A 144,179-nucleotide genomic window follows, 5' to 3' on the forward strand; every position below is an offset into this window, starting at 1 on the left:
TCATCCGCCCACCCGTCCACACCACTCCCTCCACGCCTTTTCATTTTCTCCTCTCTCGCCTCGCACCATCCCCCTCTCTCACCGAATCACTCACTCTCTTCCCCTCCCTTGATCCCTCCCTCCCTTCCTCCCTCCCAATCGCCGCATACCCTTCACGTCTTCTTCATCCCCCCTCGACGACGCCCATTCCCTTAATGTGGTTTCCTTTCACTTAATGCGAACCTCTCGACAATAGCAAATATTACGGTTCTCGCACGCTTCGGGGATTTTCAAGAAATAAAAAGAGAAGTATTTTCTTCACTTTTCGTTTTGTATAATTTGTATACCCGAAACATTTTTACGGTCGCCCTTCCTAGGAGCAGTCGGAAGGCGAGATCCGTATCATCCCGGACTGTCACTCACTCTCCCTGTAAGTGTCTTGAGTTTTATTTTGGTGAGCCTTGTTAAAATATTGAAAACGGTATTGAAAAGCGGATGCGATTTCGTGGTTTGGGATAATTAAGCTGTCTCCAAATTTAAGAAATGCGCAGTAGTGAATGATTTTGTTCGTTATCCCGTTTCTCCGAGGGTGATTTTATATGAGTGATGTCCATTTTATGGCTGGTTTTTCTCTGCTTAGCGTCAGCACCAGGAGTCTCAGAATATGTGGATGAATCTGGAATATAAAAATTAATATTTGAGCGAATTTTGGCCCGTAATCGTGAGGTAAATCAACGTGGTGAGGTTAGGATATTTGAAAATCGGGTACGGAGAAGAATGAAGAAAATCATCTGGTCAGATAGGAGGAATAATGACGAAATTTGAAATATAATGGTAGAATAGAGGAAGTCGCTGGTTGAAATGGGAATATATCAGAAAGTTGGGGGAATACTATGTAATCAGAGAAGACGGAGGAAGGTATAAGGTCGTTAGGAGGAATAAGTGTGAATAACGGAAGAAACTGAGGAGGAATTAATGCAGCGTAAAAAATATGCGTAGTATTTGTACATGATGCGTTCAAAAGTTATCTTTGATGGCTAAATTACCTATGATGATGAGTGAGTTTACGGTGGTCATAGATTTGGTTGCGTACTATTTTAAATTTTTATGCGTGGCTTAGGATGTGGGAATTTACGATATGATGTAATCATTTAATTTTCTTAAATTGCGTTATCCAAGTCTTTCTCTCGGAAAGATCGATTTTTAACAAATCGAAATGCATTACTGAATGTTTAATAAGGTTCTAACAGATTCTTTTTCGAAGAGCAGTGAGTGGTTAGCCAGATCAGCGGTATTCTCTTCTCCGGTAAAAAATGGTAGACCAACATAGGCTATGTATGAGGTGGGGCTATAAGTGCAGGGAATAATACACCGATTGATTAGTACGAGAGGGGATAATTTTTGGAGCAATTAGTTCTAAACATTTATTGAGTTCTAACATTTCAACGTCATTTCACTAATGTTATTAGACAGAATTCCAGAAAATATCTTTCTTGACATTGATCTAATCTTCTATTTAGATTTATAGAATATTGCTTTTAGTTGTTCCATGAAGTCGTGAATTAGAACAGTGCCTCTCACCTTATTCAGCTGACTGAAGGCATTAAAAAATTGGAATACTAGGAAGATTTTAGAATTTGGAATTTCGTAGATTTTGATTGTACGATTAATCTGGTGAATTTTTGTCACAATGTATTTCTACTCTCATTTGGTCGGTGCACGAGTCAGTGAATGTAAAAATTCATATCATCTGGATATGTCTTCATAATCATGGAAAAGGTAGTTGGAAAATTATAATCATATTTTCTATAGCCATCTGTACAAATGGGAATCTCCTTATTTCGCTTAAGGTATGCGAGGGACAAAATTGTGGCCATCTGCATGCTTAAGGTAGCCAAAATTTTGCCTTATGAAATAGGTATAGTTAATTCTTCAAAGGGAATAATTTGTACCCGGGAAGCCGGAATTAAAAAGTAATCCCGCTTCCCCGTCATTAAATTTCCCCTCAAGAGTCTAGGGGGAGGGGGACATATTTTCGCAACCTCAACCTGGCGGTTTTAGTCAATCCCAGAGGCAAAGGAGGAGCAGAGAGAAAGGGGAAGAGTAGAGTGCCGTAGATTTCGTTGAGGGGTCCCCTAAAGGGGTTCGGGTAGTAGGAATGTGATGGGGATGTGGTTTAGGGTCAGCCGTCAATAGAGGCCGAAATTTTCCTCAGGACTCAATTGGATCCCTATTAAAATTCCTGGCCTTTTAGGGACCCCATCCCGTCTCGACATTTTTCGTTTAAACCATCGGCGACGCCTCAGATTATCACCATGGTCCCGAGACTTGACCGGTCGAGTTCCGGCCGGGCTCCGTGGCGATCTCCGTCGAGACCCTCGCCCCTTGCGGGATACGTCATTAATTGTAAGTCCTTTAATGCCTCCCTTAAACACCTCCCGTACTCCCAGACCGACTAAATCACTCTTCCCAACCGTCACAAGCAAAAAATCCCTTCCTCGCCCCTCCCTCCGTTTACCTTTCTTAAATGCTACTCTCTGTTTTTTGCACATTCCAAGACTAGAAACGTTACTCATTTTCTTTTGCTCGTTAAGATTGGAACACTTCATTTTTCTAGGAATTTCGGCTGGAACAAATGTTTGATAGTCTCAATTTTACTTGAAGGAAAAGTGAGGAGGTGCGGATTAATTGTCCAAAGCATAATGCCAATGATAATTGTAATCAAATCGTACTCCACTTGCCATGGGCAGTAACGGAGTTATTTGGGGTGAGAGATTTTGGTATTTTATGATTAAAAAATAAAATAATTTGAAACTTTCGTCTTTCGAAGCGTATTTTTTTCGGAAATAGCAAGAATAAATCAAAAGTAACAACTGGTGGAATGAGTGATGAAATAGCGATTGAGATATAATATTTTTAGGAAACATTATCTTCTTTGATTAGCAAATGATATTTTAACGTAATGACCTTGTTTTATTGAAGAATACTATTATTTGATATAATTTACGGATAGACAGTGCTGATGTTGAATGCAGGCATTCGATTAATATAGTATGTAATTTTTAATTCCTCGTGTGCGTCTTAAGATTGAAAAGGTTGAAACCCTAATTTCGACGGGATTGATTTCAAGGGTATTTTTTTTATTGCCGTTCCGAGAGTGTTTATCGTAATTGGCCACTCCTGAATCCATCGGTGTAAACCGAAGGATTTATAAACCACATTAAAAACCCGAGAACCAGTTTTATTTTAATGGTCACTCAATTTTCTGCTGGTTCAAAAGATTTGTGCTCGAATTCCCTTAGGGACCATTTATGATTTTACTGCGATTTAAAGGAATCCCCCCCGCATAAAATTGTGTTTGTTTACGAAGTGTGACATCCGAATTTTACACTTGCACACAAAGTATTAAATATAATTTTGCTGCGTGCAACAAAGCTAATTTATAACTCTTCTTATGGTTCAGCCTTTTTTTTCAAGTTTCTCTGTAATGTGACATGTGAAAATGTGGTCACTCTTCACGCGAACCGATCGTCAAATGAATTCATCAGTGTAGCTTTTCTTTAAAATGGAGCGTACATAGCATATTTACTTACAGTCTATATATTTTCCTTGATTCAAGTCAGATGTAATCATTTATTGTCAGCAGGAAATAACAGTGAACTGGAAGAAGATCCTCTATTCCTGTTCTTCAGTATTTATTTAAACGTGAATTACAGTTTACAGTTACAGTTTCTACATTTTCCCCCCAATTACTACTTGCCTTACAGCAAAAAAGCGACAAGCGAGAGTTACCAATGGTCATATATTACATTAACATTGCAACAATTTCAGAGTGTAAAAATCATTCGCCTTGACTCTGAAATTGTTGCATTGAAATGTACATTAGGGGATGACTCCGTTTAAAGTTACTGTTGCGGCAACACCCGCAGTTTCTTTGGAATACATTAACATTATTGGACATGTAAAATATCTCCAGTGGATTCCAAGTGCCCCGATTCTTTGGCCAGGAGATGGCGTAAGGTAGCTGTTTCACCCACCAATGGAGAAATAGACGAAACGAGAGGAAAAAACAGTAGATAAAGCAATCATACAACGTCATAAAGGATAGAAACAATGTGTTTCGCAGCACGCATAGCCAGAAGAAGAAGACGAGCCACATTGGACAAATACACATTCAAACACGAAAACCCGTCATATGGGTACTCATTTATATATATCTTCGAAATGGAACGCTCTTCGGCGATGCACAAATATATAAAAACACAGGTGTAGATTTTTGAACCATAGAGACACAAAGAAAGGACTCACAATATGTTGTTTTGACGTTTCGACGGCTCGGCCGTGGGCCTTCAGAACCTGAAGACGACGGCCGAGGCGTCGAAACGTCAAAACAACATATTGTGAGTGTCCTTTCTTTGTCTCTATGATTTAAAAATCTACATCTTTGTTTATATACATATACACACGTTATATATATATATATATACATATATATACAATTGCTATGCAAATCATCAAGTCTTGCTGCTGCACCTTGCATGCATTAATTTATTTATTAGAGAGCAACAGACGTAATATGTGTGCATACATATATAATGCCTTTGGTAGATATTGACAGCCTTAATTGGATATGATCGTGCATTTAAATTTAACCGCCGTTGATCTTTTATATATTGTTCCTCACTCATATTGTAGTGAGGCCATAGCTCGAGATTTTTTGCTTGAGAATCTTTAAACTGGGTGAAAATCGTGAAAAAATGAGTATTATTAATGATTTTGTTATTAAATGACTATTTCAACGCAAAATTTTGAAGCATTTGGAGACCAAAGCCGTGGACGTGATGAGGAAACAGAAATGATAACGAATCTCCAGGGGGAAGTCGACCCATAAATCTTTCAGGAGGAAGCAATAGATACAAGATGCGGGAAAGTTGCCGAGCTTCGCAAGGCAGATTCTTTTCAAAAGCGCCAACCAGCCTGATTCTGTATTTATGGAGATAGATTTCACGTTAAAGGGGATCTTGAAAGGCTGCTGGGCCGAAAGGAGGAAGTGCAGATAAGCGAAGGAAACTACGGGTAGTATAGAGTGTCGGATAATTTTCTGGAAAAAATCAATTTTGCCTTAGGATACGAGTTTAGCAATCGTTTATCAATTATCTTTCGAGATAACAAAAAATCTGCTAGAAGGTGAAAAAATACGAACATTTTATTCAACTCCGGATTTAGAAAACAATATCTTGACGTTAAAATGATGTTCGTATGCTTTTTTCCATGAGGGATCATATGAACTCCGGTCCTTGTAGTGCATCTTCGTAGCCACTGAGGCGCTCCTCGGTTCAAAGGCAATGGGATGCGAAATTTGGCCACGTTGAAAATACTTTTCCCCAAAGTCAAAAGATAGAAAAATTTCGCAATAGCGTCAAAGTCTGGAGACGCAGTAAAGGAAACGGAACGCCATTACGCCAACTTCCCATCCCTCGGAGTGATTGCTATAATCATGTCTATTCTACCGTTTAGAAAAAAAAATGTTGAGCGTTTCTTTAAAAGCTTGGGCTTCTCAGCTCTTCCATCGAGCCTAAGTTCTTGTCCTCCTTTAGTGTTTCCTTTTTTTGTGCTTCAAATTCCATTCATTTCCCCCAAAAAACCCATTCTGTTCCTTACTTCTTCGCCGCTTACCCAATATTCTCCTTTCTCTCGCAGCTGTCAACATCCCACAATCTGCCACTGTCCTCCTGTAGCTATTTTTTTATCCTTTTTTACGAATTTCTGCAAACAACTTCTTCCCTTCCCCCATACCATGTTCTCTTATACGTCTTCGTTTACCTTCCTCTACCTCCGCGTAATTTTCTTCGCCCTCCTCCATTCCCCTTACCAAAGAGCATGTAATCTACTCCCTCATCAAGTCCTCTTTCCTCAAAAGGCCAATTTTCGTAACCGTACAATGCTACGTGCTACCCTTTCCATGTAAAGTCTGTCGGAAAAATACATGACGGCGTTATGCGACTCTAAAAGCCATCCCCCTGTGCGTGTGCGAAGCGAAAATTGTTGGGTTTGACCGCAAAGAAAACTGTATTCAAATTCCACAGAACCTCCTTACTTTTTTCATTACTTAGAAATAATTTCAGGATGTCTTTTTCGGTAAAATTATAAAAAAATTAAAGGAGCCGTTTAAACCCTCATGGTTTTCATTCATTATCCTGTAATTAATCTGTTAGCTAAACGTTCGCGTATTGCACTAGCTGAAGTAATTTTTATCAAGAATATAAACTTTCCAAATCTCTTTACGTGCATATGCAAGTACGAAAACTCTATGCCCATGTGTGCAGAAACCATAAGGACCGCTTGAGATGCCCTATCCGTTTCTCGAGTGGACGGTAGCAATTGTAATCTGCCCGTGAGACATCACCAAGGTGATCGGGCTGCCATAGTTTTCAGCGGGTGGACTCCGTAGATCTCGCGTCCCACACCGTGCGCCGGGATTGGCCTTGCGAGGCGACGGTGATAATGCACTACGTTTAGTGAATGGTCTCCAGTGAAGGAAGCCGCTACCTCTACCTCTGTCATCGATTAATCTCGTGCCCATTAACAGGGGGCAGAGTGTGCAGCTGCCCGGCTCCCAGTGGCATTTAAGTGGCCTCAAACAATACGCTTCACAATAGAATCCACTGACTTACCGTTTTCATGACGACGCAATTATTTAAAAATTCTTTTCGTGAGCGGTTCTCTTTGAGAAAGTTACTCTCTATTAGTATTCATAAAGAAAGTCCATGGATGGCGATGAAATTTTATGTCAACATTATTGACATAAATCAGGAACTGGTCCAAGGATCACGGCCACGTCCTCTCCCCCGCTTTGGGAATATTTTCAGCTTGAATGCAATTGATAATAAATATAGCCTGACGCTATTTTTGAAAACATGCTCTTCCCCAGTTTAACATTATCTACTGTAGGGTTGGTTTTGGTCTCTAAATCAGGGCGTTCAATTTCAAATTTAATATGTGAAAGTGGGCCCTTTCACCAAAAAAGGGTTACTAGATCCACTGCTGATGACGATATGTTCAATATATTCAGACGGGAACACACCTCAGATCTTAGTTTTTGAGCCTTTTCTGTCCAAAATACAATGATAAATACTCGGGGGAATAGTTGGGTACTACGGCGTTTTCATGAACGTTGTATTAAAAGGATCGTGTGATATCATGTGCGTATCGAAGTAGAATGAAAGCATTGCTCTCAATGGAGACCATGGAAAAGCTACCATTTCATCAAAAAGTCATAGGACATCTGTTTTTTTTACGAATAAGTGACTAATTCAACGATTTAGAAATTAGTGTGACCATCTGAATTACGATTTGATGATAGCTAGATTAAATACGCAATGTATGAGGAATAGGTTTTAATGAATGCCACACCTACACATTTGTGATATTAATGGTTAAATATCCAGGAGTGCGGATTTCTCTGTTGATATGCATTAGATACCCAGGCCCGACGGCCCTTGGTCTTATTTGTTCATTTAGATTTTTTTTCGAATTACTACCTACGCCTTAGTGTAAGCACCTCCTTTATGACCCAAATTACCTCAGTTATTACACGTTTACTCTAGCACCATAATTGATTGTGTGTAAATACTGTTCAGGTTAGTGAAAACTTTGATATGGAGAGGAATCTCTAACAACCTGATCTTTGTAGAGGGAATGAGAGTGGGAAAGCAAAATAGAACAGAAAACAAAACATGTGCTAGGTATGACAGAAGAATTATAGGATGTAGGGTAACATTCGAAGAAGGAAGTAAAAGTACAGTGAGCAAGAAAAAGATATCCCGAGATGGCTGTTTCAAGGCTGTCACTGAACGAACAATTTTAGGTATGCGGAGAATTAAATATGGAAGATCTTTTTTGAACGGTTAAAAGAGGATCAAAGGTGGTGACATTGAATAATTATAAGTATGTATATTTAAATATAAATATATATATAATGTACACATATATATGGATATATATCCATTTATATTATGTTTATATATATATGTATATATATATATATATATATATATATATATATATATATATATATGTATATATATATATATGCATATATATATATATATATATATATATATATATATATATATAAATATAAGGTGTAATACAATAGACTTCGGATACGGAAAATTTGTTCGAAGAGTACGGAGTTGCGTACTTCGCCATAGAGTTCAAGTTCAATTCTAAACCTACCGCTGGCCAATAGATTACAGCCATTAAACAATTACCCTTGCTTGTATTTAAAAATATACCGGCCAAAAAAGAATGTGCTCTTTAATAAACGCTCATTTTCTTGTTCTCAAACAATAGTGTCTGTAGGTTTCACTAGTTTCATGTGTTTTTTATGGCAGCGAAGCATTCTCGTTGGCGTAAGTTGATACGCGTAAATTGGCGGTTTTTGGGATAAGGGTGAGGAGAAGTTTAAAAAAGGTATAATAGACGGAAAGGAAAACAAACAAAGAATTAATAACCATGGTTGGGATGGCAACGGGAATGTTGGTAGTAGTGCAAAGGAGGCGGGACAGGTGCATCCAGAGCGATTTAATTGGCGATGGAATGTTGAAGACTAGGATGGAGGGAAGAATTTTAGGAAAACGAGGTAGAGAGAGGTGAAGAATGTTTGTTGGACTGAATTAAGGGAGATAGAACGTATGTGGAATCGATTTAAGGATTGAGTGTGGAGTATCTTTTTAAGCGGGACTTGGAAGCGTAGCGGTGACCAGCTTGAGTCGCATAACGTACCTTAAAAATCACAGACTATCGAAAAATAATAATTTCATAGAAGTTCACGTTCCATTACTACCCAGGAAGTTGAACTTTTTAAGCATCTCTTAAATATTACTCGATAAAATAAGAAAATTTGAGTGAGGATACATTTTTATAAAATTAAAAAAGTAGCTATGATATGTTTGGTATAAAATGGTTCATTAAATATCAATATCAGCCTTGGGGAATTGGCATTATCATCTATAATATGGTTTAATGCGCTGATAATGACTTAGTCGTTGCAGCCAGTTGTGATATTTATCGTGTGTATCATGGAGTCTGTATATATTTAATATAAGTTTATGGTTTAGTATGAGGAAAACAATGGGTTTTCTTGATTAAAATAGTAACAAAATTTTCTTACAAATGTTCGGGTTGTCTGAAAACAAATAAGTTCATTCAAAAAAAATTAATTATACCCTCTAATGATCCTATTGAAATTTTTAATTCATGTAATAACAAGGTCGGGGATTTATTGAGGATTGGGAGATGAATAGATGTGCAAAATATATCCATCTCAACAAACATCTTATAATATTGCGCAAAAAAATCCTGTTTGCTCATACCGGAAATAATTTCAGTTGTGGGGTCATATGCGTGTTTTTTTCTAGTCCGCGAGACAAACGATTTTCCGCGTTATATTGAAAATTTTGCTCTCTCATCCGTTTTGGTTGCTCTGGACCCGAAGCGCTAACGAGATATTACCATTTCGTTTGGATGGTCTCGCTGTTAGGTCAAATTTCACTTTGAGATGTAGCGATGATTCGCATTCATAACTCTGGCTATCATCCGATCCTAACTCGCGTGCAAACAAATTAGTTTAGGTGTTGTGTTTGAAATATTTTATCACTGATGGATCACGGAATTGGCTGTTATCCATGATTCCATCAGAAGAGCCATGTTATGGAGAGATTGAATTGGTGAAGTTTGCTTATCATTCTATTCTTTCCCCGCGGAACGCCGCCCGGTTATTCTTTGGAGATGATGTTCGCCGAAGTTCATCAGCCCTGAGTCATACTCGTAGAGTTGCAACTCATGATGATTCTAACCGTAGCAAACGTGGGATCGTATCATTCACGACAATTTTAATTCCGTGCGTGACTTCTGGGTGAAGTTCGTGTGCGGAGAAGCATGCTCTTTAATGAACTAATCGGAGATACTGCACCTCCGTTCCTATGGTCGGTAGCTCAGCAACGCCAGGCGGATGAGCATTAATTCACATAAGCTTTCCAGTGATATGATGTCTGCGGTGCCTCCATAGGTGTCATAAAAACTAAAATTAATGTACCTTTCACGAGGCGAGCCGAATACTTGCAATCGACTCGTGAGAATGTTAGCCGAAGCTGCAATCACCCATTTGTTGGAAAAGGCAATCATTATCTAGATGTTATTCCCTCGGAGACGACGGATTTTCTCGGAAAAGTTTCTCTTACCGCAATTTTGATTTCAGCGAATGCGATAGGTTTTAGAGAATTGTCTTTTCATCGCGGAATCATCCCGTTTGAAGCTTTAAAATCACCACAATCAGTTGAGCGAAGACCAGAAGAAAGAGTTCTTTAAACATATATTCTATTGTTTCAGGATTCACTTCGTGGAAGTATTTAATATACATACTAAAAAGAAAGACTTGTACTTTTCCACAGATTTTATTATATGGTACAACGCGTTTCACCGACTTGCGGCATCATCAGGTCAAAATTTGCTAAACAGACAGTGGCAGAATGTATACAATCAGGACATATTGGGGGCGTGGATGGGTGGAAGGGCCTGAGAGGGGTGGAGGCCCTCAGTTGCGTTGAGGGGTTGTTTCGACCATTTCCAGGCTAGTTTCTCGGAGAGGAGTGGGGAGGGGTATGGGAAAAATTGCTCATTACATTAGTTCTTTAAACAGTCTGACTTAATATAGTAAGTCACTAGTTGTGGCTAACAGAATTAATGGCCAACGAAGGAGACTAAACCATGGAGATCAATATATTGTTTATGATCACGTGCAAACTTGGATTGAATGGAATGTTTTGAAAAGGTAAGCAGAACGATTAAATAAAATATTAGTCCTATCGTACTAGGGTAGGAGAGTTCATAAAATTAGAGAGATAAAGTGAAGAATAGATGGATATAAGAAGTCTTTGTTACCACGAACGATAAGGGATCAGAATAATATTGTTCGACCGCACTAGGGGAGGAAAGTGTTTTATTTCAAAAGTTGTCAGGTGTGTAATGACAACCTGCAGCACATCCTGCAGTGGTAGCTTGCTCTCGCAAAAGTCAAAGTCTTGATGGTGGAACCATTTAAGGCGATTTTTTTACGAGCATTGGAATTTTCGTGCAGAATTTATTTAATTTTCATTTCATTTTGTATTTTCAAGGAGGGACAAAGCGGTTATCTTCGTTAGATTTGATATAACGGTCGAAAAATTCCATCCTCAAAAAAATTACCTGCTTGATATGTTGAAATTTTTCCTTACCAACCGAAAATAGGCGTGAGGGTTACGACAAAATCTACTTGAAGTTGAAAGAGCATGGGAAAACAAATGGCTTTTTCGCTTCAGTATATCACGCAGCTAGTGATAGAATGAATTAGAATGGTGGCACAAAATCTAAATTCGTGGAATTTGTTGTGAATCCTCCGATCGCTCGCGGTGAGAGAATTAAGAGCGAGCACATTCTCACCATGATTAAAATCAGCAATGTATTTCGGTGACAGACCCGCATAGCTGCCAACAAACGTCAACCATGAAATTTGAATGGAATATAGCCCGCCATTCGAGAGGGAAAATAGCGGGTCCAGCTAATTTCCTTTTCGCGATGAATCATTTTTGAATAATTCGATTCTTTTCGTCCATCACCGTTCGTTACGCATCCATCTTCATTTCCGCGAACTGTTTTCGAGTGCCCAAGTGGAGGGGTGCCGAAACAGTGGGGTTCAGGAGCGAAAATTTTCCCGGATCAATCTCTCCCATCTTTGATTAAGTCGGAAAATATATAAATAAACCCACCGCCGTCCATTCCATCCCTCCCTTTCAACCTCTCCCGTTCCCTTCTCCCGATTTCCCATCCCCGCGTCTTCCTTTAATCTCCTCCTTCCCCCTTACCTTCCCGTCCTTGGCCTTTTCGACAACCCATTCAACGTTCGAACTCTCTCCATCTCAGTAGGAATTCTTCCACGCCTATTTCAAATTTCCCAATCCCTTCCGCCTCTTTCAATTCTCTCCCTCATCCACTCCCCTGTTTTCACACCAGCCTGCTTCCCTCCACTCAATGGCGGCTACGCGGAAGACCCGAGCCCTGGACATTCACGCTCCCGGTAAATCCCCTTCGGAGGGCTCTTGTCTCTGTTTAAACAAGCACATAGGACCTAGCGGAGCGCCAATTAATTTTGTCGTGTCCGCCCTGCCATCATTCCAGGAGCAGCCGCACTATTCGGAAGTCACAAAGTGTACTTGGGAGGGGGGGGGGGAACTTTTGCTTACGGGCGTGTTGCGTGCGATGTGAATTGAGTATCAGATTCGCATATTAACTACATCGACACACTTGAATGGGGGCCTCGAAGGGTAGGTACATGGACAATAATTGTGCTACTGTATGACGACCAATGTCTCTCATATGCTTCACGTTGTGCAAAATTTTGCAAATGTGAGATATCGTATAACTTTTGCTTCTGAAAACCTTTTCCTTATTATTTTCTGAATTGTTATCTTCGGCTTACTTACCGTTACATCTTAATGCGTCCTAAAATTTTGTGTCGCCTTATTTTTCATTTGAATTAATTGATAAATAGCAACAGAAACGCTATTGATGTTAAACTTAGTTTCTCAGCAAGCGTAGCGGATTGTTTCCATAATCCTCATTTTTCTCTCACTACCTTTCCATTCGATCCATATTTTTTACGCTGCTTCTTAAATTTCACGAAGCAGTCTTATTTCTGCTAAATCATATTTTCTTCTCCGTTTCCTTAGCAATATCTCGTTGAGTTTCACTCTTCAAACATCGACTGTTTCCGTTTCCATTGGCATATGCTTTCGTTTTTAATATTCTCGGTAATTTTAACTTTTTCCCACGTAAAATTATTTTTTTTAATCTGAAATATTCCATATTAAATGCCAGCCGGATAAACTGGGAAATTTAACATTAGAAAATTCTCTTCGAAGATTCTCAGTCTTGTGAATTTTTAAATGAGAAAATAAACCATTCAGTGCGTTAACGGCTGGGGTTGATTAAGACAAACCTCTTAGACCCATAGCATTCGTAATATTTGTCCGAGAAATCAGTTGAAAGAGTATTTTTTCTTTTACAGTTTCTGGTAATAGCGATTAAATGGATAGAATATGTTATTCTCAGACTGAGAACACTTAAAATACGCTTCCAGGGATCCATTTGAGGAAACATTTCATTCTCGGGAACGGAGACATTCAGCGTAAGCCAGTCCGATCGGTAATAAATCGGTATCATAAAGTGAGAAGGGTCACAGAATTGCTCACAGATCCGGATGGAGAGCCATTTGAGGAAACGAGACATCCACATTTGGCCTTATCGAGGAAAATTCTGACCACGGATGCGTTTGAGAATCTACATGAGTTTATATATTCGTGTATTCTCGATTGAAGTGTCTGAAATAGAATTGCGTCCTAATCCGTCCATACAAGAAATAAATTCTATGGAAAACTTAAGTTTCAATTAATTGCGTGTGAATTGTTTTAATTGATTATTTAATTAAGTATTGTGAAGTCTTTTATTTTTAAATTCACTTTTAAGGGGCGCAGGGTCAGGTCATAGAGTCGTGACGTAAATTTATTATACAAGAAATAGAAAGAAGTTGGGTCTTAATTAATTATAAATGGTTATTTGATAATGGGTCACTTGATAGTCCAGGGATAAAACGTGTGGCTAATGAGCCACACGTTCGCTAAGGGCTAAGGGCTCGAGTTCAATTGCGCCCCTCTGAAAACCAGATTTGCCCATGCTGTGCGATTTTCTCATGCCGTAGGCCTTAGTATTGGATGAACTCTACCAAACCGAACTTCGGATTGATTACTCTGTCTATTATTTATTTACAGTTATTTGAGGAATATATTAAGGTAACATTTCGATTTCACTTTACCTTGTGCCACATAAATATCCCTGGGAAGGCAGGAAATGGCCTTGAAAACAGAGGTTTAAGGTGTCCGTGACATATAAGTACGATGTTTTATGTTGAGAAGTAGTTTAAAGTATCCTCTTTCAAATAAAATTTTTTATGTTTGTTAATATTTACTTTTGTGTCTTTATTTCACGAACGGGTACTACTTTCCGGATGACCCTCGTATTTGGGCGACCGGTAGTCCCTCATTTACGTGGCTATTAATTAATCCATAAATTACCTTTCAGACCTTTTTAGAGAATTTTCACTTCTATGGTGTCAGACTTTTGTTTTTCATATATCACCTGGTAATTAATTCCGGATACGCTAAAAAAAGAGGATGAGGAACTAAATTTCAGAATTTAAAATATAAATATTTTCAATTAACGAAATGACTCCTGGTTCACTTTATCAATGGAAGTATCACAATTAAATGGGTGAGGCCTTATCTTTGTGTATTTATTTTTTATTTTATTCATATATTGTTCACCCTGAAGTGATCAAAGAAATGAAGGATGTTACAAACCGTCTTTTAAATGAATGGTAGTCGTAATTATTTACAAAATTCATTATTCAGGTACGAGTTATTGTATGTATAGATTATATCCCTGCCTGCTTTGACCTGTTCTGAAATGTTTAACTGAAACTGTGTATATGACGATTGAAAATGGGATGGGATCTTATCGGGGCGCGGTCAGTTTATCATATTATTTTATGATTTTATGTTCTTCACGCTGTAACGTCTAAAATTTTGCTAGACCACTTCGAAATCACTAAATTCGTTGTCCATCGCATTAGTTCTCATTTTCTTTTATGTATCGATTTTAAATTCAAAGTTTTGCACAAGCGGGCGAGTCAAATGAAGAAATCAATGATACCTAAAACTTTACCAAATATACATGGTGTTAATGCATTTTTAAAGTTTTGTATTTCAAGGATGGTATTATTTTATAATGCTGCATTAGCTGGAGGTCCTCAGTTTACTTTGGCGTACATGCATCCACATATTACCTTTTGGCCATCTTTGAGCAAATATGTCGCATTTGGTATAATATGTATTCCTTCTTTATCACGTCTGTTAAATAATTCACCATGTAGTATGAAGAAAGAAAGATAAGTGTCAAGGGCTCAAATATAAATATTTTTAATAACAAAATTGGCCGCTTAGTCACTTTACCGATGTGAGTAAAAAGAGGCTCTATTTGTTCATTGTTGTTTAATTTAAAAATAATTAATGATCCAATTTCATACCAGCCAGTAATATCCATTTAAAATAAAAATCAGCATCTTTGTGTTGAGATTAGTTCGTGCTTCGAATGCTTTTATAATGGTCCGTAAAGACACCTAGTTGACTATTTCCATAGACTCACAACTCCTTTTATAGTATCGACGTTACTTTCGGGCTCGTATTATATTTCTCCGGTACTTATGATTCATCAAGGCTAAAAAATCATGAGCACAACATGTTAAACTAAATTTTTGAAGCTGTTTTTACTCATACGATATATTCGATGGAACCAGGGTTTTATGTCTTTTCTGTGAGTGTATACTTATTCAAGTGAGATATTGAAATAATGTCATTTTTAATGATTTTTTATACATTATTATTGGTTAATAATAATAATAATGTCATTCAATTATTTTCGTCATTTCATTTCACCAAGGTAATGAATAACTATTAATTTAGTTTAACAAGTCGACTTCGGCATAATATAGCTTTAAAATTCTCATTTTTGACCAGAACTCTAAATTTTATTAATGATATCATCTGTTGTATTCTTATCACCTGCTGAAAAATCATGATTTCTGAAGTTCTTGGGATCTCTTCATATAAATATCCATCTTCTCCTTGTTTTTTGACACAAGGGAATTATAAATTTGGCACCCTGTATCTTAAAATTAGATCTTTCAGATAAATGCGATTAGGTAGAATCCGTAACTGAAAGTTATAAAATCTCCTTATTCCCAGGATTTTTGCTGTGACAATATCAAAAATGTAGAAGATTTTGAAAATGTGCCATCACAGGCTTTGTCATCATAGGTATACTTCATAGAAAAAATCCATAATTTCCTGATTGATGCAATTAATCAATGCTGACGACTCGCGTAATAGATGCTCCTAGAATATTGCTGCGGGTGCATAATAATGGGTGATCAGTTAAACTTTCCTCCATTACGTGTGGTGGTGCTTCTTATTTGTCAAAATTTGTGTTTGTGTTTTATGAACATATTTGTTCGTAACATTAATGTTATATTTACAGATTAATTTATTAATTATTTTAACTCTCTCGGGAGGGAGAGTTAAATACCCCAGGGACCATCCCCCAGTAAAAAGGGGAGTCGGACTCTGATCCGGGTTCTCAAATTTATTACCAGCGCAGTCAAAACAACATCCTCGTGACCAAGAGATGATAAAGAGAGTGAGAGTGATTACTGCTCACGTCTACCTCTTACCATCTCGCCTCCCTGAATCACCTCATCATTCCGTGCATTCCTTCTCTCCTCTTTCCAACTCGCATTCCTACAGCATTCTTCTCCTCCCCCTTCCAGTAGTAGTAGTTTTTAGGGGAGGCGACCGACTGCTGAGTTCATTTGCGTCATAGGTGATGGACAGGAAAGGATGAAGGGTGGAGAGAAACCCGGCGTCGGCATTAGCCTACTCTTTACGAAAGGCGCCAAGGGGTCCGCAGTTTAACGTCCCATCCGACGGACGGCGTACTCACTCAAAGTGCCCTCCACAAAGCTCCTCAAGTAGGGATCGAGATACCTCTGAAAACCTCCCCCTTCTAAATAGCTTTTTATTCCACTCCTTCCGTTTAGGAATTTCGTCCCAGTCTATCTTTTCTACACATTATTTAACCGCGAGGACGTCCGACGGATGGAAGCCCCTCTTTATTTAACGCCAGCAGAGAAGAAATAAGAAATAAAACGAAATGGGAGAGAAGTGGTGTGTGACGGGCGGTATTACGATAAAAAGTTAGGCTGCGAGGAGTTTTCACATCATGCACAAATTGGATGGCGCAGATGAATATGTATGTATGTATATATATTTCGGAGTAGGATCAAACCACTAGGGGCAGGTGAGGAGACGCTTAGCTTGGCCGCGAAACTGATCTCAGTGCTCTCCAAGCTGTGGAAGCGGCTGGACGTCAGTTATTGTAAGCCTCTGCGTGCCGACCGTGTCACGAAATACCAACCGAGCGAAAATTTCAAGTAAACTTTTACAACGTATTGAAAATGATCCTGATTATTTGGACAACGTCATCACTGGTGATGAAACCTGGGTTTTTGAATGCGACCCAGAAGAAAAACGCCAATGCTCTGAGTGGCACAACGACAAGTCCCCAAGCGCAAAAAGGCAAAAATGAGCAAATCAAAAGTGAAAGCAATGCTCATTGTCTTTTTTGGCAGTAAAGGAGTGGTCCATAAGGAGTTTGTTCCTCAAGGACAGACAGTTAACGCTGCCTAATCCGTGAATGTGCCGAAAAGGCTCCGAAAAGGGTCATCAGGACGAGAAAATACATCTGCGCTCCCTGGCAACTCCATCACGACAACGCGCCTTGCCACAACGCGCTACGAGTCCGCGAGTCTCTCGCCAAATACCAGGTGCTAACGCTGCCCCACCCTCCCTATAGTCCTGACTTCTCTCCAATAGACTTCTTTTTATTTCCTCGGATTTAGGCAACCCTGAAAGAAACCCGTTTTTTCGTCCATAGAAGAGATCCAATCAGCCGTGACGAAGACCTTGCGAGAGGTCCTTCGCATGTACAAATGCACGCAATACTACGCAGTTAGTTATGCATACAATTTGTCCTATTACCAATACATTAAAAAAGTTGAAACACAGGCACGGGAAAATCGCCCAATTTTCAGAATGAAAAAATGAAAGTAGCAATGAGAAATGAAATAAAAAGTGAATGAGGACGGGCCCACGACGCCGCCTAATATTCGGTGACGACCTTGTGGCTCTTCCTGCCTTCCCGCGCACTTTCACGTGACCCTGGTGGGAACCGCTTTTTTTAAAGTTTCCCCCGTTCGCTCTCTTCAGCTTCTTACCCTAGCAAAAATGAGGGCAAGTGAGATGGATCCATGTGTTGGTCCTCTGTGTGCGTCGCGCTTGGACGTCTCTTCCGTGATATTAAAAATAAAATCGCGCAGGTGATGCAAAAAGCCTGTATTTCATTTGTGGTACCGTAGTTAAGCCGAAGAAGAATTTCTGCGTCCGGAATTGCATCCGACGGTTAAGAACCAAGCGTGGGTTTCATTTTGAAGGATACAGACTTTAAGGACGATGGGTTTCTAAGGATAACACGTCTTTCTTCCTTACCGGTTTTTACGTTACTGAGTGAAGAACGCTAAGCATAGTCGTTGTTTTTCTTAACCAGGGATGAGATTTATGTTAGAAAATTATAATTTTTGAAATTGGTATATCTTGAGTTATGGAATGAAATTCGATATTGCAGTGTATATTTTGATGTGTGTATTTTTTTACAGAAAAACAAAGAACTTATCCGAACCAGCTTCCCTTTATCTTATTTTCTTCTGGTTTTATCGGAATGATTGTTTCATTATTCATTCTTGGTAAAACTTAAAACTATTGTTTTCTTATATTGGCAATTGATATCAATTTTTTCGTTTTATTTTTGTATATTTGCATAATTAAGATTAAGGTTACAAATATTGAGTTGTACATAATCCACAGTAGTAGCTAGATGCAAACACGTCAAGCGTTGTTGGTAAATGAGAACTGAGAGTTCCGTCTCATGGTAAAGTTGGTTTTTATTACTTAAGAGTAAGGAGCAGTCAGACTTTTGGAAGTTTACTGTAATGTTGAAATCATTTACTTTGCGAGGTAGGTACAGATGAAATATATATTATATTTCTGTCCGAGTTCAATTAAACGTCAAGGACCGGTACAATTATAATTGGTTTTTTCCCTCTGAATTAACCTTATAAGTAGTTATTCAAGTTAATTTAATAAAATATTGTTATGCATACCCACGTAAAATAAAAAAATCATATTTAAAAAGTTTTCTTGTTCTCAAATAAATAATAAATCATTATGGAAGCTAAAGACAGTTGTATTTCTCTAAATAAAGTGGGAATTCCATGCATAAGTTGAATATTTATCATTATTTCTTCTCTTTCTCACGTTAGTTCCAAACTAGATTTACTTTTATTAGGATCCACTTCCGTGTGACTAATTAATTTTTCATACCTAATGTTACGTTACATTTTTATCAAATATAATCCAGACAATGCCGTTAAAAAGTTAAGGAAAAATGCATTAACGAATTTAGTTAAGATGTGCATAGTGATATAATGTGTCTGGAACTTAGGGTATTTATGTGTATGTTGTCCAACATAAGGTACTGACGAAGTCTGTGAATAAGTAATGTATTACATGCACAGCTGAGGAAATAATTTACGTTCAATGGTTCTTGACTTTTGTTGTTTTTCTCATAAAATGAATGTATTACATATAAATTTTACAGAATAATAAGAAACATTTACTTCAAGTGTTAGTCAATACTTTCTAACTTATTAGCGTTTTAAGCGTTACCTTCAAGTCTGTCTACAGTGTTGTGCTCAGAATGCCGTATCCCGTCGACCGCCCACTTCGAATAAGCGCGAAACCCGCCTTGAGGCTGTGCTTAGCTGAATTCAGTTATGCAAAATGGGATTTATGCTCGTGTTATCTTCTGGAACAAGTTGCGCTGTTACTTGCTGCCTCTCCGTCCATAAAATCTCCAAGATCATTCCGTTGGAAGATCTCAATCCGTCAGCGCATGCGTAGTCCCAGTGAAGCTCCGAAAACGTCGGGTTGCGGCATTTAATGTTTGTTGTGTGAACCAGTACTCTTGATCATAAAATACCTTAACAATCTCATTGGGCGGGTTTCGCTCGCGGAGTCTTTTGATTCTGGGACTTTACGGCGGGCATAAAAAGAACTAAGTGCTAGGAATTCCTTCGGTCTAGCGTACTAGAATTAAAATGGGAGTATCGGGCAGGTTGTATAGCTCTCGGTTGCCACGTTCGCGAGATCGACTTTTAATGCTGCCCTGTGACAGTGCGGCTTAAGTTGATTTGTCTTTGTGGCATCGTATAAAGTCAGCCGTCTGAACTCCTAAAAAAGGAACAGCTGATGCCGGACACCACAGACGCCGATGAACTACGGCTCCATGGGCATTTTTTTCATGCTCTTGAGAATTGCGTGAATACGCATATCGTTTTAAATTTAAAGTAAATTGTCAACAATGTTCAGAACAGTTTCTGTTCCCCTATAATGCTTAAGAGGAATTAATAGAAATATCTGATATATTGTTAATTTTGAGACAATGGACAATATTTATTAGGAACGTGAAAAAGGCATCAAACTTTTCTTCATATAGTAGAGATTGTGGTGCTAGTTCTGTTTTGTGCTGTTATAGGGGTAGAGTTTAAAATAATTTGATCAATTTGATCATGTTTGAATAATTCTAATGAATAAATAAGTTATTTTAATAATATGGAATGGAAAATTATTTTTATTTCACTTCAATAGATGGGTTCGAACCTCTTGGGTCTGGAAAATACCGCGACCGAATTTTTGGTACTACCATTAGTCATGGTAGTACCTAAAATTCAATTTAATAATACCTATACGTTTTTTTTCAAGTTCTGATTCATGACTTGATTGATCAACCCATGCCTAAAAAGTAGTGGGATCCATTTTTAGAGAACTTTGTGGTTTTAATAAAATTGATTTATAGGCCTGTCTATTACAACTAAGAAAAACCTGATGGGTGTCTCGTGATATCGTGAGATTTTTTACCCGTGAATAACTTGTAATGAGCAGTGATTAAACCACTGAAAGAATATAATAATCAAATTTGACATTGGAAAAAAGGTTTCACAGTGAAAATACCGAAATCGAGATCTTAATAACTCAACTCACTCGGGTGTTAACATTTTTCCGGATGGATTCTTTTGGCCCTTTGGGCGGGGCGCGGTGCTGTCACACCTTTGTAAATTTGGTCCTGATTTATTATCTTAATATCGACTGGGAGTTTACGAAATAACCTTCCGCAAAATTTTGAGAAGCGAAACCCACCACTCGTATTTCTTGGCTTCCTACGTCGGGTTAACAGTGGAAATAACTGCTCATACGTCCCTGCCTCAATCTAGAGTAAAGTGAGAGAATGCACGGTTTGAACTCACGAACTGTAACCGATGGTGAGTTCATCGTATGACTCCGGTAAACGACGAGAGTCGTTCATTACTTCGATTGAAGGTCTTAACCGCGATCTCGCGAGGCAATGTTTAGGGAGGGAGAGGGGAGGGCGGAATCATTACGCAAAAACGTGCGATGCTTTTTCTCATTCTCTCATGTCCTCTATGGCAAAAATCTCTCACCCTACATCTACATAACATAATATCCCGCAAGGCGTCGCAAGGGTGTGTGGCAGGGGGTGGCGGTTTATCGGCCATTTCAGATATATTCTTTTGTTTCAGACTTCACTTCGTGGAAGTATTTAATATCCATACTAAATAGAAATACTTCTACTTTTCCACAGATTTTATTATATGGTACAACGCGTTTCACCGACTTGCGGCATCATCAGGTACGATATCATCTTGCGGCATCATCAGGTCATAAAATAAAATCTGTGGAAAAGTACAAGCCTTTCTATTTAGTATTGATTTCAGATATAATCCCTCTATTTCCTCATACATCCGGTACCCTACGATCCGCCGAAAATCGCGTGAACGGGGAACCACCGAGTACCTCCACCCCTCCACGGGGTCACCAAAATTAAGGCAATTTACACATGTGGAGATGAGTTCGTGGTTTCGGGGGGATGGAGGGACAATTTTGGTGGTGCGCCGCGCGGCTCTCTCTTTCGGTCTCCTCAGCTCTCGTCCCAGACAATCCATCCTCCACTAATGCCGGGGACTTACGTGTACTCCCGCACCCGCACACATCGACGTCCCTTCCACTGCTATTCCAATTCAGTCTGCCTGTTCACACATACCCTTCCCCCCTTCCGCTCAAACATTCCCTGATTCACTTAAAACCTCCCTATTACCATCGATTACACAAATGTCGGCCAACTCCGTTCAGTGGAGACTCCTTCCTCATTCACTGGAGCGGGGGAGGGACTCTCCAATGGCGTTCTCAACGCGACCGCCGCCCTTGCAGTATCATCTCAGCTTGAGCTCCTGTGTGTGTGTGTGTGTGTGTGTGTGTGTATGTGTGTGTGTGTGTGTGTGTGTGTGGTAGGGCGTGAAATGAACTCCGTCTGCCTCTTTCGATTTGCGGCGGACTCTGTTTTATTGCTGGGAGTCGATCGTGAGAAACTCTCTCGTCGCTCATGCGAAAAGTGAACTTGGGAATCCCCAGCGAAAACGACTTTTATGAACATCGCCGGGTTAATTCCCTCGTCGCCATTGAGTCGGTTGTCCTCTCGTGAGCCATCCGAAGAACGCCTCGTCTCTACAGTGTATTTCCTGTTCCCTTTTTCCGGAAAAAAATTAGCTGATTTATGGGTACGAGTTTTATTTTTCTTTAATCGCATTGAATTGGCTCTGGTTCTAATTCCATTTTACAAATGGTTCACGCTTGGAGTTTCCTCTCAGGAAGTTTTTCAAAATATCTCTCGTCTGGCAAATGGTATGGGAGTGACGGTCAATTTGCGAACATATATGTGCCGATCAATTGAGAGGAAGGTGAATATAGCGCAAAGGATGGAAGAGGGTTGACTACTGTAACTGGTTTTTAATCGTAAAATTCAGTGTCTCATTCATTTAAATCTTTGAATGAATCTTTTGAGATCGGAGACCCTTGAACTCATTAAATAGGCTTATGGGGATGATGCCTTAAGCCGCACAAGAGTTTTTGAGCGGCACAATATATATATATATATATCCCTCCCCGGACTACAACCTTGACGTGGTGGAAGGGCTTGAGCGTTCCGATGACCCCTAGAGCTGTGCTGGCGAGAGTAATAAAAATTGCTCCTGGTAGGGTCACCCATGCCAGATAGGTCGAAGGTTAGGAGCCAGACGAAAGGTAGCCCACGCAGCGTCTGTTCCTCAGTGAGGCGGCTGCAATGGCGTCTAACCCCAGTGGGGCGGCCAGTAAGTGATGGTGTCATGTTAAAAACACTATTGAGGAAGGCAACGGGAACGAGTTTTCTGCAGAAAATAGGAATAGTTTCGAGGGAAAGGAGGCTAATCCGCAACCTATACACGTCTGAATTCCACCTAATTCCACTGAATTTCCAATTCACTCAGCAATTCTTGCAGCCCCTTGGCTGACTGACAAACTAAAGCTTGGTCATCAGCAAACCTAACTGATTTTACGGATTTCCCGCCCACTTTCATTCCTACCTCGAGTTCTTCCCATGCCTCTTTGATCATTTCCTCTGCATACAGGTTGAACAGCAACGGTGATAATGGGCAACCCTTCCTTACACCCCTTCCTAACACTGCCCATCCTGACTCCCCGTTTCCCACCCGCACCTGAGCAGTCTGAGACATGTACAGGTTGCGGATTAGCCTCCTTTCCCTCCAATCTATTCCTATTTTCTGCAATATACTCATTAGTTTTTCCCAATTCACTCTATCAAACGCTTTTTCGAAATCTACGAAACAGGCAAATACCTCCTGGTTGTGTTCTATATTCCTCTCGATTAATAATCTCATTACTGCAATGCCATCACGCGTACCTCTCCCCTTCCTAAACCCAAACTGATCATCCCCTAAGTAATCATTTGCCCTGCTCTCTATCCTTTTGTTTATGATCCTGAGAACAACTTTAGCTGCGTGGGATATCAAACTAATTGTCCTCTAGTCCTCACATGACGTGGCCTTTACCTTTTTCGGAATAGGAACTAAAACTGATCTCACAAAGTCTTCCGGCCAGATTCCCTCCTCATAAATACTACGGATCAGCCCATATAGCCTCTTCCTCCCACATTTTACTAAGCATTTTAAAAGTTCCACGGGAATGTTATCTACCCCCACGGCCTTAATTAGTTTCATCTCCCTTAATGCCCTTTCTATCTCATTGTCTAGTATGCCTGGACCTAAGCTGTCTTCCTCTACGTCATTTTCTTTTTCAATGTCTAACTTTGTTGGTCTGAGTTCTTTACTATACAGTTCTTCTATATACTCCTTCCATCTCTCTTGGATCTTTCCTGCGTCAACTATTACCTTACCCGCCTTATCTCTAACTGTTAGCATAGCTCTTCCTTTCTTACTTCCCGATAACGATTTAACTTTGCTGTACAGCGCACCGATTTCACCCTTCCTCTGCAGACTTTCCATATCCTCGCACTGCGTCTTCCACCATGCTTCTTTTGCTTTATTTGTTGCCCGCCTCAATATATTGTTCAATTCTTTGTACTTCATTTTGCCTAATTCTGTATTTATATTCTTCCATTTTCGCCGCTCGTCCATCTTTGTAATCATCTCATCCGTGATCCATGGTTTCCTAGTCCTTTTAGTGTTAACGGTTCCAATAGTGTCTTTTGCGGCTTTAGACAACCCTTCCTTGATCATTTCCCATTTTTATTCGATAGTACTAAGCCCTTTACCATCCTCCATGATTTTCCTTACCGCCTGTTTGTATTCCTTCTTTTTCAACCCATTTAATTCTTCTACATTCCATTTTCTAACTCGCCGCCCCTGCCTTATCTTTTTGAAACGTACGCTACATTTCATAACAACTAAATTGTGGTCTGAGTCCGCATCCGCTCCCGGGAAGCTGTGGGAATTTAACACACTGTTCCTAAACCTGTGTCTAACCAGGATATAATCTAGCTGATATCTTCCTGAGTCACCTGGCATTTTCCATGTATACCTGCGTCTTTTGTGGTGTCTAAACCAAGTGTTGGTGATGACTAAGCCCTGTCTCCTGCAGAACTCAGCTGCTTTCTCCCCGCGGTCATTCCTCGTGCCTAAACCGTAGTCGCCCACCTCATCACCATCTCTTCCTTCGCCTACCGTCGCATTCCAATCCCCCATCACTATCAAATGTTTCCCTGCAGGAACACACGCGATGATGCCCTCTAACTGATCGTATATCCTATCGACCACTTCTTCCTTATGGTTGCTCGGTGGCATGTATACCTGAATAATAACCAAGTTCGTCGGTTCTGCTTTTATCTCTACCAGTAGTATTCTATCCGTTACCTGTTCTATGTTGACTACGCTTCTTCCTACCTCTTCATTTAATACTATGGCAACCCCTCGTTGGCTCTCGTCCCCACCGCTGTATATTATTCTATACTTATCACTCCAGTAATCTCCGCTATCTTTCCATCTCACCTAGCATAGACCTAAAATATCTATATTTCCCCTTTCCATCTCTCCCTTAACATTCTCCAATTGCCCTGTCCTCATCATTGTCCTAACATTCCACGTTCCTATTCTAACTAATTTGGTCTTCTTCTCCTGCGTCTTCTGTCCTGCTGCTGCTGGTTTTCCCTTGCAAGGGTTTCGTGGGATGACGACCGCGGAAGCCTTGCCTCCCCCGCTGCCGGGCACGACACACGGCCGATTGGGCCGAGCCCCGTGGTTGCCAGGACTCAAAATCTATGTATAGTCCATCATATTTTTCTTGGGAATGATAATTGAGGTGGTTTCCCGTTGCCTTCCTCAATAGTGTTTTTAACGTGACACCATAACTTACTGGCCGCCCCACTGGGGTCAGACGCCATTTTAGCCGCCTCACTGAGGAACAGACGCTGCGTGGGCTACCTTTCGTCTGGCTCCTAACCTTCGACCTATCTGGCATGGGTGACCCTACCAGGAGCAATTTTTATTACTCCCGCCAGCACAGCTCTAGGGGTCATCGGAACGCTCAAGCCCTTCCACCACGTCAAGGTTGTAGTCCGGGGAGGGATATATATATATATATATATATATATATATATATATATATAAATAAATATATATATAAATAATTATATATAATATATATAATTATATATATATATATATATACATAATTATATATAAATAATATGGCTTGATGGAATTTTAGATATAACGATCCAATTAACACTTTCACATCTTATTCTATTTTAAAACTTTGAAACAATACCTTTGTCTTTAGTCTTCGACAAACACATAATTTTATAGGGAAAAGTGGCCAAAATCGATTAAATCAATAGATTGTAATGATTTTATTTTTATAGCCATGAATACCACGTAGAGCAGACAAAACTTCGCAATAAATGATCAATATTGAATAATTCAAATAAAATGTTTACCCTGGTCAAGTTTTTTGTTTTATGATTTGTAATCACGTCAAAATAAACACACTTATCCATGAATGGGGTTTCCCGGAATGCAACAGCTTTTAAGATAGTGTTCCCTTAATAGGAGCAATAATTTCTAACTGGACGAGTGTATAATGTTCTTAGGAGCCTTCGTTAGCAATATAATCCAATATCAAATTCGTTCACCATTATGTGTTTTTTTACCCATTGGATAGTTTGTAGACTCCAAGCGACATTGCGACATACCAATCTTCTCATTGCTTCATAGATCTTTGTTTTTACATCATACATCACGTGCTTGTTTCATTCCATCCTTGCTATTATATCTTCAATTCTTTCTCTCTATGTTTCCTTGAATTACGCTCTTCCCGGTACAATCTTGCCTCACTATGCGTCCATTCAATTTCCTTCTCCCTCGGGTAAGTGTGTTTCATTGGCATCTCACTTCACTCACTCTACAAAGTTCCTCTTCATTTGTCATTCTGAATTTCCATTTTTATCGAACTTTATTTTGAAGTGTTAGATCCCCCATCGTCTCCAGCCTTCTTTTTAACAGCTCCGATCCTCAATGTTTTCATATAATTAAAAAAATAATTTCCACGCATACGTTTTGATGAATCGCTTCCATATGAATGCGACACGATTGTTTACCGTTAGCATTTGTCTTTCTCTTTGAATAGAGCGCCTTCTTTGCCATCCCTATTTTGATTGCTGTATGCCGGTTGATTCTTCCATTTCTATTCATTTTAATGCCTGACTGGCAAAACTCTTCCATTTGTTTCAGCACGTATTTCCCTAGTCTCATTTGATGGTGTTGTTCCATACTTCAGCTGTATACATATCGTTATCTCGGTTTTGTATTGTATTCTTTTTTATCTTTAGGTTGCAATTCTCTATTCCTTTAACTGCAGTGGTTAGTATCTTTATCATGTCTCGTTTTTTCACGGGAAGTAAAGCTATTCCTAAAATCCACGCAGTAGAATTAATATGCTTCCAATGTCGGTCATAGTATCTCACAACGAATATTGCTCTAATCCAAACTCCCTCAAGTGCAATGAAACGAAAGGTACCTCATAAGCAGCTGCTGTAATTACTGAACACTTTAATTTGGGTACTTTCAGGGAGATATTAAGTCACTCTTTCATCTTTGTTTTGTCGCATTTTTCCCGCTTTGATAAGGTACATTTTTTTATTCGTCTCCCGGTATATTTTCCTTTTATTTTACCCCACGTAAAATTAGAGACAAGAGGAGCGCCAAATATTTGAAATTCTTTCATAACCTGACGGAATCCAGTAATCAGCCAGTGAGCTATTTATAGTTTCCAAAATTACATATTCATTTGAAAATTTAATCAGATTTTATTTGTGCTTCAAAGCTCCGCGCCATTCTGAATGTTCCTCTGAGCATGTCGGTCTGAATTCTTTCGTGTTTGTTGGACATATTGCCTCCTTTTTGTCGCACAGGCATGACATTTGGATAAAAATGAAAAAAATTACTGTTTTTTATGTATAACAGGAATAACAAGGATTTGATAATATTTTTCCGTGGAATATTCGAGGAAATAAAGTTTTAGCAAACACGCCATCCAACACTGTCCTCTGAACCTATTTATGTAAGCATTTTGTGACACGCCTGTAGGCGCATAGTATTTTTTCATTATGTGTTCAAAAATACATCCATACATTATTTATTCCATAAAAAATTTTGAAATTTATTATTATGTCATTTTGGATTAATTGTTTCTTTAATCAAGTTGGACGTAATATAGTCGAAATTTATTTAAAATGATAATATATATATAAATAATTTATATCGTCATCGTTCAATAAGGGAAATTTTTTCTAGATCTTTGTTAATTCTTCTCTAGTTTTTTCCTAAGGGTTAGTCTGTGTAGCATAAGTGAAATAATAACTCTTGAATAATTTTGGAAAGTAACGCCTGAGGAAATATTTTCGCCATTGCTCCGCCTGATGCCCCAGAAACGATCGTATACTCCCGGAGCACTAGGTTCGCTAGATGTCAAAAGGGATTATTGTTTCAAAGGTACTGATGCTCAAAGGGGAGTTTTACCTATCAGGAGCAGAAGAAAAGAGCGTCGTGCATCTTCAAGCATCTCGTAACTCCCCACGCTTATCAAAATAGCGTTCTTCAAAGAGTGGTTCGCCCTTCCGCCTTTTGTAGCAAATAAAACATTCTTAAATGTGATGCACAATCATTTTTAAAATGGTGGATAACATAGCTGGGTAAAGGTTCTAGCAAAATAACGCCAGATAAATTTCAACACTTTAATGTGCCTCATTCTTATTCAAACGAACATGCAACGGGAGATCTAGGAAACCTAATGGTTTCATGCGTTGAGGACAAGCAATATACATGGTCTGTCTCAAAAAATAAGTAGAATAAATCGGGGGAAATCTTTTTACAGATCAAATTACAAATTATTAGAGCTCTTCAAGACAACACCCTTGCGTATCAACACACCGATATCAGCACCTCTGCCACGCTTCTGGTACACTTACTGGAAGGCGTCGATGGAAACCTCGTCCAGGTACCTCGTCACGGCCTCTACTTTAGGCCTCTTTGTTATCCAGCGTTCCAAAATGGTTGCCATTCAAGCTCCTTTTTATTCTTGAGTTCAATAGCATGTCCGGCGGAGCTAAATCGGGGCTGAAGGGTGGCTTGGGTAGCGTCCAATAGAATACGCGAGATTACCGCCCGAGCCAGCCTCCTGATCTTCCGACGGCACCTAGGGGGCAATCTTGGCATACATCTTTCTCATGGCTATATATTCTGTAAGAATGCGATGAATATTTTTTTTGGAATATCATACAGGGTTCGTCCGGAAAATAAGTGTACTGACTCCTGGGCTAGGCGCGCCGCTCCAGGCGCGCCCAGCACCGCTCTGACGGGCTGCGATTGGAGGGGGGTATGTTGGCAAGCGACGCTGAAAAAGGCAGTCGGCTCTGAGCTGTGGTGTAGTGAGGAGCTCTGTTAACGCGAACCTCCACGCTCGACCCACGTCACGGAACGCGATGCCGAAGTTTTTGGAGCAGCGTTATTCCATCAAATTTGCGGTAAAGCTTGGGAAATCGTCTACCGAAACTGTCGGTATGATTAACCAGGCTTACGGGGAGTCAGCCATGTCCAGAAACATGATTTTCGGTGGCACAAGATGTTCGTGGAGGGCAGAGAAGAGGTCGACGACGAGTCTTCGAGAGGTTCCCGATGATGCCTTCGCGGGAGCGTTCCAGGAATGGGAACGCCGCTGGAACAAGTGTATCGACTCACAAGGGTCCTATTTTGAGGAATATCAGCTTAAGATATGTAAAAGTGTAATACATTTTTTTTCCTGAGCTCAGTACACTTATTTTCCGGACGAACCCTGTACTCTTCTGATAATGTTCTAACACTCAGGCGTTTATCGAAATCGAGCATGACTCTCACTTTTTGCACATTTTCGTCGCACTGTGTCGTTGACGGGCGTCCAGGACGTTCCTTGCCATCAACCTTCTCTCTCACCTCCCGGAACACCTTGTTTCAGCGGAAAGTCATTCCTTTAAAGAATGTTATATTCTCCGTACCCGATTTCATGAGCTTAACACGAAATTTTATGGCGTATCATTCATTGCTCCATGGAAACTGACATCGTGAATTCGTGACGCGATGCTCGATCAGGGGTCTAGTCCAGCAGAGATCCACCCATTGCAACGGCCCGGAGACAACTGACACAGGTCGCGTTGCTTCTCCAAGACCTTTCATCGTGTTTCCCGCCGCAAATCGTCCCACTTCAGTCGTCCGCTTCGTTTAGAAAATTCGTTTTACTTATTTTTTGGGATAGACTCTGCAGTTATATTGTCCAAATGGACAACATTTAAATGGCACATGATTCAACATAAGAAACGTGAGTACCTAGTGGGTAAAAACTCCGCAGTTTCATTAGCATTCATATTTCAAACAATTTTGTATTGGTTGGATCGTCAAGTGGGCGTGAGGACCAGCTTAAAGCTACATATCAGTTTATCATTCCTGTAATTTGCGCTTGCGGATTCTGCTGAAGGTAATAAATGGTGTCACACTTGTCAATTGTCTACAGATGATAGTGTGTGATTTGAAAGATTTATGTCTTGCTTGAGAATATTTTCAGAGGACTTGTAAAGCGGCTTGTAGCTTTGAGAATCTGGTCTCAAGTTGGTCGAAAATTACATTACATTGAACTTGAGCATTAAAATTTTACCCTTGTCCTCGAGGTAGTCTGAGGGAGTTTTAGACTACCGGTCGTTAATGCAACAAATTAGTAATCTGTATTTCTTATCATTTTATTTATGGCAGTTCAAATTTTAGTATGTTCTGAGTAGCATGTAATCGGTGGAGTTTAAACAGATGCAAAAACTTGTTATTTTGGTAAACTTCAATAATATAACGTCTAATTATGAGTAACAGAAGACCTTAAAGTGAAACAGAAAGCTGCACCTCATTTCAAAAATTAAACTTAAATGCCTATTTGTTCTTTTAGTATATTTCTGCATGCATTTTAATGAAACTAAAACAAATCAAAAAGTAGAAAATATAATTCCCTGCCACATCATATGCATAATGTATATTTCAATGAATTATGCATAGAGAATTTCAATGCTCCACCCACTATTATTGTTTCGATATTTTTAATTTAATTTTGATAGTATTAAAAGGTAGCGACATCCAAAACAGAAAAAAGACAACCTTAATAAAACACGGTAATATTTTCAAAGATAGTAAGTTTCAAGTAAGATATTGTGTAATTTTTTTAATCACTACATTATGCATAGTAAAAATATCTCTCTCCTAGATTTTGGCATTGAGGTGTTGTTCCACCGCGTCTTAATTTACTGTCAATATTCAGTGTAGTGGCGTAATTCAGGGATGAGCGATGACGAAAAAATGGAGTACCGAAAAAATCGCTGAGCTAATTAGTGCTAACAAATAGTGGGAACTACACATCACGAAGTAAATGGAAGTTTGCCAACCCCTTTCGAGTGAGTGTCGTTAGGCTGCTTGCTAAAGCCGCTGTCAAAACCATGTATTTATCACATGTCGATCTCCTTGAAGCTATAGTACCAGTTAAAGACTCTAGCACGTAAAGGACTGAATTTTAGGAGAGTATCACGGGCGTTGTTTGTCTCCTGAACTTGTCTCCACAGAGTGCATGCACCTGAAGGCAATTTCCGTATTTGTGGTCGCTAAAAACGGTTTTCGGTAATTTTTTAGCAAGTAACTTCGCAAAGCTATTTGGTTAGTAAAAACGATATCCTCTTTACACCAGCTTGTGAAAATACCAATGGGTATTAATTCCGGAACGAATATTGAGATATTTGTTTTTACCATGCCTGATATGCTTTTCTAATAACTATGAAACAACTAATCATCCCGATACGCCTCCCTTGTAATGATATTAAAAGCTCACAATCGAAATATAAACATCGTTCACAGTAAACTCAAGCAACAAAGTTTAACCAGTATGGCATTACAAGATTCGGACGGTGTTCATGATGCGTAGTCCGAAACCCCAACTTCCAATTCCTCCGCATCACGAACCACCTTTAGCTTTAATAACTTCACTCTCTCTTCATGATACGCACCATCTTCAAACACTAGAAATAACGTGTATAACAAAGTATGGTCGTTTGTATCCATGTAATCCCATGCAACAATTTACCGGTCTCTCAGGAACATTGTAACATGCTTTGGGATGTTTTCCATGGTCTCCCACTGCTTTCCTTTCAGCTCTCTCTTCAGCCAGGGAAACAAAAAAAGTCGAACGGAGCCAAGTCGGGACTGTAAAAGGACAGGGGGCCCACCGGGTTGCTTCGGGTGAGGAAGTTGGTAACGATGAAGGACGTGTGGCTAGGGGTATGTGGCTGGGAACTCCATCGCGCCGGGCTACTTAGTCGAAAAACACACTTCACGCGGAGGCACGTCTTTCCTCTCAGACTGCTCGGGGAAAACTAGCGACCAATTACGTTGGAAGGACAGACTCTCTACCATATTTTCCGACCGTTTTTATCTCCATTTCGTTTTATCCACCATGGATAGTCGCATCACAATAAAACCATGTGAATTACTTTCATAAGGGACCATGTATAATTAGAGGATTCTCATCTATTCAGGGTTGGTTGCATTTTTATGGAAAGTTATTTTCCTAAATGAAGAATTTGTATACATCTTCTCGGTTAAAAATTCTTAATAGTTTCAGCCACCTATATTTAATTTTGGTACACCATTAATCTAGCAGAATCCAAAGTCATCGCCAAAAAAAATAGATATTTTTCGTGGTTAATATGCGAGGCCGTTGTGGACGTTGAAAGACCATAGAAATCTTAAGATTAGAATCTTCTCGTCCCTTCATGTCTCCTGACTCAGCGTTTTGCGTATTATTCACCACGCGGAGGCACATTGACGTGGATTCTTCCATAAAAATTCCTTATCAAACTCCAATGGATCGATGTAGGATCATCGAGGCCGAAGAGTCGTTAAAGCATACTCGCTAGCGATGCCATCCATCCCCTTCTTCCCCGTTGATCCCCCTCTTCGCCTTGCATCATCCCGGGAAGTTTGTGGGGCCGTTTAATCGTTTGGGCGACGGTTAACAAGTGAGCGAAACCGTAAAAGAAAATTAACCCATCTTTCTGACACGCGCGGTCTCTTTCTCTCTCTCTCACTTCGGCGCGTGAGTGAGCTCTGTTGAGTGTCGTCGGTGGTCGGCGAGTCGGTAGAATGAGAGGGAGAGACCGCAGAGAGAATCGCCATCTCCTTCGGCAATTACGTCGGCGAATCTGAGATTTAATTAAGGAGGCCGGCGCGCCGGACGATGAAGGCGGGACGTCGGAGGCGTTTCCAAGTCACGTGAAGACGGGAGGAGAGGAAGGGGTGGAAGGGAATGAAATCCTTAGCCGGTCACGCGAGCGTGCGAAAATGGAGCGTACATAAACGCATTACCTACCCCTGGGACCCTTGGGAGGTGAGGAGTGGGTGAGTGTTGAGTGCAACACTAGCGTATTAGCAAAAGGAACGTGGCGAGAGGCTGGCGGGAAACCTGGTTTTAGGTGTCGGGGGGTGGGGTTGTGTGCGGAAAGGGCAGCGCCGTCTCGCCGGGCCTTCGTGCTCGTGGGAGTGGAAATTCCAAATTGGAAGTACTAACTTAGCGGAATCCCGCGATGCGCCCGAAATAAATATGAACTTTGAAGAAGAAAGAAGCGTTGAGATTTGTGTTTGTGTGTGTGTGTGTGTGGAAGAGGGAAAGAAGTTCTTTACGAAGTTGGTATTTATTTCTCGAAGTTTTTGGGGATGAGGCCCGAAAAATTTAGAACGAGAGGTCTATTTCAGGATGAAAAATGAAAAAAATAAGATAGCTTTCGTTTCGCATAATGCAAAAAGTTTCTTTATATCTGCGAAATTAGGGTGGGGAAACGTAATTGAAGAAATTAGGAGTCATTACGCTCTTGATTACCGGCATATTGCATACGTGGTTCTATGGAAATGGTCTTCTCATTTTTAAGAATAGTCTTTGATGATTAAAGCATCTAATTTTTATTACTACGCGCGTAAGCTCGGATAAATATGGTTATTTTTTCATTAATTTCTTATAGTCATGGAATCACTATAAAAATTTCTTAATCTAGCCCGTTCCAGCAAGTTAGACTACCTGAGAACTTAGTTATCAAGGAAAAAATATTTCTCTCTAATTTGCATATCTGCTCTGAATTTGTTTTTGCAGGTACTAAATTTTTCCAGATGCATGCATCATAAAGAAAGAACCAACCCTTTAGTCTCAACTGCGGAAATAAAAGAAGTCTTGTCCATTTTTATGTTGATTGCTCTTGGAAAGTGTTTCCTCTTATATGGCTTATGTTCAGTGCAAGTGTAGAAAGCTGGGAATATTCTGGGCATTAAATATTAGCGCTAAAGATGTATAATAATTTATTCTAATGGCTTTAATTTTCTTGATCAAATGAGTAAAATTCTAAAAAAACCTGATGCTTTATCTTTTTAAACTCAGTTGGTTAGTCAGTTGCTGGTGCTGCAAATATTAATGTGCCAAATAATTTTAAAACGTGGTTATTCTTTATAGTTTTGTCCTGATTTTATGTGTTAAAATGCCAATGCGTAGGGTAATTTTAATTGATATTTTATGTGTAGTAAGTAATCTCTTTGACATTTTTTCCAATTACTTAGACTTTCCCTTAGAAAATATTAAAAATTGGAAAAATTAACTAACCAGAAATTTTGGCGACAAGTTGTATTCATTTGTAAGGTAAGGTTTATGCGCAAGAAACCATTTTATTAAATCTGAGTAGTATAGATATTTTGACCAATAATTTACTGTGGTTATAGTCTCATACAACATTTGTATTAAAGCCTCCGCTGTTAGGTTATCTGATTGCATTTTTATCTTTTCAAATTATTCATGGTGAACAATTGTTGCATCCTTTATTCATAAAAATTCGCATTGGTCTATTCATTTTTGAAAAATAAAATGCATGCAGTTAGGATAGTTTATCATAGGATTTTGCAAAAATCCTTCTGGTGGATGGCTTTCGAATTTGGTTCGTATCGTGGTAGTTCTTGATCAATATTTCGGTCGCTTTGCATTAAGCGTCTTTGGTCTTCCTTCAGAGAATTCGCTTCTAAAGAAAGCAGTTGCAACGCGGGAGAAACCTTTAGCCATAACATACTACATAGCATTTATCTTTAAAGCCCGCCATTTCATGCAATGATACCTCTAATAGGACAGGGTGCGGCAACATAACATAAAAAAAAATTCTTTTCTAAATAGAACAATTGTTGATTGGAACACCTTACCTGCAGAAATATTCTAGCCCTTTCCTTACAGAGTGTATACTTTTAAGAATAGATGTAAGAAATATATGTAATAATTTGATTGATGTGTGGTGTATTGTATTATATGTAATAGCTTAATTTTTTTAATTTATCTTCTTTTCTTGCTGATTAATGGATGTAAATGGGATGGGGATTCGCTTGTTTTGTTAAAGAGATTTGTGTTTTGAAGTCTGATTTTATCTATTATCTTTTGCGATTATTTGGGACTTGTGTGCCACCTGACACTGTCTATCAGCACATGTGTATTTTTAATAATAATAATAACTTCCTCATTTTAAGGGGTTTTTCTTTGTAAAAAATGAAGTTATGTTGCCGCACCCTGTATAACCCAGGTCTTATCTTATGCCCAGATGCTATGCATTATTTGTATTATTTAAATTGAAGAGAACATGTAGCTATTGATCTTGCATTCAATATGCCAGCTGCGTACTGGTTGTTGTAAAATATATTAATATAACCATGTGATCTTAAATTTGGCCAAGTATTCCGAAATGTATTACCTAGAATCCTGGCTTGAAATGTGAATACCTTTGGATTGTTGCTTAAAATGAAATCTTTCACAATCAACCGCCATGTGACCCTCCGTCGTTTTTTAGCCGCCGAAATATAATATTCGGTATTTTTTCAAGTTTTAATCACAATTCCACGCTTAACATAAATTCAATATTTAGGTTGAATCCCAGAGAAACTGCGGGAGATGCCGCAAAAGTAACTTTTAACGGAGTCATCCGCTAATGTGCAGTTCAATGCAATAATTTCAGAGTGCAAAAATCATTCGCCTTGAGCGGGATCCAAACCCGGTTAAGGTTTGTATTCTAACGAAGCCCCATAACATTTCAATTGCAATTTACATTGAGGCGGTTATGCATTTCCGCAATTAAGTGCACACGGTCTCTGTATCCTGCTTGTGTTTGGACAAGAATCGTCCACTCTATCCTCATCACTTAAGTGAGAATTAGGAGCCAGTCTCACCATTAGCATTCAATCTCACATGGCTTCCATTGGTTATTGGTCCTGAAGCGTTGCCAAATACCAAAATTGGTCCTGCACTCATGTTTCAGGGTTAAAAATTTATGGGTATTCGCACCGTTCGCTACAGGAGTCGATTCATCAAAAGAAAATAAAGTTCGATGGAAAAAGTTGTCGCTTGGTAACTCGCACTCTATTTATACCGCCGTATCACTTCAACGCTATCAACCTAATGACTCCATGTTTGTACGTAGGCGCCCGTACTCAAATTAAGTATTGTAAACAGAATCAAACGCGTTCTTCTCGGGGTCATCATTGAGACAGGATTAACAAAGGTACACCTGGATAATGGCTATTTGCTTTAAACTTGAACGCCATTCCATTTACGGAAAATACTTTTTATGTGATGGCTGAAATTAAAAATAGATTCATAAATAGCTTGAATAAATTCAATGAAGCTATTTATGCAAATAAATCATCAATTGATTAACATAAAAACTGAGAAAGAAGCCTCACATGTTATAATAATGAAGCCCAGAAAACAAAACCAATTACAACGCCATTAGATTTTTAAATCAAGTTCATGTTTTTGTAATCTAAAATATTCTTTCACAAATTCTTCATAGATTCTGTATACTCGACAACTATGTATCAATCGACAACGGATAGTGCCCCAGCACACTTCCTTGTTCCAGTTCGGCGGTCAAGACGAAGACGAAGTTATTTTGAGATGAAAGAGCCCACTTCTATCGTAAATGATACCCGTTTCTCCACGTGTCCCGTTGGTGTTTTGATAATTATGGCCAGAACGGGAATTTTGTGTAGGCCTTATTCCCCATTGATCTTTAGGGTAGCTTTATTTTTGTGAAAGCTGAAATCTAAGCTATGGGAAATACATCCACAAAATCTCCAATCAGTTGTACATTTGCTTCTAAGCTATGTTGATCCGACATCTAATTACGGCGATGATATTCACGATCTTCTTCGAAATAATAATACAGTTTGTGGAATTACATACTTATGTTTCGCAGTTGAAAGTAACCCATTTGATGAACAGTTAAACCCGCTGGCAGCGGTGTGTGGACACAAAAGGGTGCTACTTTGAAGACTTTTGAGTAAATGTACCGATTCTGATGATGAGTTTTTTTTAATCGACCAAGTCCTACTACTTTTGGGACCGACCTAGTATTCCAAATTTTTCGGCGAAAGAAGGCACTCTTTCCTGAGTTCCTAATTTCCCCAGAGGAGGGGGATTTGGCCACCGAAAATTTTATTTCAACTCTTTGTCTTAGGCAAAACTATGTCAAGTGGTTGAGAGAATCGGTACGGCAAGCCGAAAGATCCGTGGCTCAATTCCCGGTCTAAGAAACATTTTTGCGCTTGTGATCCGCTCGATTTCCCCTTCCCCACCATTCGTGTGTTCGTCTTTTACATGTGTTTCTATCATGTATCTATTTATCTCAATATATTTTATTTCCGTGTAATTGAATATATATATATATATATATATATATATATATATATATATATATATATATATATATATATATATATATATATACACAATCAAACACGAAATCCCGCCAAACGGCGAATAAATACTCATATATACAGAAACATATATAAGGAAAAGGGATAGGAACACGTATAAAGGACGAACACAATAGAGGTGGGGAAGGCGGAATCTAACGGATCACAAGAGTAAAAATATCTCCTCAACCGGGATATATATATATATATATATATATGTATATATATATATGTATATATATATGTATATATATGTATATGTATATATATATATATATATATATGTATATATATATGTATATATATGTATATATATGTATATATATATATATATATATATATATATATACGTAATGGAACGCTCTTCGGTGACGCACAAATATATAAAAACACCGATGTAGATTTTTAAACCATAGAGACACAAAGAAATGACACTCTTAATGTGTTGTGTTGATGTTTCGACGGCTCGGCCGTCGTCTTCAGAACCAGATTCTGAAGACGACAGCCGAGCCGTCGAAACGTCAAAACAACATATTGTGAGTGTCCTCTCTTTGTGTCTCTATACATTATATATAATATATATACATATATATATACATTTATATATATATATATATATATATATATATATATATATATATATATATATATATATATATATATATATATATATATATATATATTTTTTTTCAATCTCACACACACAAAAACATTGAAAACACGTAGAGCAGATGGTGGAGTGGCAAACGGGTGAGGAGGCATTGGTGTATGTTTAGTGGAGGGAAGAAAAGGGAGATGTTTACCTTGACCGCGAATAACCAGTATCCACTCACCTCTTTGTCTCTCCAACCTTTCCCTTCGGCGTTTTCCGCGTACGCTCTTTTAAATAGACTCATATCCTGTAAACATTTGTGCTGAAGATGTCATATCTTGTGAAGCCGGTCATTCCGTAGACAGCGTTTGCTGCAAGCTTCTTATTCTTCCTATCTAATCCATAAAACATGGTGATTTTTTACTCCTTTTTTGTGACATCGCCTTCTTGTTCCCCCTCCCAAAGACAGGATTGTTAGGGAATGAAAGAACCCGATCCTGGAGACAATTCCAAACCTCCACGACGAATGATTACCTCGGCGATAAAACGAATGCTTTTGTAGGCAATTCTTGAAAGGTAAAACGATGTATCGAGTTTCGACGTTCAACCCACCCACCCGTATTGGACTAACAAGATAAACTCAGTGAATGTAACTGTTTGAATACTGTTCCGAATTCAAGTATCGGAGAGGCAGTTTTTCAACGTTAAATTTCAGAAAAAAAGTGAGGATTTGCAGAGTTTCCCATCGTTTTCACCCAACCATTTTTTTTATATTCTGAAAGTCATTGAAATGGTAAATTGGATAAATCTGCGGCCTCCAGACTGACGCCCATATGTAAGCTGTATGAACTTCGGCATCCGAAGTTATGGTTTGGATAACATTGATAAGAATCCAAGAAAATAACTCCTCTGCAATCCATTCCTTCACTATAGCTTCATAAAACTTATAATGCCTCAAAGATGAATTATATAAATGATATACTAGTCATAAATGTAGTTGCAACACCTTAAGTGATAATTTTTTTCAAATTTAATATATCTTCCAGCAATATAAATCTTTCATAGAATTATTGACGCCTAACACGTCATTTATTAAAAGGAGACTTTCTTGGAACGGTCGACTTCATAATTACCCACATGAATATGATTTTATTGACTCTAGCGGGTGTAATTAAAATTAATGCAAAATAAAATTAGTTAATAGTTTTGGCAAATTAATTGATCTATATCATTTTGGATAACGATAGTGACTCGTTAGATCTTTGGGAAAACAATGATTGAAATTGAAGTCGTTGTCTAATGGAACAATAAGCTCAGGAGAATTGAACCCGCCAACGTCCACGCTGAGTACGATACTTCCATTTTTATTATAGGCGTGAGTGTTTTGATATGCAGCATCCACGCTAGCAACAAACCCACCATATATTTTCGCGATAAGCCAATCTATTAGCATTTGGCCCATCTTTCATGCAGCTCTCGGTGGTTTGCGAAGTGCAAACGTAGATATAGATTAGCAGCAGGGATGGAATGATGAACGTGAGCGATGAACTCTCCATCCGTTAGGAAAAATACATTTCAGGAGCAAGAGCGGTGAATGTTTTGAGAGGGTTATCCAAGTGAGGATTCGTTTTCTTTTGTTCTTAATCCTTCGGCTAGTATCTCAGCAACGGATATTTCACAGCTTGGTAGTTGAATCAAACATCAAGGAACAACAGAATGCCGAAGAATCGATCCAAGGTGATTCTGGGTGATTTTTCTCCTTTTGATACTTTGGCAAAGTCGGAGAAAATGTGGCTGATATTCAAAATTAATGGAAAACTCAGCATAATAACGATAGGAAGTGACGAAAGCTTACGTATTCCCGAAACATGTCCCTTGAAATGAAACAGTATCTGCGTGACTTTTGAATATACTGATAATAGAGCAAAACTTATATGGCCAAACAAGTTTAGAACTGAATAACTGATCCAAGCACTTTTCCAGTTATTTCGATCAGTTATTCATTATGTTCGACTTCCACCTCATCACCCCTGAAGCTACTCAATTTAAAGTTTAGAACTAATCTAACCAAACAGAGGTACATAAAAAGTTGTGAGAAAGGAAACTGTTGAAGTTTTCACCTCTCCGGACGCTCTATTTTCCGAGGAATGTTATCAGAGAGAGTCGGGTGGGGGCTTTGTTCAAATTTGGGCATCGTACTTTGGTGCCGATAGAATTAGGTGACATGTTCGATCATATATAAATAATGAAACGAATGAAGAGATTCTTCCCTTTATTTAGTTTTATTGCCTAAATAACTATGGAAGATCCTGCAACAGGAAATTTTTATTCAGTTAATTGGTTAGAAAAACTCGGACGAGAATCGAGGCGTCCGGATTTTGAGCCCCGGGAGAGGCAAATGAAATTTGATGCCCTAATTTTCAAGTTTGTGTTGGCAAATTATTGATACTCCACCTTCTAACCGGAAGGGCTGAACCGTTAATAATTATATCATGAACGTCCTTCATTGTCACGTGGCTTCATCTATCTTTGAATAACAAACTGTTCTCAAAAAACTAATACTTCTCGCCTGAAATCAATTCGGAAAAATATCTCATGTCATAATAATCATCCCCGTGTGGTGGATGACTTTTAATGTTCCCATTTCCTTATCGTGAGTAAATGGATGGCTTAAAATTGAAGATTTGTTTCATAGCAAATTACATTTTTATGTTTATCTATTGCTTCGTGGATACAATTGATGTTTCACGTCAGGATAAATGATCGCAATTGGTTTGATCTCCCTAACTCATTATCTCTGTCATTTGGTGACTGACTAAATTTCCATCAACCCGGGAGACATTCCAGATAAGATTGAGGATCAGATTTAGCTTCTGCATGCCAGTTCTGATATTCATCTGTACGCATGCGTTTTTTCGCGTGAACACGATATCGGGACTTGCGTCGCTGGAGAGAGTTGAAGAGCACCACTGCTTTATCCACCGAATAAATACTAATCGTTGTAAGTTGGGACGTTGGCTTTTGCGGTACCCCGTTTCTTGCCACTGCAACGCTATTGGTGTTCCGACACATCACATGACCTTTAAACACGGAGGGAGTAGTTCTAAACAAACATTTTGTCGCTAGGGAAGATCACAATGAGGATATGCAAAATAATTCCAGAATTAAACAATTGGCAGTGATAAATTTTCCGTTTCGTGAAAAAATTTAATGAAATAACAGAAATAGTTAAAATTGTAACTCTATAGCGTAAAGTTATACCGCTGGAAGAACGTAAATTCACCTGCTATTTCAACTTTAGGGTAATAAAAATCAATTTGGAGTTTATCGCTTACAAAAATTGAATGATTGCCCGCCCGCTCCGTTTTATATTGGTCGAGATTACAGCGAGAAGCGCAATTGGTTGCCGAGCAGTCTGTCGAAAATAATACAAAATCCTTTTTTTCCCTCGCACAATTCGGGACCAGAACAGGAGGAAGCATCATCGACAATAATTCTAACTTCAGCAAATGATAGCTTACGCTTATGATAATTAATTACTCTCACAGCTGGTGACATGCATCATGGGTGGATACAAGGGGTTGTCTTCATAGCCTCTTGTGGGAATTCTATTTGCTTTAATAAAATTAAAAATGAATGCAACTAATATACGCGATTCTAGTTATAAATGACTTTTCTCCCTGTCATAAAGTATCTATTGTAGGGTGCATTGTGGCATTTAAATTACTGCGGTAATTTTCATATACAACATGATGTTAAACCTGCATTCATGAAACTGGCCCCAGTGTACAGGTTTTCCAGATTCGATACTTCCCGAAACCACTTACCACACGCCCTCATGATGGACGCCTCACTTGCAGATTCAAGTGTTGTTAGTTATTAGGGTAGCTGACCGACAGCCGATTTTATTGCCGTTGGAACAGAAATTTTGGGGCCGGAAGAAGGGTGGAAAGGAAAATCGGCTTTGGCATGGGCCCCCTCTTAACGGAGGGCGCCCGTGTCCACAATTGAGTATTCCAGAATCACCTCCAAAGTAATCCTCCAGTTTCGGGATTTGAACTCGAGCACTTAGAGGGGAGACATCAGTTCTCAAGACACTGCATCAACCCAACCCAATCCTCTTGTAGGCTAGATGTTGAAAATATATTACAAAATTTGAAGTATAACTGACTGTTATATAAAAATATATGAGATATTATTTTTCCTCGCTCGATTCTTGGACACAAGAGTAAAATTTGTAGTCATTCAAAGTACTCGAAAATAAAATGTTACCTTTCCTCTAATATTAACGTTCTAGTCGCATGTGTTGCTCTTGATAACTGAAGGCCTAACACTATTTTCTACAGGACTATTTGGCAGCTTTCAGGGTGTTTTATATTTGTATGTCTATTTATAGATTGTTTAGACTAGGCGACGGTTTTTTTTGCGACTCTTTTACGATATCGTGTGCCCAAGTGATGCTTTGACGACTTGTCATACCCCATCGGGAGTGGAAATAACTCGGCTCAAATCACGTTCTCCCGGCTCAAGCAGTGTCTCTATATCGCGGGGGTTGCAGTCATAGCACCGTCACTTGTGATTTGACGATGACATTTGGAGTTTTCGCAACCACTGACTGAGTACCCACTTCCCAGTGGATCCATAGCCGTGTATCGCACGGAACCGTGCGGGGTGAGGGATATAGCGGTCACCCCTCCGAGAGCACCGGAGTTGTAAAACCGCATCGAGGAACTAGAAACTGGTAGGTTTCGGTCACCTGTACCGCAGGCACGTCTCGTTCACGTCGCCTCGACGAGGGAACGGAAATGCGACCGCGAGTCATAAAAAATTCATAGCGGACCACCTATTTTCCATCACCAAACCACCCCACTCTCCCCTATGTTCGGACGGAACGTTTCGCTTGACCCGCTCGTAACGTATTTGCATGAATCAAGAGTGGTCGATGCTGGATGGTCGGAGGGTATTTGGCATCAAGATAAGGCTACTAGTAAAAAATAAAGGGAATCGGAGAAGAATGCTCAGTTGAAGATTGAGACCATCCACAAGCTTCAGAGAAGCAAATAAAATCTAAGTGCACGAAGTCGATGCCGTAATCAAACTAGGTAAAAAAAATCAATTTTAAATCGAGGAGTAAATCTCGTCTTGGGCCATAAAATATATACCCACCCCATTTATGTAGATGTAGATTTATTTATTAGTTGCGAAGTTTAAGATACTGCAGAAGAAAGAAAGTTTCTAGAATGAAATCCGAAGGCAAAAAAGTGGGAGTATCATTGATAGGCTTTGGTAAGCCGCAATAGAAGGGATATCGTGGAGTAAAGGAAAAGTAAGAAAAAAAGGCGCATTAGACAGCATGGAAAAAAGTCAGAAGTTGCGAAAGAATTGAGAAGGAAGTAATGCATTCGCAAGCAAGATAAAAACAATCAAAAACGTAACATTCATAGTTATTGTATGTTTGATTATGTTAGTAACCCTAAAGTAAAGGCCAAAAAGGTGGCATTCGGACTGGTTCTTAAAGAAAAATTAAATAGATCAATTCGGAGAATACTTCAAATAGAAATACTGCAGATTTTACGACACACGTTTGGAGAACTTTATTTTTATCACCAAAGATTTTTTGATCGTGTGAAAGTCTCACCGTAATTTTCGTTCCACTGCCGCATGTCTACCTAAAGAAAACGGTGTTAATGTAATGGAGTTACATTTTGGCCTTCTTTGTTCAAATTTCATTAAATCTCGTGAATGGGAATAGATACGCTCTGATAGTAAAATATTCAATTCCTGAGATTGGCTGGGTTTGTTGACACCATCCTTAAATTGCGTAGGTGAATAAAACAGTTTCTGGCGTCATTTGGTGGATATTCTTCTTATTGAACTTAAAATTAAACCGCTAGGTGAATTTTTTTCTATGTAATGCATGGGATCGGAAAGTTAAAAAAAATATACATGTACTTTTAAATTTGTTTGAGCATGCTGTAACCTCGAATATAAAGACGGAAGAATAAAATTTAAAATCTGCCGCTATTGGAATTTATTTCTTTGATTTGATACGGATAATAAAAACTGCCTTTTTACCTTGGGGAGTTAACTCGACGCCAGAAATGATCTCATCTTCCCTTTGTTTCCCAACACGCCTTTGCATGGATGGTCTGCTTCCCTCGTGATAGAGCTGGGAACTGTCATCTAGTTCCTTCAGTAAACCTCTACATTCTTCTCGTAAGGTTATTTCGCGTATTTTACAGATCTTCTTTGAGACGAATATACTTTATTTTAATTTAATCCTATGAGCTCTGATGATATGCCGCGTCTAATAAATGTGATAGTGTTTCTGGTATCAGATAACGTCTTCCATTCACTTTTTCGTTGCATTTTCCCACCGCTCTGTTTTATAATGAAGGGAATTTTGTTGCGGGCAGGCTCGTGCATTCTTCTTATGTGAGGTTCCCTGTGAAAGCCGTAGAGTTGAAGCGAGATATTTCATCGCGTAAGGGTCTCCGGCGCTCTATTGTGACGTTCCCACCTCAAAGCTTCCCCCGTAAAACTAAAAGCTGAAACTTAAACCCCGGCAAACACTATCGGGAATCATCCTGCTTTATTTAGTGCTCCCAAGATTTTCCCTTGGGAAGTATCTTGTAGATCTTGAGGCTTAGAAAAGGTTTTTCACGTGAATCTCAAGTTCCCGGGACTTTGATACACCTGGAAAGGAATGACACGGGAGTAGTACTCGGCGGATTGAAACCGCGGGGGCGCTCGGGTACAAAGTATACGGGAGAGAGAGAGAGAGGCTCGGGTCCCAATTAACCGAAAGCATTTTGGTGGCTCCGGAAGAGGCAGTCCCAGGGAAAGCAGGATTGCCGCCTTAAATTTTCACACGCCCCCCCAGGGTGTTCCGACATGAAAAGCGATGAAAGGCTCCTTTAAAGTCCCTTAATTTCCTTCCAGTAGATAAGACATTCGCCACAACAAAATGTTCATTCAAACGCCATCATGAATATGATGGCGATGAAGTCGTTTTTCCATTCATTCTATCCGATGAAAGGATTACAGGTACCTCAAGGGTAAAAGGTCGTCATAGAGCGTCGTATGAATTCAGTTACCTTTTAATGGCAAATAAACCCTTTAATTCTTTACCAAAGTGAAGAATTTTGCATTGAAATAAAGAACTTACCGTCTCGCGTCTGGATTTTTAGACTATGACATCTATGTAATATTAATTAAATGACTTTAGAAATGGCACTTGCAAGTTGGCATGAATTGAAATCTGAATTAATTCTGTATAAAATATTTAGTCTAGAAATTTGTATCAAATTTCTGTTACTGTTTTTTTTATAGTGATGTAACCATTGCAGTTTGATCGCATCAAATTTTTAATTCAGTTCTCAGTTTCCTTTATTTTACGAAATTACAAGGCAACTAGGATAGGTTGAGATATTTATGGAGTGGGCGAAAATTTTTGAATGAAATTTGACACTTCAGCATAGTTAAGTATGGAATATACATCGAGAGCTGAAGTTACTTTAAATGATAGAACAAAATATTTTCATTCAGGCTAATTTATAAAAGAAATGAGCAATTGGTAACTTCCACAGAAAAGTCATGTCCAAGTTTTTTACCTTCCGCGAATTTCAAGTCATTTCTGTGTTATGCTGTTCTTGTAGATTATATCAAATTCTACTTAGTTAAATAATGCAGATTTTTATCTATGTATCTAATTATATGTATTTATTTTTATATAGGTGTATATATATATATATATATATATATATATATATATATATATATATATATATATATATATATATATATATATATATGAAGGGAGGAAGAAAGTGCTCAGAGCGGAAGAGAGACCTGTTGTAGAGTAGGATGTTTTGTTTTGCTTTGCTAGAGGTCACAAATTATTCAATTAGTAATTTTTTTCCATCCAATACCTACCTTAATCGGTAGATTACCTAATAATATGTATATATATTTTTTTTTAAGGTAATCTACCGGTTAAGGTAGGTTTTTGGATGGACACAACTACCAAACAAATATTTTATTACTCCTAACAAAACACAAAATCCATCATCCTACTCTATATCAGGTCCCTCTTCATCTCTGAGTACTTTCTTCCTCCCTTCATCCCGTCCAACATCCCTATCCTGTTCCTTCCCTTTCCTCTTTTGCCCAACATTCTACCCTCTATCACAGTCTTCAACATCCCACTGCCGGTCAATACCCCCTTCATCCACTTTTCCTGCCTCCACAGGATTTCTCCCAACAAACCCCTCTCTTCTCCCACCATACCAAGTACTTCCTCATTTGTTTTCTTCTCTGTCCATTTTACCTTCTCCATTCTTCTCCACACCCACATTTCAAAGGCCTCCAGTCTACGTCTATCCTCCTGCTTCAATGACCACGTTTCCGCACCGTACATAGCTACGCTCCATATCAAAGTTTTTACGAGTCTTTTCTTAACATCCTTACTCAAAGTCCCCGTCATCAACTCCCTCCTCCTCGTGAAAGCCTCTTTGCCTAGCGCAATTCTTCTCCTTACGTCCCTACTACTTTGACCGTGTTGGTCCAAAACACTACCGAGATACGTAAACTGCTCTACCTGCTCTAGTTTTTGCCCTCCTATTTTAATGTTAAGCTTGGCCTTTTTCTTTCTAGAAAATCGCATAACCTTTGTTTTCTTAATATTGATTCTCATCCCATACCTGTCGCACTGAATTTCCAATTCACTCAGCAATGCTTGCAGCCCCTTGGCTGACTTACATACTAAAGCTTGGTCATCAGCAAACCTAACTGATTTTACGAATTCCCCACCCACTTTCATTCCTACCTCGAGTTCTTCCCATGCCTCTTTAATCATTTCCTCTGCATACAGGTTGAACAGCAACGGTGATAATGGGCAACCCTGCCTCACACCCCTTCCTAACACTGCCCATCCTGACTCCCCGTTTCTCACCCGCACCTGAGCAGTCTGAGACATGTACAGGTTGCGGATTAGCCTCCTTTCCCTCCAATCTATTCCTATTTTCTGCAATATACTCATTAGTTTTCCCAATTCACTCTATCAAACGCTTTTTCGAAATCTACGAAACAGGCAAATACCTCCTGGTTGTGTTCTATATTCCTCTCGATTAATAATCTCATTACTGCAATGGCATCACGCGTACCTCTCCCCTTCCTAAACCCAAACTGATCATCCCCTAAGTAATCATTTGCCCTACTCTCTATCCTTTTGTTTATGATCCTGAGAACAACTTTAGCTGCGTGGGATATGTATATATATATATATATATATATATATACATATATATATATATATATATGTATAACTTAGAAGTACAAAATAACGAGACTCAGAGATTTGGGTTTTGAATATTTCGGTGGTCCGACCACTTTTCTCAACGAAAGAAAGAAAATGATGGAGGATACGGGTGATGGACCCGACGAGCATAGAAATAACGGTTAAAGGAAAGTGGGAATGGAGAGGGAGGAGTTTGGGGGTTATCGGAAGGGGTAGGGGCCGAGAAAGAAAGGAGAAGGGCCTAGCCATTAATGAGCCAGATTCATGCCGCCTCGAGGTTTTGAGGACGACCGCTTTCCTCCTTTTCTTCCACTCTCCAATGCATCGGTTCAATATATTGATGCCCTCGTCACTTGATGTAGTAGTGATTTCCAAACCAAGGTCGAAACAAATACTTTTCTTTAAGGGAAATATCACTATTGTTTTAGTTAATGTTATTTCCTATTTCCACTGCATCTTGCCAGAATATTGCCATTGGTTACCTAATTTACTGCGGGAACCAAATTAATTTTAATTTTAATTTTACGTCACGACAGTTTTCAAATTTTGATTAAATCGGATGTGTTCAAAAGGAAGAAAAGCTTGGTCCGGCCAACTTTTCGTTTTCTTCGAGCGTTTCAGAGCGGATGGTCTCTTTCCCGCCGCCGGCGTGGACTCCAGCTCTTTCTGCTGAGGAACAGGTGACTGCGGTCGAAATGGAGAGAGAGCCCCGTTGATGTTTTCGATGAATAACCGCCTTGTGCGTGTTGGGGGGGGGGGTATAGGGGAGGAGGTCGGGAAGGGGAAGATGAGGAGGATGGGATTTTTCGATGGTTTAGATGGGATAGGAGATACGATTAAGGCCTTGCGGTGGATGATGAGGGAGGGGGGTGGGAAAAGCCGATATCGGAGAGAGAGAGAGATAGAGAGTCTAGCGGGCTGGATGAATGGGTGAGGCCAGGGGCGCATAGATGGTAAAGGATTGTGGAAAGGCTGGAGGCGATAGTGAAGATTTGGGGGAAATAGGGTGGGGAAGGAAGAGGAGAGAGTGGCTCTCACTCATCGTTCTCGAAAAAGATAATGGGATGCCGTCCTGCTGGGAGAGAGAGGGAGAGGGTGAGATAGGAGGAGGGAAAGACAGCCTAGGGATATGGGGAGTGATGGTGGGAGAGGAGGCTGTCCGGCGTGGAAGACTGAGGGAAGCGGGTGAGGGCTTGCGGGGGATGGATTACTGGGTGAATTGGGATCGTCCGGGAGAACAAGAGTGGAGATTGAGGGCCGGCATCCCGTAGTCGTTAGGGCATAGAGGGGGGAGAAAGGAGTGGATGGGGTAGGGAGTGAAAGAAAGGGGGTTACGGAGACCGAATGAAGTAAGGGTGGGAGGGAATGAAGCCATCATCTATTTGAATTGCGGAGGACTGGACTGACGCCCGCGAAAACGGAAATCGAACGGGCTTACTTTGGGCCCGTGCAGATGGAGACAAATAATACCCCGGCGGATCCCCTCGAAATCGTCTTCCCTACCTCCTCCTCCTCACTCCACCCTCCCGCCCGCCCGCGCGAGTGTGTTTACAAAGAAGGATGAACGTGTTCTTTTGGAGGCAGGCTGCGGACACGGAGGGGCGTATTATTTGCACCGCCCCCTTGCGGGTCCCTTCCCAGCGGAAAGTGGAGTAGTGTGAATCTTTCCTCCGGATTAAAATCAGCAATTTAGTGAATTTTGACATGAGTTCCCGCGGGAATGGGTGAGATATTTTTAGAAAATATTCATTTCGCATGTTTCAATGGCGGTTGAAATATGAGAGAGGAGAGAGTATGAGAGTAGAGAGCGAGAGAGAGAGTATGATGGTTGAGAGAAGTTTAAGAGAAGAGTGATATACCTTGAACACACGTGGAACGCGCCGAATTATTTTCTGAATCCAAAAATTCTGCTTTTAACCACTTTCCCTTTATTACCCACAATCTAATGAGCTAAAGTTAATTATCAATTATATCAATTTGGATTTTTGGCAAAAATCAGGAATTCAGCAGTGGAAGAAGTATTTGCCGAGGCGTTCTCTTACATTTTAACTGTCGCGGCATCTCCCCCAGTACTTGTTTGGCACCCTACAAGTACATATTGGACCGGTTTAAATGGGAGTAATGATATTAAAAATGAGAGCAATTCTCGCTTTAAAAATCTTCACTGGCAATGAGCATTTAGTCTATTATTTTCACTTGACTTTCATTTCTTTAGCGATATTTTGTGAAACTGATTATACGAGGGAGGTTCAGTAAGTACCAATATTTGACGACAAAAGGCGTTCCTGAGGGAAGTTTATGTTATCATCGTGTACTGCTATCTATCAAACGATGGTGAAACAAATTTCAGACTGATTTAAAGGTTAGTTAGGATTTGGCAGCCATTCGAGTAAGACGTGTTTCGTGATTTTCGCTAAGATGGTAAAAGAGCAGTATCGTTCGGTAATACGCTTTTTGTTTTTGGATGGGAAGAAATGCGAGAAGATAAAAGCAAAGTTGGATGCTGTTTATGGGGACACTTCGCCATCTATGACCACAGTTAGTTATTGGTTCAACGAATTTAAACGTGGGCGAACATCTGCTTTTGATGAGGAGCGACCAGGACGCCCGGCAGACATGGTTACCGTGGAAATCATTCAAAATGTCCACGCCATGATTCTCGCTGATCGATGAACGAAAGTGCGCGAAGTAGCAGAGGCCGTGGGTGTGTACACCGGAACGGCAATTAATATTTTACATGATAAGTTGGCGATGAAAAACTTGTCGGCCCGATGGGTGCCGCGATTGCTCACGGTGGACAACGAGCTGATCCGGCTGTCAACTTTGAAAACTGAATGAACTATGCTATGAATTGCTGCCGCACCCCCCGTATTCACCCGATCTGGCTCCCTGCTACCTAATATCTTTGCAATGTTTAATTTTTTTCCGACCGGTAAATTCAATGGTTTTTAGTATTAATAAAGTGACTCCGGTTTCGTACTATTATACATTCTGATTGTTCGGGGTTTTATATCTATCTGTACTGGAATCTATTTCCCTTATTTTTATCTTTGTGGTCTGATCTACCTTAGTAGCGTGAGGCCATTATAATTCGTTTAGTGTCATCGTTAATTTGATGTCATTATGCATTTATACTTATATATATCGAACGAAATTCACCACTATATCAGCATGATATTAAGAGCTTGTAAGCAGTGTACGGACTTTATTGTTTAATTAATGTCGAGCATTATAATAATGGTTATTGCTACGCACAAGTACAGGACTGGATAGAGTATGAACTAAGTAGAGGAGGGAACCACCTTTCCTTGCATGTCTAGTTGAGGATATTGTATCGAGGAAATACTCAAGAGCGAGTGTTTTTTGAGATAAGAGGTTTTTGAGTACTTCCACCATGTGATAATTTTGCTAACAATTATACATAAAGTTAACTTTTATTCAAAAGGAAGAAGTTATTTTGAGAGTAAATGCAGTAGCAATAAGAAAAATGAATTAAATCCAAATTATAAGCAGCCATTAAAAAAGTTTCACAAGGACTTCACACGATTGGAACATTGACAAAATTCTCTTAGCGGCCCGAGATGTAGGACGGTGTCTCTTTTATCTTATTTCATCCGCGGAAAATTAAAACAGCGGCCTCGTCCTAATTTCCAAGTACAGAGGAGAGGTCAAATGAAGTAAAACGGCGAATGAAAATGTTCAAAGGCTTAAGGGAAATTAATTTAGGCAAGGTACCATCGTTTGAATTACTTCACATAACTATTCACGTTAAAGCTATGGCCTGAAGTTTTTGCTTCCCTTCGCTAATGAGCTCTCCTCAATTCAACTATTCTGCTCTCCCGAAAAAAATTATCAAATCTTTTCTTATAGCACTGTGTTCATTTTATTTTGCCATCTTGAATAAAGTGCACTCTGCCAGAAACTTGAATAATTGATCCTACCTCATCTCCAGATTTGCCGGATAACCTAAGAATCGTACCGTTAATTTTTTAAGGATCAAGATTTGTGAACTCAACTTTTTAAGCTCCTACGGCGCTAATCAAGAACCTTTTCAAATCTGTATTCACCTTTTGATCTATTTTCGTTTAAGTAGGACGCCTCGACAGCAATCTGTGTGATAAAATCTGCAAAAAATTACCATCGATTAAAATATCCAAACATTTATCGGCTACGGGACTTGCCCAGCTTTTAGGGTTAGAGTACCGATGTCGACACACACACACACACACATATAATTTTGTTAATGTTATCATTTAAATTTAATTGGCGATACAAAAAAATGTTCCATTTGTAGAAACGAAAAGTATTTTCTCCTCCAACTACTATGCCTATATATTAACAAATGGACTCAGCTGTTAGTTATAAATGGCATCTGACAGTATCCTATCTCTGGCAGTGTCAAATTTACCGTAGATAATTTGAAGCAAGAATAAATGTTCTAAGCTGCTAAAGAAATTTATCTCACAGATGGCGCAGCCATCATGTGTCATTTCTTAGTTGGGAGTAAATCGATTCGATCGAATGATAATATGCCTATGTAAGAAGAACAGTATTAATCTTTTTTATAAATAACTCCTGAAATGTCATAAATATTTTTGGTGACACAAAAAACGTACTGTTTAATACGAGTGACTCGTATCCGGTTCCAACTCTAACTACGCTCCGACAGCACAAACAGTTCACTTCAATGAATATATATATATATATATATATATATATATATATATATATATATATATATATATATATATATATATACATATATATACATATATACATATATACATATATACATATATACATATATACATATATACATATATACATATATACATATATACATATATACATATATACATATATACATATATACATATATACATATATACATATATACATATATACATATATATTATTATTATTATCATTAAAAATACACATGTGCTGATAGACAGTGTCAGGTGGCACACAAGTCCCAAATAATCGCAAAAGTTAATAGATAAAATCAGACTTCAAAACACAAATCTCTTTAACAAAACAAGTGAATCCCCATCCCATTTACATCCATTAATCAGCAAGAAAAAAAGATAAATTAAATATACATATACACACACACACACACACATATATATATATATATATATAATGATTTGCAGCGTTTTCGAAAAACGAGAACTCGGACAAGAAATATTAATGCTATGAAATTCTAGCAAATAAACGATATATATTATTGAAGAATTAGAGCTTAGTTAGCAACTCAAATGTGCATTAAACCAAGGTCGTCATCGACAGCCTATCGACGAAATCTTTTGCGCGCATGTAGCAATTGTTAGATGGTCTTAATGAACTTAGTCGTTTATGTCCTAACAAGTCCTGTCATCTACCCAATAGGGCTCATGAGCACACAACCCAGCTCACTCTGAACAATTTCATTTAAACTCAGGGCTGTTGTAAATGCTGAGGTGTTTTTTTTTAAAGGTTCATTTCGTCCAAAAGGAAGGGTACTACAACCGTGCATCGCTTTCCGCTTACGCGACGATGGTGGACGTGACCGCATTTGACCCAGGCACTCCCATGCTATTTTTATTCCGTTCTTAATTCAATCTAGGGGTTCTTTGGCATTGGTCGGTAACTAACAATGGCCAGATTTAAGCCACAACTGGCGCACAAAGATACTCCGCAGGCCCAGAAACCACACTAGTCAATACACGTCGTTCGCGTGTTATTCCCCTTTTTCCAGTACGTATTGTTCCACGATACAATGGCTATTTATGGCATTTCTCTCTTGTCACACTGTTTAATCCCAAGGGACTTTCAGGAAATGGGGACGTTTATGAGCATCGATGGTAATATACTATGGTGTTGCGTACATTGGATTTCATTAAGTGAATTCAGTTTTTATTCATTTATTAACCAAGCCACTGCATGGGAGAACTACCATTGTTACAATTAGCTTACGGGCTTAGGTAGGCTTTTTTGACGGACTCTGGCAAAATAAAATGCTAAGTTTATAAGCCCCGGCCAACATGGTACAATATATCCCTTAACCCCGTACTATATGTTAGAATAACTCATTGTTACCCTCTTAATGCTTTCTACCTCCCTTAATTCCATCCCAGTGTCCATTAATTTCCTTCATACACCTTGATTTCCCATCATTCTCCCCTCTATGATCGCTTTCAGTATCATATACTTCCCATTGTCTTCCGCGTCTACTTGTCATGAAATTTTCGAATTTTTCTCACCGGGCGACTCCCTTCCCCTACCTTTCCTTTCTTCATGCTTAGACGTTCGTTATTTGTTTTTTTTCGCCCATTTTTTCACTGTTCAATTCCGAATCCATGTAAGAAATTCCTGCAGTTTAGCCTCCTGCCTCAGCGAACAAATTTCTGAATCATATAAGACAACGCTCCATGTCAAAGTTGTCATTAGTCTTTTCTTTACATCTTTACACAAGGTGTCTCCCACCAACTCCCACATATTGGTGTAACGCTTCCTTAACGAAAGCAATTTTTCACTAACGTCCCCACTGCTCTGTCCACCCACATTCAAAGCACTTCCCAAAGGTTTGAACTGTTTAAACTGCTTTAGTCTGTCTCCCAACTTTAATGTTTATCTAATTATTTCTATTCCTTGAGAATCTATTCATCATCGTTTTTTATGGTTTATTCTCTTCTTACCTATCACTTTACTTTTGCGATTTGCCTAGAAATGATTTTGAATAATTCTTTCATATTTAATATTTTTTTAAGGTTTCCTTCATAATAAGATAGGCAAATGTTTTGTTAACTTTTCCAATTTCTCAATTATCATCCTTCGTTGTTCCCAAAGACTTAACCATTATTTCATTTGTAGCCTAATAAAACAAACACTTATCCTAAACTTTGTGGTTACAGGTAGTAACTTACCACGTGGTTATAGGTACTTAAGAAGGAAATGGAATTATGATGAAATAATAGGTACATGTGCAAACTACACATTATTCGTAATGCAGTCTTTTTAATTTAAGGTATCAATGTGCATTGAAAATAAAAGACGTTAACAGGAAATGTTGAGTGGAAAGATCCAAGGCCGATCGAGCTGCTTTTCTACTATTTGAAGAATTTGGAAGAGTACCGCAGATAATGTTTAGCATATTTACACGTTGACGATTCCTGCAACTTTTCCAATGCACAAAAACTCAACCCAGGCCTTATCAATAAAATGTACTTATGGTTAATTCAAAAGCAAAAAATAAAATGTTCTATTAATTAAATTCAATTTATAGATGTTACAAAATGCACATTTTAAAAACTGTTGCGTATCCCATGTCTTATCGAATCGGGTTTAACCAAGGTTATAAAAGTTTAACACGATTTACGAAAAATCTAATTGAAATTTATGAAGTGAATTTATCATTTTTGGTATGTCATGTGTTAAAAATGAATTTATTTGTGTTTTTCAAGACAAATATATTTCTTCCAGGTACAACGCATCACCCTGCATCAAGTGCGCCATCAATCATATTATTCCAATCCGTGTCTCTTCCAGTATACGCGGGACGTGTTTATTTAATCAATATGACATGCCCACTGAACTTGCAATGAATAAATTCGTCCTCCACTGTCCTCGTGTGGTTGGATATGTATTCCCTCTCTTTCGTCCATTCTTTCAATGGGAACTTTCCGATCAAAAGACGAACCACGTCGGAGTTTTGACGACCTATTCCAAGATTATTTAAGTAACTGAATACGTTTGCTTTCGAGGGATGCCTGTCGCAGGAATGTACGCCACTTAAGCCGCTGAATTCCAAGCAAAATGCCTTGTTTTATCTTAGTTCAGAGAAGCTCGTATATTTTTCCACTGCCCGACGGAGATAAACTGTGCAAGCCCATTCAATTTAACTATTTGGAACATTTTTTCTCCCCTCATACTTGGGCAACTTTCCACCATAAATCTTGATTATGATGGGGACATTACTTTTCGTTGCATAAATCTTTATTTTATCGTCTGAGAATGGGAAAGGGGATCATCGTTTGTACCTATTTGGAGCTCAAAATATATTTTCAGTTTAATCCCAGTTCACTGCGCGGAGTTCTCATGGAGCTAACCTAAGGGAAGGAAAACATCCATTTAAAGTTTGGCCAAAAGTTAAAGTGTCTTTTATTTTTAATTTTCAATTCACAGATTTATAACATTGTTCGAAGATAAAAAATTGATACTAAATATACCCAATTAGGTAGCTTGAAAAATTTGGAAAAACCACTCGAATATCTGCTCAACTGCTGAATTCGATCAATTAGGACTATTTAATGGAGATCAATAGGACTAATTAAAATTTACTACGAATATATATATATATATATATATATATATATATATATATACAATGCATAAATGTATATATATATATGAGTGTGTGTATGTACATGCATGCATGTATACACACATATACATATATTTATATATACTATATACAAATATATATATATATATAATATATATGTATATATATATATATGTATGTATATATTATATATATGTATATATTATTTCTATATATGTGTGTGTATATATATATATATATGTATGTATGTATGTATATTATATTATTTAGGTATTATTTAAGTACACCCACTTTATTTTTTCTTAGACTAACAAGACTCAGTCGTATTCTCAGCAAATATACACTTGACAGGATGTACAAACAGACATTATCCGATTTTCCGCCAAGCTTTAGAGCTTCTTGCATGAGCGTGCCTCAACGTGAGAGGTGCTAGGTTGACCTTAGTTTAAACAAGCTCGTGTGTCAACGGCTATATATATATATACACATCACAACACCTCAGCATTTGCTAACCCGATTTCGGCCTGAGAACTGTCCACACCAAGTTACCGTAAACAACCCTTTCCCGACACCTCGCCCTTGAAGCATGTCGAATAAAACTCCCTTGGAGTCAAGATCATGCACATAAAAGTATATTTATGGCTGAAATATTTTTTTATCACTGGATTTAGTCGCTCTACCATCGTATATATATCCGAGCGTTCGCCAAGGGTTCTCTTTTTACGGGAACTTGGCTGGGAAATAGAAAGGATCGCTAGATCGAAGGGACATCTATTACTTTTTTACTCTGAAATGACAATGGCAGCGCGTTGAATTGTGGAGATTTTTCCTCCACATTTCGAAATTCAATAATATATTTCGTCAACTTGTCCCCACAGCCAGCTAGCATCGTAAACACCTGTAAGAGGTTTGAAGTACTAACAAATTGGATTCGATGTACGCGCAAAGATACCATCATCATTCATGTATCGATCTTACTCCCATAGCATGAAATGAATGATAATAAGACCTATCAAGTTGAATAGGAAGGTTGTACCCTGAAAGTACATGGAAGTACGCTCATGTTGGATAGGAAAGGTAAGCTTGCATTAAAGGTCAGGATCATTAGGGAAGGCTACTATTTGGGCACACAATTCTCATTTCAGGGTAATGGTCTGGCTTGCACGACCATTACTGGTTATAAATTATCTTTACTTCGCCGTGGAGCAAAAAGGGTCATTGTTGGCAGTTGACTTAGAATTTCTAACCCTTTCGTTTATCCTTCACCGCATCTAAATGATCTCATAACCGTAGAGATATTTTTATGAAACAAATTTTGTGTATTAAGCACAAGATTTCCAAAAAATGGAGCATTGTCGGAAAAAATCAATTAAAATAGCTATGGTGACCTTGTATTCGAGCTCAATTATGAAATAGATGAAAATTAGTTTTTTCTTGGGAGAAAAAAATATTGATGCCAAGGCATAAAATACTTTTACATTTGAAACCGTATTTCAAGGGATGCCTCCTAGAGTTTGAATCAAGCGTATAGGACGAAAGAGAGCATCATTATCTTGTTTTAACGAAACGCGTTGGTAGGTCGTAAGCCTTCACAATTTTTCAAACCAAATGAAATGGGTTTGAAGATAGCTTAACGATTATTATGGAGAGGCTTTATGCTTGAAATCAAGGAAAGTATGTATGCCACAACCTTTAAAAATACTTTATGATATTTATATAATTTCGTTAATTTAAAAATTGAAAAAAAACACTGAAATGGAGAAACATTTTGTTAAAAATATTAGAAACCTGCATAGTACTGAAATCAATCAACTTAAAAAAAACACTGACTTATAGTTTTTAATAACTATTTGTTTTAGAAAAACCAGACTAAAACTTGCACCAACAATTATTTTGACATTCTTCAATACCAGAGTCAATATTGCTTGTACTTAATACCACTTTGATTGATTTATTCGTTTAAGATCAGGGCATATTTTCATGCTATTTAAGCTGTAACATCTCTAGCGCATCATTTCAAGCGAAAGTTAGGGACTAGGAGGCGAATAAAAAATTTTTTGCGAATTAAAAACAAAGGAAAATGCGAATCTTAGTCCCGACCCCAAAATATATGTAGTCAGTAGAAACATTGCGTTCAATACTTTAGCGGAATACATTCTATAGTTTATCTTCGGCAATATTCTTATTTGATGTACTTAAGTTTGGCCACTATCTCAATGGAATAGGGAAATAGTTGGATTTTTATTAATATTCACAGAAATTGAGAAAGTAAAATTTTTCGATGAATTTAGGAGTTTGTCGTGTAGATGGGGGAATGCGTTATGGGGATACGGGATTCCGGAAGAAAAGATTTTTCTTTTAGCCGCGGTATTATTTTGTGTTTGCTGCAGCCCATCCCGCGCGATGTCCATGGCAAAAATTGAAACTTGCGTCGTCGGAACTAGAATCATTGACGGCAGTGGCACTAGCAAGCTATGAAGAATGATTCACAAAAAATACGTCAGTGGATTTAAAACATATTGGGAAAAATCTGGAAGAAGGGTGATATTCGTCGGAACAGCGGTGTTGCAGAATTCATAAAACGAGTGGACACCCTTTTTTTTAAGTATTAAAAACAATGTTGTATCCAAGTGATTGACGGATAGAGGGAGAATGATTAAGGTGACATCGAATCACTTGTGAAAACATGAACTGAGTTTTCTATCGATTTAAACTTGCACAAAGATAGTACGAAGAATACTATTTTTCCAGAATTTTTACGTTCTTAAACTTAAAAAAGTGAACACTTTATTTAGCCCTGCTTTCTATAGGGGCTGGAATGCGCGTCACTCGTATCCACCTCTGAATAGGGTTAGGGTACGTTTCAATTGTCACTCATTTCCAATAGAATTATCTATTCTATTAATTCCCCGCGTCGGGAGTAGAAGAGCCGCATTTGGCAGAGGGTAAACTTTTGATGCACTCCCCACCTTGGGCCAGCACGCCCCCACAGATTATAAACCCTTTGCCTGGCGTCATCATTTTTTTCGACCCCTCGTCACAGACATGCGCTCTTCTCACTGACCCACCCCACACGCCCGCCTCACAATCCCCGAATCCCTTTCGTATTTCCCCAGGGACCCATATACCTTTCAGAGGCTTCCCATGCATTTTGGGGCACCATCCTTTTGCCTTGGGGAGGTTCCCAACGAAGGCCAAAAAATTAAACATTACCGGCAAGGTGAATTCTTGCGGGAGACGCCTCAGGGGCGGTCGGGAAACTTCGCGGTCTTTGGGGCGAGGGGCAGTTTCAGGGTGGGCCTCCCGGCACTCATAAATCGTCAAGGCCTCGCCTCGTTTGTTTAGCCCGGTTCCTCCTTGTTGCGCGAGTCGAGATTAGCATGGATCCCGAGTATTTCATCTCGGGGTTTGGTAATGTGGGCCACGAAACAAGTCTATTATTTACGAGGAGCGAGAACTCATTTCCTATCTTTGCAGAGGTTTGAATGGAGTAGCATGTAACATGCAGTACGCGATTCCCTACGACTCTTCCCTCGTGTTTGTGTGTCAGTGGGGGACTCTAAATTGACCACAGCGGGTGACCACAATTCAACAGATTATACCATAAGGGTCACAGGAAATAAGCGGTTTTACATAAAAAAAAATTTAATCTGATTTCTGTTTGATTTGTACGAAACGAATGCCGCCCTATTATATTTCGTAGACCATTGTTCACCCTGAGTTCATGGTCACAAGAAAAAAATGCTAACAACCTATCTAAGGTTTAAACTAAAATTCTACAAACTATGTGTGAACCTAGATAAATTATTACGTTCATCATTATAGAGAAAACAAGGTCGTGCCCTTTTCACGTAAAAATTGTTCTAGGAAGATATATAAAATGATATATATATTTATATATATATATATATATATATATATATATATATATATATATATATATATATATATATATATATATACACACACACACTATGAAGTGAAACTAAATGTTCTAAGAAATTTGTATCGAAATGCCTAGAACAAGTGTGTGCCATTTTGATGAAGCATTCTTAATGTTTTATACATAGTGTGCTCTATAAAATGACCATTAGTAGGAAAATCTTCCAGTGTTAGTTTTCACAATAATTGACTTTGAAAATGTAGTATTTCATGTATGATACTGGGGTAGTGGTGGGCTACCACCCGAAGAATTACAAGTAAATTTACGTGGTACCCTACAATCCATCATTCACAATATCATGCATTAACTCATAAGACATTTTTAATAATGTTAAAATAGCAAAACAACCCACCTTTCTTCAAATGATACTTATTAATTTGAGGGAAAATTTTCACGTAATTGCGTAGTTTCAAAAAATATCATTGAGTCAAAATTAAGTGTAAGAGCTGGTATCAAAAAATGAATAAGAACCTCTGAGTGCTTAAAAATTCCATAGGCACACAATATCTGTTTGCAAACTATGTATACATTGGCATTACATTGCTTTTCATGAACAGAAAAGAAATGAACTAAGTTCACACGTTTAATCCTCCAGTCATGATCCAACTTGACTACTTAATTGGTACACATTGGCTTTGTTAGAAGGGTAAATTTTGGCATATCAAAGAGATGCCAAACGTTTAAACCTACCTATCCTTACTACTTAATTAGTAATTGAATTCAGTCAGAACTTTATGGTTCTTAGTGGTACGCAAAGAAGGCATTTTAAACATGCCTACAATCTATTTCTACTCGGTTGTGGCTAATCACAATGAAACCAAACAACTCCAGTGATTAGAAATCCCTACGAGGATTTCAATATAATACCATAAAGAACGTTCAGACAAAATTGAAAATTGCCTCTCTAGCTTCTCCGCTTTTTCTTTTTTTTAGTTTTTTTTATTAGTTATCTAATACTAATTAGTTTTCTGTGAGGTTTTCTTCCATTATTCCTTCTATTTTACGACTGATTATCCGGGTAGGTATTTTCGAAATGCGTGAAATCAGGTTCAATGCTGTGTTCTTGGCATTTATTCATTCTCGATTTGTTTGGTATCGTAATTACTACGCTCTCTTTGCAGTTCTCTCTCAGTTTTTTAATGTCTTAGCCATCTTATGATTTTTCCAAAGAGAGTATCGTCAGATCTTTCATAGCTTTATCGAATTTCCTTCCCAGTACTTCCTGGCCCCGTTTGTCCTCTACTATCAAGAGACTTCTTCTGTAATTAAGTCACCTTTAAGTGGTTTTTGTCCTTGATATCGTAATTTCATGTTTTCCTTCCATCTCTTCCCAATGCTTTTATCTTCAATTAGTACGAGTATATTCACATCACCATCGCGGGCGTTGTGGGAGTTTGTTTTTATTTCGAAGAATCGTCTTTCACCAGTTTATAAGCCGTTTTGCCGTTTCCCTTCTTCATGTAGTCATTGATGTCTTCTCAGCAGCTTTCCATCCCCGCTTTCTTTGACTTCTTGCACTCTCGTATGATTTGGTTCCGCAGCTTCTTATAAAGGGTTACCCTCAGGTTTGCTCCGCAGATTCTTGTATTTTCTTTTTGTCCTCTGCCTCTTTGAAGTTCAAATTTGTATCGCCTTACTTACGATTGTCTTTATTTTCTTCCATCATCCTTCCACGTTAGTCTTTAATATTACGTCTAACTTTCTTTCGATGGTCGCGAGAACTTTTCTCTTGCCAGCTTTGTGTTTCATCTGGGTTTCCGTGTCACTTTCTTCATATCCTTGTATTGCAGTAGGCCTTCTATGATCGCCAGTTGTGATTACCATGCATATCTGCGTCGAGATAGCTATTAAATGGCATAACTTGGTTCTTGGTTACATTAAGCATTTGAGAATGTATGGTGAATGAAGTTTGAGCAAATTAATGCGCAGTAAACAAAAGGTTCTGATCAATCCATATCAATTACCCTAAATTTACTATCAAAGTTTATATATATAATAATCAAGTTTTAAGTGGCTACATACATCATGCCAAAGCAATGACGTAACCACTGAAATGCGGTGACAAGAGTAGGTAGAGCAGTTCACTTTTTTGGGGAGTACAACATCTTAGACGAAAGTGAGGAAAGTAGTTATTAGGTTATTAAAAAAGAGTTCTAGGTTGAAAAAATGTTTATCCAGTGAGAATTTAAATGGTATAAAATGACCTAAGTGAAGATGTAAAGAAAAGATTAATTAAAGTTTAAGTATTGGAAATAAGTCGCCGAAGCAAGAGGATAAATGTAGGCGTGAGGTGCGGAGATTAATTGGAAAATAAATAGGACGGATAGGAATACGAACGAAAAATTGTTAGGCATGGTAAGAGAAAAGGATATAGGGTTGATTGAAATTCGAAGTTGAAGCAAATGAACACAGTTATTAAGACCTTGCTTGGATCCACACAAACCTGGCTCGACCAGCAGACTTGTTAAAAATACGTGACTGTATTTTAGCGTACCTGGCTTCGGCTAGGAATGGTTGGAGAATTTATACGTTTCGTGATCTCAGAACTAATAAAGTTCTGCGGATATAAGGGCCAATTGTTCACCTTCGTGCACATATTCAGGGCGAATAATAAAAGTAGAAAAGAAGCGCTCACGAAAATGTCATTTTTCTCTCGCCTGTTCAAAGAGAAGAGCGATCCTCCCGGAAGAGGTTGCACAGGACCTTTTCCCTTACACTTTCCGGCAAAATTAAAATCCCCGGCGAGAGACGCCGCCAGGGATTCTGGATTACTGCACTGTGAAATTGGGGTCGCCTGAAAGGGTGCGGAAAAGGGTGTGGACAAGGGTGTGACGAAAAGGCATTTTCCGGATAGATAATCTCGATCGCACGCGTTTAATTAAAACTTTTTAAGGATTTTTTTTCTGTCGAGTTGGAAAGTTCAAACGAACCGAAAGACATGAGGTGACATTAAGGGTGATAAAAAAATCTCTTTGTGAAAAAGCAAGTGCACAAGTAAACTAATATTTCTCAATACGTTCTGCAGCGGATTTTAACGAGTTGGGTATGAAATGGAGTGATCATTTAAATGGTGGGAACTTTTGGCTAAAGATAGAAAGGTAAGCGCCTCGTGTCTCAGACTTTTCCCGTGGGAATTATGACTCAGAGGAAAGGTATAAAAAGAAGGCTGGTATGACGTGCGAGAACGTATTTTTGTATATAAACTGATGATGATGTTTAAGAGAGGTAAAACTTTATAAAAGCTTAAAATATAATGGGACTAATTCAGTGCTTCATTTTAGGTCTATTATGGGCACTAAAGAATGAGAAAGCTACTTCCTTTGGCGGAAGTCCTGAAATACCTCTTCAGAGAAGCTATTTAACTCCTCCATTGCTCTCCTGTAAATGGAATCGTACTCCAACCTTGTTGAGTGCGGAAAGGACCTTATCTTAATGGTAGTCGTTTCTCCTTTTCATGAGGATGCTCTCTTGGTATGGGGCCTCAAAAATAAGGAAAGCATGCTGTCACATATATTATCGAATAATTGGTAATTAACTTCAAAATACTAAGTTTATATTTTTTCAGGCTAGGCAAAATTATCCTGCTATCTTTTGAGACACATTTATGCCACGCATGCAATGAATACGTAGGGCCATAATGAGAAAGATTTTATTCTTAAAACAAAGGTGGCTCATCGTAAGGCTGTCATATTCGTTGAAAACTTTTTTTTGAGTGGAAAACCTCATTATGCTTTTAGATTTTGATTGAATATAGTAAAAAAATAATTTTGTGCGAGATTCATCCTTTTGAAACATATTTAGTGTAGATGACTTTGTTCCTAATTTTCTATCAGTTATTCCAGGACCACTTTGTGTTCACCTTTTAGGCCATTGAATGATTTAATGAATATATATATATATATCAGGGTTTGATGGCTTTATGGGCTCATTTTTTCTCAAAAATGCGTCTCAGACAAGATATTAAGGACTCTTATTCTAATTCAAATCTTTCCCATGCCCCCATTCCTTTCATTTTCTGTGTGCACCTCATCAGTTGGCTTGAGGGGACTTCGATGGTTTCGTTTAGTTTTGGTTTTAAAAATTTGAATCAATGATGAACTATATATATGATTTCGTCGACGTAACACGGAAGTGTTGAATAATAAATTATTGCTTGTTGCTGTCCAATATATATATATATAAATATTTATAAATATATATATATATATATATATATATATATATATATATATATATATATATATATATATATATATATATTGATGATGTATGATCACTCACAATAGCAATATACCATTTGGACGGCATTAGAGAATACAAATATATAAATATAGAACTCGTAAAAGAACACTAACATTTCAGTAAGTTTCAGCCTTCTCTGAGGATTTCTTCAGGTCAGATAACACTTCAGTTATGAGGTATTATAAACCACGTAGAATCGTTAGATAGTATAAACTAAATATATATTTTATTTCCTCATTCTTTTTTTCTTTTGTGTAGCTGTCGTATTGCGTACACTATTAGATACATGTGTTTTTTTTAGCTATAACTTGCATTACCTGATTTTGAAGGTGTTGGAATTTACCTTCTTTTTTGTCTAACGCACCTGGTACTGATTTTAATGCTGCTTAATGTACTAGAGATATTTTTTAAGCATACAAATTTATTTTCGTTGCTTTTAATTGCCTTTTCTGCACAAACTTCACGCGTCTGTTTTTCTGCACTGCGTACTGTGACAATTTTTTTCAAATACCTTTTTGTAATTTGCGGTGCGTGATATTCGCAATTCTTTGCGTGCTGTACGTAGCTGTAATAATGCATACCCAGTCATATACCGTACTACTGGCTTGCAGGGTGTCGTGTAGATATAGATGAATATGCTACTTGATTTATCGAGAACCTGCCTACTGAGAATGAATTGCAAGAAGTAAGACGATTTGTCTCTGTAATAAGTAGAGCCACTCTCTTCACTGCCGTCATCGTATATAGATATACTAGATGAGTATAGACAGATAAACATCTGCATCTACAAAATACCCGCGAAACGCCGAAGGACGTGTGGCGGGGGGTGTTATGTCAGAGTTAGAAGATGGTTACAACTATCATCTTCTTCACCAGGAATGAGATCAAATCACTCAAGCACAAGTTTATAATTAAAATTAACTCACGAAGCCGCACGTGAATTCTCAAGAGAATGTTAATAAAAGCTGGAATCCATCCCTCTAGACCAAAATAAGGTGGGTTTAAATTGCAGTAGAAATGCCAGCATACATGTATCTAAGTTTACATGTACACACGAAGTTTGGATGACGTGGCAATGTAGTTTTGGAATTTACAATTCACTAAACATGAGTACGAAAGTGGAAAGTTTGGGAAGCACGCAAGTAGTTTAATCAAGTTCTCTGCGTTCATGTAATTACTAAATACCAAAATTGCAAATTGTAATTAAATTTGCGGATCGCTCTTTGATAGACTTTGATTGAACCTTAATCCTTAGTCACATCCGCAGACTTGAACGGATTCCTTAGCCATCAAAAATAATTAATATAAACCGTGTCATCGATGTAAGCACTATGCCCCCATGATTGCAAGAAGATTGTGACCCCGCATTCAAATTAGGGTTGATTGTGGTGGTTATTATTATTACTCCAACATTTAAAACGCCACATCCTCGGTGAAACGGAAGTCTCCAATTTTGCCATCTTTATTTCAGTAATTTTATTTTCGGAAATTTTGAAGTGCTGAGTTCAAATGTAGGTGGTCTCTTCGGTAACCCTCTTCTTGGTCCATCCTATGTGGTTTTTCATGTGCCACAGCTTCCTGAGACAATGTAGATGACCTTGGTAAAATTATTGATCTCACTACTTAGATTCTAGCGTTTCAATGACCCGGCGTGGGAACAATTAAGAAATTTAGAAAGAATACGGACGCCTTAGTCTATCTAGAGAATTATTAGACCCCATATATAAGACTTCATCAGTTTAATATTCCGAATAAAACATGGGAATTAAATCCATCAGTAATATATTTAAATACTCTTTCTACTCACAGAAGTGGCATTAGGTCACGAACAAGACCGAGGTTAGATGTACCAAAAACTGACCAAAGAATGTAATTTTAATATTATTCTTCCGTTAACACTGATAATTTTATTCCAAAATTATGCAATAAAATTGTACCACTGAAAAGTGGCTCCCTGTTCGGTGTACTCTTAGTGGTTTGTAATACATGACCTAGAATAAAATATCTAATAATTTCTATAAAAATTGTGCTTAAGTAAAATATGTAAGGCTTTTTAATACCACCATGCTACTCCTTGGTCGTTCCAAAACGATTGAAAACAAAAACGCACTTTTATGGTTTCAGGGGTGACTCCCATGCATGGAAAGTAATGTAAAAGAAAGGAATGACCTTTCCCGGGTCTTGTGTGACGAGAACCGCCAATACGCGCCGGCTTGGTATTCCGTTTCACTTCTAATTTGCTAAAAAAAATTAATTTTTGGAGTAAATTCCGATTGCTGTCCTTTATTTTTGTGTTAACCTACTATTGGAATTCTCCATTTATGCACTTCTGTAGTTTAAAGTTTTTTTTCTCCTATTCTTTTGCACATTGGCCGACAGTAATCGTATCGCTGGAATTCTAACCTCAATCCGGCAATATACGAGCCGAGTAGCGTCCAGCGGGGTATCTTTTGAACGTAAAAGAATGGCAGGGAAGCTTGCTCCGCTCGTTTGTGCCTTGTTGGAATTTTAACACAAAATCATCAGAGATGGAAAAGTGCAAATAATATGGGCCTTGCCATCAAAGTATTAATTTCAATAAGAGAAAAAATGAAAGACAGTGAACAAAATTGTATTAGTTCAGCTAAATTTTGGAAGACCTGTCTCTATATGTATTTTGATTTTTCCTTTGAAGGTTTTTCTTTGCTTGCAGGAAACTTAAATATGAAAAGTTTATGGTGGATGACAAATATTTAGAAAGGTACAAATTCATCTTTTCTGCATATGTTATAACCGCCTTTACTGAACTGAGTGTTGGTAAACATAAATGTTTCTATAGTATTTCCTAGAGGTAACAAGCTTCTAACCTATTTCTCACGCTATTTATGGTCGGAGAAAATAGTTCAGTTGCCCTTATAATCTAGATTTAACTCTTTTTTGTGTTAAATGGAAGATCCGCTGCCAGTTAATTCCTAACAGGTTATGCAAAAGGGTTTTAAAGATTAGGTAGTTCCACGCCTGAACCTCAATTATTGAGTTGATTATAAACGCTGTAAACACCAAAATATTTGTTTATTCCGGAACGCACCATGTAATTATCATTGCTATCGCGGTCATAGAACATTCATTTCCAACGCATGAGTTGTTATAAATAATACAGGGAAAATGATTAGGAACATATATTGAGGCAAATTATTTATAATTTTAGTATTTCGTTATCAAAGAGCAGTTCAATGTAGTCTTGGGTTCCAGGGTGTTTTGTCAGACGAAGCCAAGATATGTAGCGATGCTCAGTTACCTTAAATGGTGGAATACCAATAGTGATAATCTCTTTAGATATTTTTGTGCCATCAATCTTGGTGAATTTTGAACGAGACGTTATTCGTGGAAAGTTATCATGCTTTTCAGAAGCGAGAAATAATTTCACCTATAGAACTCAACCGTGAACCATTTATTTGAGCTACAATTATTTTCTTTTTACTCACTAACTTTACCGTCAGCGTGTTCAACTTGACTCCCTTATACTAATCAACTTCTCATTATCTTAAGGCGAAAGGGCTGTTTCGCTAGTTCTCACTCTGAAGCTGCTCGTGTAATGAAACTCCTTCGGGTCTAATTCGGCTCTTCATCGAGCGCATCAATGTCATCTCCACCACGACCAACGCCCCCTCCTCTCCTCTCGCACCCCGGATAAACAAAACTTGGGCGAGACTTAATAACCCTTTGTTCCGAGGATAATGTATGAAAGCGCATAAAAACTTTAATTTATCCGGCCCACGCTTCATGCAGACATTCGGTCACCATTATGAGGGAGAGAACGCGAGGGTGTTTGTGTATTATGCACGCGAAAACGCCGTGATGCCAAAGGCGTTTTGTTTTGCATAAATGAGAGGGATCAATTTGTTTCTGAATTGCTCCATCATCCGTTCGATCGTGTCATCCCCATCCCTTCCGAACCGCATCCTTCCCTTTTATTTATGGCCGCGGGGGTGAATTGGTTAGGGGCGGAGGCGGTAGGAAGGCTTTGGGAGGACATGGAGAATACCGCGGCCACTATTCCGCCCGGATGGGGCCACTCTGCCGCCGCTCCCACCCACTCCACGCCTTCTCTTTTATCCCCCTATCTCGTCCTGAGAGTGCAAAATTGGGCATTTCCATTCCTCTTCCTCCTTCCCTCGTCCTAAGATTATTCGTTGTGGGTACCGCTTCCTTAATCTCGCCTTCCTCAGTCTCTTTTTCTCCCCAGGAGTATCCGCGCGATTTTTCTCGCACATATCCCATCTTCCTCCTACCTCTCCCCTTTTGTGTCTCACGCCGAACATATTCGCCCCCTCCAAGGGTCGTCCAACCCCATGCCCACTCGAGCTCACCCCAAGCTACAACCGACGACGCGAAATCTCGTCCCCTTTAAAATCTTCTTCATTAAGCCGAGCGCAAAAGAGTTGGGTTTCGCTCAGCCTCCCCTCATCTTCTTCGAATTGGCCGTCTAATTAGTGAGAGACTTGTATTTTCCAATTAATGTGATTAGGAGTTAATTTCTGCTCTCGGTACGGGGTTCAAAATTGGCTAATTCCACGATCCCCATTTCAGATAGCAATTTTGCACCTTGCGCCGTTTCAGTCTAGGGAAAGTTGCGGGGAGACGACCTCAAAAGGGAACGCGAAATTTAAAGATACAGAGTGGGAAGTGAGATCACTTGAAAATTTTACGGTGACACTGCCTGTATGAGAAATGCGTCTTGGTGTAATAATTAAGCAGAGGGCAAGGATGAGCACCTGCTATTCCTGCTCAATATAATATGGGCCTTTTTTTGGGAGAGGCACCAAAAAAATCAAGTTTACTAAAGGCTAAGATTAAAATTGTTTTATTTTCGAAGAGAAACCACTAACGACAAATAGTATTTCTGAACACACAAGTAAGTAATGAATTATAATTTGTATATGTTGTGTAATTTTATGTGAATGAGAGATTTGCACGAAATCAGTGGGAGAGAAGTGGAAATTGATGGTAATTTAACATACTGAGTAATGATAAAAATTAAAATAAAATGGTCGGAGCAACAGTGGAAGAAGTATGTGCTTCCAAGGGTGGGAGTTAATGGAGAAAATCTATGAGAAGAAGAAAGAATATTTAAAGATGAGCTGGGGTACGGTAGCTTAGTGGAGAGCACGGTTGAAGGAAACATAGAGGGTATGGATTACAGAAAATGTGCGAGGATCTAATACGAGAAGAAAGTGAGAGTACGAGTAGATACCAGTGTAACGAACTGTGAGGGATGGAAGATATCGTGAGGGAATAAGATACATTTGAGAGCCGCCGCTACTACAAAACGCTCCTCATTTTTGTAACTCATTTTGATGATGGATGTCGAATTAAAGTGTTATCATCTTTGGTGATTATCCAAATTTAAGGAAATAAGCAGTCATGTTATTTAAAATAAAAATATTTTCCATCGCCAGGAATAATAATCTTTGCATTCATGCATGACGGTGCCCTTACTCAAAGTTTGGAAGAAGGTTTGGTCAACATGAAAACAAACAAAACGATTGTTTTATAGTTGTCCTCTCTTACTTGTTTACTGTATGCTATATTATAATATGAAGTACTTGGTCATTAACCATAATCCAGTAACGTTTTTTAGAATTTATATCGCCACGGTATTCCATCGTTAAACAATATGAGTGGGATAAACTAAACTGATTTCCCGCACGGTTAATTGGTGCCGATCAGTTTAGTTGATAACTTCCCTGTCCTACACTATTAATCTATGCAATATGTATAAGTTTTAGGCACGGAATATTTCCATTTATTTCAATTTCGCTTCACTACCTATCCGTGTGCCAAAATGTTCACCAGGCCACAATGCCGCAATTTCGCATATGAGATCTGCAAGTTATTCTTTTTGCACGAATGTGGAAATCCAAGATGTAATGAAGCCAAAGAACACGAAATCGGAGACAACTTTCAATTACGTCTAGAAGGAACGTGATATTAAGACTATTTGCTGAGAAAGATTTTCGATTATTTCATTCCATTTCTTTTTTTGGGGTTACTTTTCACCCCTCATTCGACTACCTTGAATCCATACTTGGGAGTCTTTTTTCTCATATTCTATCCCCTCCCGTGTTTGCTCACCTGGTTACCGTCCTTTCGCCCCATCTCTGTTTGTCCTCTCGTTCTCTATACTCCTCCTTTTCCTCTCATTCCCCGAACCCCTCACTCGATTCTTCCATCTCTCTCCTCTTCCTCCACAGCAGTCGACCGACCCAACTCACACCAGCCTCCCTTCGCACGGCCCAACTCTAGAAAACTATTCGCCGCGAAGGGATGGTTGGTTTTTTTTCGGTGCTCCGGGACCCATTACACCCACACACACACACCGGCGCACAAATACATTCCCAATCATCCCGACACACGCAAATGGCGTCCATTTCCCTCGCATCATCGAAAACAAAAGATAAATAACTGTGCCGCCGTGAACCATAATTTTCTCTTGTTCCCAAACTCCTTCCTTCCTTTCCACTCCCCTCTCTCTCCCATTTGCACCCATTTCTCACGGTTTTTTTTGGTGCGGTGGGGAGGGCATTCATTGCCTCGCCTAACATCGCACATCCAAGTTCCCCCACCTACTCTTCCACCCCCGTTCCCTTTTTTTTCAGCAGCCCGACGAGCACAAGGACATCCCTTCTTCCCACCCTTCACCTCCCACTCCTCTCTCTCTAACTCCCTCGATTCCTCTTCCCTCCTTCTACCCCCTCTTTCCATAATGGAATTTCTCCTCATCCATTCGCCACAACCTGTTTTCCGTCTCATTACACATTCCCTTCCCCACTTTTCCGTTCGGAGCACACGGGAGTGGAGAAGGGTGCGCGCACGGGTGGAGTCGCGCCTCAAAGACAGGCACGGTTCCCCTTCGTCGCAATAGGTAGATGCGCTCCCTCTCTCCTTCCGGCCTCAGCCGCCATTACGCCTCCCTTCCTTCCTCTCACCCTGTATCCCCTCCTCACACCAAACACCATTTACCCCCTTTTACCCCTGCCGTCTCCCCTTCTCCTCACTCACCTTTTCCCGAGCCTCACAGCTCACCGCTCTCCCTCTCTCCCAAATACCATTCCTATTCCCTTGTCTTTTTTTTTACAACAAGACAAACGTTTAGACCCTCAATGCCCGCGTAATTTACGATCGAATTGAAGGAAATAAACTTTGTTGTGTCCGCGAATGAGAGGGATGGGTTGAAACTTGAAATATATTAAATGCGCCTCGCGACTGTAAATGAATGATTTTTAAATGTGCTCACTGATACGTTGGAGAAATTTAATGGTTGAATTTGAACTACCTTCGAGTAGAAGCACAAAATTAATTGTTTTTCTTTGAAATTTTAGCGTAATATATAACTTTTCCCTCGATTTGACTTCTAATCTATCCTTTCGAAAAATTTTCAGTGATCTTGGTTAAGGAAATCTTCCGCGTCAATGATATTGATGATAAAAGTCTTCAAATAATAAAGTTTTTATCAACCTTATTCTGATTTCTGTAAAGTATAAAGGTCTTCACTCTAAAATGTTCTTCTAGAGTAACATTTAAAAAAAATCTATTATAATTTTTTAAAATTTTCCCTTTTAACTTATTTTTTTTAGCACAAATAATCTGGTAATTCTTCTAAAACCTTTGAAATTTCGCAGAGCAACAGACTAACGTGCTTTTAAATATATAGTAGCTCATGTATAAAATATTCGTACACATATGCACACACATAGCTACATACAACATTCAATAATTACTGAATCATTAAAGATTCAAGTTTAATTGAATATAAGTATTCGGATGTTTGTGTTCGATTCTGTCATGAATGTGTTTAGTGCGAGGAAAGAGTGACTACTCTTATCTGTGTAGGGCGTTGCCGTTCTCTATCAACTACGATATATATGGTTATTTTGATAAAACACTGAAATAATATTTGAAGGTGTAATCGTTTTTCTTTAAGAAAGGCATTACTGATAGCTGATGCCTTCAACGCATGGTCCATTCTATCTGAGTTACGAAAAGTTTTTAAGCCAAGTAAAAATAAGTTATTATCAGTTATAGTGTAACTAGATAATGCATTCTGAGACAATTTGTATATTGCTATATTCATTTAATATTTAGGCTAAATTTTATTAATATAATCTAGCTCTAACAAATGTCAAATTCGTTAAACTATTGGGGATTGAAAAATAATTTGATCAAAATGGGTTAAAATTAGCTCTGGTCGAATGATAATTTGACTTTTGATTCCATTACTTTCATATGCTGTCTCCGTCACGAGTTGTTAATTTTGATGATAGTCCATTTCAGCTATACCCCTGCTTTTTCAGACTAAGTGATAAGGGAAAAACATTGGCATTATAATGAAGTTCGTGCTATGTGCCTATACTTGTCTCTGCAGAGGTTGTACTCGATTCACTCATATTGGCACCAAATCGTTCAGCTTGGCAAGTAACGCATTCCTCAAATAAATAGAAGCTATTAGTTGAAATCTCATCTTTGTATGCAAATTATTTTGTTAGTTTAGAACGTTTTTCATTCTGCACCGCCTGCAACATGTACGTAGCTGAAGTCATTCGAGAAAATATCCATTTACTTGGTGCTACATATTATAAGGGCGGGCTATTGGGTAGAAAATTAAACCGCTGATTTGATCTTCCTTTTTTCAAGGTTCCATCCTGCTCTTTGACGTTCTAAGGTAAATTCAGTCCCTGAGGCTCGGTGAAATTACCAGTTTATCCCATTGATGTCATCGTCGGAATATGAAAAGAATACCTCGTACCTTGAGATAGTGTTTTGACCTGAGTCCGTCTCTATACAATGGAACTCATGTCTATCCAACGGTTCAAACAGTCCCTCTGGCTGATAATCACAATGAGGCTTATGCCATCACAAGAATTTGTCTTTTTTTTATTTCTAGTCAGGCACCAATGACTTCTTTCTTTAAAGAAAGGAAGGGAGCGCAAATAGATATGGATTAAGTTGGAGCGCAAGGAGCTTCCTTACCTCCTCATCGTTGTGTAGGAAGATGAAATTGTACGTTTTCGCCTCCATTCTCCCCTATCGCCCTCCTTATCTATTCCCTGCGGGGAGAGTGGGAGGGGGGATTCTCCCTGCTTCCCCCGAGGCATCTGCCATTATCACTGCTGCGGGAACGGCAGCTGCTGGTTCCGCCGAACTGCAGTGTGTGTGTGTCTTTGCGATGCCGTTTTCTGCTTGCGACCCCAAACCCTATTCCTTATCTCCCGTCCCATCCTCTCCTCCTCCGTCCTCACCATCTCATCCCCAGCTCCTCCTCCTCTCTCTCTTCGTCCAGCCCAGATCTCTCTCCCGGGGAAGCAACGAGGAAGTTCCGAGTCAGGATCTTCTTCCTCTCCCTTCTTTCCTTACCATTACGCCCACTCCATCATCCTCGTCGTATATCGCCTCAAGTGCACACTTCCCGGCGGGCGATATGCTTGGGAGATAGCCACGGAGCGTGCGTAATTTATCCCAAGTACGTCAATTGCCTCATAGGCCCTCTAATCCATCCGGCGTCGATCTAATAACTTTGTCAATTGACATCCACTTATGCAGTCTGTGGAGGTATTACGATTGCAGATTCTCCATTTACATCAGCATATTACTAGGCAAGCCACCCAGGGATTTCTGGTCCTGCCGAGTACCCAAACATTAATTTTTGCTTCGTCAATCATTTTTCCGTGATTGTCGTGGTCTCGAATCTGGCTAGAATAAACGATTCTTTGCATCGATATTTTCTGCAGTCACTTTTCCTTAACTTATTATTGTAATTGCACACATCTAGGTGTAGGTCTAGGTCTATCCCTTCCGCAAAAGCGTGGTAACCCAAATGATCTCTACGTGAACATTTCTAAAATGTTGAATCTCGTGTTTAAAATGTTTCCCAATCAAGTCCACCGGAAGGCAGAATGACTCCATTTTTCGTTTATCACGATCCTTCACAAAATGGCTGGTTTTCTTTGTATCCTGTTTAATTCCGTTATTAAATCCTGAGAGAGGTCTCTAATACTTAACACGTACAGATAATACATCTACATATGCAAAATTAGGAGTAACCACAACGAAATAGTACCGCTCCTTAATATTTTTAATTCGATATTTGCTCGTTGTTTGTTTGATGGAGCCTAGTGTCCTAAATACTGCTCCGTATTTATTGCTAACTTGTTTTCCACGTGCAATTTGTAGCGTCTTAATCGTGGAAATGATAGACCTCAGTCCTCGGGAATAGAATGACCCTGGCTTTATTGTCGTGCAAACGTCTGGAAACACGTACTCTCTGTTGTGCCTGTCTTGTCGATTGCAATGGAAAGATCTTTGGGACACCACTTACTGTCACCAGGGGTTTGTTCCTGGGACTTCAGTCTCTCAAATGCCTCCTATAATCTACGCAAAAAAAACATTTTAATTTTCTGTCCTGAATGCCAAGACCAAATTGCCTCCCCTTCATGCGGGTGACTATCTATCTATAATCTACGTAATGTCCTGCAAGTCACTGCTAGGGTGTGTGGAAGGATGTGGATGGGAGAACAAATGTACATATATTTCTGTGATGTGCGCCAAAACTTTCATTTCAATCATTCTGTTTTCTATATAGATACGAATCGCGGTACGTCGTCACGATTCATTTTTAGCGTTTTTTTGTAAAATGAATTAATTTTAGTTTGGTAATGAAGAACAGTAGATACGAAGGAAAAAGCTGTTTACCATGAACAGGAAGTCCCACTGCCAATTTGCATGCGTAGCCTGGGGAAAAAAAAACTTCAGTCAAAAGTTATCGCATAAAATATTTTTTTTTACCTTTGTATGGTCAACGGGTGATATTTCGCTTCAATTTCTGACATACCAGTGGGAGCGTATTAAACTGTTAGACATATTTATTCATAAGTAGTAAAACCATTGAAAAAATAACTCTTGAAGGTACTACAGGTACAAATCTTAAACTTGGAAGTGTTAAAATAACGTCGACATCCTGCAGAATACATAATAAGTCACCGCGATGGCGTGTGGTGGGAATATTAGGACGCCAGTCCTTCATATAGGAGATGAGAGCAAAAGTCGACTCTGGTATTCGAACGGTGAGTTGCCCAGGTCGTCAACGTTCGAAGGATGTCCCAAGGCATCAAGAGTACGTGACCCTACCCGATGGGTTGGCAACCTATGGACGCCCTCTTCCTCGCCTTCTCTTTTCCAACCCCTTGCCGCATTTTCCCAGTGGGGTGACACACCCGGGCCTACTCGTCTGGGGTGCCGAAATACTGCTGCTCGGCCATGGTGGGAAATTAACCAACCTGGATCGAATGCGAATGGTCATAGTCCTATCAACCCCATAGTCCCATCATGGCCTCGCAACTCCGACAATTCACATTTACAACACTGAGGGGCCAAGGAAATTTAATATTTTCTCTAGATTTTCACATTGATTTTTGGCGTGAAAAAGTTCCCCCATAAAATTTTCAAGTACGCCAAACATCTGAACAGATGAGATTAGGTTAGCATTCTTGGAAAGAAAATATTTCTTCTAATTTTTCCTTGTATTTTTTCTCTGTTAGGTATTTCACGAATTAGTTTTCCTAATGTTACTCTTGGGAAAAAGAATGTAAAATGAATAATGCACACATTTTTCCTCTTATATTTATAAAGTGTTCAAAGATTGGAGTTTACCATTATGGGCTCTTCAGAGCATGGGCCACATAGGGACTAATAGGTTCCTATTTTTAATAGTCATAGAGTTCGTTCAAAAAACAATTACCAATTAGTGATGAAAATGATTATATTTAATACCTAGGCAATGTACTGTCGTACTTATTAGCGACAATGTAATCCAGTGTTTTACTAAGCATTAACTGTATTATAATTAGGTATTTATCCACCGCTATATGACACTGTTAACATCTCATCTTACTGATTCTACCTATACCATCCTTATCTGGGAGCCCCTTGAAGTACGAAGAAAACAAGCGAGACTTAGACTTTTAGAAAGGTTCTGAAGAAACGAGTTAAACGATGACACTAAAGGAATTATAATGGCCTTACACTACTTGGGTTGATCATACCACAAAGGTGAAATAAGGGAGATAGATTCCAGTACAGATAGATACAAATACTCATTCTTTCCCCGAAAAATCAGAAAGCATAACAGTAAGAAACCGAAGTCACTTTAGAAATATTAAAAACATTGAATTTACTAGTCCGAACAAAATTAAGCTTTGCAAAGATATTAGGTGTATTTGTAGGTGCATGTGTATGTTAGTTGGTGGTTTGAGTGTTTGCATGTGTGAAGGGTGTATGTGTTCTTACATGAGTGTATGCCATGTTTTGTTTGCGGATGGTATAATTTTGTGGCTTTTGCATGCGGTTTTTTTTCTTTCTTAATTACGGGTGGTGTCCTAACACCCCCCGCCACACGCCCTTGCGGCGGCTTGCGGGGTATTACAGGTAAGTAGATGCATCTCTCTGCTCTAATAAAATACGGTAATAACACTCGTTAGCTGATAAACAACGTGACCCAAACATCGGAAGCTAAGAGTTGTTTTTTAAATCATTTCCAAACTAAGATCTCATAAATTGATTCAAAGTCGTTCTTGTATGTTTAAAGTTAATGGGTATTTATTTCCATGCTGTGAGAAGCTTACGGGACCAACCCGCTGAAGGCATTTGGGGAAAAGGCAATGAAATCCAGCTCAAGGGAAAATCTTCTAAATTTCCTCTTCCCTGAGCATGTTTATTCGTGTTTCGTGTTTCTCCCCTTCAACCTTAACAAGACATACCCCTTAACGTATGCATCTTTAAGCGCAACAATCAATCACTTTCACTCCTTGTTCCTTTTTCTCTCTCTCTCGTTTGCTCTCTTCTTCTCTCGCGCCGTCTTTTCTTTTCCTCCAATTCCTCTCCAGTAGACCTCCCTTACTCATTCTTCACTTCCATTTCAGAGGCATCATCTGCCCGCACTGTTGCGAAGAGAATAACTTCTCAATCGCTTCGCAAATTAAGGCGCGCACTCCTCGTGCACCAGAATAAAAAGTATGAAATGATGGGATGCTAGATTTTTATACCTTGAATTCCAAGTATTTGGATCCATGGGCAACTATTTAGACTGGTTGCTCACGGAAAGAAAGGAGGAGAGTATTTCGTTTGTCTGTGTCTGCATACTCGCTCCAAGATGAGATGCAAACTGTTGCACTGCGAAATCTGAATGCCAGAGAGGACCTGGTAAAACGGGAGAAAGGATCATGTGCCTCAGGGTCATTGGTTTTAGGAGTCTCCGAGGGATTCATCCCATTAATCCTCTACGGACCTTATGACTCGAAGAAATGGAACTCCATCTCTCCTCCGAGTACAGAAGACGCAAAGTCCTTCTGGTGGCTTTTATCATGTAACTCCCCCCTCTAAAAGCCATTGCGACAGCCTGCGGGGTGCATTTTTTAGATGTAAATGTAAAATATTTACATTTTTCTTAACTTTTTCCTAGTATAGGTTGAGAAAATAAGTTCCTTCTGCTCTATTTTACACTTCTATTTATTTGTTTGAAGTTGATTTTGAAGTTTCTATTTGAACATGTCTAATACAGTCTTATACCTCAAGTATATTAAATCTTTAAACTCTTCAACTATACTAATTCATTTCATCATTAGTTATTCTGTATTTAGTCAAGCCTATTAAAAATATATTAAATATTGCGTAACACAATAAAGAAAATATAGTAGCAATATTCCACTGGAAAAGTTTAATAGTTCGACCGGGTTTCGATTTATTACATTCGATTGTACTATTAAATTTATCTAGAGGAAAATTGTTAGCATCTTTTCTTTATTATGTTCAAATTTCACCACATTACGCCTGAAACTACTCAATTTGATTACGTAACACGTTTGCGTGTCTTTGTATGCACTTAAGCGTCACATACTATATCATAGTCTCATTTGTTCTAATGTGTACTTCTACTGTATTCTTCTGAAATAGTTATTCCTTTCCCTTTCTCTTTCTTTGATTACGCACTTCGGGTCGTTGTATCACATAAGGTGCCTCTGTGATTCTCTATTTATACTCGTTATGTTTTCAAACGTGTTCTATATGTAGGCTTTATCTCAGATGTGGAGAATTGGATCTCTTTTTCTTAGTGGTAGGTATCCTCAGGAATCCATCCGCAGAAAATTATCAAGTTTCTCATCAATTATTCCCGGGGATCCCGCAAGAAATCCGCTAAAGTGTCTCACGCTCAGAAACAACTGAATCTCCTGCCGAGTTTGTTCTTCCATTTCCTCCCTCACTCACGCCATTGCGGCCTCGCGCGCCTTCACTCACATTTGTGTGGAGGGGAGGCTCCCGAGCAGACGCCGACACGCGGGGGAGGATGCGTCTTTTAACTCTCCCGGAGCTCTCTTCCCTTCCGCCGACTCCTCATCCCTACGCCCACCCATCCCTCTCGACAACGCTCCAAAAACTCACGTATCCTCTCACCCCCCCCCACGACCTTTCCCTTCTCTTCTCCACCGCCTTCGCCCACACGTCCTCACCGCACCCTCCCTGCCAACCTTCCCTGCCCCGGCGCCCGGTTCAACGTGAGTGTGAGCGAGCATAAGGGGCCTCCCTACCATCTCAATTTCCTCTCCCGCACCCACCGGCAAATAAAGCCGTTTGGCCTCCCACTTCTCCTCTCCCTCCTAGCCGCACTCAGCTCAGGAGTTTCTGCGTCTGCCACCCCCACAACGGTCTCCTTTCCTAGGTCTCTCCCCACCACATATATTCGGTCGACCACCGCCAGTCAGCCCCTCCCTCCTACGTCCCACGTTCTGCCACGAACAACACAGCCACCACATTTGTTGGCCTCATCTTTTGATCTTGACTTTCCTTCTTCTACTTCCCTTTCGAAAACTTCCACCTTTTCTTGTTCTCCCGTGGATGCTTCCCTTGTGCTGGTTGGCTCGAGCGAGGCCGGTCGCTTTCCTTCCAACCGACTCCCGTCACGAGGTCCCACCCCCTCCTGTTTTCCCGGATGTTTCTCTTTCTTGTTTCAGTCACTACGTTTGTTCAGAATGTCTGCTCATTACGGAATTGGGCATCTTTGACTCGAGTTAGGAAAAAGGCACCAAGGCATCGCTGAACGAAGTTAGTTACAATTTCACTTTCAAGCAGACGTGATTGGTTCTCTTTTGATGCTTTCACCATTTTACGTTCCGTGTAACCTTTTACTGGCAAATTCCCGCTTTTATTTTATTTTCTCTCCGACCATTTCGTGTTATCGAATAGTGGAACTGTTATATACAGGCAGAATATAATAATGCATTTGTTTAATTTTGAGTAAATCAGCGTACATTAATAAACATCCGTTCAAATTAATAATTGGCAAGTAACCTTATTTGGCAGTTTGAACGAGGGAAATTGTGGTAAATATAAAAAAAGTGCTCTTGGTGTCGAATTATATTTGCATTACAATGCTCCAACTGATTGGTGAAAGTTGCGTATTTTAACTTAACCTAGCTAAAATTAATTAATTTTGATATTGGCTTGGTCACTCATTGAAATCAAAATATTTTTCAAGGGCAATACATGTACATCCACTTTAGGTTATGAATTTCCCTTCAACGAATATTTATTTCAGATAGCCCAAATGATCAGTAATGTATGCATTACGGCGAATCAATGAGCTTTGACAAAATCCATAACGTTCTTTGCATTTCTCTGATGAAAATATTCTCTCGAATTAATCCGACGTCTTCCTTTGAGGAATTTATTTACTGAAGAATGTATTTTTCATCACTCGTCCAAGTCAAGAAGAAGCGGTCATAAAATAACCTATAAACTAACGCAAAAGTTCAATAAAGATGAGCATAAGATTTTTTTTAAGATTCAAAATGTGGTTGCAAAATGAACTGAAAAAAACGCAAAGCTTAACAAAACTTTTAAGTTAACCTCTCGGAGAAGGACTTGATGAAGAAGCAAGAAAGTTTTTAATCACCTCAACTGACGTAAAATTTACCACAGGTCACACACCTCGACACGTCCTCACTTAATTCTTGACACCATTGAGTAAATTCACTTCCATTTAATTCCCTGAGTATAAACGAGGGGAAGGGTGAAAATTTCAGGGAATCTAAGGTAATCATTTTGGTGACACGCACATCTTCTTTGTGACTACGGCACTCTGCCCCGAGAGAGTATTTTTCTTCGAGTGGGGCTAACGGTTTCCCAACCTCCCGCATTGTCGAATGCATATCGCATTCCGTTGATAAGGACGCAGCTCTAGCAGAGGAAAAGCGAAATGGAGTTCTCACATTCCTTTTTACCAAACATTAACCTCCCACCAATATTTTTCTCCTTGATATTCACTTTGATGGCCCCCGTGAAGATACTCGTAGAGTTCTCTTCGCTGTCCGTAACGAAAATTTCCTCCAGAGGCTTTCATAGAATAAGCATAAAATTGCTCAATTTATATCTTGGAAAATGGCGTCCCTATCCGTTACCGTATGTAGCTTTTTGGATCTGAGCCATTTCAAATATTTTGATTGACTCCTTGGCGACGCACAGTATGAAACATCCAAATAAGCGAATTTTTAATTCCACTCAGGATAAGGAGATAGTTGTTAACTTGTATCATATTTATTTCCGTACAGAATGGCGGGACAAAATCTTCAGATCAGGAGAACCGAAAAGTTTTAGAGTTCAAAAATGCATACAAATATTATGGAGCAAAAACTTTTTTATTTTGCACCCATTCAGTAAATTATTTTTTTTTCGTTCTTCCTTGCTTTTATGCAGTGAAGTTTCTCTTTAGTTACATCTTCAAAATTATAGAATAGTCCTTGGATAATTTTTTTCGCGAAATCCTTTGCCAAGATGATAAAAATGAAATGTTTACGGATAAATCTCCATTTCAATATATTTCTGCAATGGTAACTTAACAAGTTACGGGGCAAAATTAGGAAGAAATCCTTCGTGAATAACCATCTATACTTATTTTAAGTTTCCTTGTTCCTTAATCTGTAAACCTCTCTATGAAAGTGGGATTTTTTAAATAATTGCAGAGTTCAATTCAAGGAATAATTCACGGTCAAAAGATATGGCTCCAGGCATTTTTTATCCTTAGGCATTCGCCATAGAATGAATTCAAATTGGCATTTCATGAAGCGTCAATTAAAAGTTCTTACCTTCTAATCTCTACCCATACCTTCCATTATGCGATATAGCGCACAATTTCACAAAAAAATGTCAAGAGTGCTAGTTATGGTATCTAAAGACATTTTAAACTAATTAATAAATATTCAATTCTTAGTAATTGGCATTTTTCTGACCTTCTCGTTCTATGACATTTATGTCCATTGCCTTGAAAACAGCGGTGGCCATCATTCTCACTTTCAATATGGGATACATATCGCATGCTGAAATCTCATCCCTCTGACGATCGTGCAAATCAGCCAGCTAAGATAACGTTGCGAGCACTTCTACACGTTGAAAAGATGAGCTTTCCAGAAAAAAAATCACGGCATTTGTAAATATTTATTCTCCATTTTATATGGAGACCTAATGAGGCTGTTTAATATTACTGTTGATTTATCTACAATTATTTCAATAACTTTATATAAAAGGGGAGATGTAGTAGTCCAGGGGTAGAGCGTTGGACTACTGACCGGAGGGTCTGGATTCTATTCCCGAGCAAGCCTCTCTGGGCACCCTCAGCTCCACCCAAACTGTGAGATTTTTCGGTTACTACACATGTATTCCTGGGAGAGCATTTACAATATAGGGAAAGGGTCTAGCCCCCTTAACACTGAGGTGTGTTAATCACACATAATTGATCTTAGCATTGGGTTAACTATACCATCATATATTCAACCGACATTCGAGTTGACAACTGTGTTTTTATTTATATTTATATTGCGTTTACTTACGCGAATAATAAGCCGAAGTATGGAAAAGTAAATTGAAGGTAACCTATCGGAAAACCAATTTGGCTTTAAGAAGATCAGGGAAACCAAGGAAATCATACTCTGCCTGAGAATCATGAAAGAGAAAACAATACATGTGAACAAGTAACTGTATGTGGCATTTGTGGACTTGGAGAAAGCCTTCGACGATGAGGAATGGAACAAGATGTTTTGACTGCTGGAAAACATCGGAATAGATTACAACGACAGAAGAATAAGCCATCTGCTATGCAGGCAGATGTAGGAAGCTTCTTCCGCCAAACTACTTTCGCCCTGTTTATTTTCAGCCTACGTTTATTATTAAAGTGTTCGAACTTCCTTCTTACTAACTCTTTGTTTACATTCTTCGATTTTGCCCTCTCGTCTTCTATCCATGGTTTTCATATCCTTTTCCTACAGTTTTGTTTACGATATCGCTTTTTTCTCATGATGCCATTTGTCGTCCATAGTACCCAGCTCCTCCCTCACTCACGAGTTTCGCTACTGCCTGCCGGCAGTCCTTTCTTGTTCTCCTGGTGAATGCTTCTACATTAAATTTCTTCAACTATCTTTCTTGTTTTATCCTCTTGAATCCGACTTTACACTTCATTTCAACTAATTATGATCTGACTCCGTAGCCGCTTCCGGGAAGCTGTGTGGATTCATCAATGTAAATCTGTACCTAACCATCAACTATAGTACAGTCTAACTTATATATTTCTGTATACCCGGGCATTTTCATGTGTACTTACGCCTACTGTGGTGTTTCAAGCGAGTGTTCGTTATGGTTTTACCCTGTCTCCTTCAGGACTTAATTGCTTTCTTCTCCCCAGTCATTCCTTGGTCCTAAACCGTAGTTCACAAGCATTTCGTGAGATGACGATCGTGGAAGACTCCGCTACCGGTCACGACACACACCCCAGCTAGCTAAATCCCTTAGTTGCCAGATCTCGTACTTCTATGTCCATGACAGTTGCATTGACTTCTTACTCCATGATATTTTCCGTCGCTGATGACCCTACCAGGAGCAATTATCTTTGCTCTGCTCCCGTCAGCACAGCCCCAGGGGTCATTAGATAACACAAGCTCTTCCACTACGTCAGGGGTTTAGTCCCTGTGGAGGAATAAATTAATCTATATAATTGAATGCATACATTGATCAATTATTTATTTATTTATGCATAAAATCAATTGAATGTAGAATGATATCTGGAGCAAAATTGCGATATTGCGCATCCTTAGCGAGGGGTTCACCCTCGCTAAGGATGCGCAATATCGCAATTTTACTTGGTATTACAGATTTTGCTTCCCAAGCAACAAAAGTATAGTGATTTATCTCATCAGAAAACTAAAAATGGGTTCGTAAGAATGATGGGCGAGAATTACACCTATGAGACTCATTCGTTTTCCAAACTGTTCTCCCGTCTACATGTTGGTACAATAATGATGATTCAGGCACGCAGGCATCAACGGTACCGCGAGTGAACCGACCCGATCTCCCTTAAATCCACTCCATCGGACTTGTTCCACTCTCGCACCAGCCATCATATATCCCCTTTCCTCCTCCCTTTCCCTCAGCCTTCTCCTCAAAACTTCTCTCATCCTTCTCATCTCTGTCCTCCGATTCCCAAATCGATAAAAATATTTCCTAAATCCCTCGCCGATTCTCTTTCGTGCGATCGTGTGTGTTCGTCTGCTTTAACGATCCCCCCAGAGAAAACTCTTCGCGGGTTTTCAATTGGAAATCAGCCTCACGCTGTCCCACCACTTATCCATTTTGTCATTTGCTCACGAAAATATTCCTTAAACCATGACTGACTCGACGCACAGGACCGACCGAGGATGTGAAAAAAGATATCCAGGAAGTCCCATCCCATCATCGGTCCTCCCCGGGTCTTTGTTGACTCTCTCTCTCTCGAAATAATTATCCGAAACATTGTAGAAATAGTCCACATTTGTTTTTAGAACGTTTTCAACTCAATTCCGTTTCTTGCGACTCAATAAAGGCGCGTGTTTTCATCTCCTCTTGTTTGTCTTTTTATTTTTGGAGGGCACGGGGGGGGGGGGAGAATGCCAAAGGGGTATGCTCTGCTCGTCGAATTGTGTATTTATGTCTTTATGCATTCAAATACGATATTCGGGAAATTCCGTAAATCAGAATTTGTGGGAACAAAGAGAAATTTTGTCCCTTGATTACCCCTGCCGGCTGCAAAGATTTATCCTCCAAGAACGTTTCAACCGGCATACAGAGTGGAGTTTTGCCGACGGCAAACCCCGTAGGTGGTCCCTGCTCATTAGCGAAATGGTAATTTAAAATAGCCTTTGGCATGAAACATGCCAGCAGTTCCCGGACTACAATATACGCCAAAGAACTATCCAATTCTACCGACCTGTCCCGTGTCTATGAGAAGAGTTCAACTGGAAATCCCATCTTTAGAGAAATGTTATGGCCTAGTCGGTATATTTTACAATGGGCATAATAAGTGAGTTAAGTTTCTTTGTAAATATGAATCACGTCAACGCAGGATAATAACCATCTCTCGTGCCTTTTTATATTATCGTAAAAAGTTAATTCATATAATAGAATATATATGAGTATATATATATAAATAAATATATATATATATATATATATGTACATATACATATACACACATATATATATACATATATATATATATATATATATATATACATATATATATATATATATATATATATATATATATATATATATATATATATATATATATATATATATATATATATATATATATATATATCTAGAAAGAAAAAGGCTAAGCTTAACATTAAAGTAGAAGGGCAAAAACTAGAGCAGGTAGAACAGTTTACATATCTCGGTAGTTTTTTGGACCAACACGGTCAAAGTAGTAAGGACGTGAGGAGAAGAATTGCGCTAGGCAAAGAGGCTTTCACAAGGAGGAGGGAATTGATGACGGGGACGTTGAGTAAGGATGTTAAGAAAATACTCGTAAAAACTTTAATTTGGAGCGTAGCTATGTACGGTGCGGAAACGTGGTAATTGAAGCAGGAGGATAGACGTAGACTGGAGGCTTTTGAAATGTGGGTGTGGAGAAGAATGGAGAAGGTAAAATGGACAGAAAAGAAAACAAACGAGGAGGTACTTGGTATGGTGGGCGAAGAGAGGGGCTTGTTGGGAGCAATCCTATGGAGGCCGGAAAAGTGGCTGAAGGGGGTATTGACCGGCAGCGGGATGTTGAAGACTGTAACTGAGGGGAGAATGTTAGGCAAACGAGGAAAGGGAAGGAACACGATAGGGATGTTGGACGGGATGAAGGGAGGAAGAAAGTACTCAGTGCTGAAGAGGGACGTGATGTAAAGTAGGATGTTGTGTTTTGCTAGGGTTTGCTTTTAATTATGTCCATCCAAAAACCTACCTTAACCGGTAGATTACCTGATAATAATACCTGTGTATATATATATATATATATATATATATATAGTATGGGAACAGAGATTGCTGTTTGGGGAATAATTAGGCAGGAGAAGTGGATGCACGATGAGGAAGTGTGAATGAATGTAAATTGATGTTCGGAATGAAAAGATTGAGAATTTTACCTAGCGTTTCGGAAGACAGGAAGTATGCGGATGTATAGAAAGAGATTTTGATATGTGAAACGAGGTTTAAGGATATTTTGTGCCATGCTAAATAGGGCTTTGAAATACGGTAAATTACGAGTATAGTGGCATGGTCCATCAAAAACATACTCCAAAATGGTTTGCTATGACTTTTAATATTCTCTCGTATTTAGTATTTCTATGAACGAAAACGGGATTTTTTTGCAATGATTTCATAAAAAGGTGTCCATTACATTGAATATTTCTACATGCCTCTTCCCCTGTCCTTCTTAACATTCATTTCCCTTAAGTCTTTTACGATGGGTATGCTTGAATCGACAAATCATCGTTTTATGATCAAATTCCTTTTGTGCTTCTCTGGCGGTTCGTTTCTCGCCAATTACCTCCATATTGGAACATCAAAAACATTTTCCGTAGGCGCGTCTCCGGACCCCACATAGGGAAAATTGGCGCGGGAGGACTTGCGGCCATTCATTACTGAGGATGTCCAAACATGGGTCGTTTGTTCCACGTTCACTTGAGGAGACGAGTTTTCCCAGGGCAATCAAGCGGCCTCCTCCCTCACACCCAATCGTCAATACTTCACGTCTTCCCGCACCACCACGCACCCCCGATCCCCCTCATCCCCTAGCATTCCCCCGATTGTCTTGCACCATTCCTTTCACTCTGCCCCACCGCAGAAGATCCCCCCATTCCCTCCCCGCCCCTCCAGATCGGCTTTTCCCCCAAAAACTGCCTCCTCCTCACCTCTCTTCCTCCTTCCAACTTTGCGAGAGGGAAAAGAATTCTGGGAGCGTACCAGGTTTTCGCGGAGATGACGCCACGCCACGAGAAGAGTTTCGGGGTTGGGAGGAGGCAGAGATTTGGAGATATAGGAGTGAGAGTATGGAGAAGGAGGGAATAAAGAGCTTCGGGGTGCCTTTTTGCACCCGGGTGGGGGTATACGTTCCCCTAGTTCGTATGCGTGTGCCAGTCCGCTAGCGGGATCTCCGAGGGAAGAGTGCTTCCACCAGGGAGTGTAGTCGGAGGTGGGGAATAAAGAAGGGAAACCCCTCTCTCTCTCTCCCCCTCCACCCACCGCCACCCTCCAAGATGTGTAGGCAGTTTGTTCTGGGTCTGCGTTCTGAGGTCACAGGGGGGGCGGGGCTCTCTTTTGTGTGTGCATGTGGGTGAGGAGAGAGCCCTGGGGGAGGGTGGAGGTTTTGGGGGCGAAAGGAGGGAACCCTTCGCCATCTCCACTCTTAACGTACCCCTTTCTCTCCCTCTGCGGAGGAAGAGAAAAAAGGAGGGCGGGAAGGAAGAGAGGGAGGAAAGGCGAAAGTAGAAATGGAGAAGGGTAGGTCGGCTGGGAAAAGGGCGAGTCTGGAGAAGGGAGAGTTGGGTTTGGGGGGGGGGAACGTATGAGAGGCAAAGGGAAAACGGTAGATGAGAGAGGATTGGTTGGAATTGGTTGGTCGGGGAGGCATGGAAACGTTTCCGTTGTCCCGGGGCGATCGGTACTGGTGGCGTACGAGACCTCTCGCTTCATCTCTCCCCGACAGCTAGTTGATCTTGCGTGTACTATTTATCCCCCCACGGCAGACGTGTGGCTAGTAGTAGTCTTCCTCTTCTTCGCACACTGAGTAACATTCCCCACGGGTGGATGGCAGAGATGTTTTGGACGCCGGCCTCTAATTATTCAACTTTAGGAAATAATGCAATGCTCGCAAAAGAAAAGGCAAGTAGCCATAAGGTATTTCAATCGCAATGGAGAAGTTAATGATCTAAAGTTACTCGAGAGAAGAACGGTTGCTTAAATCTATCTATTTTTCTGGGTATATGTTTTATTCTTATTCCCAGTGGTGAAATACGACGGCTGGCAAGGAAGTAATTTACGTTTCGGCCTAGAGTAGCGGTGGGTAGGGCTAGAGCCATCATCGTGGTGCCTGAAAGTTCCTACACTCAGTACGCACCCTGCTGTGGCAGTGTGCAGTCTGCGGTTTTTCTACTTTGCTCACTGTGAACTTTTAAAATATGCCCTGCAATAGAAATTCCCACTGGTTTTCATCGAGGGCTGTACAGAGAGTAATTTTTGAAATATAATACGAACCTGGTGACAATCAAAGTTTAATTTTTCTATATAGTTGCCATTCGAATTGAGGCAATAATTATAACGATACCCTGGCTTTTCAATGCCGTCTCTGAAGAATTTTGCCGTCTTCTATTTTAACCACTTTTTTACACGAGCGTGCAATTTTTTGTATCCTGTATTAGTTCCGGCTGCACATTCCAAAAATCGCCCTAGTAAAGGAAAAATATCTTCTCTCCCTAATTTTCCCGTGATTTACCTTTTTCCACAGCCGATGTGGTTCAGTCAGGCCAGGACTAACATTAGCAATATTTGCATAGAAAAATCATGTGAGTCTTTCCCATACACTACTTTGTTTTCTCTGGTTATTCCTCATAAATAACCAGAAAGGAGAGAGAAGAATAAATGGATAAATGTAATTGTAAGCATAAAATTGGTGTTAAATCGTTGTTTAATTTTTTATTCTAATTGATATTTTTTAGTAAAATAAAAGTCTAAGAGACGGGTATGCATGTCTGCATCTTCCATGAATTCGTTGGATGTCGTAATTTCCACTTCAGACTGGCGAGTCAACCCAATGAAACCCTCACCGAATCCGCTAACACTAAGCACTTTCCAGTTGCGCAGAATTCCGCGGAGAGCTGAGTGCAGTCTGGGTGAATTGTGCGAAGCAGCGAAAGAGGATTGCGTTTTCATACAGAATAAATCGCGAGAATCCTTCGCGAGTGGATGCTCAAGTACTTCATAACGGTTCTGCGTCGCATCGGGGCGCTTTATCAGATTCCATCCCCAGCATTCACGCAATCCAATCGAGTTGTGAATGAAGGGGAAATAATAGGATTGAGTGTGAATTGAATCCGTGAGGAGGAATATATCCTTATCGCCCTACACCCATTCCCAGTCCTCCCTGAGTCTTGCGTCATTATCACAGTCGTGAGTGCCTTTTTATGCTGCAGCGGGCTAACCCGTGAAAAAAACCTAAACCTATTTCACCTTCTATTGGATATGAAACGAAGCAAATTGTGGGTCTAAAGAAACCGGCATCCTTGATATTGAACACAAATCGAAAAATGAAACCAATATATTTCTTTCCCACAAGAAGATTTTGCATTATTGTGATACTCTGAAACGGATAAATTTTCCTGTCTACGCGTTCATGCTAAAATCTTTAGCCATGTAAGTGGAAACTATGCATGCCTATATTTCATACGGGATGTCATGACAAAATGCATAACTTATGGTTTGATCATAAAGTGTAGTCTCAGAAAAAGCATTCTTTCTTATTTTTTTTAAAATTCCGGTAGAATTTTCAAATAGGTTGTGAAATTTATATTCAAAAAATTATGTATATTTACATAATATAAGTTATTTATTAGGTTATTATTATGGTTGTAAGTTATGAATACGTTACACGTGTATGCACACACACACACACAAACACACACACAAACACGCACACACACATATATATATATACACACACACACACACACACACGAAGATATGGATATGTATGCATATAAAAAATAAAAAAAAACATTTTTTTAATGGTTATATATATATATATATATATATATATATATATATATATATATATATATATATATATATATATATATATATATATATATATATACATACGTCTATGTATCGTATATACGTCTATATATCGTATATATATATATATATATATATATATATATATATATATATATATATATACGATATATACGTCTATGTATCGTATATACGTCTATATATATATATACATATATATATATATACATATATATATATATATATATATATATACGATATATAGACGATACGATACACAGGATGGAGCAAAATGGGCACCCTAGTTTCAAAAATCACTGAAGAGCGCAAAGGTAAATTAGTGGAGTGGGAGCAGTGGAGTTAGCTGGGGGAAACAACCTCATTTTTAGTAGTTACCATGCAGTGCTCTGGTAACCATCGAGGCTTTGTCGTAGAAACGTTCTTTAAGAACAATAACATCAAATGAAAAAGAAAAACTTTGTTCCAATCCACCACTTTATTTCAGGTACGACTAGTTTCGATGCTACGGCGTCATCCTCAGGTACCACCTCAGGTACCTGAGGATGACGCCGTAGCATCGAAACTAGTCGTACCTGAAATAAAGTGGTGGATTGGAACAAAGTTTTTCTTTTTCATTTATTAAAATGAACTTCCACAAAGTTGAGGCTGAAACTATTGAGATAACAATAATATTATGGTGGTGACGCAGAGGGCTCTGTGGTCTAGCGATTAAGCACTTTTTCACCTCTCCGGCTCAGTCAATAAGCAAAATTTTACTGGGCGACTGACAGCCCTAGCGAACTTCACCCAAGACCTCTTCATAGCCTTAAAGTGACAGTTTGGTGCGCTGTGTCCTCCGGCCTTACTTTTTTGAACCTCGAGGTTCAACTGTTGCTGTGAACTCTGGGCGTTATTGTGAGATGCTGGATAACTTTTTACTCCACAAAATGGAATAGTATGGTGAGAAATAGGGCACTGAAGCCTTTTGGTTTCAACTGGATGGTGCCACGGCTCATGTCACCCGTCGTTCACGCCAAATCTTGCCAGAATAATTTCCCGCCCGCTTGATCTCCTTACAAGGGGATGTTCCATGGCCCTCTTGCTCCCCTAATTTGAGCCTAAATGACTTTTTTCTTCGGAGTAACTCAAAGCTGAGGTTTAAGAAGTTCGACCAAGGAGCTTGGGAGCTCTTAAGGAGGCAATTAAAGATGTCATCGCTGGATTTAACGTGAGATATGAGGAGTTTTCGAAAACTATTTTGAAAGTCTGAACAGGTGCATCGCTCACCAATGAAATAATTTTCAAAAAATAATGAAAACAAAATGGTATCAAATATAGTTTTCAGAAATAATTTGTTTTTAATTATCTTGGTTGGTTGCTTTACAATTTACCCGTCAAATCAGGGAGTCCATTCTGCTCCGCCCATATATATGCGTTATATATATATATATATATATATATATATATATATATATATATATATATACATATGTGTGTGTAAACATATCATGTGTATATTCATATATATGGGTTAGCTCTGATTTGAAACAAAATAGTCAAGGGGGTATGGATATAATTCGAAGAATAAGTTCGGTTAAATAAGTTTTCACAAAGGGAGGGAATTGATGAATGGGATATTGAGCAAAATATCACTATTTGATTGTGGTGTTCTTGTTTTGATAGTGCGTTTATATGATCGTTGAAGAAATGTAATGGGCGTAGTCCGGAGGCTTTTGAGATGTCGGTGTGAAAAAGGATGGGGAAGGTAAACTAAATGGAAAAAAACAAGCTAGGAAGTACTAGGCACGATGGGGGAGGAAAGGAATCTTTTTGTAGAAATACAAAGGAAAGAGTTAGGTTGGAGAAATCTATAAGGCCTGAGGCGTAAGTTCCTTAAATATTTCAACTCAAAAGCATCACAATGCGCTAGATTGAAGTTGATATCTTGCTATTGTCCAAAAGGGCTCTCCTCATTGTCCAAAATGGACAATATGGAAAGGACCAATGATTTTCATGGCGTTCCCACTTCTCTTATGCTGTCATATCATCTTCATCAGAGGCAATATTACTAATTTAACTGCATTGTCTTTCAATTTTTTTACTTTAAATGATATTTATTTCAAAGTAATACAAATTTTGTTAATATAACAGATAATTTGTTCATTTTTACATTTAAAATGCTGTGTAAATTGAAGAAAATATTTTTACCTGTCGCTTGGGGCTCGGAACGCCTCCTATTCACAATTCAAGTTTTTGAGATAGAGTATGTGATCTTGAGATGCAACTGACGTAAAGGAAATGATTAACTCGTGAAATCCTTCTTTGTTTATGCAAATTTCCCATTTAAAAGCAATAATCTTGGGAAAATAACGCCCAGACCCCATCACACGTTTTCAATAAAAGGATAACACATGGCAAAATGGGAACGGAGCACGTGTGGTTGTCTTGTCATGTATCTGCTGGCAACCTTGGCCCCATGTGCAAAAATAAATTCCACGTTCCCAAGGGTCTTATAGCCAACCTTGGAGGGCGCGATGATATTCTTTACTATCGTCTTCTGCCAAAGATAGCCTATCTCCCCCCCCACGATACATTTTGGAGCCGAAATCTTCAGAATTGTTCCTCCACTACAGCGTCCTTACATTTGCCCTACCTAATGCGAGTAAAATACAAAAGCTATCACACCTATGTTGAAGCGGTGGGGCTTTTTATCATGTATACCATGAGTGAAAAAATGTCAAGTACGATGGTATATATTACATGGATGAGTAGAAATATGCTAGGAAATAAACCGTGAGGGTTTCTTTCAGGACAAACAAATTCCGAAGCTTCGTATTTTAAATTACATCTTTGTTTTTGTGGAAATTCCTCTAAGTATCCGGATAGGCGTTTGACATGGCGGCACATAATTTTAATTACGTTATTGAGGGTTGAAGTTGTTATGTTTTCCGCAGAAAATTGTGATTGTGAAAACTAGATAAGTTGTTTCATCACAGTTTCTGGTTTTATTTCGTCCGCAAATTGTGCAAGGGAATGAAGAGTAATCAAGTCTCTTCAATCAGGAGTGTAAATTCTGTTATTTTATCTTGGTGGTCTGATCCATGGAAGGTGTGAAGCTGTGATAACACCCTGGGGCTGTGAGGGTGTGATAATCGAGTTAGACGCGTAATGAAGTGCCCAATTTAATTTTGAAAAAAGTCGTATTTTCGATTCCTCTTTTCACACTTGGAAACATTTCCATTCTAGTTTTAATGTGTGGCCCCTTAGTATCACATTTTACGAGTATAATATAATACATGATATATCGTATAATATCGAGTTTGGTATTCAGCACTTTATTTTTTTTGGAGGTTTGAATAATGCATTTTTTAAGGGAAAATGTATTCAATATGTTTGTCTGGAAGCCAGTTTTCCTTTCAGTCGTGTTCTCGACTGCCTATGTAATTCGGGGCTAGAATCATCCCCTATTTCGGCATTAATCTAGAATAGCTTGTTTGATTGGGTGAAAAATACATTTGAATATCCGACTAAAGTCATAGACAATTCGATATCCTCTGGCCCAGCAAATAGTCCCAATGAGTGGTTAAAACCATTCACATCCTTTCCTGCGTGTGCAATCATCATAGCTACACTAAACGTATCATTCATCTAATAATATTAGTTTTGTATGCAATCTCCGTATTCTACTTCATGGTTCCCAACGCAGGGTTTACCCTGAATAATATTATGTAAGCCCTGTGCCTAGATAATCCAGGATAGCGATTAACAGAGTTGTGACGTCTAGAGGTGAAATGGTGAGAATGGAGCCGAACGGATCTTTCCTGGAGGCATAGGCGTTGAGGGAAGAGAGAGAAGAAAATTTAGTTTCCGTCTAGTTTTGTGACAATCTCATTAATTATCTTTTTACCCGCAAAGATTGGCGAAGAGTCTCGACTCACCCGACTTGATTGAACTCAACTGGGAAGTGGCAACCACTCTAGCAAATAATTTGCTTTCCGAATGTGATATTCGAGCGAGTCGGAAATAAGCGACTTCACCAAAGCCAGAGAGAATGGTAAAGGTGACTGCGGGTAACTATTGATGCTCGTATGGGCTATATATTCGTAAAATATTTTGGTTTCCAGTTCAAAATTTCTGTGGCATTGTTTTTATATATCAATTGCACTCACAATTCATCGGCAAGGTGTGGATTAAACTTCTGTGAACCAAAAATAAAACTATATTTTAGTTAAAACCACGCCACACTGAAGGTAGTTAGCCACACATGGTGACTAGCTACCAAGATGAGAAAGAGACTTGAGAGTAATGCTTAGAATCATGAACTCTGCATGCACTTTAAAAGTTCCAATATTCTATGATATATTCGGATTTTCCTTTCCAAGATTGTGGAGTTTAATATGTTACTTTATATCAAGCTGATTACATTCTCTGATCTTCTCCCAACTTAATAACGTTTTAAAAAATTCTTCTATCAGAGAAGGTAACTTTGTTTCTCAATAATAAAGTGTTAGAAAGCAAAAATGTTGAATTCATTGGCGTTAATTCTGTTATTGATGCTTCAGGAATTCGTGTTTTGCGGTTCATGTAAATCAATAAGTTAAAAAGGCATCCACTGTAAGCTATTTAAAAAAATTATATATCCGTACATTACGTAAATAAAATTTCACGAGTAGAGAAAACACACTCTATTAACATATCATTGTGTATTTTCCTTGCCTGAGGTAGAATACATTGGCCAGCATAAGAGGATTGTTTTCTTTCCCCAAGTGTGATGAGTCCTAACTCAGAATCCAGTAAAGACCTGAAAATGCTCCCCACTCGATGCCGAATGGAAGTGGTATTAATGTTCGGAATTGGTCGTTCGTAATAGAATTTCAAAATAAGAAAAAATCGGCAAGGCAATATGCTGCACTGAAGAGCTGTGTTCTGATCCCAATTTTCCACCGGGAAAGTTCCCCAATGGTGACATTTTCTCATCCCTAAGGAAACTCTTTATCGCTTCAAAGATTCTCGGAAAGGGTTGTAAAGGGAGATAGAAACCTAAACCCCTCCGCTAGTCCCATCCAGGGTACCTGTTGGTAGGAAATTATTTTCGAGTTCAGTACTCCCACGGGGTAAATGATTCGAGACCCACATAACGAAGTGGGCGGGAATAAAGTGACAGGCTAATGTTAATAGAATTCTAAAATAACCCGCCCAAGTCATTTTTTTTATCCACACTGTTTGCTGCGGAAGTATTTTTGAAAACCTTAACAACGGATACAGAAACGAGAAAACAATAAACTTCCTTTCTCATTAAAATAACTAAATGTGTGTACTCATTTTTCATCACATTTCAATACTTTATGCATGCTGCTAGTTTTCCTCGTTTTATTACTAATCGTTTCTTTGTTTAAACCTCTTTCTTTATATTTTTTGTTCAATATTTCATTCGCTAACTTATTTCTTCTTTTCATCCAACTTTATATAAGCTACTAATACTTTGCTTAAGTTATCTCCTTGCGTTGTACTCAGAATTGAATTGTCAAACGTCCCAATAAATTGTTTTATTTCATGTTACCAATATTAAGTAATAATAATATTGGTATGGAATCAGGAAAGCTTCCTTAATTAATTTCTAACCTTGTGTTAAAAATTGGTTTAATAATAATTTTAGGCAATCATGATGGTTTTTTCGTTGGGTAGCATGTCTGTACCCTCTTCCATTCATCCTCTTTTCGAATTGGGCATATGCAGAGGGTAAATCAAAGGCAGTACTCTCCCATGGGAATCAGGGACCTTCGGTTCAGAAACAGGGAATCTAATTTCCTCAGATTGTTTAGTAAGCTAACAATACTCGTCTCTTACAAAATTAGGAGGCGCCAAAAATCTCACAGCGGACCAGAGACTGTTTGGTGGCAAAATTCCCCGAACTTTTGGATAAAAATGGCTTTGATTAGTACAAAAATTCTGTATTTCCTCATATTTACTTAACTTATTTATTGATATCCATTTCAAGGGCCAGAAAGACGACTTACTTCTGCAATAAGATAGAAATTGACGGTAGTCATAGAAATCTTGCTTTCCTTGCTTTGCATGCTTGCTTGAAATCTATTGAGGTTTCCTGCATAAGTTATCTTAAATTAACAAATGTTAGTCTTCCTAAATACGTACATCATTTCATGAAATGGCTATTTGGAAATATAGATGTATCTATTTGTCTATTTAAGAGAGAAGATATGAGGGTAAATATTATTTTTTGGTATATTTAGTCCTTAATTTTTTACTGAATTCAAAAGTGAATTAACAAGGATATTCGGCGTTGGAATAACCCATCACTTGAACATTTATATTTACGTGCATCAGAATCTGAAACCAACTTTCCAGTTTTTTGATGTTATTTACCAAATCACTATCAAGTTCTATTTGAAACTCCTGTGGCGACATTAAAACTAGGCAGTAGTAAAACTATAATACACGACTGGTAAATTTATGAGCGAAAAACTGCACCTGAAAAGTCCATTCATTTGCTCCCAATTTGCCCCTATTTCCGGCCTAAATACGATAAGGCCTTAAGTTATTACAGCCTCAAATATGTATGACTCTAGATTCGAATGGTATACCAACGCAATATTCATGGTTAAATTCTAATAATTATTCTTCACAGCGTACCTCATTTAAAAAGATTAAAAATACTTGGGATACTTCATCTACATCCACATAATACGCCGCTGGTTTTTTTAGGGCGTGAGATGGAGAATGTGAGGGCTCTAGTCATACTTCAAAATGAATAGCGGAATCGTTTCAGTTAGTTTACAGTATTTGCCGTGTTACACTTCAATTAATTCCTTGTCTTAATTAGGCACGAAGGCAAGTTCCTACGGAACAACTGACTCCACGTTTCCCAAATACGTGGCAAGAAAATTGGCATTACGGTGTATTCCCAAAATGCTTCATATTTTTTTTTTACTCCGGATGTATTTTTTTTATCTTCCTTTTTACCGAGGCGGGAATTTTTCCGGATGCCGGTCACGTCCGGCGGCTGATGGGCGACGTCCTCAGAAAGGATTTAATTCTGCCAGATCCCGTGACTGGCGTTTGCCAGCAACATCAGTCTCCCCGTCGGTCCCAGCGCAGCGCCCCACTCCCCAACCCCTCGCCGCCGAAACTTTTCCCTCTCACGACGTACCCCGGAGGGAATTTCCGTCTGAAGCGACCGAGTAAAGTGCAACGTAGCCCAGGGGCACCTCGCGCAATGGATATACATGTCTTCAATGAAAATTCACTTTGTTTCTCCTCGGAGTTCATTTTAAGGCTAAAACTGACTGGAAAAGTTCTGATCACCTCATCTACCTTTCTGGTACCTTATTATTTCGCGTTATTTCCCCACCCCCTCACTTTTAATACCTCTGGAGCATTTGGGATCCTGTCCAGAAGGATTTAGTGTCGGGATGTAGAGAAAAGTCGCCATTTTCGTGAAAAACCTTTTATAAACAGGAAACGTATGCATCATCGTTTGATGGCCTGAGTTGAATGCCTTTGGAAACAAAAATAAATAAACGCACGAATTCAACTATTAGATAAGGCCTTATCAGGAAGTTTAACATTTGCACAGGGAATATTTGCACAAAATGCATAGGCTGGGCCGCAAAAACCCATTTAATTAATTTCTACCAAAGCAGTTAAAGGGGTTCGCTTTCCTCACTTTTTCCCTTCGCTACGCGGAAATATTAAGAAATATAACGCAATACAATTCGGACTTCTTGTAATTAGAAATGTAGTAAACTTCAATAACCACCATTTCAATTCCATTAATTACCAATGGCTGTTGACTTAACAGCCCCCGTCATTCGCACTTGTCTCGGATTCTAAGAGTTTAAGGAGTATTTCAATAAAATAAAACCACAATTGAAGTCTGATTTGATGAAATTATCGCACTTAATTGTCTTGAATGACGTAACTTGGATTTAGAATACGCTTAAGGTACGTATATGCATTATTTGAGGAAATATTTTAGAATCAAAGTTCTGCGATGACCGTAAGAGCTGGTACCTTTGCAGCCCCAGACTATTTCATTTACCATTTTGTATTTACAGGGATAAGCGGGAAAGTGATAATGTGCTTTTAATGGCCTTCTGTGCTGCATTATTACTCGCTACTCCCTTCTGATGGTTACCACCATAGAGGTTACTGCCATGAGCGAGTTGGTTGATGATACGACGCGATACCGAAAGCTATAAAAAAAATGCTTTTGCTCTAATCATTTACCAAACTGATGTATCGTCAGCCCCTTTCCTATGCAACTTTAGCTTCGTAAATTTATGATCCTCCGCACTCACGGTTATACCCACATTCGAAGCGCATTGGTGGAAGTTAATAAAATTGAATAATGATTTATGGAATCCGAAACCAAAACAACATTTCAGCAGTGCTTTCGAGAATCTCCATAACGTTACGACAACCTTCCTTCAAGAATTCTGTTCAGAAGGTAATTTTGAAAAGGTACGACTTCTTAATTGTAACGTGCCGTAGCGCAAAACTGGTGTGAATCGCCGATGAACGTAGTCATTATTTTTCCATCCGTTGCCTTTTGGTTAAAAGTTTATGGCCCGAATAAACCCCTTTTTTGGGGTTTATTATTAGGGGTTTATTATTAGGGGTTTATTATTAGGGGTTTATTGCGGTAATGGTTGCTATTTTGGTCCTTCGGTAAATTTTCTCATTTTTATATTTTTGAAATGTCTTTCAAAGCGTTAAGTCTTTAAGGAGGCTTAGCAACGTGAGAAGATTTCCTGTGAACATTTTAAACAGCATACGATTATGATGAACCTTTTTAATGATATCTCGCAAGTAAAGGGTACGGCAACATAAATTTATTTTTTGAAAGCGTTTTGCGTTTGAACATATATACATAACAACTTTTAGCATAACTTTTAAATTTTTAAAATGGTTTTCTTAGCTTTAAGTCTTTAATGAGGCTGAGCAACGTTAGAGATTTCCTTTAACATTTAAACGGCATACGATTACGATAAACTATATATATATATATATATATATATATATATATATATATATATATATACGTATAAAATTGTCGTCTGGCTTGCGCTTCGATAGTTTACGAATCGTACAGGACCTATGTTTTCACTTTCTACGCATTGTCCTTTAAACAAAAAGAACAAAATTTGGAGAAAATCATAATTAGGGTACCATGAAGCTTCTACCGTTTCTTACAGGTAGAATACATATATATTTGAGGCGTTGGGGATCGTTAATGCTTTTGCTGTAGTTTCGCCCTTAATTCAGTGCAATCGGTTTGGTGCCCTTGGGTGGTTCGTGTGAGAAGGAGCGTTGAGGGAAAGTTCACAAATAATCTTATTAGATTCTGGCACCAAGCCAATGTCTTTCCGGGAATTTACAAATGCCAATTAATATAATAATATCTTAACATTATGTCATAGCTCTGCGAAAGTAGTTCTTTGCCATAGTAGAAAATACTTATTCTATTTTAAATTTCCTTCCCTTATTACTTCTTTCATTTATACCAATTTCTTCAGAGCGTTCGTTTAAAAAAATTCCATTTATTCTTATATTTATTGGAGTATTACGTACGATATAACATGTACCAATTGCGCTGTGCTGCTAAAACAACGACATGAGAAAATGTGACGATGTTTCATACGAATAACGTTTTGATGTTAGAACGATATCATTGAGCAACGAAAAACATATAGAACGGGATAAAGGCATATTTATTTGCTGTGTTTATGGACACAAACAAGGGTTCGCAAATATATCTTAGCGGTTGACATTTTCCTGGAGGTGGACCCCACCCTGCTCCTATCCCCCGCTTCCCTTCCACCTCTCACTCCCCCAAGTATTTGTTCTCAGAGCAACGGTGTAGTTTCTAGGAAACCTCTGCAGAGTTGACCTCCGTATTTTCTCCCACTACATCACTCTCTCTCTTGGCCTTCCACTCGAGTGTTCCACCTACCGCGTGCACACCGAGTGAAAACTTGAAGGGAACCACCTAGGTATCGCATTCGAGTGAGGTCTCGGTTGGGAGAGAGAAAGGGAGAAAGGGTAAAAGGAACTCGCTGGAGGGAGAAGAGAAAATGGAAAGGGGATGGAAAAGGAAAAACCGAAATATTTAAATCAAACCTTGTAGTTCGATTGCTGGTGAAGCGTTTAGAAAACCTCAGCTTCACTCGATCTGCTCAAATATTTTTCTCAGGTAACAGTTCTTCCTGAACGGCGACACAGAAAAAAGCAGCTGGCTCCCTACTCTGATGTATTAATTTCACTTTCAGTTGTACTTAATATTATTGGTGAGATCTACCCTCACCTATCATACCAGCCTTCAGGTTTATTACTGTGATGGGACACCAACAGTCAATTTCCATGGACTTCTAGATGTGGTCCCTAGGTCGAACGTATATCTTATATCATGCCATGCAAGTCACTGGTAGTGGGTGGGGCACATTCTCTCCGGCTCAGGATTCAATCGATGCAATTGGGATCACTCAAGTGGTAAGATTATATAATAATAGGTCGCTTGCAGGTTAGGTTTTGTTCTTTTCCCGAGATTTGTTAAGAGAAGATACGAAAGTCTGAGCAGTGTGGCTAAAATATTAAAGTTTTAATCTTGAAAACTACCTCCGAATCAATGATTATTAGTTCACAAGGTTCTTAAATGAATTTACGAGAGATTAGCTTTTTGAAGACGTACTGTACATTTGGAAAACTTTATTAAGTTATGGAAGACAATATCATGCTTCAAAATCGGAGATATAGATTGAAAAACTGATTAATTTACTGTATCTTTTTTTTCTGAGAGCATCAAGGGAGAGAAACAACTGCGACTCGCGTCAACTATGGAATAAATGGCATCATTAGGTGATATGACCTTAATAGGTTTCCTTTCTCTTTTCTTTCCCTCGTTGGTCCCATCGGAAATTACCTTTGATAATACCTATTACCTGTTTTAGAATGTCTTTAAGTTTTTATGTTCTTCCAAACGTCGTAGATGTTTTTTTATTGCTTAATTAAGTAGGCTTTTTTTAGCAAGCCAACATTTTAATTTTCTGCAATATCTCTTCATTAATGGTGACGGTTCTTTTTCCTTGAATTTGGTACATGATTTTTCTTTGTTTAACATGGCAGAAGTTTCTTTGTAAATACCAACCCGCCGTTCATGCACAGCACATAAATGAAACCAGTCATAACTGTTCATGCCTAGCTTGAATGTACCCCCTGCCCCACACCATGTCGTTTGCTGAATGTGTAGATTAGTATTAATAAAGTGGTTAAAGTCGGGGACGTTATAATTGTGCTTTCAGCGGTTCCCAAACCAATGTTTTCAATTGCAATGTGACCATCTCTGTTCGTTCGAAACGAATTGTGTGGAAAGCAAAGGGAAAATAGAAGGTGGTAGAAAAGAAAGAGTTAGGGGCAGGAGAAGAATGGAAACGGAAAGTAAATGTGGAATCTTTCGGTGCCCTTGAACCAGTCCCGGAAGAGCTGAGCCAAATATTATTCGCGTGTATACAAAAGAATGGGAGAGGTTGGGTCCCTAATAAGAAACATGTCTGTTTGTCTTCTCAGAGGGAGCTTCGAGGCATTTTTGCCATGCCTGCAACCCACTGGGGAGGGTTTGTTCAGTCTCGGCGGAGCGGGGAAACACGAGAGGGATCTGGCTCGGTGGGGGGGATGAGAGAAAAATGATTTGAACGGAAGTGAATTCGGCTTTTGCAAAAATAATGGTTATTTGGCTTTGAAGAAAATAGTGTGGGAAGAAAGGAAAAGATAAAAGAGTCGTTGAGCATAATGGTTTTGACTCGAACTTAAGTAGAGTCGTACAGAAATGATCCTTAAAATTCGATCTGTTCTATTGCTCGCGGTATTAAGATATTTTGTTTAAAACTCACAGCATTATTTGTTCTCTAGTTGTTGTAATTGTAGTGATTTTCCGCTGTACTTAACCGCACCTTTCTCTTTCTTCTCGTGATTTTTTGGGTAATGTTTTTCACGATATTGATAATGAGATATTAAATAATTTCTGACAGTTATCGCGTCGCACAACTTTCCAAAGTCTCTCTTTTTAGCGTCATAACGTGAATAAGGCACAATATCGAATGTTCCGTCAAGGAAAGGACAAAAGGTGGGGTTTTTAAGCACTACCATTCGCTTGAGACGTTTTCATACGCTGAAATAATTAGCTATTCAAGAGTGAATTCGAAAATATATTGAAAGAACTGAGGGAGTTGACGCGACAGTAACTTTAACGGAGTCATTCACTAACGTTAATTAAAATTCGACAATTCCAAAGAAAAAAATCATTTGGCGAATTTTTCGATTGGATTTGGACACTTTGGATTGAAACTTTTCGAAAATAAAATTTTCTGGTTGGGTAATTTTCTTTTCAACACTATACGTATTAGCTTCGGAGAACTTGTTGCCGCAGGCATCGGTTCCAGTCATCTCAGTATACGTATGGCTATGGTTCAAATAGATAGTCACAGCCTCAACGTGGGTATTTAGAGACCGTCATAAAATCTTTCCTTTAAATACGACTGATGAAACAAACTTTGCCGCGAAACAAAACGATGAGGTGAAAAGTCTGCTTAGAATGGCGAATAAAAGGCCTACGTTATTTTGTGACGCATAACAGGTAGAAGTCAAGAGGGCAACAAACTCATAGCCCCGAGAGCGAGAACATGAAAAGTGAAGAGGGCAAGAGTCACTGCCGGGGTGGGCACAAAGAAAAGCCCGCAGAAGGATGACGATGGACCGGGAGAGAAATTGGTACCGGAAGAGAAGGGAACGAAAATAATAAAATGAGAAAGGATAAAGGGACTGGAGCCAGTCGCGAAGGAAGCCGGGAGTGTGGGAGAGGTGGAGTGTAAGGGCGACAAGCCGAATGATATTGCTTATTCATGCGCGAAGTTGCGTCGATGAATAAGGCAACGGAGATTGCCACGGCGATAACGTGCTCTTTTTTTCCGTCCCGTTCGGAAGTCGTCCGCGGGCAATAGCACGCGTGAGAGGGTGGGAGTGTGTGGGGGTGCGCGTGTGTGTGGGTGGGTACTATGCCAAGTCAAAAACTCGACGAATCTTGCGCCGAGTCAGCAGGTTTCGCGCGGGGTCGTTCCTTCCTGATAATGGCCTCGTTTGTCATGTGAGGCTGTTCCAGTCCCGCCCACCCCTTCTCTCACCCCAACAGTTAGTTCCAGAATCTTTTGTCCTGCCGTTCACAGAGGGCGTTCGGAAAACGTCTCGGCTCTCACCATTCTGTTTTCGCGGTTGAAGCTTTTCTCCCGAGATCGATTCTCGATGGAATATGCGTCCCTTGGACTGAGATAACTTCAGTTTTGGGTAACAAGTGGTAAATCCACAAGTCTTGGTAGATATTGACTGCCTCAGGAATCATGATATCCCCGGCTTCTAACCCGTGTGACAGGGTTTATTGGCATTCGCCTTCCCTGGGTACATCTGGGATTCCCTTCGCACGGTTCCCTTTCGATTTTCATGAGTTGTAGAGTAAGGTATGCCATTTTCGGGGAAAGTTAAAAAAATGTTATAAAGAAGTGTCGATAACTTCGATTGACTGCAGAAATATTATAAAATTAAATTAGAGAATTATGGGCAAATAATATGGAAATGGCACGCATTGGAAGGTTGACATTGGATTCCACCGGCCGTTTTATTCCAGCACACCGCGGAAAATCCTTTGGTATTGTAGACGGGCTTGGACAGAGAAGAAAAATATAAATGTGAATAGTTCTCAGCAAGAAAATTTGAAATGCGAACAAATGGTGTTCGTTCGTAATACATTCAGGTACGAAATTAAATTGATAGTAATTGTAGGCATTAATGTTCAACGCGTCTCTGCCTCTTTTTTTCCAATTAAGCCTCACGACCCGTTCATTCGAACCGATTTTGCTTTGACCTAAGCCGTCCTCTCTATTTCCTCCGTTTTGAATCTGAACATTTAATCCCTGAATTTGATGGTTTTTGAGGCTCTACTTGGTGAAAATTCATGATCGCTAAATAAATAAATTTATTATTTTTTCACACACGAAAAAAATTCTTTATTATACTATCCCAGGTAAAAAAAACTCTTTTTTACTACCTCTTAATACCTGATGACGTCGCCAAAGCTTTGAAACGGGCAGTAGTATATTAAAACTTTTTTTGCGTGAAAAAATACTAAATTTATTTACTCACTGATTCAAATTTCTCTCTCGCGGAAAGGGTAAGGAGAAGAAGATTTGCAGTAAGAAAAACGCGGGCGATGGACTAGGCTGGGGGCTTTGGGGGCCTTCCCGACCTTATGGATGAGCTTCGGTCCAACAAAGCAGTATCTCATGAATTCCAAGCAAGAGTCTCCTCCTCAGGGCTGTGCTAAGAGATGGGGAAGGGGAGCGATCGAGTCCAATTGGCTTAAGACCTGTTCCGTAAAAATTCAGGGGGAAGTTGGTTGTTGGATGGATAGCGCCGGGGGAGAGGAATCAGTTGGAAAGATAGGTTGGAGAAATGGGAGACAGAATGTGACTGGTCCGAGGATCTATGGTTTCTTCGAACTTGGGGAAATTTCTTCGAAAAATTTGAAACACATGGATGCCTACGACTTATCAAATTGATTTATTAAGAATAAGTTTGCTAACTGTAGTATATTCGGTATGTTGACTTACCTGGACGTCATTAGGAAGAGGTGCCAGTCATTATCAATTGATTTGTTCTATTGAATGTTTAAGTCTCAAATAGTTTTTTTTCATAATCTTACCTCAGAATGGATTTCCACCAAGTTTCGACCTCAGACATTTATCGCGTATTCACCCCATTCGAGCCGGTCGCTAATCTACGAAAGAATATTTTGACACTTAAGCTTCGCATAGCTAGTATTTAAATCTTCAGATTTGAATTCATAAATTAATAGCAAGAGGTGCTCGTAATTGACACTTAAGCGTAACAGAATGGCTATGGAAAGAAATTTCGCCTTCAGCAATTGCGTGAACATCCTAGTTTCCGTCTTTAATTGTTTTTGTTCTCCCACTCAAGTATCCGTTTTACGACAAAATAGTTTCTGATGTCGAATTTATTCCATTAATATTTCATTCGTGCAGATGCTCAAATGCCTTCCATATATTACAATTTCAGCTACTTCAAAGCGAGCTAGGTGATCGCAATTAGTGATTTGGCCGAACGTTCAGAGACTCTTGGGTATTAGGAGAGATTAACAATAAGATCCTCACTTGTTGAGGTCGTGGGGTACGGAAAGAGGTTCGCTGCGTGAATTACAACAGAGTCGTCCATGGGAACGATTCTTCTCCCATCAATCCAAGAGGAGTAGATCCAAATACTAGGGTGGAAAGGGAGAGATGAAGTTGAGGAAGGAAGAAAGAGTGGGACGCATATCCATCTCTCCACCATTTACTACCGGGGACTCTACTACTCTGACCTCTCCAGCCACCCACGGGGACGGAGGAAAACTCGAGGGCCATTAGGGCGGAATTGATACCGCCGAATCTCCGCTCCTATCAAGACAGAAGGTAGAAAGGCGCGCACAAGGTCGGGGGAAGGGGAGGAACCGGTGGTAGGGGGGTAGTACTGTTGGTGGTTGGTGGGGGTTTTCCCATTCAGTGGGCGACAGGGAGGAGGAGAGATGAGTTGGATTCCCCTGCGAGTTGGGGCGAGGAAGACAAAGGGCGAAATGAATCGGAATTCGTCGCCGGGCGGAACCGAGGGAACACCGGGCGGAGTTCGATGAGAGTGCCGGAGAGTGACGTGATGGGTGGCGGGGCGAGTATAGGCAGGGAAGGGTGAAAAGTTGGTGGAGGACGAAGTAACGGGGCATGAGAAGGGATGTTGGAGACAGGATTAGAGATAGGTATTCGGAAAGAGTTTATTGCTCGGCTGGAACATTTTCGTTGACGGGGTCGGGGATTGGAATCGGAGTTTGGTTGTTGGCTTGGCCTTGGACATGGCCAGTGCTTCAGATAACGGTGGAGGGGCTGGTGAAAGATGGAAGTCAGAATCGAGGATTTCGGATGTTTGGTATTTACAATCAGGGTTAATAAATTGCCTCAGCGTTGGGAGTATTGCTGTGAGGAGAGGTCGGCGTTGGGGCAACTTTGTGATGAGAGTTGAGGTCAGAGTTTGGCTCAGGTTTTCCGATGGTGTAGTAATTAGGGTTGGGCTAAGTGATGGGCGTAAAGGGGAGGAGTTATAATGGGAAACTGGAAAAATACCTTCCAAATGAATTGTTTACTGATAACTGGAACATGGAAGATAGAACATTCTAAACTCTCAAAGGCCGCTTTACTTAAGAGATCGTTGGAGTTATTTTATTAATTTCATTAGTTCATCTTTTTCACTAAAAACTTTCTCACTTTTCTGTCCAATTTTTAAAATAACATTCTATAATTTATTGCATTAAATAAACCGTGGCCTAATGTAAATTTTATGGGCTTCAATGGGAAGGCATATTTAACAATTCATAACTTCTATAATCGTCTGTCAAAACTATTTCATTGGTAATAAAATTTTTCATAAATTCACATTACACACGAAAATTTATTTATTATTAACCCGCCAGCATTAAAATGTTAAGCTCTGCGTTACTTTCTATCCCAGGAGTTTTCAGAGGAGGTCAGAGTTGAAAATATTTTAAGTAAAGACAGGCAAAACAAAATTAAGTTCATTTATGGGTAATTTTCCTCCGCATTGACATCATCTAAAACAATCTGGATGCAAGAGCAAGGTAACGTGGGAGCATTTTTCATTAAATTTCATATTCACAAGATTTATATTCCTGCTTGACATATTTTGCACCTTTATTGAACTACGTAACATTTTTAAGAAATCTCTTAGGCCAGATCATTCTTAATCAGGTCATGAGTAAAATGAGATATACACGTGGAAGGAGAACCAGAAATAATTAACTTATGTCCTTAACTTTTTGATCCATTTGAAGCATTGATGTAGACTGATATGTCCCCGAGTTTCGCGAATAATAACACACGACGAATATTAGCGATAATTCAGTAAACAGAACAGATCGGAAGCAACGGTGGACATCTCCGTTCTGAACTGTTTTTATTCTGCTAAATGCTTTACCAGAGTGTCAAAATGTACGAGCCAGGCAATCAAAAGATTGACGTCAAGTTTAATATTTTGTCACCAATTCGAACAACCAATTTTTTACGGACATTGAATTCGTTTATTGACACATAAAACAAACACGTATTGAAAAAAAAACATTTCCGGTTACCGAAACATTTCACGAGTCATGCATGAGTGGTATCCCATATCCATTTATGTACCTACATCCGTCCGCATTGGAAGGAGCTTGGAAAGATATGGGCCGGGAGTGGTGGGGATGAGGTGGGAGTGATGTGAAGGGGAGTGGGGGTAGAGAAAATGGTGGATCGCTTTGCGTCTTGGTGGTTAGGACGAGGAGGAAGAGGGCGCGAGAGCGAAGTGGGGAAGAGTAAAGGGCCGGGCGGGGCTAATGGACAGAATTAAGTCCTTTCAATTTAATTAAAGCTCTGAAACGTGTTCGCCATATGAATGAATTGGTTTTGTGTTTGATCTCATATATTTTTCATCCCGTGAATGCAGCCACCCCTCGCGTTAAATAATAAAGTTCCTCCAATTACCTTCCGTGGTAGCACTCCCGTGAAAACCGATACTGCCGCTTAAGAGGCAGTTGTTTCTGAGCATCGATTGAATGTCACCAATGAAATGCACACGCCAGGAATAAAGTGGTAGGGTCGCAGTAGCAATTTTCCCTCGATTGGTTTCCAGCGAGAGAAGGGTGACGGGAAGAGGGTGCCTCTGTTTCCTAAAGTAGATGATTAATTTCATTTCTCTGTGAAGCATGCTTGCAGGTCCCGTGCCTTACTTGATGACTATCCAAATATTTACTTTTTTAACTGAATCCCCCTTACGAAATGTTATAATTTTACAGTTTTTTAATAATTTAGAGCTTTAATTCGTGAACTTTTGATTTGAATTTGAATTAAATTGAAAGGTTTCTAACCTAAAACCCCGTGTAAATTGTCATTATGATCAGTTTTATGCTTTATATTAATGATAGATAAGTTGACATGCACATATTATGACCAATTTAACTTCACCAATCAAATCCCATTATCTGCTGCTTGTTCTATGGTACCTGATGATCATTCTGCGGCTCTCACTGTTTCTATTAAAAAAATGATTAAAATGATTAGTTCCTCTTGTGCTTGCTCGTGTAGAGAGATATTCAATTATTTTTGCCTCATTCAAATAATAATTCATGCATAAATTCATACATAATTTCGCGTATAGATATATTACTTGAATTTCTTGAATTTTGAAAAGCACAGCCTTGAACTAAGTCGTTCTCATTGAAATACAAAACTAATGTCACTCAGTAATGGAAATCTTATCAAAACTATTTTTTACTTTCGGTCGTTTAATGTGTAAATTGGTTTAAAAATCTAGGCGACGATTTGATGTCACCCTTAAGTGCCTTTGGAGCGCACGTAGAATGATTCCCAGCCTACAAAAAAGCACTTAATGTTTGCTTAGGATGTTGCTGCATTCAATTAACACAGCACGCTTCAGTTTGCTAGTTCAAACGCAAAATGAGGAAAAGGGCACTTATGATCAAAGGTGATCTCGTCACTGCTGTGCTTGTTGTTGTATACGCACGGACATAAACTCCATTGTACTCGAAGGCCATAATCCTAAATATATGCGATGCGTCGTTCATATTTTCATCGCACTAAATGCTGATAGTGGATGATGTCTGCAGAGATGTTTTCGCAGTAATGAAAACATTGGAACGGGAACCGGATATCACCAATGCTACAGGTGAATCAATCTAAACGGATAATAAGTGTTTTACTCTAATTATGAATGTATTTACTGAGAAACTGGTTTAGTATGCCAATATTTGAATGCATTTAAAATGGCCCAATTGAAAATAATATGATATTGTATTAATTCCTTATGGAGACATCAGCTTGCTCATAGTTCAACAATGCCAGATCAACCGCTTCATCTTATTGCCCATTGATTCGAAAATACAGGAGTAAATAAGTACAAAATTAATGAGATGAGTTAATGCTGACTAACTTACTGGTTTGGCTTGTTTTTGAAAAGGTTTAAAATTTTTAATGAAAAATCGATGTACAAAAGGAAAAGAAAGAAAAAAAATGAAGAAAAAAGAAAAAAGTTAAAATGAAAAGTGTGAAATACTGAACCTTTTTATCATTGACAAAAGTGAAATCAATTCTTGAAGAATCCGCATTAGCCTCTAATCTAGTTTGGGATAATATGTGAATATAACTTCTGATGAAAAAATTAAGACAGTCTTAGCCTGAGCACGTGTTAAAAATTTCACAAAAAGACAGTTACACCATTATTCACAAATCTGCGAGAGTCACTCGATGCAGGAGTTTACTTGAAAAGCATAGACTGCCATAGAATGGTGATAAAATATTCCGTGTTTAATACCTGTAGTAATCCGTGTCATATATTATGACTTAGTTCAAAACAGGTGCTAATTTCACCCAATAAATAGTTATTTGTTATTCAAAAACGGAGGGAATAAAAAGGAACCACAACCATTTATGCGACAGACCTCCACTATGCCAAGACGGGAAAATTAGATTGCATTCTCATTTCAAATTTCGTGAAACTGTAAATTTTCCAGTTTAAAATACTTTTTGCGATTTCCTAATTGTTATCCATTCCATGGAGATTTTTCAAATTGAACACTTTCGTCATCAAACCATGACTCCGGCATTAAATACTACGTTCAACCTCTTGATGACCCATTATAAGTTATTACTAATTATATCTTTAAAATGATGTGATTTAGGTAGTTTTACTGATAAAATAGGGGATGACAGAGTTAAAATGCGGCCGAGATTGCCTAGTCCAAGTTATACCATCACATACACCTGAGTCAACCATGCGTAGTAAATTAGCCGTTTTGCTATGCGATTACTACTGCGAGGACGTTACCTTGTTACCTACGCAAATATAGATATAATAGGTCAGAGTCCAGGAACCTACAATGCCAATTCTACTGGGAGCACGTCATCGTGATAACTGCGGAAATGCATAGGTATTAAAGACCAGTCTCAGCGCCTCATCACACGTTCCCACGGCGGTTTACCGGGTATAACGTAGATGTGGAAGGACGATAGAATGTTAAGTGTTCGCTTCTCCATATCATTTCTAAGGATCTACGTTTACCGTATGAGCCCATATAGAAGGTCGCAATCACACTCCATTTCCCACTACTAATACTCCTATTTCCTATTCCGTCCCCTTCCCTCCGCGCCGTTCTCGCCTCACTCCCGGAGGCGTAACTAACGTCCTCACGGCAGGTAGTGTGATTGCATTGGACACTCCAGGTGGCCTGGGACTAAAACGATATTTGGTGAGCCTGAAGTGCTCTCGGCAGCCACATATTATGTGAAATTCCACGCAAAATCCAGATTAATTTAAAGTTCTTGAACATTAGACTTATAATCTTTCGAAATCCTTCGGGGAATAAAATGTTGGGTGAGATATTTCAATTAATTCCCAAAAATTAAATTTAATGCTGTTACCAGAGAAATAATTATTGAAAATGATTTTAAACTACCCAAGGGAAGATAATTGACATATAGTGGGGGGTCATAATTTATTTTAATTGATACCTATATGTGATGTAATGCGTTGGTAAATATTAACAATGTAATTTACTAGGTTTAAAGAGTAATTTAGCAATTCATAAAAAAATAATAATTCAATATTTGAAGAATATTTAGAAAACTGGGCTTAGAAGTAAGGGCAGTATTAGATTGGTAATACTCTTCTAAGAGGAATTTTTCAATAGGAGGGGTCATAAATGATAGTGAAACTCTAAGAAAGACATACAAGTAGAAGAGAGTAGTACATATTTGGATATGGTTCCGAAACCTGACTAATAAGGAATAACAGTGAGCATGGACTGAAATTTTTGAGATGTGAGTTCAGAGAAGGACGGAGAAAATGTTGATACAGAGAAAGAGTGAGTAATTTACAAGGATAAATGGAAATATGTGGGCAGAAAAAGTTGATGCAGAAGATAATATGCGGTAGAGGTGGTGTCGAAGATTACGATAGACGAGAGAATGTTGAGATATCTGGGGAAGGGAGAAATAGTTTATACGTCATGAAGGGAGGTATGAAATATAAGAATCCTACGGAAGAAATATTGCAAGGAAAAAGGCGTTTTTGCTTCGTGGAAATACATTACAAGTCTTCGACTTTTGTAGGTGTCAAATATGTGACGTTTGTGCTCAAAGTCTATGGATACTACCTATTATAAAATACCGAGAGACTATCGGTAATATAGAAATAAACATGACATCATTTATAATTTTATTTTATATAACATGGTATTCATCATGCCTAGTATCCTCTTGTGATTACATGAGAGTAAGTACATTCTAGATTCTATACATTTTAATCAAGGATTACGTACAAGTATACTGATTAAATATTATCATGAACATGTGTATTGCAAGTCAATTCGCAGTGTATATTCAGAAGTGCAAAGGTCAATGGAAAGGAATTGAAAATATGTCAGGGTTGAATGTAATGAGTCCCTAATGTAATGTTATGAGCGAGTGATCAACCCTAAATTGTTGTCTTCATGTGTTTCTCACAAAAAAAGTAGGCTTCATCGAATTATGCCAGTTCTGGCGTATATTTTTCAATGTTTCAAAAGGAAAAAGTTAGTTAGACGACGAATTATTGATTGGACTTCAAATATGATCCACCCGCTCTAATAATTTTTTTTCAGTAAACTTAATCCAGTGCCAAAACTACGGTTCTTTGATGGTTTTCAATATAGGGCTAAAAGCATGACTCTGACTATATTCATCTTATCATCACATATTTTATTGGATCAGAGTCCTCTCCGTTTAACTTTCTCAATGTCGGGAGTGACGATTTTCCTGGCTGGATGCCAAGGGATTGAGGAAGGAGAACGATAGAGCATTTCCATGGGTATGAGCACATCAATATTCCCTTGCGTGAGAGAATCTGATTTAGAAAAAAGAATCTCCATGATTAATGTCGCAAATAAAGGAAATCAATCGCCCTTCGTTTCTATTTTTCAAATGTTTTGGGCATTCGTCGTCGGTGTAGGAGAGAGGTGTCATCTTCGCCCTTGGCGATATTCCAAAACAATCTTTCGGTTGGTCTATGGATATCCCGGGCTCTCCTTTTGATGAAAAATGTTTTTTATCGCATTGGACGTGAAAATTTATTTGAATTAATTCCTAAATGCCTTTTTTGAGCTGTACCTTTCACATCATTTCCTTAAAACTTGCATTATGGAAAAAGAGTCACTTCTCAAAAGTCTTTAGGATTAAAAGTACTTTTGGAACCCATTTGTGTATTAAAACGAAATTTCCCAAAATATAATACAAGAAAATTGATGATCCATTCCTTGTCCTTCTGAAATTCTCAAAGGAATACGTACATATTGAGACAGAATTATTCGTAGCATGTACCTCATTTTTCTCGGTATGGTCGTTTTGAAGGAGTTCTTTGGTCAAATAGTGATACGAAGAAGTAACCAAAAGGCGAGTCCATTAGTTCCATTAGGGACGTGAGTATTTTGGAATTTGAGCGGCTTATATTGTGGCAACCATATTAGCCGCTCAAATTGGGGTTATGAGGAAGGGTGGGCAGAAGCCCTATTATTAGCCAGCGCTTAACGAACGACACCGGGCGCTGTCGTCTATCACATTTCATGTGTTGAAGGGAGTATTGTGTGTACTTAAAGTGATCTTTGCTTGAGATCAAAGAAGGCATTCAAATTAGCAATGATCCGCCAGTGTATTTGGAATGCAAAATTTTCTATTATACTTTGAAACCGATTACACAAATACAATTAGGCCCTTAAATGAAATGATTGAGGCTTTAAGTATTAATTCAATATAACACTAATAATTTCAATATAAATATGAAAAAACGGAACTTCAATTAGTTAGATAAAAGAATAAGGATTAAGTTTTTAGGCGCACAAAAACTAGGCATGGCCATGGTAGAAAAATAAACTTTTCAATAAATTCTTCTGAAAGGCTGACGTCCTTGCACGATACACTAAGCTGAATCATTTGTCGCGATTAAAATAATTTATATGGTAAAATAATCACCTTTTTACGGTAAATGGAGTCAGAATGAGCAATATTCCACGAGCTTTAGGGCACAGTGGTGCATCCACTAGAATATGCATACACGAGCACACACACACAAACACACACACAAATATAGTGTATATAATATATATATTATATAAAAAAACCCAGTAATCAACCCGAAGGTCGGTTTAGTAGGATACGGCGTGTGAAAATTCACACATCAGGGCCAGTTCCTTTCCCTATGCCGGTTATGGTTTTCCAGGAAGACCTGGTACCCGAAAAATCACTTAAGCTAGGGTGGAGCTGCAGGTGCCCAGAGTGCCTTGCCTGGGAATCGAACCCGGGACATTCTGATCAGCAGTCCAACGCTCTACCCATTGGACTACCGCGACCCACACAGTATATAATATATAGTGTACAGTGGTGAGATGTGTACATATATATGTGCGGCATATATATGTGCGTGTGTGTGTGTGTGTTTGTGTATGCATATTCTAGTAGATGCACCACTGTACACTGAAGCTCATGGAATATTGCTCATTCCAACTCCATTTACTGTAAAAAGGTGATTATTTAACCTTATTATATACATTATTTACATTATATTGTGTATATATATATATATATATACTCATATATACAGAAACATATATAAGGAAAAGGGATAGGAACACGTATAAAGGACGAACACAATAGAGGTGGGGAAGGCGGAATCGAACGGATCACAAGAGTAAAAATATTTCCTCAACCGGGACTCGAACACCGGATCTTTCCACTTGCCGGGCGGATGCTAGTATTTATTCGCCGTTTGGCGGGATTTCGTGTTTGAATGTGTATTTGGCCAATGTGGCTCATCTCTTTCTTCTGGCTATGCGTGCCACGAAACGCACTGTTCTTTTCCTGTATGATGTTGTATGAATTCTAACCATTGTCCTTTCCTCTTGTGTATTGTCTATTTCTCCTTTGGTGGGTGAAACAGCCCCCTGACGCCATCTCTTGGCTAAAGAATCGGGGCGCTTGGCGACATATAAGACCCACGGATCTCAGGGTAAATTACATATCCTCGATAGCTGCCTTGACAGCAGGACGTGCCTGTGTTCACCGAGTGTCTAAAATCGCCGGCGTCCGAGGCTTCGGCCGCCGGGGTTTGGAGAGCGGCACTGCCGGACTCTCTCGGAAATCAAGGTTCCGATCGTGTTTTGTTTCGAGCGGCGGTTGACCGCCTAGTTCATCAAGAAGCGTGCAGTTTGACTCTCGACTTCTTCCGCCGGGAAGGCCGTACTTTTGTTTTGTTTAGTGGATCAAGACTGACCTTGACTCCTGGTGTAGAGCTTAGGCTCCTTTTGTTTGCTACCGCCGGGTGCGTGTGGCGGGGAGGGAGCGTTCGTGAGTGTTTTATTTCCCTTTAAAGTGCTCATTTTTTTTGTTGCGCTTTCCTTCTTCATGCTAGTGTGCTGAATTTGATTTCTTCAAATGGCTGTGCGCCGCTTAAACACGCTCGCCTTGCAAGTTGACGAGAAGGCGAAGCCCCCTACCCCGTTGGAGGTCCACCTCTTCACGTTAGAGTCGCTGGGCCTCACACCCGAAGAGATAGTGGCGATCCAATTTGGATACAATCGCCATTTGATATTCCTGAAGTTGGCAACCGAAGCTACAATGACTAGGATTTTAGACAATACTCCGCGGAAACTACCGTTTCCGTCTTTAAGTGACCAGAGGACGACAATAACAATTGACGAGACTTCCGGCAGCCCGTGTAATGTCAGGGTTCTTTGTCTCCCCGTGGAGACCCCATTGGAAGACATAACAGGCGAGCTCCAACGCTTTGGTAAAATCCATCGCTCGTGGGAGAACAGGTGGGAGGGAGACAAGATGGCGCGGGTGCTTACTGGCACCAGGGTTGTGCGGATGACGGTCGAGAGAAATATCCCCTCGTACCTCCACATCGGCGGCAACCGGGCCATCATCATCTATGAGGGTCAGCGCCGCACTTGCGCCCGCTGTAACCAAGAAGGTCACGAGCGCAAGACCTGCCCTCGGAACCAGGGAGGTAAGAGCTATGTGGAGGCAATGACGATGCCCTCCAACCCTAACGCCGCCGTGGAGATGGACGAGCCCGAAGTGGCTGTGGAGGAGAGAGCGCGGTCGCTTCTACTCATCGAGGGTGCGGTCCCGGCTGCTCCCGTTGGTCCCCCGCATCTCCCTTCAATTGGAGGGAAATGTCAGCGGGAGCGAAAATCGTCAACGGAGGAAAGGGAACCGAAAAAGAAGAGGACAGACAAACCCAAGCTCCTGGTCTTGAATACCGATCTACAAATGGCTCACGTACCTACCACCTCGCCTAATATCACACGACCTCCAGCCCCCGTCTCCGTGAGCTCGTCAAATGAGGAGGGATGGTCTTTCGCCCCCCCTCCCCCCGCTCACGCCATCGACGCCCTCGCTACGCGATCCTTGCATCACGGGTTTCAAACACCCGGAGAACCTCTGGTGACAGGTGAGGAGGATGCATCTGATTGCGATGTTTTCCCGTCCCCAACAGCTCATCCCTCGACCCCTTTATCATTGGCTGTAAAGGAAGCGTCACCGACCCCGGAAGTCGACCCGCATACAAGTTTCCCAAAGTCAAAAATCCCACATACCCCATCTTCTTTCCCCATTAAGGACAGCCAAGGTGTCGACGATCTTCCCAGCGCTTCTCAAGATACGGACCACAAGCAACTATCGCCCCTGATTTTTCCCGACCACAACCCTTCCGCAGATGAGCCCCAGCCCGCCACTCCGACCCTCCTCGAGGGTACCTCCTGCCCCTTGGCGGCCCCCAGCGGTGCTCCTTCGAAGAAGGCCCCCTGTGGAACGCTGCCGAGTTACCCGGTCTTCGTGGGGACCACGGCTGGCTCTTCCTCTTCGGACGAGGCCGGGGGGGAGGGATGTAGCGAAATGCCGCGTCCTCGCTCGTCGACCCGTTGGACGAGGCGTCCCAGGAAACGGCGAAGCACTCGTCGCCCGGGGTCGAGTCGCGACCGGAGCGACGCTAGCCACGATCAGAACTCTGGGAAGTGATGTCCGGTAGCCACCCGGTGCCGGACACACTTCGTCCATCGTTGAAGAGTTTTTTTTTGCTGAATGACTGATTGAATCGATAATTTCAACCCTGCCATTGATAATTTCTTACAATACATAATTTTCCATTGCTAGCTAAAATCTCCCTCCTAATATCTGTGGACCTTGTCTTCCTTTCTTTTTTCTTTCTAAATGTTAATGGTCAAATGTACGAGTATGCGTATGTATGCATATGCTTATGTATGTGCGTGTGGATGTGCATGTGTGCGTATGTACGAGGTGGATATGTATGTGGGGTATATGTATCATGTATTTATCCATGTATAACCTTATACTAAAGAAAAACATGATGTACCCATAATCTGTGACCTGATATTATGCATAATGCTAACAAACTCTGTAATATTCTGAGCCGAATAAAATAATTTATATCATAGCTCAAGTGGTTAAGAGCATCCGCCCGGCAAGTGGAAAGATCCGGTGTTCGAGTCCCGGTTGAGGAAATATTTTTACTCTTGTGATCCGTTCGATTCCGCCTTCCCCACCTCTATTGTGTTCGTCCTTTATACGTGTTCCTATCCCTTTTCCTTATATATGTTTCTGTATATATGAGTATTTATTCGCCGTTTGGCGGGATTTCGTGTTTGAATGTATATATATATATGTGTGTGTGTGTGTGTATGCATAATATACATATATATATATAAATATATATATATATATAATATATATATAAATATATATATATATAATATATCAGAGAAGGCAGAAAGCTCAACCTTTTTGAAATGTGAATGTCCTTTGATGTGTCGTTCATTTTATTTTTGTGTTCTATTGTGCCATACAAATGTTATACTGTTCTGGTGAGAGCTTCTACATCATCTATATACTTATGCAAACATACCGAATGCTAGGAAGACTAGGCTATTTTCCAGAGTCATAGCTGTAGACCCATGACTCCTCTCCAGTGTTGATCTTTTTTAGAAAACCTGTGTCATCGTTTGCGGCTTGGAGCTAGTCCCCTGCAACTGTAGCACGGAATTCTTGACTTTAACGAGATAAAAGAGAATGCGACAAGGCAGCTGACGACCATTCCGAAAAAGGGCTTTGCCGATTGTTTTGAGAAGTGGAAGAGGCTGTGGGATAAGGGTGAGGTCCCAAGGGGAGTAATTCGAAAGTTACTAAGGCCTAATTGTTCTAGGTAGGCTATTTTTCTCAAAATATTGCATTGCTTGATCCTTTCCGAGAAGACCTTGTACATTTATATTCATACATAAGTGAATGCTTATTCACTAAAGGCCGGTGTCCTAACATCCCCCACTACACGCCCTTTCCGTGTGTTTCGGGTATTGCGTAGTTATAGATGTAATATATCCAACCAAAAAGAAACTTGCGAATCAAGGAAAACGTCACATGGTCACGCCCTTTTTTTAGCGTGATAAAAATAATTCTAATGGCTTTGCGGAGAGGTATGAAATGATTGGTTAGAGAAAGGAAGACACTTGGGTGAGGTCAGTGGAATGGGATGCCACAGTCGGAATCGTTATATTGATTAAGGGAAGTGGGAGGTGATCATCAAGGTCTGAATTTATGGCGAAGAAGGAAGTTCTGTGGAAGGAGTATTGGGGTCGGATATCGTCGGAAGAGTGGAAAAACGATCAAGGTCAATAAGAGAAGATGGAAGGACCTCTAGGACGAGCAAATAGCTGCCCCTCCATTTAGGCGCCAGGGCGGATATAGTATAGCCATACAGTGGGATAGCATAGTGGGATATTTTTTATAAGAATTTATTGAATCAAATCCACATCAATCTAAACAATGATTGCCGATAGTATTATTAAATTATTCATTATTGGACAATTTTTCTCGAGTTGATACCTCGTTTGGTTCTTTGAATATATGAGAAAAATCAAAAAACTGGTGATAAATCTCCCATTCTTAAATTTTAATTCTAAAAAAAACCCATGCTTTTTTACGAAAAACCTAAAATGCGTATATTTGGCCCTTCTTTGAATCTTAGAATTCAGGTTTTCGAGAGAAAAAAAGTACTTCCTCGATTTTGAAGAGATATTGGAAGCAATGGATCGATGATGAAAGGGCTGTTATCGAAAAAATTGTGAAAATAGAGTGGATCATTTGTCCGAGAGCGCTTATTGCAGAAAGCTTTAAGTGCAATAGCTCTCTTTGTTAGCAATTTGGCACTACCAGTAACTAAAACAGAGAAATGAAGAGGAAAGAGAATGTGCCTCCATTACTTGCATCCATCGTATCTTAAAATACACAGAACCCACAAATCCTGTATCTTATATTAACAATAACTTTTAATAACATTTTAAAATTTGTGTGAAATACAGTATACCGTCTGATAGTATGCTTCAGTGTAAAATTCGCTACAGAAACTGATTTGAATAAAATTTAACATTACATATTTCATAATGGCGTGAAATAGTCCTTTATTTTATCTAAACTCCCTTAATGCATCAATTTTTGGGCAAGGAATTATTTTTAAGAGCTCTACGAAGCTGATGAAATTCCTTCCCTTGTGCAAATGGCGAAAGGATTCCTCAATGTTCTGCCTACGTTGCTAAAATTGTTTGATTCTTTCAATCTTAAAGTTACATTTTTCTGTAACTAAATCAAATTACATTTTAAATAATTGCTCAATATTACAATAGAGCTCTGATGACTTTGTTTTTTTTAATACTTATATTTCTCAAGGAAACGGGCACAAAGGGTTATTATTAAATGGGAGTGAATTTACACTATTTTGTTTAAGCTAGAAGAATTGGTCTTTGCGTGGCGATAAAGTTGACCTGTTTTAATAAAGGTCTAACATCATGGCAGAATACCTCTCATCTGTCTAACTTTGACGCTGTTCATTAGAGCGCAAGAAATTAGTCATGCTGTAAATTGAGCACGTTCTTCCGCTAAAATTGTTGAATAATGGAATGTTTGCTATTTGTGAACTGTTATGTGAAAATGTCTCTCAAATTTATATTTTAATGTAATAAGTTAGCATGACAACTACAAAATATTACCTAACTAATTATCCAAAGTGCGATTTGAGCTATTCCTCAGCGATTATTTCTGGATGCTTTGAGAATTATTTTCCGCATGGGTAGCATTGTAAAAGAAAATTTTAGCTGTTGCAACAGGGGAGGGGATATATATACAGAAACATTGATATCCTCGAAGCAGAAATTACCTTTACTATTGCGTCAAGTAAAGTATATTTATCGCGCAAATTGATAAAATAATTTCACACGTAATTGAACATGCATAAAGGAAGGGAGCGACTAACTTACTTCAATAACAATGGAATGGACGGATACATGCTTTTTCTTTTATTATTTTTGGTTGAAATACATTTTGCAAAAAAGTATTGAGTTTTCCTGGGAGTGTAGTTTTTGAAATGGCAATTATAAAGTATCAGCGATCCATACAAAATGAAATTGTTTCGCACAAACACATGTTTTCCCCGGTGTCACCGGTATTTCAATTTGTTTTCCTTTGGGATTAGCAAGATATTAAAAAATATATAATTTGAATCTCAAATTTTCCAGAAAAAATTGATGAGTGATATTGTTTCATTAATGGTAGTTGTATTTTTGAGTTTTATGGAATAATTACATTCATAAAAAGGAAAATTATAATAACGAAAAAGAAATAAAGCCTTAGCTAATTAATTTCATGCTTATTTTATTGAAAATATTTTATTTAAAATTAGGTATGAATCAAAACTAAAGCTTTCACAGGATGTGTGTTTTAAAAGATTTTATCGAGTTGCATATCCTTAGGAGAAACAGGAGGAAAGTTGAATGAGGAGAGCAGTTATTCTAAGAATTGTTTATTTCACATAAATTACCTCGTTCTAAGCTTGCGCGAATTAAAAATTAAATAAATAAAATGTTGGAATTTCTCATTTGATTCCCTGCCAAGCCAATCATCAAAGTAATTTGAGCCTGGTTAAAAGTTCGAGTAAGAAAATGTCTTTAGCGCGTGAAATTCTGGTAAGGTAAGACGGGAATGAGGGACAGAATATGAGAAGACGTATGGAAGGAGAGGTGTTGGCGAGATAGAGGAAATAGTATGGAATTCGCCCAATTGCATTTCGAGTTGAATTTTTTGTCAATCCTAACGGCTCCGATTTAAGTGTATGGTGATGCGTATCCTTTCTAAACTGCCAGTGTGGGTTTCCTTTGCTGGGAATATGTGTCCCTGTTAAAATGGAAACTTCGGAATTGACATCCACAGGCCACCGATAAGGTCGTAGATTCTAGTTTGGCCAGGGGTAGGCTGAGTTTTATCCTGAATGTTCTCCTCGAAATTTATTGACGATGACAAATATACGGTCGTCAGAGAAGAGCCTAAATCCCGGTTCAGGCCGCCAACGCAATCTTGTATGTAGGCACGCTTAACATTTTTCGGATAAGAAATATCATTTCATAGCTCTTATGGAATAGATAAGAGCGCAATGGAACCTACACTCGTACAGAATCCGCTGACAAGATCTAGGGCTACAGTAAACCAATCTTAGGTTTAAAATACTGATGATGATGAGGAACTCACATTCTATTACCTAATGACAGAACTTAAAATACTATTTTTCAATATTTTTCTTCGGGGCAAGGGAAAACTTTCATTAAAAACTGGCATAAGTGTCAGAAAAACGAAAGAAGCAAAATTTTATATATTTTTTGGATTTAAATAGCAAACGTATGTTACGTCCGAACTCCATTTCAATACGGTATTTACTTTAGTCATCCTCGCATATTATCAGGGTATTCAACGAAACTCAAATATTTTTTTACTGAATATTCAAATGTATTTTTGAATGTATTTCATTAATTTAAATTGTAAATTAAACGTCAATTGTAAATTTGAACATTTTTCTATGAATTTCCTGTTTCTTAGGATATACGTATTTTAAATTCTAAATCATTACCGAATTACTTGGATTTTTACGATGATGTGAGTTATTTATTTCAAATTCACCCAAAAACAGCACTTTGGCCTTTAAATAGGACTCTGTTACTATTATATAACAATATAAACTATAGCAAACACCGAAGCCCTAGATAAATAAAAACCGTCTCAGACGGGAATCGAACCCACGACCTCTGGGCTATTAAGTGAGTGTAAGCGTTACACCGCCCCCACCGCGGGCGGTAATGGGGTGTCCTAAATAAAGACCTATCTCTCTGTGTACTAGAGAGCAATTTGTAGAAATTTTACTTAATTATTCTCATAGTAAGCTTATGTTCTGCTTTTCCGTTCGGCAGAATGATGGGGCATTTGACCTGACTAAACGGGCTTTCTGTTATACCAAGTGAAAAATGCGTATATGAGTATATTTAGAGGATAATATATATTTGTTTGATGCTAAATTTTCCTAAAATTAGTCTCTTAATAGGCTGTTTCTTTTTCCCTCCCATAGGTTGAATGATTCGAATCTTAACCTTTGTCTCCTTGTTTACGATAAAAACTTCGCTTATATATTCTTTTTTACGAGTCATTAAATCGTTCATTACTATTTATGCTAATTTGTTTTCACATTCTGAAATAGATTAACATTGTTTTTGGACCTTTTCAAAATAGGTATTCAATAAATTTTTAAAATCACCTGCGATTATGATTTTTACGCCGAATGCCCCAATTCCACGTTTCACATTCTACTAAATCTTTCAATGATAAAAAACCATAAACACAGTAATCAACCCGAAGGCCGGTTTAGTAGGTAATTGTAGAGTTCACCCAGTTCTAAGCCCGACGGCGTGTGAAATTCATACATCAGGGTAGGGGAGCCAATTTCTTTCCGCGTGCCCTTTCCATTTTATTATTGTGAATTTTAATGCACCGATTATTACGCTTTGGACAATCACTGGAAACTGTACTATACAATAACTGTCCCAAAAATAAGTAGAATATGAAAATTAATTCCAGATTAAAGTACAAATTGCTAAAAAATATCATAAGAGCATCCTTATGTATCGAAACACCAATGCTAGTGCATCCACCAGTTGCAGTATGCTTCCTGAAAGGCATCAAAAGGACCCTCGTTCAGGCACCTCGTCATGGCCTCTTTGATATAACCCAGAGGTTCAAAACTTTCTCATGGCTAAATCTTTTATAAGAATGCAGTGCATTGTGATTTTTTAATGTTTCATTTTTTTGCTTAAATCCTGACACTTGAGGGTCAATCTTTATTGAGCATGTATCTCGCTTTTTGCCCATTTTCATCACACTATGTTGTTGGTGGATGTATAGGAAATTCCTCGTCGTCAACCTCCTCGTTACCTTCCCAGAACATCCTCTGCAAGCAGAAAACTAACACTTGGAACATTTCATTATCTCCAAAGGCATCCTTAACCTTGATCATGGTCTTCAAACTAAATTTTATAAGCTTAATGCAAAATTTTATCGCATACTGTATCACTGCTTTCCGGAAAGTGTCATCGTTAATTCGTGACATGACCTTCGAATAGAGGTTCACACGCAGTAAATGCTCACAGTTGAATGACATGGGTCGCATTGCTTTCCCAAGATCTCCCATCACCTTTTACACCACAAATCGCCCAACTCCAGCCATCTGTATTTGTGGAAAAAATCATTCTACTTATTTTTGGGATAGACCCTGTGCATGTGATCGTTACCTTCTAAAGCACTTCTTAGGCCTAACTTTCTGTTTTGGTTTATTTTTGTCATTAATTTTTCATACTCTTTGTCTGATATAATGCCATCCATGCGTCCCATCTCATCCTTCCCGTCTTTTCTCCCGCCCACCCATCAATCTCCCTTTAATCACGGCTTTCTACGAACCAATCTCTATCTGCCTTGGGCAGGGACGCATTCTATGATGACTCTAAGGATCTTTGGGCAATACTAAAATATAATAGGAACCATGTGTAATAGGTCACGTTAAAAAGTTATTATTTTGAAGTACTTCGAGAATCGTTACATTTTTTTGTATTTTTTTAATCGCAAATCGATGTTTTCTTATGAAAAATCGTATCTTAAGACATGACCGGCCAATTCTTCACAAAAGGAGAGACGAAGAGGAGGCTTCAACTTCAATATGGCATCTCAAACTTATTTAGATAAATCTCTCTTCTGAAGCTTTTTATTTGATTATTTTTTCTTCGAGGAATGGAGAACTTTTTTGAGACGAGTTTACGTCGAAATAAAACTTGTTTTGTTAAAAATGACTTGAGGATTTACTTAAAGACTAATTTGAAACTTGACGGAAACTTAGCTTGCCGAAGTCTTCTCTCAATATCTCTCTAATTTGCCTCCTTCGAACTATCCCCAACATTTTCATCTCTTTCCCCACCACTTTCAACATTCGTTTATTCACGTTTTTCTCTGTTCAAATTATCAGCTACGTTCTTATCCATAACGGAATGTCACCATTCTCTAATCTACCTTCAATGACTTTTCTGAAGGAACAGATTTTGGAGCCATACAATATTATGCTCAAAGTTTCTGCGAATCTTTTACCTACGACTTCACTTGAAGTGCCCGTGCCAGAAATCGCTACATATTTGTGAAAGCTCCTTCTGCTTATAATTTCTCTCCTCATTCCCCAATTATTTGTACCATCATCAACGAGAATACTGCGCAAACGGTAATACTTGTCCATGCGTTTATCGGATACCGTGTATTGTGTTTTTTCTTCGGTGTCATGTCGTTTTCTTATGATTGTTAATCCTCCTATACGATATTTCTATAAACGTATCCTGTCGTTCAATCAAGAGCGGTAGCGTTCGAGCTGAGATTCGCATGTTTTCCTCATCAGTTCCTCGCTCTTCTAAAGTATCAGTGCCAACGGAGAACCGTATTCTACTTCATGACCTTGATAGTATCCTGAGTTACATGGTGCAATATTTCCATGATTAAAATTAGCTAGGAAAATTTGAATTCAATTGAAAAAATCAAACATGTCTCCTTCCCTAACAAATCTTTCCCTTTTCCCAACGGTTCCTCCTTCGTCTTTAGTCTTTAATCCATTATCCAATTCCTTATCTCAAATCCCATAGTCCACTGCCTTAAAGAACAACGACCACTCTTCTTCCCCCTCTCCTATTCCCCAGCCACTCCGTCCAGAAGAAAGTGTAAACCCGTTTATCTGAAGATAGATACATAGTCCTCTTTATTTTTTGGTAAGGAGATGAGAGAAGTACATACAGGTACATGATGACGCTGCAACAAAATGAAATCCAGTTTGTGCGAATTAAATTTTTTTTTGGAAGACACAGTTCCGACACTTATTTTCATAATTTTCCAATTTCCCTGCCAAAACTCACTGTCCAAGTTAATTCTTGTCCTAATACCCATTTTTTATCCATAGTGGTCCGTTTTGTGAAGGCAGAGAGAACCTCACTCGGCAATCATAAATTAGGCCATTGGCAAAATTGGCTAAGGAGGCATTGAGTGGGATGTAAACGAGAAACTGTTCGATTCCGTGTGCATTGAAGCATTAACCTTAAATTTTTAATTTTGTTGCGAAGATTTTTCTTGGGTCTCGTTGTCTTCCAATGCCGGTAAAAGGCAGCAACGTATGCCAAAACATAAAAGACTTGGCTGAGCCTAGAAGGATTGATGTGTAATATTTTGGAGATCCATGCTCCAGTTGATATAATCACTCGCAAAATGTCTTCGCTGGAGGAGTATAAAGCAGAACTGTTTTCTTTATTTCGATATTTGAGACACAATTAACAGGACTTCTTAATTCTTTGGACCGACGAGCAATTCCAACGTAAATCTTAGCGTTATTGACTCGTTAAGAACGATATTGACAAAATTTTACTATAACTTATTCAGCGGAAGATTCTTTAAAACAAAATGGAGGTCCAATTACGAGCTCTCATTTAGCATGGACACCCAAGCGATGATGAGGATACAGTAATCATCTACCAAACCTTCTTTGAATATCGTGATGCATGTACACAAAACGATACATGGTTAATTTAGGCCATTCCTAAAGCCTTTGGGTATCAATGTATGCCAAGTGTTGATCAGACTCCTATCCTTGCACTACACTTGCCACTCGGCGTCCCACTTACCTGGAAGAGCATCAGGCGTGAAAACGAATTTCAGTCCCTCTCCTCCTCGTGTTATGTAACTCCATCAACCCACTGCCACACCAAGTTAAATCCCCCCCCCCCCGGCCTCTCTACTACTCCACAGCCCGCCCACACACGTTCGGTGCCCTTTGCCTTTCAGTCGGGATCAATATGTCAAGGATTTCCCTCATCCTCTCCCGTGCTCCTCGAAACCTTGCTTCCGATGCCCTTATCATCTATCTACACACACGTGAACGCCCTGCGGTCACCATCCTGCATGCCCATCTCCACGTTTTTCGCGCACTCGTACTTTATTTTTCATGTCATCCTGCCTACTCCTTGAGAGATCCGTCTTAGGTCGAAAATTCCACCTTCTAGTTTCGATTCCTCTCTGGGGTACACACCTTACAATGTGCGTCTTTGTTTGTGTCATTTGTGTTTTTTTCGAAGTGCATTGCATGCATAAAATATTTATATTGCCGGCGTGTATGGTGAGTTTCCATGGGAACCCTCCGCGTCAATTACAAAAATGTTCTTGCCATTTGAAGTCCTGCGGCGCTCGTCTCCATACATACAAGTATCCATACATACTTGTATGTGGTCTTGAATTAAGTATTTAAAAGAGTGTATAGCAGCATACAGTATCGTTACTAGACAAATCCGAAGAAGTGGATATTTTCAGATACGAACGCGAATAACGTTATTAATATTAATAATATTATAACTTTTTTTCTACGAGAAATGCTGAAAAATGATGTTAAATTTGAAAAGAATCGCTTAAGTTTTAGAGAATTCAACGCACCCTGCATTATATGATGCTATGGTCGTGGGGCAGCTGGTATTCGAAGCTAAAAAATTCCTGAAAGGAGGGTAGGGTTGCCCCCACCCCTCCTTGGTAGAGTACATATTGGAGAACTGTAGATAGACGAATTTACGTAAATTTTACGTGTTCTGAGGGTATATTCGTGGCCAAGACTGGAGTCGAGTCGGATCAAGTAGACATAAAATATATAAATATAAGAAATTGAAATTATGAATTTACGGATACGTCTTTCCTTTGATCATTTCACGGGTGCGGCACGTAAACAAATCCAAGTACATCCCTCTTTTACGGACATCATCATCTTCCTTTTCAGCAACTGGAACTTAATATCCCCTACCACACACACGCACACACATTAGTGGCGATTGGTAGAGATTTGTGTAGATATAGATTTAAGCATGCATAAAATTTCCACTATTAGGTCACTTTTTGATATCTCAAGTTTTCAATTTTCACTGAATTGATGAATTTTTTATTGGAAAATGATCTCAAATATCCTGCAATAACTTTCTAATGAGTTTTGATTTATGAAATAAATTTTTAACCGGGAGATGAAAGGTCCAAGATAATATTTCAAAGTAGCGTGGAATTTTCAAAGAACAAAAGTGATACGGATAAAACAAGAAATTTCGACCAACGTTTGGCGATAATTTTTATTAATTATTCACGGGACAATAATATTGGCTCTTTAACATAATTTAGCTTCAATTAAAAATTGTTTGTGCTCGTCCAACAAAGTGGGAATGAATTAAATGGTTAAATAAAAATTACCCTTTATACAGAGTATACAAATTCAAATTGGTTTTTAGGCCCTGGAAAGAAGCACCAACACATGGGTTTTCTCAAATTTTTCTGTGTTTATTTTTGGTAAGCAAACTGGGAATATCTATTGAATTTCTTGTGTCTTTTGTTTACTTTGCATTTTGATGGAATTTGCCATTTCCGTCCCCGTCCACATCGAGTAGGAAATTGAGGTCAGAGTCAACTGTTGAACCGTGAAGGGTTGGCGAAGTGTCTCGCCGTTAATAAAATCCTCCCGCCAGTGTCTCGGTGAAGCTGACTTGGCGTGCTGACAGAAACGGAATGACGACCAGGAATGCAAAGCGGAAGGAGCGTGAAGGGTTTTTGTTTGTTTGTTTTGATTTGGAGGCCGCGAAACGTCGGCAAATGGCGCAGGTTCCATTAATTCGGTCAATAAAACAAAGTTTTAAAAAACCAACACTTGAGCATTCAGAATGTGCTTTGAAATTTTAATTTACTATTCATAAATGCGTGTTCACTTAAAGAGCATAATTTCAATTCCATAACCCTCTGCTTAAACGTTTGCAGAGAAGGCAAATAGTGACCTATGAAGCATGAAAGTATTAATTCAAATCGGTGTTATGTCATTCAATGCATCATTCACCTAACGAAAGGAATCTCATTATACCAATAGGACTGACTCCAGCGCTTACTGCAGAAATTACTCCACGAGAATGAGGCATGTTCTTTTGATGAAATGTTACTGGCTTTGCAAAATAAATTCATCAACCTAGGTTGTAGATAGATAGAGATTTTTAATTAGGCGAAATTGAGACCTAATGGTCCCTTATTCCATTTAACCAATCGTCGTATACATATTATATCAGGCATAGAATTTTATAATTACATACATATATACACGTAAATACATATAGACAGAAACAAATTCATTATGCACAGATTTGCATTGATTTGGTTGTAGGAAATAGTTCACCGCCACAATTTGTTTTTAGGTAATATGAGCCATGAAAAACTGGCTTTGATGCCATTTTATGGTTGTTGCAATTGATGTAATTCACATTTAAGTTTGTAGTTTGAAGGATTAGAACCTATATTTGTCTGCAGGTGATTTAGAAAAGAAATTCGACCCTCTTGGTGTGGGTATAGCGTAAATATAAAATATATTTTGGAATATTTTCATAGTGGTTCTATTTTGCATTTAAGAGCAATTAATTTTAAGTTAAGTAAAGTTAAAGTTAATTGCCATTTTTGCCAGCTTAACCAGCAGACTGCAAATATTTGTTCATTGGGCTAAGCCATAATATTCCAAGTTGAGCCCATCACAAGGAGTATAGATAATTTCCAATGCATCTAATGTCTATAATCCCTCCAAATTATTGAATTAACTGTTTACTTTACTGATTTATATAGGTATTTTAAATAGTTGAAGGGCAAGTTATCCATTAAAATCTCTTATTATATTTATGTTTTCACTTTTTTCTTAACAAAAAAGCTGTATGCATTAATCTTCCAATGGTGATAATTTCAGTGAATACACAAGCATGCGAATTAAATCTGGCTTAAAAGCTAACCTAAGTATTGGGGAACAAAGTAAGGCCACTCACGAAAATCATTCCGACGTCCAAGCTGCCATCTTCAGAATCGTACCGATGGGCTTGTGTTTGAATGTGTGTGTCTGTATATATATATATATATATATATATATATATATACTATATAACATATTATATGCATATATGTGTGTACATATTTATTGATTTATATACAAACTGTTTCGGTCCGAAAAATAAAAATAATTAACTACTTTATCCACATATTCCACTCTGATACTCCGCTCCTTCCGCCTCCTTGTCGCTTGTGATTGTGTGTTTTTTTCCTTCGTTATTACGCTTGTACGTGGACCTTTTCACAAAATTGTGGCTGCTAGTTAGGCGTGGAGTCAATGATTTCCAGGACCCGTAATCTTATACGAGTCCAGTGAACACCTTTAAAAAATTGTTTAACTGCTTTTGGTAAAAAGTTAAAGTATTAAAATTATGTATCTGCCCCTGGTTCATCGTCTTCTCTGAGCGAGTATTTTTGGCATTGTATTTGATAAGCTACTAAAACATGCGTCGCAATTTTTCCATCATAAAAATCAATTGTTTTGTGGTAGTCGAAGCGTATACTTGAGAGCAAATCTTTTTGTTAAGTCACAAATAATCCGTTAATATATTTTCTGCATGCCGTAACATTGGGTGGTAAACGTTCTCAGTGCACTTAATGATTCTTGACTAACTTTCTATATTCAGCACAGTGTCTGCATTTTGATATTCGAATATATTATCTAATTAATCAAACGAAGACATTTTCCGTGGCCCCATTTCACCCTATAATCAAACCCCGCACTTCTTCCCCATTTCGGCGAGTGATTGTAGCTATTCTTGTACTTTCTGGTTAGAAGCGCGCGATTATTTTGTTCACGTATCATGATAAGCCAATCTCTCTCCATTTTTTCGTGCCCGGATAAACTTCTTCCTGTGTTTTTCCAGCATTCCGTTACTTTTTTCCTTCAGGAAATTTTTCGCTAAGTGGATATTGATCTAGTGAGCAACAAGGCCGAGAGGAATGATTTACGCCCTTGGATCGACACGTGTCTCCACGGGGCTAGCTTCGGATTCCGGTGCTTTCTTCCCCCCCCCCTCTCCCACACTGGTCCATCGCAGTTGAATTAACCCAATTCGCTTTCGGTCCACGCTAATCTAGTTTTGGACCGTCCAATCGGCCCGAGAGTTCCGCATCGCACTCGACGTTGGGTGAAGTGGCGTTGTGAGTTCAACCTATGGTACGCGCTCGAGCATCGCTTTTAAAGAGCACTGGCTTCCTCGGACTTCTCCTCACAACTTTATCTCTCACCCTCCACTGCAAGGAATTCCCAAGGGGAAGAATGGAGTATGACGGCGATGAGGTCTGTTCACAACACCGTTCGTGGATCTCGTCAGCGTACACCATTGCCTGTTTTCACAAAGGAGTTTTGAGTTACATTTGAAAGAGAAATCCCTTTCACGGTGGTGGAGAGTTGAGGATATACGAGGTATGTCCAATAAATGCGCGAACTGAGACCATAAAAACTTTATTTTGCTATATTTAGTCTATATCGATTTTGTTCCCTTCAAAGTACTCTCCATTCGTTGCTATGCACTTATTCCATCTTCTTTCCCACTGTTTAAAGCACCCTTCCAAGTCCTCGGTAGTAAGGCTTTTTAGTTTTCTCAACATTTCTTGCTTTATTGTGTCCACATATTCCCAGTGATATCCCCTTATTACATTTTTGCATTTTGGGAATAGGAAAAAGTCGCTGGTGAATAAGGAGAATGATCAAAGATGGTGATTGAATTGCTTGCCAGGAACTGGCGGACAATCAATGCTGAATTTGCTGGTGCATTGCCATGGTAAAGGATCTAGCCATCATGTTTGGTTAAAATAGTATGCACTGTTGATTTTCCTAAATTCAGTTCATCAGCTACTATTTGGACTGTTTTTAGACGATCGGTAAGCACAAGGGACCACACACGATCAGTGTTGTCGTCAACACAGGTGGTTGAAGGTCGTCCCGGCCTTGTATCATCCGTGGCGTCTTGTCGGCCATCTTTAAAGCGCTTGACCCACTTGAAAACGGATTTTTTCTTCAGAGCATTATCACTGTAAAATGCTGTCAACATTTCAGTAATTTCTTGATAACTTTTACCGCGCTTCAGCAAAAAACTTGAAGTTGATTCACTGCTCCGTGATTTCGTTGGTTTCCATTTTCGACTAAGAGTAAAAACAAGGACAACAGAAACTAAAATAACTGGCACCATACGCACAGCTCGACGATTCGCCAAGCACAAACAGCTCATTGGGTCTCAGGCAACTAGCGCCGCTAGTGGGCGGGGCTATAGTCCGCGTCATGGCCGCCAGATTGCACCAGTTTGCGTTGTAATTGGGCAGACTACGTATTTTAGAGTGAATATTTGATCAAATAAAGAGTATACCCTAGAAAAAATGACAATTTGGTCTAAAATAAAGGGGATGGTGACAGATGGTCCTAAATCGTTCATTCGTGGAAGCATTATCACTGTAAAATGACTGCGAGAGATGACGCCACTTGTTAAGACATTATTTCGGATTGCAGTTATTAATCAGTGCTGAACAGTGACGATACGAGAGCTATGGAATGAGGATTAACCTAAAAAAGCAAAAGTAATGAGATTTATCGATAAGCTGGAAAGCCAAGTTAAATATTAGAGCAGGAGGGAATAATCTGAAGCCGCTGGAACAGTTAATGTGTTTGGGAATTATTTTAGAGGAAAAATTGGCAAGGCAGTTGGGATATTAGGAGAATAATTGCCTAAACAAATGGTGAACTTTTCAAGAAGAACAGAATTGATGACGGGGGATACTTTGCACGTATTGACAATTAGTAAATACTTGGAAAAAGATTGTTAAAGACTTCAAACATGAAACGTGGTGCTTTGTGGATATGAGACTTGGTCTAAGAAGCAAGAGTATGATCGTGACTTTGTAATCGTCTGAGAATTGGGTGTGCTGGAGATTCGGGAAATACGTAAGTAGGACACAGAAGAAAATTGCTGAACTTTAAAATAGAGCGGGTGAAGAGATGATGTTACGAGGGGAAATCCGAAAAATAAAAAGGCAGAGTTGGTGTTTGAAGGAAATATCGAAAGGAAGTTGGATGCTAGCCCTAGTCCTAGCTAGTCTTGTGGGCAATAAAAATGGAAGTTCTCCAGAAACTTTTAAGTAAATAGTCGTTAGGTACCGTTGGAAACGTACGCTCAAATAGGTGGAATACCTTGAATGTGAAGAAATTTTGCTTTTCAATGCAACGATTTTAGAGTGTAAAAATCATTCGCCTTGCCCGGGATGTTGCATTGAAAGGCATATTAGCGAATGACTCCGTTAAAAGTTACTGTTGCGGCATCTCCCGCAGTTTCTTGAAATTTTGCTTCTTGTCGCAGGCTATTCCTAAATTACCCTATGTCTATTAATGTATCATGCATCTGCGTGATACCCTAGGGTGACATGTGGTGTTTAACTATATGTACCATTCAGTAGATAAGCCTATGTTAATTTAGATTTCATCCATCCGGTTAGGAGATAATTTTTCAACAATTTTTCATTCAATTTTTCAGTATTCGATTCGCACTGAATAGATGGTAAATATTTGGAAAGTAAACAAGTTTAATGCTCATAAAAACTCATTGCGCAATATTCAACAAACAGTCTCGTAAGAATTCATCACCCAAGAACACGCCCATTTAAAATCCTGTGTGCGGGAAAATCTCGATTCCAAGAATTATATAACAATATACGTTACAAGAATTATGTACCATTATTAACTATTGAGAGTTAGCTATGTATGCAATAAAATATCGTAAGACAAGCGACTGAATAATGTAATTTGACAGTAGATGCATTCTTATATATTCTAGGAGAAGATACAGTTTTAGTTCCAACTACAATGTGTAATTATCATCTATTAATGCTGATTGTACATCTTTTTATTACTACTAGGTGTATAAAAAGGTATTGAAGTGGGTTAAGGTCAGTTACATCGTGCGATGAAACCAAACTAATTTAATTTGTCATCAATACAACCACAATTAACGCCGTCGGAGTCGACCCCGTAACTTTTTAGATGTTTGGATGACAAGTTATCAATATACCGGTGCTGAAAGTTTACGGAGGAATGTTTATTTGGAAGAAAGTCAATGACAGCTATTTTTTTCCAATATCACGCTCCTTTTTATACACTCCGCAGTAAAAATATAAGGAAGGGGGGCATTTTCGGGGTTTGTGATTAAATGGGTGTTCCGACGCAGGCCCATCGAAACTAAAAGCCCAGACGTCTCCCCATGCGGTGGGTGGTGAATTGGACGAAAGCGCCAACTCAGATGATGCCATTCATCCCGAGTACGGCGAGCTAGTAGTCATAGTAGTCGGATGCTTTCCGTTTTATTGTTCCCTCGGTCCAGGCTTCAACCCCGCGACCTTTAGATGACCACATTCGCGCTTTACGAACCTCATTAAATCGTTTGTCCAGTTACCTCCAATACGTTGGAAGGGTCATTAGGAAGGGAAAAGCCCCACAACACACAACTACTACTTTCGATTCCTCTCATGCCGTTCTTTTTATGGCAGGCAATCCGTGAGCAGTATAAACATAATATAGAGAAAAGCACGAGGGGATTTTTTTATTGATCAAACAAGAATTTCGCCGGAGGCTGTCGATAACAAAAGTGCTGATATTTCGTTCACCGGTGAGAGGTAGGTGGGTCCGATGCCAGGTCAAGTGCAAAAACGCTGGAGGATGAAGAGGGGGAGCATCAGGACTCGACGGAAATGAGACTAACGTGGAGAAAATTGGGCGCTAGGACGCGAATTTCCGTTGGGGGAGAGAGAGGCCGATTCTCATAATTCGATCGTGGGGTACGTCACCGGGTTATCCAGCACCTAGCTGTGCTGGTCCCCGTCCCGAGAAATGTGCCAGTAGTAGGTATTTTTGAATGCATCTAAGCGTTCGTGGTCTTGATGATGACGGGAATCACTTTACAAGAAACTCAATTCGGGAAAAAATCGAAAATCTCTCGGCTTCTTCGAAAAGTTGGTAAAAAATTGGTAAAATGGACCGATTATTTTTAAAATCTATAATTTTTGTTGAACGAATCGTGAATGGGAACGGCGTTCGATTTAGTCGTGAGAGGCCAACACATGCGCAGGTCTTGGGCCAAAAATCGACTTCATTATAGCAGTGGCTGATGAAGTTTTGAGGGTTTATCTGCGTAGAAACACAGAACCAGAAACCAAGTATATGTGAGAAAAATAGGAGAAAAGGACGTTAGATCCGTCGGTAAACGAGAAATGAGAACTCGTGAAATGAGTGAATCCTCTTTTAACTGCTCTACTGTTGGTTGTGTTGCCTAAAATGCGTTTCTGTAAAGCGGAGAATAAGGTAGTAATTAATGCTAAAGTGGTTTTGAGTTTTTCACTGTCAGGCTTTCATTTCAGGCGGTCATTTTTCCACGGTCCATCCCAATGTAACGTTGCGTTTGAGGAGCCTTGTTGGAAAAAGATTAGATCAAGTAGTATCAGTGCATTCTAAGAAATGAAAGTTGGCTTCTTCTAATACCAAGGAGTTAAGTCGGAGACTGGTTGGTACAGGGCAGAGAGAGCAACAGTAAGAAACGTAATTTATGGCGAATCAAATAGTTACTCAAATGGCTAGTGAACTAACACCCCCTGTCATGCATCATCGTACAGGCTTGCAGGGAAAGGTGTATGTATGATGTAGAACTATCACGCCCTCGGTAGCAGTCAACTCTTAATCCTGGTTATCGCAGTCAATTTTTTAATAAAATTTATGATATGTAAGGCTACTGTTTCAAATCACTACTCACTTTCTACTAACTGAAATTAAGGTATTAAATGTTACTCTTACTGTAAATGCGGAATATATTTGTTTTTTTTGTTGTCTACCTTTTAAGGTAGACTTTAGATGGACAAAGACTTGAAACCGCTACATTTCTAAGCCTCGCCAAATGCGGTTTATCTGAGTAGCTGATGCGTACCTGATTTCCCATATATTTCAATAAATATTCCAGTTTAGCTCTTTCTCTACCTCCATCCAAGGTCCTATCATTTGCCTCTCCATTCCTCCTTGCTTAACTTTCTTTTTTTATCACAGTCTTCAGCATCCCATTGCCAAAGTAAATGCCCTCCATCCATCATTTCTGCCTCTTTGGATTTTTAATTGATTTATTATTATTTTGCATTCAATTTTGCCTGCCGACTTACAAAAATATTTATTAAACTATTTATTTTACTAAGAAAATTCAATTATTTTTTTCCATTGTCACGTTTTTCTGTCGTTATTAACTACGCAAAGACGCAAGTTATAATTCAAATTCTTAAGTCATTGTACGTGTCCGAATAAGACCCGAGATGAAGGTGGATTGATACTTTACAAAACAATCTTGAAGTTAATAATCGTTCATTTTGGACCTTCGCGGTTAAAGTTCAGTACCTATTAAGACATTTAAAATTCGAAAATCAATAAAGTATGATGGTCGCTTGAAACACACAGTTGCAGTAAAATTAAAAAAATATGCGCATTACTTTTAGAGTATTAATACCACCGTTATAAAAAGTGTCTGATAAAATTAATAAGAACTGAAAATCTTCTTCAATCGGGCACACAGGTTATCCCTCGCGAATAAAGGCTAGAGAGATCAAAATATTTGAAGTCGGCACGCATGCAGTGGGATCGAATCTTTTCCTCGGATTAGCTCTTTGAAAATGGCTCCTGGACTGGGCACAAACACTCTTTTTTGAATGAGTTGGGCGTACTTTCTTCAGCAGACGATGACTTACCAATTTTCCCGTAATATCCGAATAGTTCTTTCTGGACTTTTCCACTCCTTTGTTTTTTTACTTTCTCTTCTTCTTTCTCCGGTACCTCCGGTTCCTATCTAACGGGAGTGCCTGTTAAAATGAATGTCTCTCTGAGCTATTCTTGCTCCCGAAATCCCCCTTCGATTCTCCCATCCACTGCACCCTGGATTCCATTGGGTGAGGGCGGACCTTAGGGTAGAGGGGGGGGGTGGCTGAGAGAGAGGGCGCACCATAGCCACTGGCTCCGAAGGAGAGACACACGGACGTCACTCAGACGAGGAGGAAGTATCGGGCTCGGCGAGTTGGAAAAACTTCCATCCCTCTGCTCATCGCATCTGGATCGTGGGACGTCGGGTTAATGTGAGGCTGGGAGGACGAGGATGAATCCATCCCCCTCGCCCTCCCCCCACCTCGCTCCCCTATCCTTTGTTTCCGAGGTCATTAGTTCAAGTTCTATGGGATTCGGAGTGGATGAAATTGATAGAAGTTCGACGGCTGCTGTGGAAAAGCGCATGGCCTCCGTCCCTTGGATTGACCTGAAAGAGGTTAGGTTTAATCAGGTGGTTTGTAGGACAATGTTATGATAATGTGTCCCTTTGCTTTAGCCAGACCGCATCTAAAATACGCAGAAAGCTTTTAGAATCCATTGGTGAACACGTTTATTCAAGAATTGGAAAAAGTTTAAAGGAAACCCGCCAGATTTGTTAAAAAATATCAACGAGTAGCAGTTGTTGCTAGAGGAGGCGACCGTCAGCTGAAGTGCCGCACTATTAGGGATAATTGTGATTAATTCTGTATAACTAGGATATTGAGGAATGGAGAGAAACCCGGCGTCAGTATCAGCCTTCTCCTGACAAAAGGCGCCTAGGGGATCCGCAGTTAAACGTCCCATCCGACGGACTGCTTACTCGCTTAAACTGCTCTCCATGAAGCACCTCGAGTAGGCATTAGTAGATACCACTGAAAAATATCCGCTGCCTCCAAGATTCGAGCACGGGGCCCCCAGGGTGGAAAGCCAGGACATTAGCATCGCACTACTGCACCACTATAAAAGTCATTGTATTTTCCTATCTATTCGAGGACCAACGGAAATACATCCTAATTACTAACCCATCTTCCTACATACCTTTAACGCTTACTCGTATCTCGTAAAAATATTTTTCCTAAAATAAACGATTTTCTCTTACATTCAACACAGGGGAGGTGTATTTGAAGGTTCCAGCTACCTGCCACCGACCTCTAAATAACGACCACACGTGCTTCTTCTTTCCCCCTCACTCTTTTACCTCTCCATTACTTTGGTTTCTCTGTTATCTTTGGGTATTCCATCTTTCCCCTCTATGTTCCAACATACCCTACTCCTCAATCCTTTCCTCCCCCTTTCCTTAAACATGTAAAAATAAGATATGTATTCACTATTTGACGTGGCTTGTACCTGAAGATGGTTCTGTGAACCAAAACGCGTAACGCGCTACCAATAAACTTGGGGAAAAGTGAACATTTTTTTGTCTTATGATTTTCTCTTGAGCTGAAATTCCTTAAAGTAAAATTTCTCCCATAGACTCAAGATATTTTCGCGCATTCTAATTTGACCTAACTAAGCCTATGCCTCCCTTTTTCTTTTTTTGCTACGTCTATGCCATTAGCGTCGCATTTTTCCATAAACGGTCGAAGGATACCTATTTTCTATGGGGCTTAAATGCATATTTTGGTATCGTGTGTGCCTCATGAGTGGTTTATATGGCACGAATTTACAAGCACTCCTGTTCAAATAAGTCGAGGCCATTCGGTTTGGAGTTTCATTCATAAAAAGATTGGTTTTGGTGGCAAATTTGGCACCACGCCACCTTTGGCTCGAGGCCGTGAGAAGTGCTTGTGGTGGAACTCCGACAACAATGCACTCCAGTCCACTCAATACCCGATAATCAATTGAAAGTATCTGTAATTGACGTCGAGCACTTGTCGGTTTTCCCGTCGCACGATAAACACGCTCGCTAATTGAATATGTTAACTTCTTGGGCACAGAAGAGCACGCACGCACGCATTTCCCCTTTAACTGAACTCAGGTCGCAGCCACACAAATTAGAGCTTGTAGATCTCATGGCAGGGGAGTTAATGCGGCCGTCGCACCGCATCACGCCGCGGGTCAGAGGAAGGGAGAGAAGGCGAGAGGAATTAACACGCCAGCTCCCATTGTCCCGCGCCTACCTGTTGAGGGATGCGAGGAAGCGGTGAGGGCTGGGGAAAAGGTTAAAGGTGGGCGTCGGGAGTACAGACCGGGAAAACCCGTGCGAGTCCACGCCATTCATGGTCCCCCCAGGACAGATATTGGAGTGCCGCTTTGCTTCCCAATGAAAAGTGACTCAGGGAATGGCTATAAGTAAAATGCTGAATCCTGATATTCTGGATGGACGTGGGTGTCCTTCCTGTCCTATTAGCTCGACAGGTGCTCGTCAGCTATGCTGAAGGCCTGGTGAGGTTTTTAATTTTTTTGAAGGGCGTCTAAATGTGTTATTACGAAATGTGTTTTCATTGATTCAAGGTTCACCCGCTCACCTCTTCATCCTTTTCCGCTATTGGATTTCGGAATTCAACAGAATACAGAAAAAATTCCCCTTTCCGTGGAAAGTGCTTCTGTGCGAAAGGAAATCATCACATTGCTATTTTGATAGATTGGGTTGAGAGAAACAAAGATTATAATTATCAAAATATTGTAAGAGAGATGAAGTGACTGATGTGATTGATATAAAATGCATTTCTTTCCGCAATCAATCGGCATTACTGAAAAATATCGCGCTAGGGTCAAATTTATTCTTTTTATTCTGAGTAGCCTAGTATGTTGTTATTATTTTATCTAACCTTATTATTTTATAATTTAACCTTATTTTAACTTATATTATTATCTAACCTTATTATTCTATTATTATTATTTTATTACTCTTCTGTTTAGAAGCAGCTCATCTCGCATGAGTAGAGAGAAATACTTCACATGATTCGATAGTGAAGTGTCTGAAATTTTGGTTGATATATTTTCTCCATAAACTTTAATAACAAAGCAAAAAAAAAATATTTGGTAAATAAAATTACGGAATAAAATTTCTTGATTTAGTTTTTTACATGGCTCATGTTTCGTAGTTCCAGCGCCATTATTCAGTGTGCTGTATTTTCTAGTACATCAAATTTATTTAAATCAAAAAATTAATTTTATTAGATAGCCCACCGTTTAAGTTAGGTTTTGGTTGGAAAAATATTGAACAAGGATGCATCTCCTTTTCTCTTTCAATAAAACACAACCTGGCACCCGGCACTACTACAATAGAATTTCCTTCAATTCCGCGTACTTCCTTCCTCCCTTCTTTCCGACCAACGTGCTAATCATTTTCATACCCTTTCCTTGTTTGCCCATCATTCATTTCACTATTACAGTCTTCAACATCCCATTGCTAATCAAAAATCGTTTCTAATCAACTACAGGGTCCGTACAAAAGTATCGTGACTGGTTCGCTGTAGCCTCAACGGAGCGGTGGATGGGGGCCCGGCCGGTCGGCTCGGTAGAGGGGTCCCCCACCACTCAGGCGCACTTAAGTTCAGTCGCCTTCGGGCATGCATTGAGACAGGTGGATTTTTGTGACATATGATTGTTTGTGGTATCGTCGCGCCAGCATGGAGCGGGACATCCGCGTCGGAGACCCTCGAATTCATTAAACAGGCTTATGGGGATGATGCCTTAAGCCGCACAAGAGTTTTTGAGTGGCACAAAATGTTTATGGAAGGCTGGGAGCTCGTCAAAGACAAGCACCGCGTCGGACGCCCGACGACCGCTCGAACCGATGCTCAGGTGGCCTAAGTGAAAAAAGGTTTTGGACTCTAACAGGCGTTTAACCATCGCCCTTATCAGTGAGGAGACCGGCCTTTCAGTCGGAACTGTCCACACCATTGTAACAGGATCTTGTGTTGAGGAAAGTGTGCGCGAAGCTGGTGTCGAAAGTCTTGAGCGAGGAATAAAAACTGTCGCGGGTGGAAATTTCGCAAGACATTTTGGACTGCGTCCAGGAAGATGAAGATTTTCTTGACAACGTTATCACCTCAAAAAATAGCTCAAAAGTAGCTCAAAGGATATCGGTTCGACTTCATCGAACCAGTTCAAACGGCGACGACAAAGACTTTCAGCAGTATTCCGGAAACCGACTTCCAGCGGGCTTTTGGCGAGTGGCAGACGCGCCGAACTAAGTGTATCTATGCAGGAAAAATGTGTTTTGAAGATTATTAAGTAATTGTAATGATAACTGTAACAAATTTTGATTTTTGGAACCAGTCCCGATACTTATTGTATGGACCCTATATCTCTTCTGTCTCCTATGTATCTCAGCCAGAAAACCTCTCTCCTCACAGCCATTGTTAATAATTGTACCATATACATAAATATTACAGGGAATTCATTTATAATTATTTTAAAAATTATAGCTTAAGCGCTGGAATATAAGGAACTCTGGAAAATGACCTTTAAGCGTCAAAATAGTTAACAGTTCGAGGATAATTTGAAGAGATTTCCTCGGTAATTTTTTGTCCACATAAAGACATAATTCACAAAGTTAATGTTTCCAAAGCAGACATAATTTTTAATGTTGCCTGGCTGGTGTTGAATTATTTCCAGCCGCACACTCAAGCGGTGACTCAAAGGGCATCATGTAAAAGTAGAAATACAACAGTAAGCTTTTACGCAAATGCAAATGATTCGAATTCAATTTTGAACTTGGGAATAATCCTAGGCCCGCATTATATTGTTAGGCGAAACCAGGACGAGGAGTTGGCTGACGAACTGTACCATTTAAGACATAATTTTTCCCTCGGATAATTCAACAACAACAAAAAACATTACGAAATGTCACGCACTACAGATCGGACAACTTGATCATTAAAATACGCCAAGGTTAATAATCATCCTCATGGATGGTGAACTAACACCCCCTGCCGCACGCCGTCGTGGAATCTTCTGGGTGTAACGTAGATTATATTTTTTTCCACGTCCCCATACAAAATGCCACGAACTACAGGGTCTCCATTCTTTCACTGAGCTAATTTCTCCCACGTTTAATTGATTTTCTTCTTAATTAGCCAAGTATTTAAGTTTTAAATGAAGGGTTTGTTTTATTTCCCTCTTCACTCATTATTATTTTTGATTTGGATCAAACTGGAATCCTTTCCTTGAACCCTTAGGAAAAGTTTACGTGCTAAGTCTGGAAAATTAGCATCTCTGCCATTAATAAACTGAAATTAAAGTTATTAAAAGGCATTTTTTGAGAGAGACCGTGCTTTTCTACTTCATAAATGTATTATTATCTGCTGAATAGGATTATTATCACTTTTAGTTCTTCTGCCAGTTTCCGTCAAATGGTCTCGCAAATCAGTAAAAGTCGATTGATTTCGCTCAGTAGCGTGTTAACATCTCTGGCGGATGTCGAGCCTCTGGTATCTTTGTGTTAGGCCGCGATTGCTGTTCATACCGAGTTCTCAGGGTCGGAGCACACTAAAATGGGCAAAAATATGCAGCATTCGTAGAAAAACGAAAAGCGTTGACGGAGAGAATTAACCGACTATCAAAAATGTTGAAACGACGTATTGAATGTCATGCACCGACTGTCAAGACCAGAGTCGGCGAGTGTTAGATTTTCCAAAGAAAAGGGAAGACTTTTGTCGAATAACCACATTTAGTCCTACTAAATCTCATTTATTTGTGAAAAACTACATGTATTCCAGTCAAGTCTTGCCAATTCTTTAGTTTTCATTCACGAGCAACATTTTCATTAACCGACTTTCTATTTTGCCGCAAGCATTTGTATTTTTTCCAGCTTATTTGCAAGCGTCTTTCGCGATATTAAGGCCTACGTTGATTAACCTGCTTTTATGTACAAAATTGAAAATGAACTAAAATATTATGCTAACATTGTTCAATGCGTAAGCTCACGTTTTTAACATGCTGCATTCAATAAAAGTATGCCTTAAAAAAATTAGTGTCTAATTATTCCCCGACCGATACCCGCTCTTTTTAAAAAGGAACATAAAATAATAAAAAAATAGAGAATAATACTAGATAAAAATAATCACAATAAATAAAATTATTTTAGCAATTTGAATTTGAAAAATATTCTGATTTGGTTTAATCCAAGAAAATAACGTGCCAATTCAAATTTTCTTTGGTTTGTGAGTGTGATATATGATATTGCTCTAGCTTTCAAAAAATTCAAATTATTCCAGGATTTTCTTTTCCAGGCTGTATTGACTCTTATCGTGGTTATTTTAAGATATTCCTGATATTATTAAAAAATATTCTATAATAATAATAATGATAAAGAGGAATGAGTGATTGAAGTAGCACAAGCTGTGTCGATGGCTATCTCATCTTCACGATGATCAAATGATCCCCTTCACCGTTAGCTGAACCTATCTCCCATCGCAATGATAGATTTGCATGGTTTCCTCAAGCGATTTAGATATACTTTAGTCATTGTCAACGGACGCAATCAATCAATCGAAGTTAAAAATTTGTGCAAGCTCTCAAAAACAATGCCGTGCCTAAAAAAGATATCTCGTCTCTTTAACTAATTTTATGATTACTAGTATATCAAGTCGCGAACGACTGAGGTAACCTTTCCAAAATGATAAGATACACGTCGAGGGCAGGTTGAGGAGACATAACAGACGAGGAAGATTAGGTGATAACCCGTCTCACACCGAGCAGAAGCGCCCGCTCGTTTTTAAAAGTGAGACGGAGCGAAACGATGGGATGAATAAAAAAAAGAAGGAGCGTAATCGTGATGAAAATCCGCGGATTTCCCGCTGATGAGCAGAGGAAAAACAAGAGGCGGCGAGCATGACGCGGGAGAACTTAATATTCGGGCGACCCATTTAACGACCCCCGTGCGATATCGATCGACGAATCCTTTCATAAAACATTGCATTAACGTCGAGTACGACGTCCGCCCCCGAAAATGCATTCGCTTGCGGTCTTATTTACAACACCGTGTTTTATTGCCTTCCCTTCCGAAATTGTGTGCGTGTTTGGCAGGACCTTACTGAAGTAATCACCTACCTACATTCGTAACTCATTGATGACCTTGTTTTCACTCAACCTTTTTATCTGATCAAGAAGACGTAATAACGGAAAATTTATGTTAATTTGAAAGGTAATAAGGGGGAGATAACCACCAAAAACGTTTAATAAAGAAATCACAGTCAACAGCGAAGAAGGATGGTAATGATACGCAAGGGTGGAGGGCCCTTCCAAGTGAAGCTTTCCATGCAAGAAATACACACTTTAATGGAGTTAATGAATTCCCTGTGCTATTCAGTGCCCTTAAGTTCAATCATTCATATATTAAATTAAATTATATTGAAGTCTAGTTTCCATTTTCACTGGTTCCTTAACAAGAATATAGCAATAAGAACCAATAAACACGCGCCAGGAAGAGTAAAACCCATATATTCTATGATTTCTGGTTCACCTTCGTGGAAGTTTATGTTCTTGAAATGAAGAATACTGTGTATTTTCCAGGTGTTCTTTATTTCGGCACTACTTGTTTCAACGCTTAGGCGTCATCATCACGTACGTACCAGTACCTGTTGATGAGAATGGATGTAGCCGATTAATTGACTAGTGGTACCCAAATGAAGAACAGTAGAAAAATGCATTGTGTTCTTCATTCCATGAAGTAAAACCATTCTTGGTGGGAATCGAACCCACGGATCATTAATTAGCAATCGAGGATGTTTGCCCAACCTCAATGGCAAGTCTGAAATTAACTGTCAAGAGATTCCCAGGAAACATTTCGCGGGTTAGATTAAAGTTTTTTTGGTAGGATCATACCCCTGGACCGTCAACCATTAATCATTAAAATCATTTTGCTTGGCTACAGCGCAGTAAAGTGAAAAATAAGAATAATTAATTCATTCATTCATCATACTTTAAACACGAAGCCCTGGTTGACTGCCGTCCATTATTCAGGATTCAAGGATAAACTCACACGATGATAAATACAGTTTCCCTCTTCCAACCTTATCTAATTTAATATTGTGTCCCTTTGCTGAAAATGATAATATTAATAAATCCCTGCTTACATCATCTAATATTCTCTTCTCCTATTTCTCAATGGCCCGGGACTTTTAAATTAAGGTGGAATAGGAACAATGTGAAAAAGTAAACCGAAAAATTGGCGCTCACGCTTCTCTTCCGGTCTAAACGTGATATGGGATTGGGAGTATGCGTGGGTGTAGGGATTGTGTTAGATTGTGGTGGAGGGGGAGTAATCCGACTTTCGATCGACTCCGGAGGAGGAAATTCAGTCGACCGCGCGGAAATGAAGTGGGTGGATCCCGAGGGCGGGGAGGGACAGTGGACGGGAGAGAAGGGGAGAGATTTTATGAGGTCTGGATGCTCATATTGGAACTGAATCTGGAATTGGGAACACACGGGAAAGGAAAGAGAGATGAATACAGAAGAGATATGAAAAGAGAAGAGTGTAGTGCGTGGAGTCTGACAGTGGAAATAGATGTAACTTTTCCATCAAAATAATTTGTCACAGCAGCGTCCATTCAGGAGGGTGCCTTTCCTATCTTCCGTTCAAATCAAACTCGCCCCTTCACATGTTATCCACCCCCACGTCTGCCGCAGCCACCGGTACTTTCCCCGTCCCCCGTCTACCCATCTCCCGCCCACAAATCTTTAAAAATATTTTTTTTCTCTTCAGCTCCTCGCATCCCCTCACATCCCAGGAAACACCCACCAAAGGTGGGGAACTTTTTCCGGTCAAAATTGCGGGCAAATCATCCAATGCATGCATCATGGTGATATCGGTACGCCTTGTGCGTCATAGAACTGTGTAACGGCACACACCTGGACCTTTGTTCCGTGGAGATATCTCGCTTATGTTAATAAATTCGATTACGCCGCTTATTTGGCATTAAAAAACTTCCGAGAGGTTTTCTCAGGACGTACATCGTGGTGATTGACTCTTCACCCCCGCCACATTGAACTGAGTGAAGTGCTGGCAAATGAGTTTTTCTCCTGAATTTTATATTTATTTATTTATTTATTTAGTAAAAATTGTGCACATACAGCAGGATTGCCATTTGGTTTGATACAGTTTGATTTTCCGTGGAAAGTCAATGTGAAACGTCAAGTGTGATTATCACTCACAGGACCCAGGAACTGAAGTGGTAACATTAAACGTTGTCATGCCACACATTGCCTTTTTTCTCCCCCTATCCCATTCGTGACCATGACACAAAAATAGAGTGAAGCTCTAAAAAAATGTTCCTATCTCTCCCATATGGACTCCTTTCTCTCTCTCTGTTTTTCGTGTACTGTATTCTAATGTCTCAGACCGCTGCGAGAGATGTGCGCAAAGAAAGAAGTAGAAGTATGGTTCCCAGTTTAGCTTCGTAGACGTAAAGAAGATTTTTATTTAACTACCGACTTATCCTGTACCTCAGGTCTATTCGAGACAAGCAGAATTAAAATTTTACTATCACCCTATGAACTCGTTCTGCCATTTGATTTTATCAGAGTGAATTCGTATAAAAAAATTGGCTAACAGGATACTCCTTTGGACTGCAGCGTTAGTCATACGTACCTTGTGACTAGAAAAGAGCATCTGAGTATTGTTACAACTTTAACTCTGGAACGCACTCAGCGCGGATTGTTCCTGGCGCATGCGCTTGTCCGTAAGGAAAAAGTGTATATTTATTAGAGCATGGGAAGAAC

This window comes from Hetaerina americana, unplaced genomic scaffold (genome assembly GCF_022747635.1).
Source record: "Hetaerina americana unplaced genomic scaffold, ioHetAmer1.1.p SCAF_7, whole genome shotgun sequence".
Taxonomy (NCBI): domain Eukaryota; kingdom Metazoa; phylum Arthropoda; class Insecta; order Odonata; family Calopterygidae; genus Hetaerina; species Hetaerina americana.